This window comes from Hakea prostrata, chromosome 8 (genome assembly GCF_041222555.1).
Source record: "Hakea prostrata isolate BN-2017 chromosome 8, UWA_Hpros_2, whole genome shotgun sequence".
Classification (NCBI taxonomy): domain Eukaryota; kingdom Viridiplantae; phylum Streptophyta; class Magnoliopsida; order Proteales; family Proteaceae; genus Hakea; species Hakea prostrata.
Window position 1 is genome coordinate 35,862,323 of NC_142607.1, and position 144,179 is coordinate 36,006,501.

The 144,179-nt window shown below is 38.3% G+C and overlaps 7 protein-coding genes across 17 annotated transcripts; 4 read left to right on the plus strand and 3 right to left on the minus strand.

Annotated features, from left to right (window-relative positions):
• Nucleotides 1-902: 902 nt before the first annotated feature.
• On the minus strand, nucleotides 903-20,088 carry IMP4 (Ribosomal RNA processing Brix domain protein). The gene is made up of 10 exons (XM_089165080.1): nucleotides 19,874-20,088; nucleotides 19,601-19,788; nucleotides 19,415-19,498; nucleotides 18,378-18,487; nucleotides 18,143-18,193; nucleotides 15,648-15,791; nucleotides 11,529-11,618; nucleotides 8,241-8,347; nucleotides 3,710-3,794; nucleotides 903-1,325 (listed from the first exon to the last, which is right to left on the minus strand). Exons 2-10 carry the CDS (start codon nucleotides 19,710-19,712, stop codon nucleotides 1,227-1,229), a joined length of 882 nt encoding a protein of 293 aa, XP_089021206.1. The 5' UTR covers nucleotides 19,713-19,788; nucleotides 19,874-20,088; the 3' UTR covers nucleotides 903-1,226.
• A 21,611-nt stretch (nucleotides 20,089-41,699) lies between these two features.
• LOC149007686 (protein FAR1-RELATED SEQUENCE 5-like) lies at nucleotides 41,700-43,328 on the plus strand. Its single transcript, XM_089167135.1, has 5 exons — nucleotides 41,700-42,806; nucleotides 42,894-42,956; nucleotides 43,039-43,095; nucleotides 43,180-43,243; nucleotides 43,318-43,328. Exons 1-5 carry the CDS (start codon nucleotides 41,700-41,702, stop codon nucleotides 43,326-43,328), a joined length of 1,302 nt encoding a protein of 433 aa, XP_089023261.1.
• Nucleotides 43,329-47,777: 4,449 nt separating this feature from the next.
• Nucleotides 47,778-57,432, plus strand: LOC149007687 (Zinc finger (CCCH-type/C3HC4-type RING finger) family protein). Of its 3 annotated transcripts, XR_016175084.1 has the most exons (6): nucleotides 47,778-48,073; nucleotides 48,192-48,230; nucleotides 49,870-50,749; nucleotides 52,154-52,261; nucleotides 56,599-56,811; nucleotides 56,939-57,428. XR_016175084.1 is itself a non-coding variant. In XM_089165825.1 (5 exons), exons 2-4 carry the CDS (start codon nucleotides 48,205-48,207, stop codon nucleotides 52,256-52,258), a joined length of 1,011 nt encoding a protein of 336 aa, XP_089021951.1. In that variant the 5' UTR covers nucleotides 47,778-48,073; nucleotides 48,192-48,204; the 3' UTR covers nucleotides 52,259-52,261; nucleotides 56,599-57,432. The 3 variants fall into 3 exon arrangements, 1 of the variants encoding a protein (XP_089021951.1); XR_016175085.1 differs by lacking the exon at nucleotides 48,192-48,230 and having other exon boundaries at nucleotides 56,939-57,427; XM_089165825.1 differs by having other exon boundaries at nucleotides 56,599-57,432.
• Nucleotides 57,433-69,085: 11,653 nt separating this feature from the next.
• Nucleotides 69,086-69,805, minus strand: LOC149007688 (uncharacterized). The gene is made up of 3 exons (XM_089167137.1): nucleotides 69,752-69,805; nucleotides 69,518-69,652; nucleotides 69,086-69,214 (listed from the first exon to the last, which is right to left on the minus strand). Exons 1-3 carry the CDS (start codon nucleotides 69,803-69,805, stop codon nucleotides 69,086-69,088), a joined length of 318 nt encoding a protein of 105 aa, XP_089023263.1.
• A 6,548-nt stretch (nucleotides 69,806-76,353) lies between these two features.
• On the minus strand, nucleotides 76,354-83,961 carry LOC149007689 (2-Cys peroxiredoxin BAS1, chloroplastic-like). The gene is made up of 7 exons (XM_089165683.1): nucleotides 83,639-83,961; nucleotides 82,622-82,696; nucleotides 81,710-81,791; nucleotides 81,530-81,609; nucleotides 77,562-77,687; nucleotides 76,850-76,963; nucleotides 76,354-76,745 (listed from the first exon to the last, which is right to left on the minus strand). Exons 1-7 carry the CDS (start codon nucleotides 83,858-83,860, stop codon nucleotides 76,629-76,631), a joined length of 816 nt encoding a protein of 271 aa, XP_089021809.1. The 5' UTR covers nucleotides 83,861-83,961; the 3' UTR covers nucleotides 76,354-76,628.
• Nucleotides 83,962-96,577: 12,616 nt separating this feature from the next.
• On the plus strand, nucleotides 96,578-98,451 carry EMB3114 (Mitochondrial transcription termination factor family protein). Its single transcript, XM_089167573.1, has one exon. The coding sequence runs from the start codon at nucleotides 96,666-96,668 to the stop codon at nucleotides 97,689-97,691; it is 1,026 nt and encodes a 341-aa protein (XP_089023699.1). The 5' UTR covers nucleotides 96,578-96,665; the 3' UTR covers nucleotides 97,692-98,451.
• A 33,921-nt stretch (nucleotides 98,452-132,372) lies between these two features.
• On the plus strand, nucleotides 132,373-143,764 carry LOC149007691 (uncharacterized). Of its 9 annotated transcripts, none has more exons than XM_089165254.1 (9): nucleotides 132,373-135,830; nucleotides 138,202-138,626; nucleotides 138,769-138,876; nucleotides 138,959-139,035; nucleotides 139,221-139,333; nucleotides 141,072-141,190; nucleotides 141,280-141,352; nucleotides 141,497-141,605; nucleotides 142,789-143,764. In XM_089165254.1, exons 1-2 carry the CDS (start codon nucleotides 132,392-132,394, stop codon nucleotides 138,567-138,569), a joined length of 3,807 nt encoding a protein of 1,268 aa, XP_089021380.1. In that variant the 5' UTR covers nucleotides 132,373-132,391; the 3' UTR covers nucleotides 138,570-138,626; nucleotides 138,769-138,876; nucleotides 138,959-139,035; nucleotides 139,221-139,333; nucleotides 141,072-141,190; nucleotides 141,280-141,352; nucleotides 141,497-141,605; nucleotides 142,789-143,764. The 9 variants fall into 9 exon arrangements, with proteins under 9 accessions (XP_089021380.1, XP_089021379.1, XP_089021386.1 ...); XM_089165253.1 differs by having other exon boundaries at nucleotides 138,779-138,876; XM_089165260.1 differs by having other exon boundaries at nucleotides 132,373-133,961; nucleotides 134,106-135,830; nucleotides 138,202-138,876.
• The last annotated feature ends 415 nt before the right edge of the window (nucleotides 143,765-144,179 follow it).

The following is a 144,179-nucleotide window of genomic DNA, read 5'->3' on the forward strand; positions in this document are numbered from 1 at the left end:
CTCTACCCATTTGGGTAGAAAATCCCAACTTGTTAAAATTTGCTTTTTTCGGTACAAACTATGCCAATGTCGGTTCCAATACAAAAAATATCCCGATAGCAACAAGCTTAAGAGGGAGAATAGGTCTTTAGTGTTTCAGAGATGAAACAATCTCACCCATTTTAGGATGAAATTCCACCTCCGTGCCAAGCTAATAGGAAACACATGCACAAAGAGAATTGTGGTCTGAAAGAGGACAGCAGCATGATGCGAGTAAAACGACACTGTTATAGTTAATGCAGTGTTTATATAGTAAGATCCATACTCTTCAGTGAAAAAGTTATAGATTCGACCCTAGCGGACGACAAAACCCCCGACAATGTAATCAAGTTACTCACATGCTGGCCCGAATAAACCTCATATACCAATAAAAAAAAAAGAACACTTTAATCATAATAGCGTTTGAAGAGGGGATGAAGGTGACCATAAAAGATTAATTCAACATTTTTTTTTGTACAAACAAACTTAATTAAACCGGAAGATTGGGATATTAATATGCCTTAGCAAGAGTCAAACCCACAACCTTTTCACTAATTTCACATTAGTTTAGATTCAAAACAAATTTAAAATGCAACCAAACATCCATTAGACACGCAAGATAACCTTCCATCTCTATTGGGTACTTAATTACTTAAAGAGAACTCAAGTTTCAACTTCAATCATAGCCATTACCCCACTCAGCCCTATCAGTTAGGGTATCTCCAAACTGAACCAAACCAACCACTCCTACCCAACAAAAAAGACACTCTTTTTTTTGACACACCCCTGTTCAAGAATGCTCAGGTATCATTCTCAGTTGATGGATCATAGAACCCACTACTTTCTGAGGTTCTGCTTTATCAAAAACTACCACCCCAATGCAATGCAATGCAATTAAAGTTGCCTGCTCCACGGCCTCTGTTAAAATAAATAAAATATTTTACAACTACTTAACCATTACAGTGAACATTGCAACTACCCTCCAGTTCCAGATTTCTTTGCCAAGAAGTTTGCAATTACAGTACAGCCTCAAATGAATGGTACCAATACCAACCTTAGCAGCAACTAAATAAATTTTACCGATTAACTATGATAAGGAATTTTGTAAGATACATATTTCAAAATTTAACAGGAAAAAAGAGGCAAAATGATCATTCCACATAGAGAGAAACCCTCCTACAAAAGGTTAGGATCACTTTGGGTTTGGGTCAATCACCAAGAATTTTCTGTTTCTTGGCAGTGTTCATGTATGGTCTGATTACCCATTCATTCTGGGCTTCACTCTGATCCACCGTCCCCAATTTTATCTGTGGAATACATGATACCAGAAAATGAAGACTGGTAAGTAGCAAATAACTCATACAGCATTTGATCAAGAAGTAGAGATGCCTTGGTTCTGATTAGATTCCATACAGCAATGGAGAAAATTTATAGCACAATACATGTTGCTTTAATAAATGGAAGTAAGTCTCCATGTGAAGTAGAAAATAAGTAATAGCGTGCAATTTCTATTTCACTAAGAATATCAACAAGATATTCAAGTCTTTCAGAGGTCGACACTATTTTTGACTCACTCGACCTATAATTAGCATAATGTTTTCAATAGATATAGTGTCCAAAAAAACATGATTAATGTAACAGTTAATACTCCGAAAAACCAAAATACCAAACAATTCGATCTAAACTGCTAATAATGCCCTTGACCGTTGACTGTCAAAAGGATTAGCATATATATATCAAAATACTTTAGATATACATTCATATATACAATTATAGGTAGTAAGGACAATCAATAAATGCTGTAAATCTTTGAACTATCTAAGGTTCTCTCCAAAGTTCTATCCCCTTCAGTGTTCCACATCAACCACCTCCCTAATGTCATTAAGTGGAAGCACAACCACCATCCAGGCTGGCAATTAATTCTGACAGTACCAAGATGACCATCTCTGAACATAAACCTGCCACCAGGCAGCTGACATATCCTAGTACAAGGTAGGATTTCAGGCCCACTTATACGGTGGCAAAATGAGGCTATAGATCCAGTACTTGCCAAAGTAGAACAGCCATTTTCCACCAACGAGGTCCACATAGATCTGGGAGTAGCCACGACCATGTTTAGAGATTGATAGAGGGGCTTGCAGATGGCTCAATGACTGCATGACAAGATTAGATGAGGTACTCAAGAGTCATGAGGAGGCTGTGAAGTTCTGCAGAAGGCATAGAACAGATTTAATCATCACTGTGGGGACCAATGGTTGGTACTCCAAATGAAGGTACAGGAAGATGAGTGTTTTAAGTTTTCAGTGGAAGTGATTTAATTGAAGTGATGAGTTCATCTGATAAAGCTTCAGCACGATGAAATCACAGAGTGACACTTTAATCTGGCTTGGGCATAAGGTTTTGAAGTGCAAACTAATAGACAATAGCTACAAAGGGGTAGTGAAACTGAAAGCAACATGTACCATGTTTCACAGTTCTCTGCTGGTGGTTCTATTGACGGGCAGGGAATAACATCTTAAAAAAAATTGAGACAATGACGTTTATCACAAAGGCATCATGTTTATGTTCACCCCAAGCAGCAAGAAGGGCAGGTCATGAGGGCATGGTTTATTGCCAGTCGCATAGTCATAAATAAGTTAGCAAGCAACATATGGGACCATCTAGGTTTTTCAAGAGACAATTCTTAAGAGGACAGCTTGAGCTGAAGAAAATGATTAACACCAGACTGGGCGAGAAGACAAGGGCAGGGATCATTGTATATTGGGATTCTTCATTCAAGAAGCTAATTAGCTGGAGAAGCATCCCAACATAAGCTGTGCTACAGCAAACAAATTCTGCAAGACCTCTCATTCCAACCTTACACGATGAAACCTTTGTGACATGTTCCCTGCCAAAAATTCCGACAAAGCAACCTCCTCCCTCTTGGTAGTTATTTTCCCATAAATTGACCAAAAGTATGGTCAAGTGTTTTTCTGCTAGAATTCCTTCAGACAAGATGATAGTCACTTCAGTACAAAAGAAAGATTTGCTTCCTGAATCCAAAGGGTTCCAGCTAATCTGGCTAAAATTTCTATAATGAAATTTGGAAATTTCTGACCTAACATTCTCATTTTGATAACTCACCAAACAAGGTGGGGGGCGGGGGCCCCCGGGCGGGAAACAACCACACCCGCCTGCTTGGTTAAATTTCTGACCTAACATTCTCATTTTGAATAACTTATCACCTTAAACAAGGTGGTAGGAAGGCAGGCAGTTAAACGAAGTACAACCCTCTGAATGGCAACAGAATGAGAAACATATTCAATTCCATACACCACAGATCCATAGCATTAGAGTTAAATTTCAGGATAAATAAAAGGCATATCCAATGCATGAAGCTCCCACCACTGCAGGGCCTAGGGAGAGTGATAATGTACAGTATAACATACATCATAAAATCCATTACAAGGAAACTAAAACCAAGGGCATCATAGATGGAGATGAGGAATCAAAATATCAAATCAGTTAATGCCCAATGAAGAATTAAACAAAGGCTTATTTTTTTCTCTGGCTAGGCATTAGTAGGTTCCACATTTCTATTCTTTTAAATTCCAATGTCAGCAATAAATTATGACAAACAAACAAAACATATTTCTGACAAAAGAAAAGTACCAGATTTAAAATTTATCAAACAAAACAGCCAGCAATTCACCTGATAAAGGCGCAACTCAAAGCGAGGACCAATCTCCTTGAGCTCAATTGATTTAGGACCCCCATGTTTCTCGTATATATGATGCCTGCACATTCAAAAAAGCATCAGAGAGTGAAAATCAGAAGTGCATACTGTACAGTACTTCGGATCTCAAGCTAGTTGGTGAATGCCAAAACCCAAGGGCTGGAACTTAATAAGATTCTATTAGCAGGTGATAAGCCCCTCATAACGCAGGTGTACAAGCGAAAGAATAAGGGGAAAAACACAATATCACTTCCAGCTGCTGCAGGGGATCAAAGTGAAGAGAGTACAGATGGCAACCTCCTATTGGACACCAACCACTACTCTGTTTACAGCAGAGGGGCAGAAGGGACAGTCCAGGTGGCAGAAGAAGATTGGGTAGATATGTAAGAGTTTGTTAGAATCTTTCGGTTATGCAAGGGAGGGGATAGAAGAGTAAGGAGGAGGAATTACAAGCAGTGCTTGTGGAAGAGGGAAGCCTCGGGGGGAATGGCCTGGCCATTGTGCTGTTCTTGTTTATCTGAATTTTCATTTTGCTTTTCCTAATATCAGAAGTGTCTTATCAGTTAGTAGAATCAGTTTATATTCATCAGTATTAACCATTCAGGTTTGTTCAATGAAAGCTACTGCTACTACAATGCTGTTTCTGCTGTTCTGAGTTCATAGTTATCAGGTGGTGATTCTTCCATACTTGTTATTAGTAAGGGTTAATCGGGATTCCCTGAAGGTTCTATCAGCAGGACTTTTAAGACAGAGAATACTCAAAACAAAGAGATAACCATGAATAATTTTCTGCAGCTCCAATACACATTCTTTCATTCATTCGTATGAAAGAGAAAACATATCAATTATGTTGCATAAATTAGATGCCTTGGTATAATGTTGTCCACAAGAGTACAAAAAAAGCTAACAACAATATTGACATAGAGACAGTAAAATCAGGGAACAGCACATACACAAAGATTGCCACATACACTAAATTAACAGCAAATTGTACCCATAAATGAAGAAACAAATAAGCTCAAACTTAAGACAATAAGAAATCACTAAGGAAATCAAGAAGTCAGTCACTATGACAAGAGTACATGCCGCAATAACCAAACTTTATATCGGCATTTCACAACAATTGCGAATAACCCTTCAAGGCTTTAACATCATGAGAAACAACAAAACATGTCATGAAGAAAAGGAAGAAATTAAATTTTTTCCTCCCCTTCCGCTAAGTGTAAACAGGTTAGTTCCTTCACTAGATGCATACCAAAAAGACACAACATAAAATGGTAAAGACAGATTGACAGTTAGAGAACTGCAAAGGTAAACGAGCTAAAAAAAGGCTCTAATTAATAGGCAAGAACCACATAAAAGAGATCCTAATTTCAATGCTACATTTAACCCAAATCATTAAATAGGCACCATGCAAATCCAATGGAATTATGATCCTCTGAAATAGAAAGCACTCAGGAAGTTTCAGGCCTTTAATAACAATGGTCTTTGGGTGGAGCTAGCCCAAAATAGAGTCACTCAGATATACCAAACAGTTGGTATTCTGTCACTTATATTTGCCTCAAGAGTGTGCCCAAGTACTATTTGGTTTAAAATAGGTGTCCTAACCATCATCTTATGTCTCTTGAGGTGTTGGCAGTACACCAACCCAGGAAAGGAGAGCAAGCCTTGGTGAAGGGATCTCTCCTTATACCCACTCTGACTACTTAATTAGAAAACCAAAAAGTAACTCATTTTTCTGGTTCAATTCTTTTAGACCCCTAGATTTGGTCATATTGATATTTTTAGTTTCCCTCGGTCCAATAACTATTATGCTCTGTCCTTGATTCTATATCCGTAAGATTGTAGCTGTTTTCTTAGAGTATCTTTTCTAAAACCTTGAACTGTGCTAATTAGCAGCAGAGCCTAACATCGCCCCAAAACATAACTAGATGATGCAGATTCATCACTAAACTGGGATTCTTTGCTTGAGAATAATTCTAAGGTTGAGTTCTTTAGATGTTGGCCTTTGATCCCATAGGCTTTCTATGCAATAGGCCACCTTTAGGGGCTCACAATTTGAGGAACTATGTTGCATGCGGGATTAGTTTGTTACTGGCATTTTTAGGGTGAATTGTTTAGGTTAGTTCAATTGAACCAGTCATGCATGTTTCAGTTTTTGTTGCAAGTAATTATCAGCACGTGACTAAAGCTGCTTGATAGCCTTGATTAGGATTCCATAAACACAATCTTATTTTGAGTAGTTTCTTTGTTATATCACTTTCCTACTCAGTTTAGGTTATTAATAACTTTAGGATTGGGAAAGGGCCTTCATTATCGAAATAATGGTCCATTTTTGAGTCTCCTACATAAAGTTGTAGAGAGAGTAAGCAATGAATACAAATTTGATTAATGAAAAAGTATTTGTTGCACTTCTCTTCTTCTCCGTTGAAGATTTTGCTTGACCAAGGCTGTGCAGTTGCTGTTTTTTCTGATTGACACCTTACAGTGAGATGCCAAGGTGGATAACTTGGTGGGGTCGCTGTTGGATACATCAACACCTTGCAGTGAGAAACCCAAATAGTTCTTCTAAAGCTGTCTTTTGGTTCTTCACGTAAGATTCAATTTGTACTCAAAGTTTTTCATCAAAAAATGCTTCTGTCCAGGTTCTTTCATCAGCAGTAAGTTTGACTCATCACCAACCCCATTCGATTTTCTTCTAACCTTTTAAACTCAAAACCCTAGAATTTCCACATCACCAGACATCACTCCAAAAATCTAAACTCTGCACAGACCAAACAGGCTTCAGTCTCTGGTGGTGAAGACCAACATCATAGATGAAAAGCAACAGGTTTCAGAGTCTCTGGTGGAGAAGACCAAAATCCACTGCTTCAGCTGTCTTTGTGGAGACAAAAACACACCTTTAACCATCACTGGCCTGTTGTTGCTGCAAGGACAGCTCCATTCTTGTGGTTGCATCAACTTTCTATTCTCTGAATCTCAGCCACTGATACGAAGACTGATGTCAGCACCCTCTCCTCAAAACAGGGGTGAGGTTTGGAGGATTGTTGCAGCCCCACAAGAGCCTACTTTATATGAGAGATCAAATAAATCTCCCAATAGAGCAGCCGATTGCACTGTCCATCAGTACACTACTGCTGCAACCCCCAGCCTTCACATATCTACCTGAATGAAATTTCGGGGGGTCCCTTTGATCTCAGTTGGAGCCCCACCACTACTGCTTGCTAGATACAATTTGCCTTCTAAATTCTATTCTACTTAATAATTTTGTAACCTGCATTAATCCATTAATGTGAACACCAAAATTAGCCCCAACTTGGAGGGTGAGTTTGCCTTTGTCTGGACCTTCAATTGGCATAAGTTATAGGCCAATCACAGAGCTGAATATTAAGGATTTGTTATAGAACTAACTGAAAACTATGAGTATTGTAAAGATAAGGAGGGGTTCTGTAAGCAAGCACCATAGGGAAGCACACCAATAAGGAGCGAGGAATGGTTTCGTACATGGGGAGCAGAGAGAATGCTAAGATAGCCTCAGTCAGTCAGTGGTAGGTCTAAAGAAACTGTTCTACAGGTTATTTTGAATGAAAAAAAGTGGAAAGTATATAAATAACTCTTATAACAAAATTCTCAAAAGTGCTGTTTGAAACACTTGACAGTATCCTAAAAAAGATTTGCAGAAAAAGTAAAAATCAACCACCAAATTTGACTCCTCAAATATCCTATGGCTGCTCTCTTTGACGCTAACAAGGTTTTGAAATGAACAATGGGCAACCCTGGTGCCAATGGTCTTGAAATGAACAATTGGAAGCACAAAATAGGAGTAGGAACTATAGAGATGGATTGGGATAGGGGAAGAATATGATTCCACAGTACACCTACTGCCATAGTTATTCATGAATCAGGTACTTAAGTGATTTCCTCGTCTTTACTAGATAAATAGTTCTTATCTAAGGGGAAGAGAAGCTGAAGAAGATAGCGCAATTTCACCGCAAAAGCAGCATCAGTGGTGCAACATGGCTACACATAAGATTGAAAGCAGGGATAAGGCAGTGCATATTATGACACTCTTCAGACTCCACAGTCAGCAGTGGCAAAGCTTCATGCAATGGGTATGCCTCCTTTTTTCTAGTTGCTCTCCGTCACAGATAAGCCATGTAATTGCTAAAGACATACCATTTTGGATATCTAACGGTCAAAAAAGTTAAGAACCTGCCAGTGTTGCAGTACTGAAGAAATGACTGCTTTTCTGAAGGACGAGGTTCAACAATACTAGTATATGGCTACAGCAGCCAGACATCAATGACACTTTTATCTGATTCTCGCCGTATAAATAGCATATGAGCAGACATAGCAAAGAAGTTGCTGTATAGTGAAATTGAAATTATTGAATAGACCAAAAAAGGCACCATAGCACCACCCAAAAGGGGCGGGGGAGAAAGAAAAAAATATGGAAAATTAGATGCACAGCAAGCAAGCCCAAAGAAGCTTATTTTATAAAACCAACCTGAATGAGATATAGTCTGACTGGTTTGCAAAAGTGATGATGCGCTTTGAATCTGGTTTAGGAACAGGTAGGAGATGCTTCAGAATATTTGCAGTCCTTTGACCCAGCTGTAAACATATAAAAACAACCAAACTAAGAATCCTGAACAAAATTAGTTATTGTAAGTTATTGCTGAGAAAGCAGTTTCATGAAAGTGTATCATGTATGACTCAATAAATCCTGAAGTAACCATGAGAGAGAGAGAGAGGACAGTATCATGTGCACGCTTAAATACTAGATGGTAGGCATTTATAACATCTATACTGCACATTGGGAGTTTATGATTGAAATCGCTCGTCGCCCTCCTTTCATCCAATCTCATGACTCATTTTGGAAGGAATCTACATTCAAATATTTTTATTGCTAAGACAAACAGTCTTTGAACAATGAGACTGAGAGTTATGCCTTTCCCCATAACACGCAATGGATCATTTCTTAGATGGATCGAAAGATGCAAGATTTGAAAGAAGAAAAAAAAGATAGTTATAAGGTTTGAAATCAGCACAAGTTGGTAAAAACCCCAAAGGTCAAATATAGAAACACGACCATTCCAAGATATGATAAATGATTAAACATAAAAAAGAAATACCAAAGAAATTTATATTTTATATATATATATATATATATACACACACACACACACACACACACACACACACACATAAGAAAAAAGAGTTTTAGAAAAAACAAAGTTAAATACAAAACTAGAAGATACAAATTACAAGCAAGGTTTTAAGCATCAATACATACAACTGCATTAGTCAGATAAATATTGGTTTTGGGCGTTAGGCATATGTTACACACCCTACATAAAAATATGGAGTCCCTACAGACCAACTCAATACATAGGCTGCCATAAGCCAGAAAAATTCTTCCTACTATATCTTAGGACCAAAACCTAAGTGTGGACCCTACTGAACAAGCAAAAAAATTGCACTAAAACACTTCAACATGTAGCCTGAATAACAAAGCCATCATTGACGTAGGTCAAGAAAAAATTCCATTGAATCATAGCTGTTCTTGCTTGTTTTGCAAAATCATAACCATATTGAAAAACTGACCTAGATCTGTTCATTTGTTAAACCATTTGAATTTTCCCAAAACCAAAAATGTTGAACTTAGAAAGAGAGGGGGGGATTCAATTTCTCACTTTAAAGATATGCAATATTAATGTGTGACTAGTATGTGTGTATAGTGTCTTGCGTGGATTTGCTTCCCAGATTTCAAATTATTTTAGATTTTAATTTCAGGAATTTAGAGTACAGTGTGTCACTTACGGTTTTTAAATGATCTATAGTTTTTAAATAAGCATGTGAAATTATGAATATTTAGTTTCTATATCTTGAACAATTTGAGAATGTTCAACCAGAGACACCTTATATATGTAGCGCAAACCCAAGGCACAAATCTCCCCAACTGCAGGGTCTGTCAAGGGTTCTAATGTAGGAAACTTGTGACCACTTGGTCACAATGGACCAACCTTCACTGTTGCACGAAGGCCAACCCTCAATATTTTGTACTTTTATATTGTTGGAAAACTAAATTTCCATAAATAGGAGTTTCTTTTTTGTTTTTTCACTTCAGCTGATCTGAAAATCATTTTTGAGTATTATTAGGGAGGTCTGGATTATATCAAATGATTGGGGATCAATAATAAAATAATTAAAACTATGACTACATATGTATTAATAGAATTTATATTTTTTATTAATGAATGAAATGCAAAGTTCGCAGTTTTCCGGTCCAAACTTTTCTCAAAGAAATGTTTTTGCTATGGTAAATTTCACCAAAACAATAAATTCCGTAGGTAATAAATGGATTTTGCTCGCTCAGCTGTTTTAAACAGAAAGGGTTGAGTAATTTCGGATCTTGTGATTGTTGCAAATGACACTGTTGAAGGTTGTTCCATTGTGACCAAGTGGATGTAAGTGCAATAAAGAAAACAGCCACTCTGCAAAAGCAAAAGTAAGGCTGCAAACATTATGACACTCCTCAGACCATGCAGTGGTGGAAGTCTCATGCACTGGGTACCCTTTTTTGGACAAATTGATCTTGTACAAGCGTAGAACAGATTGTAGAAAACAGTGGAACATAAGGATGCAAGTCTGGTCTTGAAGACACCTGAAGCTGCCCTGGCCTAGCCCGAGCCTAAACAGGGTCTAGGCTCAAAGTTTGGCTCTAAGGGCAGGTCAAGGCTGAGTGTTCATCCCAGCCCCACTACCCTGTAGGATAGCTTTGGTAAATGCAGGGCAATAGCATGGAATTATGGATCGTTATTTGTTTTATTGTTTGTGGCCAAGGTCGGGGACAGGCTCAAGGTCAAGGTTTTCTGGCTTGTCAGGATCAGTTCAAGGCCAAGTTTTAAAAAGCCCAGCCCAACTCAAGCTTGTCACAGCCCACATACTGAAAACTAAGATCAGCAGAGGGTTGACTTGCTTGTATTCTGGACTCTTTGACTTCTTGTGATGTAAACATTTTTAACACTTTGATTATTATCACTTGAAATGCATATTTAAGTTGTTCTATTTGAATAATGTGTGCTTTTGAGCTAAATGTATTTCACAATAGGGGTATTAGAGAATGCATGCAACAACATACAGCAAATACTACCGCACTATGGTCAGACACCAACACTACTAATATGGATTTTTTCCCCTTTTTTTAAATCTAAAAGTTCCCAAGTGGTTATAGGGTTTCAGAAGAAGTTTCAGGACATAATTTGCCCATTTGGGCTTTGAGACCCTCACTCAAAACCAATCAGTACCAAGTGTTGATCAAAATATTGCATTATATTTCATCTGGAGCCTAATTGAAAGTCAAAACCAAGACACGTGTTACTCAAGCTGCTAATCACAAGCAATTTTTAATGTGAAACAAAACATCACCACGTTGGGAGGCTAAGCTTTAATTTAAATTTATCCCAGATTAAACTTAAATTTTATTGGCACAATTTCCTTACATGACAATTCAACCACACACACACACCAAAAAAAAAAAAAGGCCGCACAATACATTAGTAAAACAACTTCCAAGTGTCATTGCTAACAGAAGAAGCTTTTTCTTTTTATCCCCCCCCCCCCGGCGGGAGGAGGAGGGCTTGAGATTTGGGCTGAGTAGGTAGCCCTAAGGATTTTAGATAGTTATTTAAAGTATCACTCTCTCAGTTTGACACTGTACACAGTTGATCCTCACTCGAGCAAGCAAACAAACATTTTTGCTTCTGAGCTATGAACATAAAGAGGACCGTACCTTAGTGGAGAAGTTGTCAAGAATTACATGAGGATAAACCTCAGGCATCGTTCCTATTGACTTCCTATCTTTTATGTCATGTCTTGTAACCTGCAGCCATATAAGATAACAGCAATGCCTTGCTCAAATAAAAAAGAAGTCAAAAACAAACAAAATAATTTGGGAGAGAGTAAAATTTGTAACAAAGGTGTCTTCACTTAAAAGATCGTACACAACCCATTTTACAGGTATATGGCCTGTTTTAGTCATTTTCAACATAATGGCACTATAGAAATAGGTCTAAATTTAAGGCTGATGTCAGAACATAGGTTATAACCACAATGATAAACTGTAAGTATAAAATTCCCATTTTTAACTCATTTCAACTGAAAAAAAAAAACTTGAATAAACAACTGTTCAAATTACAATGAATTAGCATATCTGTGAGTACTTAATACATCACTCTACATTTTTTTTCCCTATATATTCTCCAATATCTATAAGAAATTAACTTCCAGCAGCAAAATACAACTTAATCGAACTCTGGGTGCTTTTACATGTTGAGTTGGGTCAATATCTTATCAAACCGAGATTTCTCGCAAGTTGGGTAGTTTGTTTTTTTTATTTATTTTGTCACTAATCTGCTAAGACACCATACGTAGGTTTTGGAATAGGGGTAGTTTTGGGTAATGAAAAAACTCATGTGAGAGGGTCACATGGGAAGGGTGTTCATGGGGGGGTCCTTGGGGGCTTATCTAGCGTGAAATTATAATTAGAGAGAGGGTGGGAGTGAATCGGGATTTGGGGCAAGCATAGCTTGCGATGGTGAACTGGGGTGAGTTCACTGGTTTGGGGGTACGAGTAGGTGCTGTGTCAATTGTAAGGCAAGCACCAGTTTGACATTGGAATTCAATTTACAGAGGTTTGTTTGTTGATTGCGATCCCTTTTCTGTGCTCATATCACAGAGACCAATTGTGAGGAATTGCAAGGTGAGGTGAGTGATTCTGCCAGAGATTACAAAGGAGGAAACCAGAAATCTCTGGTGACTACAGGGGCTATAATTAGGTTCCAATCAATGTTGTATCAGAGTGATTCATCCCAGGGCAAGAGTGGAAGAATTGGAGAATACGGTCAAGAGATCCAGACCCAGGTTGCTGCGATGGGCTCAAGGTTCAAACTCATAAGTCAACAATTGGAGAAGGGGAGAAGGAGCAGCAAAGTAACACCCGAGTTCAGATCTGACCTCAGGACTTACCTGATGTATGGGAAGGCTCTGGAAATTGATTCACCAGCACTGGAAGTGACGCAGGATAGGGTACCAAAATCTCCACCACCAGCATCTAGTGCAAACACAGAGAGAAAAAGAGGCACAGATCCACTTCATCTTGAAGGGGTTAGCGAACACAAGGATTTCACGCCTCAGCAACTGGAGATGCCGATATTCACCAGCAATTGGATTGCAAAGGCAACGGCGATGAGATCCTCCGAGCAGCAACACTGCTTCGATGGATCTGTGCCAGGGTGGTTGCAATTCCAGGAACTACAGGCACCTATGACTTTGTGGGAGACTTTGAAGGAAGCCATGGTGAGAAGATTTGGTCACCTCAGTAAAAGAGTCCCCAGGAAGCTCTGATAAGCCTCGAGCAGGATGGTACTGTCGGCGAATTTCAGGAGCACTTTTGAGACCCTAGCTGCAGCGTCCGGTTGTCAGGAGACTCAGGACGAAGCCTAGCTTCGTGATGCCTTTCTATCGGGTTTAATGGACGAGATTCGGCCCAGGTCCACTTGTTCAAACCCAAGAGTTTGATCCAAATAATAGAGCTGACCCAGGCAGTAGAAGCAAGAAATTGGGCCCTTAAAGGCCTTCATTGGCCCAGTCTGGCGCAGCCTCTTCCTTCGGCCCAAAGACTGGCCCAGCGGATCTTAAAATATTAATTCCATAACATCAAATGGGCCTAAGCCCAACCCAGCAGCAGGGAACCCAAATGCTGCTGGATTTAACCCGGCTAGGTCAACCGGACTGACCCAACCACATCCTAATTCATCACCAGCGAGTCCCACTTCGTCGTGTTCCCCAACGTCTCCTCAGGCAATGGCAACTAGCCAGCGTTCTCGTTGGTTGACATAGGACGAAATCAAATTGAAGATGGACAAAGGTTTGTGTTTCTGCTGTGACGCGCCCCTATTCGAAGACCCATCAGTATCCCTTCAAGCAGATTAAGGTAATGATGCTCCATGAGGAGGACGATGAACCGGCGACAACTACAGGGGACGTCAGCAGTGGAGAAGTTAGAGTCGCAGGGAGTGGATCAAGTTCACCTAGAAGGCAAGGTAAGACTTTAGGGGGTAAGTAATGTTAAGACACCATACGTAGGTTCTGGAACAGGGGTGGTTTTGGGTAATGAGATAGCTCATGTGGAAGGGTCACATAGGAAGGGTGTTTGTGAGGGTCCTTTGGGGGGGGGGGTGGGGGGTATATAGCGTGAAATTGCAATTGCAGAGGGCAGGGAGTGAATTGGAATTTGGGGCAAGCATAGCTTGCGGTGCTGAACTGGGGTGAGTTCACTGGTTTTGGGGTAGCAGTAGGTGTTGTGTCACTTGTAAGGCAAGCAGCAGTTTGATATTGGAATTCAATTTATAGTGGTTTGTCTGTGAATTGTGATTCCTTTTCTGTGCTCATATCAGAGAGAACAATCCTGAGGGATTTTAAGGGTGAGGTGAGTGATTCTGTCGAAGATTACAGAGGATGAAACCAGAAACCTCCTGTGACTACAGGGGCGATAATTAGGTTCCTATCATAATCTCATCTCAATAATGAGACATAGCAAGACTGCAAGTTCTTGATCTATGGTTAGATTAGGGCTTCTTTTCTTTCCAATAAGATGATGTAACTTTGCCTTTGATTTTAGTTCCCTTAGATTCCCACGTGGATTTGATGGTATATGTAATTTGAGTAGCAGCAATCCTCAATTGTTGATCTTCGTCATTGATTTTGAGGTTCAGCTCTTCCATCTCTGTCATTCTACTCTGTCATGGTTTAATTTCTACTTGATCCAAGGTATCTAGCTTCATCGTAATGCCCCATTTGCTGTGTTTTTGGTGAGTCCTTCCCAGTGCAGAGATCAACTTCGACTCAGCATTCGTCTACTTGAATCCACTATCTTTCTCTAGCTAGGAGTACTTACTCAACTTGAACTACACAACTGGGTGGCTTGTCAGTGAGGGTTAAAAATGACAAGCCCAATGAAACCAATCTGAGAGGGTCCAATCAAGCCCAGGCAAGTCTCCCCAACTCAACCAGGTATTATGGTTTTTGGCTCAACTTGGGTCACTCAACTTAGTCAAAACCTGGTTCCCAACTGCGGTAATACCTAATGTATAAGAGGTTCAACCAAGGACCATCTACAGTATGATCAATGTACCAATATTCTAAGGACTTCATAGAATATCAAATGTCAACTACAGTGGCTGATTCATAACTTGTGGCAGAATACACAGTGAAAAGAGAAAATAAAAGATAATAATAATAACAAAAATAGATAGGATAGAAGAAAGGTAAAATTGGGTTCTAGATTAGGCATCTTACTCTCTCCAAGTCACCTCACCAAGATTCCCTCATGCCTATCTCTCAAGGATACATGGTTCAGAACCACTCTTTTTTTTTTTTTTTTTAACATCATCATTAGCTGATCTACAAAGCCTTTTTACTCTATTTATAAATAAAGCATGATTAGAAATGGTAATTCTCTTTTGGCTATGAGGAGGATCCCAGGATTTCAAAATAGAAACCAAATCAAATTAAAAAAAATAAAGGATTCAAATAGAAACTTCTAAATAATAGCTAAGCCTAATTCCTAAATCTGAAACTAGAAACCAGTACTAACTTGCTACAACTGAATTTGTACACTACCTAATCTCCTATCACAACCAAAATGGGAATAAAAAAACAAGGTAAACTAACTAGCTAAACAAAAATAAAAACAAAGCTGTCCACGTGCACCAAAATCATTATTCACATGAACAGGAACAATAGCTCTGTACCGTATTGTTCCTGTTCATGTGAACAGTTGCTAAGAAAGAGGGGGGTGTTTGTTTTCTCTAAGAGGAAAACAATAATCAAGAGAGATTCAAGCACTAACCACATTGAGTAATCCGAAGTATGCAGTTGGACCGAATGGTAAATGGCAAACAATCAAACCATCTGGTTGTCCACGATGCTCATGAACCAACAGAACATCTGTAAAGTCATGTGCACGGCATGTTTCAATAATTTCAGAAATAACCTGCAACGGTGCAAACCAGGAATCAAGTTGCATAGATTTCTCCAGTACTTGGATCAAATGCATAATGTAGACTGGCAAAATATTAAGATAAACAGTACAATTGAACTGACAAAGTACATAAAATAATTGTAAATACTGGCTTCTTAATAAGGGCTCCAACATAAAACTTATCTCGTTCATATTCCATTTCGCTCTGCAGAAATGCTACAGGTTTTAAATCCAGGAATCTGTGTAATTATTACATGTTTTAAAACACCTACCAACTGTCCAAAGGGATCCTCCCCCTTAAAGAGGGGCTACAAAGGAGAGAACAACGGGAGAGAAAGAGATCATTTCTGTTTGAATTTGTGCTGAGGCTGCAGCCCCACATATTCATTTGTTCTGAAACTAACTCCAACCTAAATGGTCCAACTGTGGATCCACGGGTAACCAACCCCCTCAACGCACATGCACACACACACTCAGAAATGCACGTTTCCAACTTTTCATGGAAACAACAACAAGCGTCACACTCTATAAAGTGGTTATCTAGCAGGTAATGCCTTGATGGAGGACTTGCATCTTTTGAGTAAACCCAAAAGGTTTAGATGGAATTCTATTTTAATGCCTTCTTTGTTAGACCACCTGTATATTTTGAATCGACTAATCAAAATGTTTTGCCAAGAAACAAACCAAAACACACAAAACAACCAAAAAAGGAAAAACTACAAGGAGAATAACCTAAAGGGTTTTGAAGAAGAAAAAAAATGTAACCTGGTTGTGTAAAAGAAAAGAAAAAGTCATTTGCTGTACCCTATGATACCTGGACCTTTCATTTTGCCAAAATACCCATTTCACACACAAGACAACAATTTCCAATGCCCCAAAAAAGAAGGGATATGATACAGGAGAACAAAGCAATAGAGTGGAGAAAGTTCAAAAGAATGCTGTAGCGGAAATTAAAAGATTTGGAGATACAATCATATCCATCAAACCTGATTTTGGAGAATCAGTAAGTCACATTTTCAGGAACTCGTTTTGGACTGGTACAAAGTTTGGGTCAAGGCAAAAAGAATATTCTAAGCGATAAACTGAATGGACATGTTAGGACTTCGGGAAGATAATAAAGATATCAAGGTGTACATGGAGGCTAAGGATTAGGAGAAAGAAAGAGAGGCTCTCAGTTTTTGTTGTAGGAACACTTCTTCTGAAAAGAAAGAGGTGCATTTAGTTACCCACAAAAGTGGGTATTCTATTATATCACAGGAATATATCTCTTTTAATGGAAAGCATCTTAACTGTTTCATAAGGACCCTAAGGTTCTAACTTGGGATGCCTTATGCAAAGAAACATAAGATAGGAATCCGTGCTAACATAAGGTGGCGGAGATGAAAAACATTACAAAAATTCATCTAACAATGAAATAATCAACCATGGAATGTGGGACATGTGAGAGAGACAGTAGTACAATGCAGGACAAGGTGACACATATAAAGGAAGTTTCTAAAGAGGCTCTAGGGGAGTCAAAAAGTATATGTCATGCCCCTTGAGACTTGGCAGAGCATGATGACGTTTAAGCAACTATTAAGATTTAATAAGGCTGGTTTCAAGACAGGGCAAAGGACTAAAGAGGCATAAATAGCAAGAAGCACAGAAGACTGGTAAAAGCAGGGACAAAGAAATATGAAGACCTTTATAATAGGTTGATCACAAAGGTGGAGAAAAAGCTATCTAATAGATACATAAGATGACAGAAAGGAAGAACATAGACTTCGACCATGTTAGATTATTAAATGTCATGATGGCGGGGTGTTTTTATGGTCTACTCAACAAAGACCTCCAATAATCTGGGTCTGGAATGCAGCATCACTCATCTTGACACCACACAGAAAATAAGGCATTCAAAATGAGGTGGAATGGCAACACTAGAGTTGATTAAGTGTAGCTCCAACTCATAATAAGCTTCAAGAGAGCCATTTGAGATTGCATGGCAAGTTCAACCAAGGCATTGGTGTGCCCCAGTGCAGAGGAGTGACTTAATTAAGATTAAGGAAACTGACTGCAGGTTGGCCTAAATTAACCATAGACGAAGTGGAGAGGAAAGGCAGGTTAAGTTAGGCCTTTTCACCAAGTATGACTTCAAATAGAGCCCACTGGATAGCAACGATCTCTTTACCAAAAAAAAAAAGATAGCAACGATCCATGTTTCAGATCCTATATAGTTAAGATAAGGTTATCACGTCTCCCATTTGCATCCATATTTTATTCATATTCCAAACTTTTGGGAATTGATGTTATGAATTGGTAGAGCATGGCATACCCATCAATACACACTATAGATTTTAAAAGGGTGGAAGAATCAAGACACCAACCTGACCACCCCGATTCATTCGCTGAGCATTAGGAAAGACAAACTTTAATTCCTGAAAGATGAGTTGGGAAATGTTAGCAACCACCATTCAATACCAAAAGGGTAACATGTCATACTGGAAATGAAGTGACGGGATTTTCATTCTCTTGCACTTTTTCTTTTTTTCTCTTTTCTTTTCTTTTTTTTTTTTTTTTTTTTTTTTTTTGGGGGGGGGGGGGGGGGGGGGGTGAACAAACCTTCACAAACTGAGTAAGCGGAGCACTAGGATTACGAGATGTAGTCAATAAAATTTTAGGATCCTTCTCTGTCGCATTTGCATACTCATCATCGATGTTCGTTCTTGGTACTGAGCTCATGCAAGAAAAGCAACAAAATCATGCCAAATATTATCTCAAAAAGGCTTTGTATAAAACAGAAGTACTGTAAAGATTCTCAATCACGGTAAGTTGACCCTTAGAATAGGACAGGGAGGAGCAATATGATATGCAAAGGTTAAACTAAGCAAGTGTAGAGGATGCCAGGAAGGGCTAAAGATAAAGTAATGCTATGGGATTCTTCTAGAAGAAAATGCAGAAATCAAACTCTGGCAGAGATCAGAAGTGAAAATATTTCCTCAGCCTTTTTTTTTTTTTTTTTTTTTGTGGGGCCGGTATGGATTCAGATAAAGTAACACTGTTATTACATACAATATATGAGGTCATGTAAATCATATGAGGCTATCTTGAACTTTGCTCTTCAATCACCTCTATTTGAGGGCGTTCTTTGTACTATTTCTCACTGAAGACATACCAACTAATAGAACCCGCTCACAAACCATGTCACCTCTTTTTCCTTTTTTTTTCTGAACTTTTACAATTCCTCTTGTTCTGTACAACAGTTTCACATTTATTCTATGATAGGATATAAATCATTCCAGAAGAGCAATAAAAGGGTCCCTTCTGATTTCCTTCTGTCTGCTTATGGAGTAGAAATCAGCAAAACCTTTGGTTCTTAAATATAATGACATACAACTCATTGAACACTTCACAGCATTCAGGCCAAGGAACTCCTAGCATTCAATTCCAGCACTTCATGATTCAGCATATTTAACCTTAACAGGTGGTCTTCAAATGACAAAAGTAAGGGTTTCATTCCTCTATTTTACTGCCAAACCTCTTTCAAAGTAAAACTATTCAAAAATAAATGTTCCAGAGCCTTAGAAATTGAACAACCAGTATAATTTACACCCCAGAGTCTAAATAAGGAATCAAGTGCAAATTTATTATAAACGGACCTGCTGTATTTTCATCCTCAAGATCAATCTCTTGACGCAGAGCAGCCTCTTCGTTTCTGAGCTCAGTAGGGATTGGTTTTCCCTCTGTGAAACCAAAATCAGAAATTTCATATAAAAAAAAAAGGTAGATACAAGGCGAGCATAAAACACAGAATGAGAAGGGCGGAAAGTTTTCCCAACGGTTACCATCTAACGCTTCTCTGATCTTTCGCTTCTTCTCGTATAGCAGGCGTTCTTTTCCTTCCAAGCTTTTACGATAAAGGTATTCTCGTCTCAATCGGATATTTCTACGCAACATCTTCAGAGACACTAAAGCTTCTTATCAACGAGCTCCAAACTCCTCTTTGATTACTGTAATAAGACTGGTCCACAGACTGAAAAGAAGAGTCTTGCCCACTATTAATGTTCAAACCAGTTGATTTTCACTGTACAAAAAAGTATTGGGAGTTCAGATATTACTTCAAATTGAACACAGCTGAACAAAACTTCGCTTTAACGATGAGCTTTCAAGGTGGAGCTCGAGGTCTGAAGGGAGAACGGAAACCCAACTTTGTTGCAGGGACGGTGAGCAAGAGTTCGTCGGGCAGGAGAAGAACAGACGAAAACGGAAAAAGAGTTTCAAGAAACTACAGGCGAGCGGCGAGGTTTATGGGAAGGGTTTTTTTTTTTTTTTTTTTTCTTCCGATTAGGTCCTTATGAGATGGGAATGAGAATGGATACAAACCCAAAACCTCTCCCGGAGAGGTTGGGCCCTCTTTATTAATCCACCATTGGCTATTTAAGGGCATGTTGGTTTATATTAGTCTAGAAATTTTAAATCTATGGAGTCAGTAATTTATCAAATTAACTATTTGGTTAACTAAATATGTAGAATGAAATTTGTGGATTCATCTGTGATTTTTGTGAATGCACGAATGTTTAGCATAATAGCTACAAATTCACATTTTTAGTGTAAAAAGATGATTTCTAAATTTCTAAACAAAGTCTTTAGCGTAGTGCTCTGCAACTCTCCCACCGCCGCTCCGCCGATTTGCAACTTCTCCAGATAGCAACGCTTGAGACGGAGAGACTCGCCTAAGTGGTCTCTCCGCCTCCCCTATTCCCCTTCCCTTCACCGATATCCTTTTCCTCCCCCGCCTCTCCCAATCTCCTTCTCCTCTCCCGTTCCTCTTCCCCTCATCCGACCTCCTTCTCCTCTCCCGCCTCTCCCAATCTCCTTCTCCTCTCCCGTTCCTCTTCCCCTCATCCGACCTCCTTCTCCTCTCCCGCCTCTCCATCTCCGGTCTCCCCTGTTCCTCTTCCCTTCATCCTGATCTCCTTCTCCTATCCCGTCTCTCCGTCTCCGCCTTCCCTCTTCTTCTCCCTTATCCCGTTTCTCCTCGCCTGCGCCGAACGCCAGATCCCCAGATCTGGTATCTCGTTTTCCTTTTCAGCCCTCCTCATCTACTCCCCTCCTTCCTATTTCTCTCCTTTCCTCATCCGTTCCTCTCCCTCTTTCTCTTTTTGATCGGACACCTAGATCCAGCAACTTTATTTTGGCTTAGATTTTTTTGTTTTTCTGGCCGATTTCTCACCCTGGTTGCAGCAGTTCTTTTTCCTTTTTTCTAGTTTTAGGGTTTAAAATAACAATAAAATCTTTGGTTGCAGCGATCGTTGGTGCACTCCGCGATTAACTCCAAATATGGATCCAAGTTATTCTACGGCAAGCTTGATAGATACGCCTCTCCGGCAGAGCCGGATGGCAGGTCCAACCTTCCTCCGCACTTTTGATGCTACCACAGCTACAACCGCACGAGTCTTGTGTCCGCCCTTGAGGCGTGTTGTCTGTGTTGTCTGTCCGCCCTTGAGGCGTGTTAAGTGTCCTCCTTTAAGGCGTGTATTTTGTTCCCCTATGTGGGTGACGGTGCTTATTTGGTGATGTATTTATTGCAGCATTATTTCTAAGGGTATATTGGGTTTGACCCATCCCTTACTCAGGATGACCCTGTTTATTGCATGTATGACAGTTTGGTCGCTTTCCGCTCATTGGTTCGGTGTGAACCTTGTGTTTTCATGCAGCTGTGTGTCTGTACTTTTATTTCTTTGATGAATGAAGTACTCTTTACCAAAAAAAAAATCATGAATCTATAAATTTTCACAACTAAGTATAAATCTTGCATTCATGAATCCAGAGATTTGAAATCTCTGGATTCGTCTAACCAAACAAGCCCTAAGGGCTTTGGTTACTTGACTCAGGAGATTTTAAATTTATGAAGTCATGATTGATAAAATTAACTGTTTGGTTAACCTGACTCTTTGCAATGAAATCTCCAGATTCATCATGGAAAATTGTTAAATATCCTAAATTTGTAGAATGAAATTTGTGAATTTATTATGAAAAACTGTTTGGCTACCTAAATTCATAGATCTGGTTTTTGGGCAATACATCGCCGAAAATGGCAATATTTTCGGTGATACAAAAATTCGCCAAATTTGTGCAAAATATCATTTGAATTTTGGAATTTTCTCTCTCTTCTTCAAAATTCCCCTAGACCTTCTCTCTCCAATTTCTTAGCATTCTTACCATATTTTTGTTCGATCTTCAACATACAATTGTAGGTTTCGCTTCATTCTTGACAGGTTTAGCATTGTTTGCGACAATCAAGTGGGATTTCACATAGATCTGGGTGTCTTGTGAAGTTTTTCATATGAGAGGTAACTATTGTTCTCCAAACTATTTTTTTTTCTTTCAAAATGCATGCTATAATGTTGTTGGATGGGCATGAAATTAATATATATTTAACACCGTAGGCCAATCTACAAACTCATAGAGTCGAATTTTTTCGCTAAGTAATTTATTTATTTATTTCGGGTGTGTGCTTACTAATTACATGATATGTGTTGTATCATGATCGAAAAAACATATGTGGATCCATAGGCCAATTTACAAACTCACAGAGTTAGAATATTTTCCATCAATAAATAATTACTTTTTTAAAATTATTAAAAATATTAATATAAAATATAAATAATTATGAAAAAGGAGAAAATTTATGAACAAATAAGGGAAATGATTTTGAAAATTATAGAAAATTATGGAATAGTCATAAGTAATTTCAAGTTTTACTCGTGTGGCTTCATTGTCGGTTTTGATATGGTAGCCTTTTCTTTCAAAAAAATTTTAAATATTTATTTTGTAGAAAATACTATATTTGTATTATTTATTTGCTTATGCAATCATTTTCGATGCAACAGTCATCATGTCAGGCAGTGGAGAGAAGCATGTTCACAGAGAGAACAGCAGGGCCAGGGACAACCACAGGAAGCTGCAACGAGGGGAAGGGTTGATCCAGGATGGCAGTATTGTGTTTCTATTAGTGGCAACAAGAGTAGGACAATATGCAATTTCTATGGTAAGGAGTTGAACTCAGGTGGCATTAGTAGGTTTAAGGCTCACATCTCTCGCAGTTCGAAGGATGTGGTCACATCCACTAAGGTGCATGCTAATATAGTGAAGGCAGTAAGCGAGTTGGAGAAAGAAAAAGTGAAGAAGAAGCAAGAGAAAAGGAGGGTGAATGTTGCATTGGACGAAGCAGTGCGGGCACCATCATCTTATAAAGTTGATTCAAATTCTGATCGGAATGTTAATCCAATTGATATCAAAGAGCAGGAGGAGAGGGATATCAGATGGGCAATGGCTGAGAGCATGGAGATGCGGTACCAAGAGTAGGAAATGGCCATAGCTAGATATACAAGAGTTGGTCCCTCTAGGGTTGCAGGGGCTGGAGTATCTGGATCTAGGAACAAGGGTGATATAAGTGTATGTTCAGCCAATCACAAAGTTAAAGGGCCACATCTACAGCAGATCTACAAGGACCACGTGACTATCCATAGAAGAGGGATCCTATCCTAGAGCAGGATCCTGACATTTTCAGAAGGAAGGGGGCCAAACAACCCAAGATTACAGGTGCATGGAAAGCGATGGCTAAGAAGGGGAAGAAGGCAGTGGAGAAGTGGATGTACTACAATTCTATTCTAGCAAACATAGCACAGGGTCCATATTACAAGAATATGATTGACACTATTGCAGAGGCAGGTCCTAGATACGTTAGTCCCACCCTTAAAGAGGTGATGACCACCTTGCTGATTGAGAAGAAGAAGGAGCCGCAATAGTACATTGGTGGTTTGAGATCCATGCGGGGGTCATATGGATGCACCATTATGTGTGATGGATGAGCTAATCCGACAATAAAGTCTATGAACAACTTTATGGTGTATTATGACAAGAGGACCATTTTTTTGAATTATATGGATGCTACTGGCCACACGAAAGACCACAGGTATATACTTGGACTTCTGCAAGATATTATTGATGAGGTTGGGAAGAATAATGTGGTGTAGATTGTCACCGACAATGGCTCCAACTTCAAGAAGGCAAGTAAGGTACTAATGAATACACTTTGATATAATCTCTATTGAACACCTTGCGCAGCTCATTATATCGACCTCATGTTAAAGGACATCGGTAAGATCAATATTATCCAGACCACAATGGAGAGGGCTAGGCAAGTAAATAATTTCATCTATAATCATAGTGTTGCTTTGGATATGATGAGGCGAGCATGCAAGGATGAGTTAGTGCAACCCGGTCCGATGAGATTCGCCACGAATTTCATTGCCCTCAACAATACTCAGGAGAGGAAGGCGGGCATTAGATCTATGTTTGCATCAGAGGAGTGGTTTTCATGGGTTAGATCTAAGTAAGTTTGTTTGTTTTTGTTTGTTTTTTTTTTTTTTCCTACTATTTGATTTTACAAGTGCTTATGAATATCTAATATGTACTATCTATTAATTTTAGTATAAACAGTGGGCACACAACACAAACTACGATATTGTTTGATGAGTTTTGGAGGAATGTGACTATTGTGCTAGAGACTTGGATCTAATAATCAAGGTCTTGCGTATGGTTGACTCATCCCTGAGGGGGCCCACTATGTCCCACATTTTATGCAGCCCTTGAGTGCATAAATACAACCATAGAAAGAGCTAACCCCAGAGGTCACACCGCTTGCCTGAATATTGTGCATGTTAGATGGACCACTCATCTAATGCATTCAATGCATGGGGCATTCAGTGTGGGTTATTAATTTGTATTGTAGACTTGTAGTAGATATTAGTAATTCATTCAATGACAGGTCTATGTCTCTAACTGTGAGCTTGTGAATTGGGCAACCTATTATCTCAATCCCAAATATTAGCATAGCAAAAATTTGGTTAGACCTGCTCAATGCCGTCATGCAAGTTATCTCGAAGTTGGAGCCGCACCCAGTGTTCCAGCCAAATTGCCACATGAAGGTTAGAACTAAGTACTTGTTTTTTATTTGAGAAAGAATTTAGCTAACCATCAATACAAATGATTGTAGATAAAGATGTTTAGGGATGCACTGGGGGTCTTTGGTTCAGATGTTGTTGTACATACTCAACAAAATTATGATCCAGGTTAGATGCATGATTATTACTATTATATGACATTTTACATATAACTATATAAGTAGGATTCTTTTTATTAAGTATTAAAGTATTAACTTAATTTATTTGCGATAATACAGCTGAGTGGTGGGCTTTGTATGGGGGCGATGCAAAGAACCTCCGGAGAGTGGTAGTGAAGATCCTCTTTCAAACTTCCTCTACCTTTGGGTGTGAGAGGAACTAGAGTACAATTGGCGTTATTCACTCCAAGAGGAGGAACATATTGGAGGTTGGTAAGTCAGCCCCTGAATGACATCGTGTATTGCCACTACAACATGAGGTTGAAGATAGAGCATGCCAGGATACATGCTAACCGTGACATGGACAATGGCATCCACCTCGACGATATCTTCGAGGTCATTGCAGATGAACAACATCCCCTCATTGATTGGTTGTTGGACAGGGGTGAGCCGGTACTAGACCAGCCTGGAGGTAGGCCAAACCCCGTCATTGCTCAAGCTGCAGGAGTTAATGTAGATGAGTACATGGTATCTCGAGAGGGGCAAGCACATGCACAGGCAGTTGCCGCCACTACGGATGAGGATTGGATGGTGGAGCCTGGTACGCACGAGGATGATCAAGATGACTCCCTTCCTCCCATTCCCAGTCAAACTCGGAGGGATGATGATGATGACAATGGTCTTGGAGGTGGTGGAGGAATACAAGAGCAATTACCTGTTCCATTACCAAAGACATTGCATCCCCTAGAGAGACTCAGTACACGCATGCCACCCATGATGATGATCACTATGGTGAGCTTTATCGTGGTTGTCCTACGAGCTACACTCACCCAGGGAGGGGGGAGGGTCATAGGGGGAGCAATAGCACATGCATGGTTATAGTGACGATAGTCAATCATATGGCTTATACGGCCATTACAATCCAAAGGACAGCTTGTCGAGAGTGATGGGGTCTATGAGTTTTGAGGAGTCCATAGGCTCCACATCTGCTTATGGTTATGGTGTCCCTCCCGCTTATAAACATGATGGTACATAACCGTCTTCTAGGAGTTCGCACTACTATGGGGATACTGATGGATCATCCATAAGCTTGGTTTGCAGGATGGCAGCACATCTACTTATAGGGATTATGATGGTTGGGATCATTATCATCAGAGTGTCCCGATTATGCCTCCCATTAGCTCGAAGACAACTGCTATGTTGGAGACAGGATACCAATATTGTTTGGATGTAAGCCTACTATCATATAAACCAACACCAGCACCACCACACCCACCAGGGTTTCTTAACTCTCTTCCATATCTTTATTCACACTATCCCCCTGATGGGAGTAGTTTTGCATCCATAGATGACACCAATTACAAACCTTTGGTTTCTCTATACGTCAACAACCATCAGCATGAAATGGCATGGAGTGACTTTAGAAAAAATAATGGAGGAGAAACTCATACTTGTAACCTTTGGGCCCTGTAACACAACATCACAGGACACACAACATATTGATCCACCGAGGCATAGTACTTGGTATTGACATAATACATGTGGTGTCAGCACAACTATATACTTAGTTATATTTGTATATTAGTATTTTATAATGATGTTTATTGTCCTTGTGCATATTTATTTTGGTTTAGTTGTTTATAATAAAGTTATAGAATTCCAGTTTTACCCATATACAGTTGGACATGTGCCGATTGAGAACACCAATTTGGGTGAGGTTTTAGGCAAAATCAAGAATTCCAGTGTGTTTAATGGCATCAAATTAGAGTAGACATCAAATTTGGCCCCAAAATAACCAAAAATAACCCCCTTAATGGGGGGTTGAAATCTAGTCGAAACCAAGGCAACATATCGCTGAAATTTCGCACCTTGGTTATATCACAAGAGAACCTTTTTGTCATTGATTCTTGTTGGTTGGGATCACAAGGTTCACAAGCAAGTCACATATTGCACGGGCTGTTCTTAAGAGTATTTGTTTTCAGGCAAATGATGTGTTGAGCAGTGATACCTGCTACTAAGGGTCTCTCTCAGAGGTTTGCGCGTGTAAAACTGAATTGGTGATGGGCATAGCTGGTACAAAAGTTATTGGTTTCTACTTTTAAGATATTACAAAGAAAATGCCCTTTTAGAATTTGATCAAGAAAAAAAAATGTATGGAATCAATAATCACTGGTTGTAAAAGATGAAGACTAAGTATATGGAACTCATATTTAAATGGATGAAAACTCAAAAATGCTCATCAATTTTGACTACTTGAGGGGCCTCCATTGGAGATTGTTGCTTGTAACAACAAATATTGGACGGAGAAGGATAATTACTGGTTTGAAACTCCAGATCTCAAAATTCAGTGAGAAAAGCTCTAGAAAATTATCAAGTACATGAATAATATGTTTCCCCATTTGCAAGATAATATTTCTTTCCAATCCAATGGCCGAAGGGACCATGAAGCACAATAGTTCTGCTTGTTCTTTCCATGAATAGTCTTGAAGTCCCCTATATTGTCATCAGGATCTTTTTAGGTGCCCAAAATCATGTACATGCACTTCAAAAGTGAAAAAAAGTAGTAGAAAGTCAACAAAAAGTTTGATCCATGAACTGTTCACTTCTTTGAGTTACACTAAGGGTCACAAGATTTACATTTTTTCTTTGAATGAATGGATGTTCCTATAAAAGTATGGGAATCTAAGAATGTTGCTTGATGACTTCAAAGATGGTTTGGTTCACAACTTCATACAGTCTTCTTAGATTTATGGTATCATCATTATAGAAGGTTGTGTGCTTGCCGAACACTTGGTCAAGGATTCAAGTGCTGGAAACAGCTTCTCTAAAACAAGGGTAAGGCTGGCTGTGTACACTTGACCCTAGGGCCTTCTGCACTAGGTACTGCCCTTAGTACCTTATTATCAAATCTTGGTTTGTTAAGATACTAAATTTTGCTGATATAGATTGCTGTTCAGAGAATATTTCAGAACTTCATTGTAGTTATTGTTAAAACAGTCAAAGGAAACATATGGCACATTTAAGTCTGGTTGGTTATCTAAGGGCAAATGTGCCTCAGAATAGGATTACACTCATGTACACTTGAAACGATTAACACAAAGATTGCAGGGGACTTAACAAAGAAAGGCCCAATTCTAGCAATTGGAGGGCATACTGGTATAACAGTACCTGTAGGTTTTGATCCTAGGGAACTCCTGAAGGTTCTAATCCCAAGGGTAGACCCATTGGTATCCTGTTTGGTGGACTCAAAGGTTTAGAGGGAAAACTCGTTGGAATTTCTTATTCATTTGAACAAGCTACCAAGAAAAGGAAGCCCCAATCATATATTCTAAAGCTGGATAACTTGAATTGCTACAGAATTGTTAAACTCAAGCACTTCATTGCTTGTCTCTTAATCAATATAGTTGGAAGCATGAACTCTGCAATAAAGAGAACTATATAAAATGCATCACCAAAATTACCATAATTCTCAAATGTATAAAACCTGCAATAAAGAGAAATAACTGCATCACCAAAATTACCATAATTTACAATGACATCACCTCACACCAAGAAAAATATAAACATCAAAAGTCAGGATTTTCATTTAATATATTTATCAGTGAAAATGGTTAAATCACTGTTTATTTTTAAAAAAATCCATATAATAAATAGTGTCTAAAATGTTTTCAATGATAAATTGGACAAACATATCAAATGAAAAATCTAATTTTGAGGTCTCTGTGCTTTTTAAACATAAAGTGGGGTGTCAGGGTTTTAAAGCATCCATTTTGGAGTGCCAGTGCAATTTGCTCTAATATTTTATATAAACAAATGGACCCAAGGAGAATCCAAAGTTGATCATAAATTTTGCAGGAATATCACAACTTACCAAGGAACATCATTGTATTTAATAAAAGTTTAGATCAAACATAACTTAAATTAAAAAAAATAAAAATGCAGCAAAAGCTAGATGCTTATGATCAATAATTAGTGTGTATGCTTCCCATTGGTGTACTTATAGCGGAGTAAATAGCCTTGTATTTGGATTCCTTATTATATCATGACTTGAATACCCGACTGAATTAGGACTTGAATACCTTACTAGACCTAGAAAAGACATGAATTGAACTCTGAAACATTTCTGCTGCTGACTTTTTTTTTTTTGGTAATTCTACTGACTTAAAGTCGGTATGAATTGCATGACTGTCACTGCTAATTGAAATTAAAAGATTGAATAAGCCTCGATGTGCTTCACATCAATGGGCAGCAAACCCATGAATCCTAATTTGGTGCTTGACCTGTATCAATTAATGGGCCCAAGAGTCCTAGTGAAACCTTCTCTAGGAAAGGGACACGATCTAGATAGAAAGAGTGTCAATCAACAAGAACTAAGAAGATTTGAAGAAGTTCGGGCTCTTGGGTTTAATGAGTTGGTTTGGATTTGGGCTAGTGGGCCCGCACATGGGTTGGCCCGAACCAGCCCTGCTCAGCACACAGCCTTTTTAGGGTTCGGTCAAACACCCCTACTTTAGAAGTTCATATTTTGATGCAACTCCAATTCCTTCCATACGCAGTTCTGCATTGGCATTTTTTTTTTTATATCTTTTGGTGAATTATAACAATTTTATATCATTTTCAATATTGTTTTTTCCTTTTTTTAGGGCACTTTTATGCATACGAACTTTGAATATGAAAATATTACATATACCACCGATAAGGGTTAAACCCACTTCACCTAGAAGTGAAGTTCTCAACTGCTCCACCATCCCTTTGTTGGCCCTTTTCAATAGTTCATCTTCCACTAACAAACAGTTGGCCAATGAGGTCAATGCAGTGTTTGCAGTGTTGGTAGAGTGGTAAGATCCATACTCCTCAGTGGAAAGATCATAGATTTGACTCTTGTGAACAACAAAACTCCCTCTAAAGTTGGCCCAGATGAACCTTAAAAAAAAAAAAAAAATAATAAATTGGCCAATTAGGGTGGAAATTATTTCGACAGGGTCTACCGAGGGTGGAAAATGTTATTTCGTCATAGGGTGGGGAAGGGAGTGTAATTTACAACACCGACTCCTGCTTTCCCACGGAAAAAAACAAAAAGTCTTAAAACGAGATTCCGAGTTCTGACCCTCAATACACAAAGGCGCCAAACCCTCGTCCCTCAGGCGGTACAATACCCTTGTCCCTCTCGTCTCCGTAGTAGTTTCCGGGTGATTGCAGGCCGGATTCCGGCGAGTAGCAACTGAAATTCTCAATACCAATGAACCAAACGATTGCAGACTGGTAGTGAAACTCCTCGGTCCCATCAATTGCAGCTGCGGCATGGTGGCCATCTCCGTTGGATCGGCTTGAAGGGAACTACGTTGTTAGTCAGTTGAACTTCACTTTTGCAGCGGCGGCAGAGTGATCATCTACTTTCCGCGAGGCCATAAGGGAACTACTCCGTAAGTGTTTCTTTCGGATGCATCTAATCCTCTTTGTATAACAGGACATTTTTCTTGGTAAGCATCTCTTGCACTATAGATGAAAAAAAAAATGAAAAAAAAAAATTAAAGATCAAATACCATTAGAAAATTGTTCTCTGCATTTTCTATCTATTCATACTACTAATCAATCTTCTCTTTCAATTTCATCTCTTCCTTTCTCTATTCAATTCGTATAGCTAATTAGTCTTTGTGTCTTTGTTCCACTACTTTTTTTATTGATCCGTTTCGTTTGTGTATTTTTTCAATAATAATTGTTCAACAATATTTCGGCCTAATCTTCATGATGATGTGGAGTTTGTGAGGATAAGCACAACCGTCTACACCAATGAACTTCACTACAAAGTTGAAAGTCCAAAATAATTTGAGGCCATCCTGGATATCCCAACCTTAATTGTTGTTAATAGGTTCACTTATGCATAGGCCATTCAACTTCCATGGCCAATACATGGTGATTGATAAATACTTCGAGCATTTGCACATGACACTCTTACTAGTTATTCAAAAAAAAAAAAGATATGTAGGGATATCACGTATGCATGTCTATATGAAATATATGTATCGGCTTGTATCGTTTGGTGTCGACCTATACGTATCTATATCGCATCTCTGTGCTAAGAAGTTGAATTTTTTTATTTTTCCATATAATTGCCCAAATCTCTCAAAATATCAGCTGGTACGTGCCGAGACGATATGTTATATCGATCCTTTTCCTTTTTAAAATGAGTTTCTCTAGATTCCATATAGCGGTACAAATGATGTGTACCGAAAGATATGAAACAATGCAAGACGTAATTTTGATTGTTTGAAAATATTATCTTTATTTATTGGTGCTTGGTTTGATACATGTCGATACGTATCAACCAGCTTCAAAACGGTGAAAACGGATTTTTGTTCGCGGCAGAGCGGACATCGTCTGCCCACTGCCGCGAACGCGACACATGGCAATATTAAATCTAATGGTTAAAAACTCAATGCGGGGACGTAATCGTAAGTTCGAAGTTTGTTTTACATGTGAGGTTTTAAACTTTTTTAAATTTACAATCAAACCCCTCCAGATCGATGAAACCCCATTCTCAATCAGGAACCCTGTTTTCGTTGAATCAAGAAAACGCTGTGATAAACCCTCCTTCTCCGACGATGGCAACGGCGACGGCAACGGCATCGAGGGTAGCTTCTGCTCCTAAACCAAACGACACAGCACCTACTATAAGGTAAAAGCCCACTCTCGATCAAATTTAGGGAACCCTATTTCGTTGAAGCAAACCATTGCTGTGATAAACCAAAGAGATTTATCGTTTTGGTGATATCTGTATCTGGTATTCCGAACAGAACTTGAAACATATAGACCCATATTATACTGGATAAACCTATTTTTCAATTGCTAAAACTGAATGGTTTGCTTCTTTCTCTTTTTATTCTTTTTCCCGTTGTTACAACTTTGGTTTGATTTGCTTTATAATGAAAGGGATGTCTTCGAATAAGCTTTAATTACTAGCTGTCTTCAATGCCCCCGTGAAACTGTGAAACAACCTTTTATTGCTTGAATTGCGGTAGGAGCAAGAGGTAGCTGAACTGCGGCAGGCCCTTACAGATAAGCATGAACAAGAACGTGTGATGCTTCAGGTAGAACCATCTCTAGGGTTCATTCCAAAGCCTCAAGTCTTTGCCAACTACTTGTTGCACATATGTCACTTTGGATCCAATGTCCTTGACACTTGCAGTTTCTCTGTTCCAAACCTCTTTGCTGGTGCATCAGTTGCTCTTCACATGATGAACCATCTTAATTGACTTTTGAGTCCCATCTGTTGCTCCATATTCTTTATTGATTCCATTGATTAATTTGCTTTCCTTTTCTTTGTAGTCTTTCCCCTTGACACAGGATGTCGGGGACACTCATTTTATTTGTATGCTTTTAACTGGCACGAGTGTCGTTGGGTTTGAATATATCACTTGAAAATTCAGGACAACGAGTAGGATTGAGACAAATGTTAAGAAGAATTAGAATTTCACTAAATTATATTATCTATATCGGTTTTCCAAACTGAACATAGTCAGTATGTCTTGGGAAAATGGCCTTTGTCTATGTAGCCTAGCTATTTCATTTTGAAGCTAAAATGCTGTTAAACAAATGACTGGTCTACAACTTCTAGGATGTGTGCTTTATAATAATACATAAATATGTTACTTAAATCTTGCAGTAGCTGATGTATTCAGTTTGGCCCATAAGCTTCAGCCTGCTATCATATTCATTGATGAGGTTGACAGTTTTTTGGGGCAGCGGCGTAATTCAGATCATGAAGCATTGACAAACATGAAGACCGAGTGTTTGGCCCATAAGCTTCAGCCTGCTATCATATTCATTGATGAGGTTGATGCGTTTTTGGGGCAGCGGCGTAATTCAGATCATGAAGCATTGACAAACATGAAGACCGAGTTCATGGCTTTGTGGGATGGTTTTACCACAGATCATAAGTAGGCTTGTTCTCAACTGAACAATTCATTTTTTCCGAGTCTCTCTCTCTCTCTCTCTCTCTCTCTCTCTCTCTCTCTCTCTTATTTTATTTTTATTAAGTATTACTTCATTGGTTGCTGTTGAATATTAACTTGTCCTTTTCTTCCATAATATTTATCTCATATCCCTGAGATGGTTATGATTGGGAACCTGGAATATTTTAGCCTTCCAACTTGTCTGGGAACTGTGAAGCAACACCTTGTGACACTATCTAGGTGTATGGTCAGCAGTTGTTTTAGTGAGTTCACTTTGTAAATTAAGACTCTTTGACCATATCAATCAATTGTTGTTGTGGACAACTGTAGGAGGGAGTAGCCGTTGATAACAAAAGGTGAAGGGAACACAGAAACAGGCCAAAGTAAACACAAAAGCAGGAAAGTAAAAAAGCAAAAAGCAAAAGAAGGCACGAAAACAAGCAAAAGGGGGAAGAAAAAAGAAAAAGGAAGCAACAAGCAGGGTAATCAAGAAAGAAGGGGGAAGTGGAAGAAGGGGACAAACATAGTGGGAAGAAAAAGAAGATATGGAAGGGAAGCATTTAAGGTGAATGTCAAACACCCCCACACCACCAAAAAAAAACCCTAAAAAAAGAGAAATGGAAAGGAATTGGATAATAAATAATGTATAAAGCAAAGAAGAAACACAGAAAGAACAAGAAGGGGGGATAAAGGAGAACAATCGAGAACAACATAAAGATCATCATAGATGTACGATATGTAAAAGAAGAAAAAGGATGAGAAGAGAAATAGGAACAAGAGAGAGCTGGTGAATTAACAGGATTTGGTAGGTTTTGGTTTGGTTTAGATATTTGTTGTGATTTTTTTTATCCATAATAATTGTGGCATGCCAGGAATGGATATAGTGATGAAAGTAAGCCAAGATTGGCATGCAATTGATTCAAGAGGATGCAATCATCCACAAATGTATGGTGCACACGGGTAGCAGGAGAAAAGACACAAGAGAGAGAGATAGTAAGATAACATCTAGGAGGTTTACTTGTTCTAAAAGTGGTGGGGGAAAAGATAAGGTGAAGACCCACAATTAAAAACAGAGGAGACAAAAACAAATGTGAGGCGATGGGAATCAAGCTTTTGGGAAATAGTAAATATGAATGTTATGATTTTGTTGAAGCTCATAACAGAGGACACCAAACAACCACTATGGGTAGAGGAAAACGAGAGGCGAAATGAGTGGCAAAAAACTAGAATTAAAACCAAGAATATGATTCAATATAGGGGCACAAGGGGGAAGTCATAACCGGTAACAATGTAGATCATTATAATATTGAACGTAAAGACGTAAGGGGAGTACGTTATGGTGAAGTAGGGTGTATGCTTGATATTTTCAAAACAAGTTAAGCGTAATGAAGGATTTACCTATGAGGTGCAATTGGACATGGATGAACTAATTACAAATATATTTGGGCTGATGCAAAGATGGTAATTGATTATGCAACTGGTGATGTGTACATTTGACACAACATTTGTACAAATAAGGAAAAAGACTTGGTGTTTTACGGGTTTAATCATCATAAAGGAACAATTATATTTGGAGCATGATGCGAAAAGAGCTGGATCTCACGGATGTGCAAAAGAAAGGGGATGTGGCGACAGGGGGGAGTCCACCAAAGGCTAAGGGGATGAACAAACAAAGGGAGAAGAGAGCTAAGGAATGAAGAAAGGGAAAGGTGACTAGAAGAGAGAATAGTTAGGTCACGAGTACTAACTGAGTCGGATAGTATCCTGATCGATGATCCGCCCACGGTATGGTAGTGAGGTTATATAGAGTGACGAACGTGGATGCACGAGCCCGGTAGTGTGGATCTCAAGGAGATGTGAGGAAGACTCACTAGTTTGGGCTAGTAGAGGACTGAGATAACCTTAGGTAGCGATGGTTATCCGATAATGATATCCAAGGGGGAGGACATGAGTGATACGATCCATAAGTAAGATTAGGGAGCGAGGAAAAGAGAAGACGGATCGGTTCGCGGGAGGAGGGGACGGGGAGGGTGGACCAGGTATGAACCCGGTGATATAAACTCTAAAGAGGAAGCGGGGATCGAGGGCTGGTTTAACGGGTGGCAAGGATGATTTGGTGCTCATAAATGAACACAAAGGGGGCACTTTCTGAGGGGAGTGTAAGGACATACGGGGGACGGGGCACGCCACCAAGGAGGTGAAGCAGGATGGAGTTCAAACAAAAGCCAAGAGGATGAAAAGAGGAGAACAGGGGAGTAAAAGGGGGCGAGGTAGGGAATGAACGGGGGGCAAGGTGAAGAAGATGGTTAGAGAAAGAGTAATGGGGAGATAGGGCAGTAAGTGGAAAGAGGAGGCTTCCACCCGAAAGGATAGGAAAAAAAAAGCGGAGTGGAAGTTTCTCAAAAGGGAAAGAAAAAGAAAGCGAGGAACCCAAGATGTGAGTCCAGGAGAAACGGGAAGGGGAGGGAATAAGAGGAAACCAGCGCAAGATGATCTCTCAAGAGGGCCAGAGAGAGGGTGAAGGAAAAGAGAAAGCGGGGCAAGCGGTGAACATGAAAGGAAGCCCCAAAGGCAGGGCCTGGGTGGTGAGCTGGCATACGCCACCTTGACAAGTAACCGATGGCCAAAGAATAAGGTGAACGATTGAGGGGAGATCTGTCAAAGGAAGCCCTAACAAAAAGAGGGAAGAACCGGAGGCCCCAGATTAACTAACCACGAGGAGGTTACGGAGAGTAAGGCAAGAGAAGAGAGGGGCCAGAAAGACAAACAGGGATCAAGAGATACAGGAAGAAGTGGAGTAAACCCATCCGAGATGGGGCTTGGCATTGTGAGCTAACCACACGAGAGAAGGAAGGAACGATGCCGGGGCGAAGAAGAAAGGGGAAGGAGGGGGGAAGGAGAAGAGAAGGGAGAGATCAAGAGGCTCCCGACTCATAGGGGATGGAAAGGGCCGAGGCGATGCTTCGGTAAAGGGAAGAAACCAATGGTGGAGAGGGCTAATGTCTCTTCCTGAACCAAGAGGAGGCAGACACAATTGATGCTCCCTCAAATAAAAAATCAAAGCTGACGGATGGGAGGAGGTCTTCACCCAGGGACCCGAAGATGACCGAAAGGTACGGGATCGAGAAAGGAGAAGGAGCCCCGGCCTTGCTCCTCGATCGCGGGAGTTTAAAGCCTGGATGACACCTCCCTGTTAGTCAATCTACAAGGTACCGGTCTCTTGATTACTATGTTTATAATTTCTATGACTTTCGATATCTTCCGTCTTCCCGGGAATGTTGTGTTGAGCTTTATCAACACATGGAAGCATTGAGCCGGGTTGGTGACAGCTTTGGCAAACTTGTGAAGAGAAATTGGCCAAAGCCAACGAAATAGACATGATGCAGCTACCGTGGAGCTGGAAAAAGCATGAGGAAGAAGTGATCTCCCTAAGGAAGCCCTGAAGCCGAAAATTGTGTCTCGCTGCTGAGCGGAGGCCGGAAGCAAAAGGCAGCGCCACGTTGTTTGGTGACAGCCTTGAAATCAAAAGTAGGGAGCTCGAAGAACATCGAAGTTGGCGATCCCTAGCAAGCCCGAGCATATAAAGCCGAGCTTGGAAGGAGGCATTCGGAAAACGAAAGCGACCTTTCTCCGAGTTGCTAGGTTTCTACAACATTCAAGCTTATCGCATGGGGGAACGACGTTTGGGAGCAAATCCTGAACGATCCCCGACTCCGACATGCTCCTTTCGTGAGGTATGCCACCAAGAGGTCTTGGGAAAGTTGGTATGGATCTCCCGGCTGGGCTGGGGAGAAGATGATCCTTTTCCAGTGACCCTCAATATGAGGCAATACGAATGACGAGGGCACTCGGAGGAGAAATCACAAGCCGAGTCTCAAGTTGTTGTTGTAGAGAATTAGCCGATGCCACTCTTGAGGAAGGCCTTCTCATGGTCTGAGAAAAGTTCTGACGGGGTCCCTGGGCAACAATGAAGAAAAGGCTTAGGGAGTTGTTCTTTTGTAAAGATTTACCCTCAATTTAATGAATAGACATTTTTTTCATGTTGGCCTCTAAATTTCCGTCTCTGCCGAAATCTTGCCTTGAATATCAAAGTATGATAAAACTTATCATTTAACTTTTCATTCCTGCGAATAATAATCTTGTAGAAATATTGTGAAGATGCGTTGGGAAGATGCATTAATCTTCCCCACTACTTCATTTATTGCAAAGTCCGCACGTTTCCCTTCGGGAAGTTCAAAGTTTTCTGCTTTTGTATACCATTCACTGTTTCCAATGAATCGGAAATACATCCATTATTTTAATGGCGGTGCGACGATTGGAGGTATCTCTGCATCAGGGGCAAAGCAGGGCAGAGGAGCGGGAGAAGGAGAGGGGGGGAGAAGGTAAAGGCAAAAGCGGGACCACAGGAAGAGATGAAAGGAAAGAACGGGAGACCAAAAAGCACCACGAAAAGTGAGGAACCACCACGGAAGAGAGAACGGGGAGGGGGGAGGAGAAAATAGGGGGGAAGAAGGGGGGCAAGTGGCCAAGATCAAGAAAGAGAAAAGAAGAAAAGGGGGGGGGGGGGAGGGGGAGAGGAACAAGGAGGGGGGGAAGGAGGAGAGGGGGAAGGAGGGGAAGATCGATCACCGGGAGGGGGGGGGGAGCCGGGGAGGGGGCACGAAGGAGAGGGAAGGAACAGGGGGAGAAGGGGGAGAGGGGCCATCTAACTCAGTGGTGACCCCTCCGAGTGGAGGATTTGCCACAGGAAGGGGGGGAAAGGAGAAGCCACCGCGGGAGTCATCCCACGGAAAGGCAAAGAGGAAGAGCGGAATGGGGGGAATGACAGAGAGGAGTTCTCCAAACGGAGAAGCAGAAGAGGGAGAAGTCAAGAGGAAAATACGCCGCTAACTGGAAGTGTGGGAGTCCGGAACCAAAAAGTGGAAGAGAAGACAGAGGTGAGAAGAAGTCAGGCGGAAACGAAGCAAAGATGGAGATGCGGAACAGCGAGGGAGAAAAAAGATGATGGGGGGGACGGATGAGCGGAGAAGAGAGAGGAAGTGGAAAGTCGAGCCAAAGGAAAAGAGAAAGAAGGGGCGAACAAGGAGGGAAGAAAGGAAGGGAAGAAGAAAGGGAGGGAGGAGAAGAGAGGGAACAAATAAGGAAAGAAGAAGACGGGGGCCAGAAGAAGATGGGATCCAGGACAAGGAAAGATGATCCAGGAAAGAAATGAAGATCGATGAGAAGAAGAAGAGAGCAGAAGAGGGGAGGACACGGAAAGTGGAAAAGAGTAGAAATGGGAGGATTTAGCAAGAAATATTGTAATCCACTTTCCGTATCCCCACAAGGGAATAGGAGAAAGGGGATCTGAAAGAAAGGAGACGAGAAGAGAAGCTGAAGGGAAGCCGGACGAAGAAAAAGAAAACACTGAAGAGCACGAAGGATAGGTCGGGAAAAAGCACAAGAGGAGAAAACAAAAGTAGAAGGAAACGGGAAAGAGCAAAGGGGAGAAAACAATAAGGAGAAGGAATCACGGGTTAAAGATGTTTATAGGAAACAAAAAAAAAGTCGAAGGAACCACGGGTTAAACGAGCGCAAAGGATCTCACGGATTTTCATCCGAGCGACTTAAGAAAGTTGAAAAATTTCCATAAGTGTTGAAGTGTTGAAGGACCCAACGAACATCCGATGCCTATAGTTGGATCTGTTCTTGAAGTGGTGTATGAGCCCCCAACAAAAGATAGTTTGTGAAAGCCAAAAATGCATGATGAGTGAAAAGAACATGAAAATTGAAATCACCAAGGAAAAAGAGAGCAGAAGAAGACAACCTTGGGAATGAGTTAGAAGCTGAAGAGGTTCACAACAAAAGGTCCTTGGAAGGGCCAATTCTGGTGACGGGGTGAGCTAGGGGTTCAACAAGATCTGGCTAAGTAGACGATTCTTACTGAGTATTATAATGAGACGTATCCTTCTTGATAATGTTGAGTTCGTGCTAGCCTGGAACGTCCAACAAATCAAGAAAAGAGCTGTATGCCGAAAGAGAAGTGCATTATCCCATGGGCCAAGCGGACCAAGCAATTGAATGGAGTTTTCTTGTAGGTGTGAACGTAGTTCTAAAGCAAGACATATGTAGTGACCAAGAAGCTGTGGGAGTCTTCTTATTCCTCGGAGCGTTGGTTAGTAACCCACGGCCAGCTTGGGGAGAGAGGACATAGATGCGATCATATATGTTCAAATGTCAAAGGGAAGGAAGAGTACATGGGAGAAATAATCTGGAATCAAAGGATAATGATGACAAGAAAATCCACGAAGGGGTGCAGTCTACCCATGTGAAGTAACAATGCTACATCGGAATCGTCGCGATGCCTGGTGAATTGCCCATTATATCAATTCCCCACATGAAAGGGAATGGGATTAGAATTGAAGTCATAATCCGGGGGCGAACGGATGAATGGAGTTACACATGAGAACGTAGTCCAAGAGCCTCTTGGATCTTAGGCAATATAACCAAGTCTAGAATTGTGGGCGGGGCCTGCCACCCAGTGAGCCCCACAAATCCTCAGAATACAAAGCTGATTTGCTCCCGGGGCCTAACATCTCATAAGGGGTCAAGATAAGATCTTGTATAGTCTCCCATTCGAAGAAAACTAGTGACGAATCTGATCAACCGCCTCACGGATCCTCGGGTAATTTGTCATCCCTAGATATCGATTATTGGATCCACAGAACGGCTTCAATATAAGAAATTTTTTCTCATGATAACTTGGAAAAGTTATCTCTTCAATGAGACCGAAGGGTCTAGATTCTTTCCGGCATGGCAGTGAGATAGCTATGCATGAATTTCATTCCTAAATCGAGATATCTTCAAATTCGAAATTGGTTTTGAAAGTGCATATCTCCCGATATTTTTCAAGCGTGGTTCTTAATGCCATACTCCCCGGACTTGGTTGACTATAAGGAGAGTCACATAAATAGAACACTGCAATAGCTAATGCGAAAGAAGTCCGAGGGCCTCATATTGCCGTTATACTTGCATAAATGGAATCTCAAAGCATATGAAAAAAATCGCTGGACTTTAATAGAATTCAGGGCTCATCTTATTACCAAACCATCCACAATACCTCCCAAGTGGTCGGATAATGGGATCCTCAATGGTGGGCTCCGGTGCAGAGTTTTACACAAAGTGGCAATGAGCCGATTGCGGTTGGGCTAAAGCTACTTGGAACTCAGAGCTCAATCGACCAGGACACATCCTTGGACAAATCGGGTTTGTTAAGAACTTTACTAAGAGGAAAAGTTGTAAAACCTCAATTGGATGAGCGAAAATATGGCCAGCTGGCGGCCATCAGAGAGAGAGCTGCTTCAACGGAATATCTGTCTGCATCTAGAACAGTGGCTACATAGTAAAGGATGTTTTATCTTTCTCGAACAAGGCAGACGGAAAGGGAAGTCGTAGATATAGTGAATATTTCCCCTTCTCTGAACGCTGATCATCACGAACGGTTCTTCGACGGTGGGTGAGTGAGTTCTTACCCCCAGTATCCAACCTTGTATTTGAATCGTTGTACTCTCTTGCGGTCGTGAACGATCGCTCGCCTGGTTGATCATCGATCCTGAAGTCCTGATCTCCTTCAGGAAATGATCAACATTCCGGTCTTCCGCCATTCTCGGTCACGTGGCAATGCAGTCTCCCTAAATCGCGTTGATCGGGCTCTTGTGGTAAAACCACTCGTCGGGTGAGCATGCGGAGTGCTTGGCTCACCTCCAAGAGTTGAATCTTTACCTGATCCAATTGATCTTGGATTGTATCGGGAGGAGGATTACGTCCTCCCGGCCATCATCCACTTCGATAGGATTTTGGCTTTCTGGGAATATCTGGATTATTCACTCCAGGTATCTGAACACCGGAATTGCGTTGTGAAGTGGCTGCTGCGGCTGTTGATCTAGTCACCATGGCTTTTCAAGTCTTTCCCATAGACGGCGCCAAATGATGCGTCCAAAATCGCCCACCCTTGGATCTCCACGTGATGTCTGCCAAACGAAAGCGCGAGATGTGGCCCGATTGCTGGGGTCGGGAGTCCACCTCCGAAGGCTAAGTCGATTGATGAACTTAATCCCAAACGGCTCGCTAGAAGCACAGAGCTAAGGAATGAAGAAACGGGAAAGGTGATCTATATAGCAGATCGCTGATAGTTTAGGTCTATCAGTATGTATCTGAACCTGAGACTCAGATAGTATTCTCCTTGATCGATTGATTCGTCCCTCACCTGGTATGGTAGTGAGGTTTATATAGAGTGTACCTTCGAATCTCCTTCGTTGGATGCACTTGAGCCTTCTTCGGGTAGTCGTTGGATCTCATCAGTGAGATCCGTTGAGCGATAGACTTCTACTAGTTTGGGCTAGTAGAGGACTCCTGAGATAACCTTTAGGTTATGCGATGGTTATCCCTTCGATAATGATTATCCACAGCCGTCAGTTTGAGTCTGCCATCATCAGGGTGATTACCCTGATCCATAAGTAAGATTAGGGCACGCTTGCAGCCGAATAAGCTTTCTTCTTCAACAATCCATCTTCCGGATCCGGTTCGCTCGGGAGCGATTCGGTTTTCTCCGTCTATACCGGGGTCGAGGGTCGGACCAGGTATGAACCCGGTCTGATCATAAACTCTCCATATCAGAGCAGCACTTTTGTATGATGAGATGGCAGAATCGTTCAAATGGTTATTCAATACTTTCTTGGAGACTCACAAAAATAAAGAACCCAAAACAATTTTTACAGATCAAGATGCCGCCATGTCGAAGGCAACTCTGAGGTTTTTACTGGATCACATCATGGTTTGTGTACTTGGCATCTAATGCAAAATGCAATGAAGCATTTAGGGAACTCAATGGTACCACATGTGCAACAGTGTATGTATGAGTATGAGGATGAAGTAGATTTTGAGATTGCATGGGCAAACTTCTTTGGCACTAAGTATGTGGTTGGAGATGGTTCATGGTTGGATTGTGCTTATAAACTGAAGCACAAGTGGGTGAGATGTTACATGAAGTATACATTCACAGGAGGAATGCGAAGTACAAAGATGAGTGAAAGCTTAAATGCTGACATGAAAGATTATACTAAGTGTACCATGGACATTGAAAGTTTCTTGAATCACTTTGCAATGGTTGTTCAATCAAAGCGTGAAAATGAATTGAAAGCTGAATTTGATGCAAGAAACAAGAGTCCAAGGAACAACCATATGCACTCACCTATTGAGTGTCAAGCAGCATTAGTGTACACTCCCAACATCTTTAATCTCTTTCAATCTGAGTTTGATTGGATGCATATGTGTCAAATAAAGCATCGGGATGAAAATATAGAATGCCATGAATATGTGATTGGTCTATGGAAGTCAGATAAGGTCCATAAGGAGTATCATGTTAAATGCAATCCAAATAATTTTGTTATTGAATGTAGCTGTAAGAAGTTTGAGTCATTTGGCATTCTATGTCGTCATGCTTTGAAAGTATTTGAAATTCTTGATATCAAGAATATTCCTGATGCATACATCTTGAATCGATGGACACGTGCAGCTAGAAGTTTATCAATGGAATATGACAAAGGTAAGCAAGTTGAAGAAGATATAATCATGGATGAGCTAAAACGATATAGTTTCCTTTGTCGTGCCTTGGCGAATATTGCATCACAAGCATCTAGATCTATAGAGGGGTTTGAATATGTGAAGAATGTTTTTTTTGATATGTGTAAGCATTTAAACACTCTTTTGATGCCTACCACTAATCCTCCTGAAGTCGAGCCAAGTGATTATTTCAATGTGAATATTGGTAAAGGCTTGAAACAAAAAAAAAAAAGGAAGAAACTAGAGAGCTCTAATAGCACAATCACTAGAAGAACTAAAAGTGCTTTGGAAAAGAGGGAAAAAAACTATCAAGGTACAGAAAGGCAGCATACTCCCTCATTTGTGATCAATCAACCAAATGATGTTCTTATGGTAATTTCTAACATTCAAACAATTCATGCTAATGTTATGATTTTATTTTTCTTTCTTCTTATTAGTTAACATCTTGTCATCTTATAGGCACAAGGAACTCCTAATTCTCTACAACCTACTATACACTTATCCCAAACTTCTTTGGTTCAGGTATTGGTAATATATTATCTTTAATAAATATAATTATATAAATGATACATTGATTTTTCATTCTAAATTCTCAACTTTGTAGGTGGATAGTCTTTCCTCTCAACTTATTGATCATGGGAGCCAAACTTCTTTAGCCCAGGTATTGGTAATATACTATCTTTAGTTAAGATAATTATATTAAGTGATATCATTAATTTTTCATTTTAAACTCTCAACTTCGTAGGTGGATAGTCTTTCCTCCCAACTTATTGACCATGGGAGTAACGGATACTCTTTCTCCATTGCAGGTAAAGTATCCATGTATTTTATATTCCTAACTTGTTTATTATTATATTAATATTTTGTGAATTTGATTGTGCAGATAATCACTGAGTGATGCTTTTGTTGTTGTTGTGGAACAGAAAGTTATTTAATATAAACTTAATTCAGTATTGACTACGTTGTCTATTGTATTCTTTTTTCTTTTTTTTTTTGTTCTTTTGTGAAATGGAATATGGAGTTGTTTATCATACGCTACTCAATCTGGTAGATGCTTTGTTAAAGACATTTGATATATTATTGTAAAGACTTATGATGAGTAAAAAATAATTTATCATCACAAGTTACAAATGTCGTTATTTTAGGGGAAATGCTGCCCAATTTTTTGAAAAATTTGTTGTTCAAGTTTTAGTCCATATCGTATTTATGATACACAAATGAATAATGGGGAGAAGCAAGTTGGTTCTAGAATTGGATTCAAATCAATGCTTTTAGGCAAGCCAATGATTTTCCCTAAAACATATAGAATATAAAGTGTCAATCAATTTTGGTTCCAGGTTCAATTTTAAATAGAGATAATAGAATTCAAATCTAATATATGATCATCAAATGAAACTTCCTAAAATTGATGAAAAAGTTGCAATAAAATACAGAGCGGTTTTGGTGCTATGTGATTATAATTTCAAATTCGTTGAGATAAATTTTCTGGCATGAAACGTTCAAAAAATGGTGTGATGTCAGGTTGGTTGCTATTTTTTCCCAATTGGCTAATGGCTGTAGACATTTTATTTTCCCAAATTTGCATGTCCATGAAACGATATTTTTGCACAAGGGATTTGAAAGAGCTAACTAAACTTGAAATTTTGCTTCAATATTGTTCAATTAATGAAGAAAAAACAAACAACTGAGTCTTAGGATTAGGATTTGAAGAATCCCTTTCACCCCGAGCAAAGAGACGTGGCACATTAACTAATGATGCACAATTTGTTTTGACAACGGAGATATAATTTTTTCATTTTGGGCCGATAAGAACTGTATTCCGTCAAAGCTGAGTCGAAGTGCAAGCCTGTATCAAATCCTTCTCAATTGCTTTTGGACTTTTTAGTTCCTTAATTATATTAATAATTATTCATTTACAAATAATAATGCATACAATGAGCAAACATGCGTACTGGAAAAAAAACTTGGTGAACCTGGGTTTTACCTCGAACAAATGGTTGCCGGAATGCAGATGCACTCCAAGAATCAATCTAAGTACTTGAAAAAGAGAACATCTAGTTAGTTTCTTTCCGTCAACATATTACTAAATGCACAAAAATTAATGATGGCCCCAGAGACTATATTGATTCTGCCTTACAAAACTAGAGAAACTGATGGCCTTGAAACTATATTGATTCTGACTAAAAAATTACAGACATGAAGAAGACTCGATGTTCTTAGCTCTCTAGATTAACATTGATACATATTTCACATTCAAACTGGCCAATGTGTATTTTATACAAAGCTCATGCAGGGAAAACCCCACCTAATAAAATCATAGGATAGAATGAATGAATCTAGATCATTTGGGGAGCTCTTGAATCAAATCTTAAATTGATCTTTCAATTTTCTCAACTTCTCTTGCTCTTGCTGGCCATTCGTATCCTGTGGCCCAACTAAGCTCTGAAGTGACTCGTTGGAGCTGCCCTCATTTGGCTCCTCTCCATTGCTCAATTTCCCCTGTTAGACTCAATAATCAATAAATGTTGCATACATAAAAGGAGCAGCACAATTATCACCAAGACACAACTTCAAATTCAAGAAATTAGTAATCACCAGTCAACAAAAAATTAGTAATCACACATGAAATACAGAAGAACATATTACGTATATTTAATTTGCATACCTCTCCTTGTTATGATCATTGCCCTAGTTCAGGACCAATGTTAGGTTTGATGAAGAAAACTTTCTACAGCCCAAACTCAACAGTTCCATGTTGAATAACTATTAGAATGGACAAGTCCATCCCTCAAATTCTTGCATGGTGGTCCAGGTTAGGGTTGGGCAAAATTTAATGCTGTCAAGTTCACAAACTGGAAAAACCTTCCCAAACTTGATCTGCTGCAACATTTTGACACTAAGCAACCCTGCCTGAGCATTTTTACTAAATTAAATACAGATGATCCTTATCCTGTGTACAGATTAACTATCATCTTCAAAATCTGTGAAGAATGGCATAAGTTCCATTTGTCCATTTGTTCTAGAAAACTCACATGGGGAACACCTAAAATCATTCAAAATCCACCAGTGCATTAAGAAGGAACTTGAAGGATGTTGGCAGCACATTTTTGAGAAGCTGCATCTTGCTCTACAAATCTACGAGCATCTTCAGTCACTTTTTGTTCTTGCTCCACCCGCATTAGGACCATTGTCAAAATTTAACAAATAATAGATTAACACACAAAAATAGCAAATGATGTATGCATTGAGCCTTTGGTTACATGTGTTTTACTAGTAGCAAGCCCCTTTAATGGGCTGAAATGTGTATTCAAGTAAGCCATTCAGGTTTATGCTTTTAGTAGCTTTTTTTACTTTGGCCAATGCTTTTAGTAGTTTACTTTAGGAACCATGTTTGCTAGTAGTTCCCTTCACCTTTTGTTATCAAAACAAAAGCTACTCCAAGCAATAACCATACAGGTTATCAGGAATCCACAACAACAATTGATTGATATGGTTAGAGAGTCTTAATTTACAAAGTGAACTCACTAAAACAACTGTTGACCATACACCTAGATAGTATCACAAGGTGTTGCTTCACAGTTCCCAGACAAGTTGGAAGGCTAAAATATTCCAGTTTCCCAATCATAACCATCTCAGGGATATGAGATAAATATTATGGAAGAAAAGGACAAGTTAATATTCAACAGCAACCAATGAAGTAATACTTAATAAAAATAAAATAAGAGAGAGAGAGAGAGAGAGAGAGAGAGAGAGAGAGAGAGAGAGAGAGAGAGAGAGAGAGAGAGAGAGAGAACTCGAAAAAATGAATTGTTCAGTTGAGAACAAGCCTACTTATGATCTGTGGTAAAACCATCCCACAAAGCCATGAACTCGGTCTTCATGTTTGTCAATGCTTCATGATCTGAATTACGCCGCTGCCTCAAAAAACTGTCAACCTCATCAATGAATATGATAGCAGGCTGAAGCTGATGGGCCAAACTGAATACATCGCCATCGCAAGATTTAAGTAACATATTTATGTATTATTATAAAGCACACATCCTAGAAGTTGTAGACCAGTCATTTGTTTAACAGCATGTTAGCTTCAAAATGAAATAGCTAGGCTACATAGACAAATGCCATTTTCCCAGGACATACTGACTATGTTCAGTTTGGAAAACTGATATAGATAATATAATTTAGTGAAATTCTAATTCTTCTTAACATTTGTCTCAGTCCTACTCATTGTCCTGAATTTTCAAGTGATATATTCAAACCCAACGACACTCGTGCCAGTTAAAAGCATACAAATAAAATGAGTGTCCCCGACATCCTGTGTCAAGGGGAAAGACTACAAAGAAAAGGAAAGCAAATTAATCAATGGAATCAATAAAGAATATGGAGCAACAGATGGGACTCAAAAGTCAATTAAGATGGTTCATCATGTGAAGAGCATCTGATGCACCAGCAAAGAGGTTTGGAATAGAGAAACTGCAAGTGTCAAGGACATTGGATCCAAAGTGACATATGTGCAACAAGTAGTGCAAAGACTTGAGGCTTTGGAATGAACCCTAGAGATGGTTCTACTTGAAGCATCACACGTTCTTGTTCATGCTTATCTGTAAGGGCCTGCCGCAGTTCAACTACCTCTTGCTCCTACCGTAGTTCAAGCAATAAAAGGTTGTTTCACAGTTTCACGGGGGCATTGAAGATAGCTAGTAATTAAAGCTTATTCGAAGACATCCCTTTCATTATAAAGCAAATCAAATCAAAGTTGTAACAACAGGAAAAAGAATAAAAAGAGAAAGAAGCAAACCATTCAGTTTTAGCAATTGAAAAATAGGTTTATCCAGTATAATATGGGTCTATATGTTTCAAGTTCTGTTTGGAATACCAGATACATATATCACCAAAACAATAAATCTCTTTGGTTTATCACAGCAATGGTTTGCTTCAACGAAATAGGGTTCCCTAAATCTGATCGAGAGTGGGCTTTTGCCTTAGAGTAGGTGCTGTGTCGTTTGGTTTAGGAGTAGAAGCTACCCTCGATGCTGTTGCTGTCGCCGTTGCCGTCGCCGGAGAAGGAGGGTTTATCACAGCGTTTTCTTGATTCAACGAAAACAGGGTTCCTGATCGAGAATGGGGTTTCATCGATCTGGAGGGGTTTGATTGTAAATTTAAAAAGTTTAAAACCTCACATGTAAAACAAACTTCGAACTTACGATTACGTCCCCGCATTTAGTGTTTTTAACCATTAGATTTAATATTGCCACGTGTCGCGTTCGCGGCAGTGGGCGGACGATGTCCGCTCTGCCGCGAACAAAAATCCGTTTCCGGTGAAAACCAGATTAAACAAGGGTTTATTTGGAGGGGCGGAACTCCGAACTCAACTCGACCTATGTTGACCTCTAGCTAAGAGTTGCAGTGTAGTTGCCTCCTCTTCAGTTGCGTTTCCGGTGACTTCTCGTACATTAGTAAGTAGTTGCCTCCTCCTCTTCCTCTTCTCCTCTGTTCTTCTTCTTTGCCTGCACTCCGTTCTACTCTTTTCTTCCCCATTCTCCTGCAACCCCACCGCTCTCCTGCCTTCCTTGGCTGCCATAGCTATCTCCAGCGTTCAAGGACAGAAGCCCATTTCAGGGTTTTCTCCCAGAGATCTTCAGGTGAAACATCATTGCAGTTTTATATCTGTGCATTATTAGTCATTATAATCTGAGTTTTGTCGCTTGGTTGTAATTTTTTGTTCTCCTGTTTGGTCGTTTGCGTCTTAAATGTGATTAGGAATTAGGATGCAATGGCTTCCATGGTTTGGTGGTTAAGGTATTGGTCTCTTTTTATTTTTTTATATAGGAGGGAATTCTTGTCCGTAATCGCTTGTTCAGGCTATAATATTATTACAGGAATCTGTGGGATCAATCCGAATTCCTGCTTTTAATGTTTATCTATTTTTGAGTTTTATTGTGATCCTTTTTCCCTGTTTCAGTTCATCAATTGGTATAGTCAATGGTTTTGAAAACCAACTAGCAAAGGGATAATTGATTGTAATAGACCAGTAAAGAAACCAACTATGGACTATGGTTTTTGAAAACCAAATGGTAAAGGAATAATTGATTGTAATAGACCAGTAAAGAAACCGACTATGGACTAAAACCAATGGACCAATAGTTGATTGGTTTATCCATGCACAGGTGGTGGAGAATACAAATGAGTAGATTTGCATGGCACTAATTACTGTTTTTAATTACCTGGGAAGTGTTTACACAAATCTTGAATTTAGGCTTTCATATAGTAATGTGGTTCCAGAGGCAAAACTTTAAATTGATTGTTTAAAACAGGTTTGTGTCATCTATTTACAAAAAAGTTATCATTTAGTCACTACATGTTACGGAAAGGGGGAAAAAACCCCTAAAAGATGGCTAATTACTTGAAAACTTCATTACTGTTATGAATTAAAGAAAAAAAAGAAAAAAAAACACAGCTATATGCCCTATATGCCAAGAACCTTGTGGATGACTGTAATGTCTTTCTTTCTTTTCTTTTATTGATTTTTCTTCTATGTGTATATTAAAAAAAAAGAAATTTAGCTGAAGTGTTCATTATTACAATCTTGGTTGCTTTTACTTGTCACTGAACTTGAATAAATGTGTTTGTTTAGAATAATATCTTTCATCAGTATAATGAATAAAATCTGATCTAAAGTGGTGTCATGTCTTCTTGGTGGTTATGAAGTACATGTTTGAGTAATAGGTGGATGATATAATTATTTATTATCTATATCTGTTGTTTCATGCTTAAATTAGACCATTTCGTTACATATTTTGATAATTTCCATTCAATTCCACACTCATCGATACGTATCTACACAAGATACGATACAAAGGGAAATGTCTCTTAATATCACCCGACAGTATCAATGTGTGATATTTTAAACCTTGGGAAAGTTGGAGTCTTTCACAAAAACTTCCTACATCTGTGCGGCCAACGGAAAACACCAAATCTTCCTCATAATTACTGTAACTTGCAGAACTCATGTAGTCTTGCTTTCCATTATTCTATATGGTTATAGGAGTAGAAAAGAGAAACTGTACGGTCCAATCATTAGCAAACTCAAATTTACATCAATCTTTTGTTTGCTTGCCATCTCATGATGCATACAAACTGCACCAAAAATTAGCATCTCATCATGTTCTGGCGGTCAAATGCGTCTCATATTATGTTGTGAATGTCTGCTATATATATGCGATATGCCTATATTATGGCTTATATAGCAGCCATATTGTAGATGTAGATATCACTGCTGTAATTTTTTTGCCTCCCAGCTTTTTGAAAAGCATTATTGCCATCTAGCCTGTTAAATGTTAATTGCTTTACGTATCTGTATCCATATGATTGCCGATCCTGAACTAACTAACTGATGTTCTTCACGTTGTTTCCCCCTTTACCATTCTTGGTATTTCAGTCGTATCTTGTTAATGGCGGATTCTGGTGAACAACTGCAACCCTCTGAACAAGTCTGCAGTTTTTTCAGAAAACCCTTGAAAAACAAAAACATCAGAAAGAGAACAAATGATGAGGATGAGGATGAAGAAGAGAAAAGTGATAATTTGATAAACAAGAAAAAGAAGATTCCGGCAAAGGTTGACAATAAGCTCCACTTCTCGACTGAGTCTTCAAAGCAGTCACTATCAAGTGAATCAGAGAAAGATCATGGTGCTCCTATCTTCCAGTTTGAGTCTTCAAAGGAAATTCAAGTTCAAAACGATAGTCGGGCTACAGCAACATTAGAAACTGAGACTGAGTTCTCGAAAGATGCTCGAGCACTCCGAGAGAAAGTCCTTAAGCAAGCAGAAGAAGCTCTTAAAGGGAAATCCAAACCTGGGGATGAGAAGTTGTATAAAGGTATTCATGGATATACTGATCACAAGGCTGGATTCCGAAGAGAACACACTGTCTCTGGAGAGAAGGCTAGTGGATCTCATGGCCCCCTTAGAGCATCAGCTCATATTAGGTCTTCAGCAAGGTTTGATTATCAACCAGATATTTGCAAAGATTACAAGGAGACTGGTTATTGCGGCTTTGGGGATGCTTGTAAGTTTATGCATGATAGAGGAGATTACAAATCTGGATGGCAGATGGAGAAGGAATGGGAAGAAGCCGAGAAGGAAAGGAAAAGGAATTTAGCTATGGGATTGGACGGCTCAGATGATGAAGGAGGAGGGGACTTGAGTGAAGATGAGGATGATGCATTGCCATTTGCATGTTTCATTTGTAGGCAGCCCTTTGTGGACCCCGTTGTTACCAAGTGCAAGCACTATTTTTGTGAGCATTGTGCTTTGAAGGTACGTTTATCCTTCTCATTTCTTTAATTCTTGAACATACTATTAAAAAAAATTCCAATTAATAATTTCAGTTGGTAGAAATGGTGACTGGGTTTCTAATGCTCAAACAAACTTGATCACCTGGGTCTTCAGCAGGGTTTGATTATCAGCCAGATATGTAGTTTGGAAGAAGAGGCCCCAGACCTGAGAAATGTTGCCTGCTTTGAGTACTCCCCTTTTGAGCTTGCTTGGCCAACAATAGATGGCTGCCCAGCCCCTAGAAAAGGTTCCAGACTTGGTAATTAATGGAGTCTTAACTCCAGAAGGTTGACCCTCTTCAAGAGGTTCCCACAGTGATAGATTGAAATTGATCATATTTTACTAAACCTTCAAAATTAATTTGTTCATCCACCTAGTCTAATGTTTGGTTTATACCATTCTTAGGAAATATGATCTTCTCTATACAGACTTACACAGCCTGAGTCTTGTGCCAAGTATGACATTAGATAGAGCCTATCGGATGTGTTGCCGACACAATGCAACTGAGATTTTCCTGTTTCCTGGCTATCCTCTTTCTTCTTAAGTTTTCTTCATTCCTCTCACTTTAATTTCCCTTTCTACATTAGCTTTCCCTATTTTTTTTGGGAAGGATCCATGTGTCTAACCCATTTAGTTTGGATAAGGCTGAGTGGGTTTTGTTTTCTAAGAAGTTTGACTGGCCAAACAATTTTATCTGCATGAAACCTTTTGTTTATATAGAGCACAAAACAACCAGCTCTCCAACAATTCCAAGATTTCTTATCGTTAATTTATTTTGAAAGATTTATTTTCCAGTCAAATTTTATTTGTACATGATTACTGTCGCAATCTCTCTGAATTAAAGTAATATATTTTTTATATCACAACAAGTGATAATATTACTGCCCTTTTGGTTTTTAGGAAAAAATTATCCTTTCAACATTTATGGTATTTTAGATTTGAGAAACTTTCTAAAATTAGAAAGTTGGGAATTCAACCACAGTGGAAGATCTAGTTTTTGTTCTTAAACTAGAATTGGCTTTTTATCCTTCTAGAATTTGATTTTTTTATTAATTTTTATTCTTATTTCCTTATATATGGATAAAATATCCTAAGTAAATGAAATAACAAACATCCAACGTTTACTTAAATGATTTTGGCATAAATAAGGGCATGTCTTGGTTCAATACTGTAAAACATTCCATTCTTCTAAACTTACAGTTTCCTTGCCTCTTTGCACCCCAAGAAATTTTCCTGCAAGGCATTGCATTGACAATCATGCATGTAACTTAGCTTACAAATTTTGTGTTTCTTATGAGAAAAATTTTGTTCCAAGTGAAAAGCTGAGTTAAATGTTTAACTTCCTGTGCTAAAATTCAACTCTATTTTACAATTCTTTGCCCACAGCATCATTCAAGGAACAAGAAGTGTTTTGTGTGCAACACACCCACTCTTGGGATCTTCAACACAGCTCATGAGATCAAGAAAAAAATGGCGGCAGAGGGGAAATAATGGGTCAGTTTTTTTTTTTTTTTCTCTCCCTCTCTCTCTCTCTCTCTTGGTTCCCTTCATTTGACTATGTTATCTTATTGGCATGAATATCTTTGCTTTATAGTGTAAACTGGATGTTGATTTTCCAGATGTTCTCTGACTGTGAGTTCGATTGGATTAAATAGCTTTGAGGGAATAGACAATTCTGACTTCCATAATGAATGAAAGGAAAAAACACTGATATTCTGGCAGCATTTCTTTTTCTTAGTATGAGTTTATGACGTTACTGCACTCTCAAGTGTGAAGTGTCAACATAGCGTTATAGTATACATGTAAGTTTATGATTATATTCAGTACTATTCCTTGTTTCTTTTTGAACAAATATGTGCCTTGTGTTTGTATTGATATAGATTAACTTTGGAGTTAGGCTTCCTTGTACCTTTTGTGCAGTCATTTATTTTCAAAAAAAAAAAAAAAAAAGAACTCTAGTAATCAGTAAAATAATATAATACAAGTGGGATTCTGTACTAGAGCAACCAAACCAACAGCAACAAAAGGCACCATCTCATCATTGTAATTGCATCAGTAGTTGGTCCCACATCTAATTAAATAACTGAAGTCTGGAGGACACCTCTTCAGCAAGCTCGTCTGCTATCACAAGCTTATATCTGCAGGTCCAGGCCCTCCAGGGTGATGTAACTTTTATCTAATCACTGATTAGCGATAATCAGTTTCAGACAATTGGTGGTAAGCAATAGTTGATCATTTATGGTTAGTGATTGACAATCAATGGAAGCTGTGGTTGGTTTTCCACTGTTCTAGAAAGTCATGGTCTTCTTTGACAGCAGTCGGTTCCTTAAAATCAACTCGAAGTCATTCGACCTTTTTGATCAATTGATCAGATTGGTCAAATTTTGGTGGAACTCAAATTAAAGGGTTGACACATGAAGCCTTGTGTGTTGGGTATGCCCAACATTGCAACACAAAAGTCTCCAACAGAAGGAAGCTTGTTGAAACAAGATAATGAAGGTCCAAAGGAAATGTTTATGGCATCTTCCTTCCACAATTGTTATAACGCAGGTAGTAATCCTAAAGGGGTGTTGAATTGGCTCAGATATTAGTGATGGGTTATCTTTTTGAGGATGCATGCAAAGATGGAGAGAAGGAAATGACAATGGATTTTATAATGGTTCCACCCCATGATACATCTACTACCAAAGAAGACTATATCTTTTGACTTTTTACTGTCTATGATTGCAATCTGATGGCAATGAGACCTCAGAATCACCTCTTATGGTTACAGTGTGGAGATACCTAATCTCCCACAAGTTAAAAGGTGGGAATGATTCATCCAAAAGAAAAAAAGGGGAAAAAAGAGAGATGAGAATGAATAGACATTAGCAATAAAGAAGCCTTTTTAAAGGCGGATTTACAAAATTAAAATTCCAAATGATTCCTTAAATTCCAATGCCCCGAGTAGCTGTATTCCAAGCGTTTTCCTAATTTTTTGAGAGCTTTCCCAGAGTTGTTATCAAATAGAGAAATTTCTTGAGAGTAAGCAATAGGACTAATTTTTTTCACTGTGCTATACTTTCTATATCTGCCATCTCCTCTACCCCTAGCTTCTATACTGATTACCCCTAAAAAAGAAAAACTCCCCTCCCCCCTCCTACGATTACTTCCTCTCACTCAACCTCCATGTAGCACCACTTTGTCACAAGTCGTCTACCTTCCCAATCCACTCTTGCCTTAACTTGACCCCACCTCCACCCTCTGCATCTCCCCATGCTTCAGCCTTATTAGCATCCCTCCCCAATTGTCACTTACCCAGCTCCTCTTCCTGTAGAGTTCATCCCACATCCCCTCTTTTTGGCATGTGGGATCCTGATGCAGTTGCCTTAGCCTACAGGATGGACGTGACCCACTTTGGGAGGTCAGACCAAGGTTTGGTCCTAAACCAGTTTTCTGGACTGGCAAGGCTGGTAGTTTACTAAGGATGCAATCTTATAGTTATTTTCTTTGAGTGGGTTGATTACGCAGGAATTCTTTGGTAGTTTCCTTTTCTCAGATGTTAGTATTCCTTTTCTTCTTTCAGTTGGTTCCCTTTTTTGTTCGGTCCTGTTTTATATATAATGGAGTTCTCTGTTCTCTTTATAATCTTATAATATGGTAGTTAATCAGATTTGCAAAGATCGAAGTGAAAGAATTGGCTGAGACATTGTGTTCTGAGTGCTTCTCTGGCTTTGTTGCTTTAGTTCTTCCTGTTCCTTTCACATGATTTTCTTCTTCTTCTCCCTTTTGCATACCATGGAATATTTGGCCCCTGTTCTGGCACAGGGTGTTTGTAACAAGTATCAATCTCTTCTATGTCTGCTCCAGTTAGTTAGCCTAACCTGGGGTTTTAAGCGTACTCTAGGGGGACATTAGAGATGCTTGTCCCCAAAACCTTGCTGTAACCATAGTTATAAAGGCTGCAAAATGACCTTGGCGTTGGGGAGTGATGTATCCTCAATTGAATAATGCCCAGTATTTCCAAGATCTTTAAGAGAACCAACTCATGTGAGCCAGATATGTTTGTCTTTGGGGGGAAAGGGTTAAGTTAGGGCTTTGTGGTTAAAGACCATGCACTCTTATATGATATTTAGTGTATCAAGGATACTTAGCCCATCCCATTGGAGATATGGGATAAATTCCTTGAGATTGGAAACCAGGTTCTATATGTGCTAGAATGGCTGAAAATGGGGGGAAAGTAGATGACGATATAGGGTATGATCCTCCATTTGGTTGGCTAAATTAGAAGATATGGGATGTGTTGTTTTTAGGGTTTTAGGAAGTCTGAAAAGTTGAAAACTAAAAAACAGAAAAAGGTGAGGGGAAGGGGGAAGGGAGATTGTTGGCTTACCAATAAGGTAAGAATCAATATCCATTATGTTCCAGAATGTTTGAACAATTTGCAACACCTACACAAACTATTCAGATTATTTTTTGTGTTCCTTTGACTTTTAGGAATCATCCACACAGGTCAGCTATACATGTATCTACCTTATTTTCTTTTCTTTTTTGGACATATTTGGTCCTTTGATCTTGTGCCAATTTTAGTCTGGCTTTAGAAAGTAGCAAAAGTGAAGTCAAATCAACCAGGTTTTCCACCGGTTGTAAACTTGTAATTTAGAGGTAGGATGTTTTTGAGAACGACTTAAACTATGCACAAAAGGACTACTAGTTGGTCATATCAATTGAGCAGAAATGATCTTTGCTTTCATGGTACAAATGGAAGTACGCACTTTCATTTGAGTCCCGATTACCCACCAACATGGGGGTGGGTTCCTGGGGTGATTGGGTGTCGAAAGACTGGGATCTGGAAGCAGTATAGACTCTAGGGAGTCGTAGCCTCATAATTGAGAGACTCCATCTTCCCTTTTCTTGAAATGCTATTATGTTGGATGGTTGTGCTGGTTTTGATGAGTCCATTGTCTTTGTATTGTAACTATAAATTTTCTTTATTTTGGTTTTAAATCGTGATAGGTTAATGAAATAACATCTAGTTTTGAGTGGCTTCTATAGTAAGACACTAAAGTTGATGTTCTGGGTCTTCCTTAAAGAGTTCACATGGACTAACATACATGGAGTATTAGTTACTACTCCCACTCAGGCAAAGCAATAAGAACATGCACATGTTGATAATCTAATATAAGGAATTAAGTAAATTAGATAAGTATAATCTGGAACACTTTTATTAGATCCATGGATCTAAGGTTATTCTGAGGTTCTTGATCACCATGGATTTGGGATGGTACTTGGCTGTTTCGAGTTGGTACCGGTGACAAATTTGGGTTGTGCAGTGATTTGTAAAAAGCAGCTGTATCCAACCTTGCGATAACTACATATGTTGATGAGAGTAGTCATGTCCTTAAAGAGTACAATTAGTAAATGGAGAGCAACGGTTACAATGGTAAGAGTGATGATGCAAGCTGGGGATCTTAAGTGGATGCCTTTCTCTCTGCTTTTGGTAATTCTACATTGTGGGATGCCCTGATAATGGCAATTGATACTTCATTAAACTGTTATTGCTGTGTGACTTAAGAGGTTCCCAGGCCATTATGGAACAGAGTTGTCCTAAATCCAAATCATTGTGGGACAAATCCCTATCCATGTGTGATGCAACTAGAAATTAAATCTCAATATGTGTCAGTTGTTGAACCTTTTTTTTTTTGTTGTGGCTAAGTTTTGAGTAATGGACTACCAACTTCTTTTTTATCTCTTTTTTATCCTCAAATTCCAAAAGTGATCGAACCAGTAAATTAGCAAGTCATTGGTTAATCTCAATTGTTTCCGGATTCTTAATTTGAATACTCTTGCAGGTATTGGACGTGTGAGCATGATGCTACTTGGGTCTGTGGTTAACAACTTCATCTTTCCTACACCTCCAAGTATTAAACCAGTGAGCATGTTGTAACTCATTTCGCACAGAATTTTCCGTTTTGACTCCATTTCTGTAAAGTATCGAATCCATCAATGTGCTGTGTAGCTTCAGTCTAATCAGATCAGAATTTTCATAATCCTTGTTCCTGCAGGTAAATGAACTAGAGAGCCTGTTTAGTCCCAGGCACATTAGACTTCTAAATTTCCAATTTCTTTAAGCCATTGGTTCTATTTACAATGACAAGACAGTTTTGAGGTTCTCTAGTTATGATGATTCAGGTGTTGCCATTGTTGATGGAAGGCTACTACTAGTTGCGAAAGATATCAAGATACCCTTGCAAATGGAGATCGCCGTAGAAAATTTGGTGCTGTTTGGACTTTTGATTGTATGCTCTAACACCAGTAGCAATGGCTTCTGAGCTTCTGGACCTAATTATCTAAACGAAGTTACACCCAGTTTCAAATTTCAAGTGCTTTTAATCTGTTGCTCTCTTGGCCAGGAAAGTTAAAAGCTATGAAAAGTGTATTTCTTGTTCTGTAACGTAAACAAATACTGCATACCATTAGTTGGAAAAATTTAAGCATGTGTGGTCTATTAGGGTGCGTTTGACGTGTCTGAGCTATACGCATTTTGTTTTGCAATTTTGGTGTTTCTGTGCTTCAAAAAATGTATTGTTGGTGTTTTTATGCTTTAAAAAACATTTTTAGAACATTTTTGAGCGTTTGATAAACATGTTTAAGAATATATTTTTAAATATTTTCAAAGCAAAAACATGTCTGAGAAACTTGTTCTTAGAAATCTGTTTTTGGTGAAATTTTATTTTGAACAAGTATCAATAATTACAAAAATAATATTATCATCTAATTAACTATAAAGGATAATCATATACTTGAATTAAAGTAAAATTTAAATTTAAAGAGTTTTACGTTACATTCAAATTTCAATATAAAAATTTTACCCCAAAAAAAGTAAAAATTAAACTTAAATAAGTTCTTAAAAAGACAATCCATTAAGAAAAGTCCTAAATTTAAAGGGTATACAACATATTCAAATTTAAAAGTTAGTTGTAGAACAAATGTGCAAAGGTATTTTAGGCATATTATGCCTTCTAGCCATTTCATTTGCAATGTTAGCCCTTACGGTGCTCATTGCATTTGAACTGGTTCTTAGAATCTAACATTGCATTTGAACTGGTTCTTAGAATCATACTTTTTGAGTTTTCACATTATTCCCTTGATGAGATGGATTTAGGTCATTTTCAATTTTCAGTTCGTCATTCCATAATTTTGCAAACTCTTCATCTTCAATTTGCTCTTAATTAATAAAATGTGAAGACAACAACCAATCACAATGTCACTTTGGATGTCAATGGGATAATCGGGTAGGTAAACTTAATTGTTAAGAACTGCAAAACTACACTCCATGATATTCTTAAGTGAAGAATGTAATTGAATAATTCGTAGGTAGATCTAGGTCTTCTTCTATAACTCCTATAATATGGAAGATGATATCTTTCACCCTGAAATGGTACTAAAAATTCTAAGCTGATTTGCATATCCGGAGTACACTCACATCTCTTCTTACTTGTTCAAATATGCGAAAACCACTAGCACTACCTTCCCATCCCGCATATACAAATGTAAACTTTATGTCAAATGTGCATGTACACATCACATTCTTTGTTGTAAGACTTTTTATATTTCTGTATATCGTTTGCTCTTCTCTAGGTACTATTGCACTAATGTGAGTTCCATCAATTGCACCAACACAATTCTAAAGACAATATTCAAATTTAACTAATCGATTTTTGAATTTTTGAATAAAAATGACTTGATGGACTTATATTACTAAAATGTATGAAATGCAAATGTTGTAAGAATTACCTTAAAATAGGGATACTATGTTGGGTTGGCAACAATTTCAGCGGGAGTTGTATCAAAAGATGGTGGTTGAATATTTTCCTTAGCTAAAAGTAATATGGCTCTCAAAATTGTCTTGAAGAATTGGTTAACTGTATCCTGAGTGTTGAAATATTTCCTGAACGTCTCTATTACTCAACTCCTTAGTGACTATTATCATAAACATAGCAATTTGCTCATCAACTCTAAGACATTGAGAGTCTTTTAACCATCCTCAATGCATCATTAAAATACAAAGATTATGAAATACGTGTCTCAACTCTAAATTCTTCATAGCATTTAATTGTATGGCCATTTAGAATTTCATGCACCAATAATTTTCTTGAATGTCGACCATCTCTATGTGGTTCCCTTGTAGGAAGCAATGAGTAAATTAGAGATACCCCTTTCATAGTATAAATTCATCATCTTCACTAGATGAATCAAAATTCATATCTATATTATCTACCATAACAACATTAATAAAATTGAATAAATCACGCCGTTAAATCATTAGGACCATAGGACTAATTTTTTTTTCTTTCTATATAGCAATTACATGTTCATCCACAACCCATACAATATACCATGCAATATAAAAGCCTAAAACATTCAACAATCTTTAATGAGTTTCATTAAAGAGTTCATATATGAGTTCACATTCAGCATAAATTAATAATAAAAAAAGAGAGCATAATTCTCTATAAAGAGCATCGTTATTTTTTCTCCAGAACCTAAAGAGTTCAGATTAGAGTTCAAAACCTAACTATAATTCACTAGAGTCCAAAAAGAACATCAATATATGTTGGAAATCAAGATACGGACGGAAGGTATAAGACTATAGAATGAATGAAATAAAACTTATCTGATTTAGTGGAACACCAATCTTTGTAGAAGTTGAAGAAGAAATCGAATACATCCCTATGCATCCGTATGTCGCAGAAGAACAATACAATAACAACAAGAAGAACTCGAACATGGTGAGTTGAGGCGTACATATCAGTATTTTTCCTTAAGGTATTTGAACGCCCCCTATAATGCAAACTGGGTTTGACCTTGGTGTCCTCACCTCCAAGATACAATAACTCCTAAGTTCCAATGGCATGCATTCCAATGGAATCTACTTGCAAAGAATGTCCGAAGGTAGTACTCACAAACTCGTCAAATAATACTCACACCTTGATAAAAAACCAAAAGACTAATATTGGTGTTAAAACAGTTAGAGTTACTAGGGATCAACTCTTCTCTTTATATAGAAGAGGAAGGGACACCTATAAAGGGTATTTCTAAAAGTACCTCCCAAATCATGTCTTTTCCCTTAGGTCTTGTTTGTTAGCCATTCAAACAAGACTTTCCATAGACTACCCATTGGCGCCCATTGGTTATTTAGGTATCTAAATAGGAAATAACATTACATCTAACCCTTCATTATAAAACACAAAAAATATTTTGAATCTTATAATTTAAAAATAAATCTAAAATTCCAACAATCCCCCACAAATTCAAAATATTAATAAAACAAAACCATTGAGTTCGTGAGTAAATTTAAACTTAGCAGGACACATTGTTGGAGGTGTCTTCTGGACTTGAACCTACACTAGGTCTAATGACACGCCAAGTCGAGACTTTTTGAACATTTTCTCTTCAATGTAGTTGGCTAGTTCACTATCCATATCCCACTAGTCGATATCCGGACATTCTAAATAATTAATTGGGACATTCTAGGTCCTATCCCCTATCTTGGTCTCATGAGTGTTAAAAGAGTTTGCATCTTAAAACCTTATCAAGGGCGGCCAAACCCTCTACACTCACTTAGGTTAGCCGATGTGCACCATAGTTAACACACCCCCACATTTAGTAGGATTAGGCTAATTATGAGCCATTTGCTCAACCTTTTACATTGTGGTGGTACTACTTTACCATCTAACCAGAATAGTAGTACAAACCAGGTCCCCTCGTGACTTTGTTTTTACCCTTTGAACCTAATTCAAGAATAAAACCTCTTCACATAGGTAGGGTGTCCATCACAAGACCTATGACACAGGCCTTATAAGCTCATTCCTTCCAGATGATATCACGTTAGTGATCCGAGGCTTTACATAACTTTTAGTCAAACTATTTCTTTGACTAAACATTCATAGCGATACTTTGTAAGCCTCTTTAGACATTTGTAGTTAAATATAATGTCATTTCATTGAAAGTTTATATGCATCTAAGACATAATGTTTTTATGCCTCCACTAATCATGTCATTTACTTCCATGAAAATAGTTTTCTAATTCAAACATGGGCATCACCTCATATATAGCATACAAAAACATAACCTAGTTAGTAATACTTGGTGGAACCCATATTATTGATTCAAAAATCAAACCCCACCAAAAGTATATATACATTTTACCTTTAAGTAAAGGTGGTGCCTCAAATGCTTATGTGCCATCTAGTATCTTCTTTCTAGAGCATATAGTATTTTCTTCTAAGTAAAAGTTAACCATTTTACCAGAATTATCTCAAGAAGAGACTCAATATGTAAGCACACAATGTTTATATATAAATGTGAACATATTATTAGCATGCCTTTTGTGGTAGTTTCAACCCCCACAATTTCATGTTAATTTTCCCATGTGATTTTATAATTCACTTACATTTACCATAAAGATGTGCACCACAATATGGATTGATTATATGCATCAAAATGCAGTTTTTGAAATCACATATCCTGACCAATCAGAATATAATATGATACCAACCTGATGAATAAATATATCCAAAAAGAGTGAATATCAATGAAAGAATTTCTGAGAGAGATGTCCCCCTCCAAATTAGCCTTGATCACTAGTGAGTGGAGTAGTTCTCTTAGTTTTATGCACATTTTCAGCTAACTAAACACCATTTCTCATGATCTAAACTTGAGCATAATGAAAATTAGAACAGTCCATAGTAAGACGACAAACTAACAATTCTAGTGCCTACTCAAAAATTCTATCATGCTCGTCCATTATACCACATTGATTTTTATCTGGAATTCCAAGAATCATATCATATGCAGATCAATCCGCTTTGTATAGAGGCAATAGAAGATTATAAAATCCAATCCAATCCATACTCATGATGTAAAGAGAAATAGAAAATCTATAACAAGGAAATCAAGTCCAAAAGTATACCATTTCTATAAATCTATATTGCAATTTTTATGTTTGTCAAAAATAACTTAAAAAAAAAAAAACAATTTCTGCATGGAACTAACCATTGTCTCCTTACAGTTTAAACTAGATACTACCCTCAATCTTCAGACTTGGATTAGGCCTTGCGATCAACTCAACCATATCTCATATGGTCACTCCTAAGTATCATCCTCAGAACTTTTGGCTGGATGTATCACCCAAAACCACCCCTACGTGGTGAGGTCTAGGGTAACTATTCCAACCCTCTTTCCCATGTTGGCCACAATTATCATAGCTTCCATGAGAACTCAAGCTCTTATAGCAAGAACACAACTTGCTCCCTTTCCTATGATAATTCTTTAACGATTCCAAGAGAATATGGCCATATTTGAAAACCCTTTCCTAGGTGAAGTCAAGTCTGTGGCTCCTATTGCAATATCTGACATGGAACAATGATTAACGATCCTAAGAACAAAAAATGAAGTTTCATGCGCTTAGAAGAAAACAATGAACCTAACCGTTTTTAGACATTCAAGGTAGAAACCCAAAAAGAATGCATCATAAACAAAAGAAAAAAGAAGGGACAATGGCAACTCTTCATAGAGTTACGATTGTTCTTGATGGTAACAAAATTTAATCGCTTAGAGTTATTAAGGTACGCTACCTACTTAGAAGATGATAACCTGCCCAAGAGTTCATCATTGGACTGATTACCTTTTAAAGGCATGAATCTATCAACTTCTTCTAACCGGAATGATTGGAACTATGACACTCTCTCCATGTTCATCAACCAATATGATAATATGAAAGCTTTAAATTTCTACTAATTACTTGGTTGCAACAAACAATTAATTGAAAGCCCAAAACCATTCCCCAAACACATGTTAGATCAAAACAACATAATCTAAGTAGTATAATGAAGTTCTAGGTCTAGTTGGATATGATGACCACACATTCCACCAATAGCTAGGCAGTGACCTAACAATCAAAATAGAATAGAGAATCACAGCAAAAGACTAAAGAAACTTATTAACGCCAAATAAGACAGGGACTCAACAATTGGCTGAGAACTAAGTTTCTCTCCCGGTTCTTTCCTCAGTATATTCACTGCTTAAAGCATCAACAATATATATATGAGATATAATAATTGCAAGACCGACACCACACTAAACCATAGAGAAAGAACAAGACTCAAGATGCAGACCAGTAGTACGATATATATGAGATATAATAATTGCATCTTTCTTACTAGAGCAACCATTTATTGTTAATCTGACTCATCAATATGGAACCCAAACACGTTCCATTGGTCAATTCAAATCAAAGTCTTATACTTTTCAAATACCTTAAGCTTGTTGGAAATCAGGATACGGGCAGAAGGTATAAGACTATGGAATGAATGAAATAAAATTTATCTGATTTAGTGGAACACCAATCTTTGTAGAAGTTGAAGAAAAAATCGAACACATCCTTATGCATCCGTATATCGTAGAAGAACAGTACAAGAACAACAACAAGAACTCTAATAAGGTGAGTTGAGGCGTACATATCAGTACTTTTTCTTAAGGTATTTGAATGCCCGCTATAGTGCAGACTGGGTTTGACCTTGGCGTCCTCACCTCCAAAATACAATAACTCCTTAGTTCCAATGACATGTACTCCAATAGAATCTACTTGCAAAGAATGTCCGAAAGTAGTACTCAAAAACTCGTCAAAAATACTCACACCTTGATAAAAAACCAAAAGACTAATATTGGTGTTAAAACAATTAGAATTACTAGGGATCAACTCCTCTCTTTATATAGAAGAGGAAGAGACACCTATAAAGGGTATCTCTAAAAGTACCTCCCAGATCATGTTTTTTCCTTTAGGTCTTGTTTGTTAGCCATTCAAACAAGACTTTCCATAGACTACCCATTGGCTATTTAGGTATCTAAATAGGGAATAACATTACATCTAACCCTTCATTGTAAAACAAAAAAAATATTTTGAATCTTATAATTTAAAAATAAATCTAAAATTCCAATAATATAGTTTTCCAACACCTAAAGAGTTCAAAACTTAAACATCACATTTATATCATCTCTATCAACCCGCATCATTCTTTCTGGAATAGCAGCAACAAAAGATTTTTGCCAAGTAGGATCACCCCACATATGTTTGATTGTCTTGAAGTAACCAAGTATTAGATTAATCTTTTTCAGTCATCTAGTTTCTCTTGTCAGTTAATGATCTTTCATTTATTCAACATATATTTTTTAAAAATAATCAAGGCACAAAATTTTGGTATATTTCTTATAATAATTGCTTTAGAATATATATGGAAGCCAAGAAAAGGAAAAAACTAAAAAAAAAAAAAAAAATTTCGGGAGAGAGGTATGTGGTTGACAAGCAAATCATTGTGCTTCGTTATACCTCATTGAAATAATTTTTTTTCTTGCTCTTTTCCAAAATCTATATGTTCTTATGTTCTTACTTTTCATTGCTTTCAAACACAACCTACAACTTTAATGAGATATTGGGCTACAACTCAAAGAAACCAAAGTAAGATGATGTCGTTGTTTTAGGGAAATTTTATCAGGTCCATTTCTGACAAAGAAATGGACCATTCATTTCCTCTTGGATTAGTGAGACGTGTCTATGAGTTACACGAAAGGGTCTAGATTAAATTAAAATAAAAAATTTCATTTATTCTAAATTTAATATCAACATTTTGATGTGATTGATAGACATATGTCCTTCATCTACAAGGAAATGGATGGTCCATTTTCTTGTCAGAAATGGACCTGATAAGATGCCCTGTTTAAGCCAACACATCCGTTGCATTGTTGCTCTCTCTGAGTGGGTGTTGAATGATGCAAATACTGAGATTTTTCATCAACTCCTTGCATCATCAATCTAATGTTTGATTCTCTAAGTAGTATTTGCTGATATTTGAAAAGATCTAATGACGCTGAGGTTGTTCCCTTCAAGAATAATGTCATCATAACCTAATGATGATGCACAAGATAATGCCTTATGGGCAGCAAATGCTTCCACTTCGATGATGCTAATATTTCACAACCTATTAGGAGAATATGATCTTGAGATACTTTGGTAGCAAAAAATCCACGATTTGACACCCTTTCTTCTTTAGAATTTCAATAGAATGCAGTCATTGATGATAAATTTTCCATAGGAAATTTGAATCTTTGGGGCCACTTCAATCTTCCATAACTTCCACCATGTTAGGGAGATCATCTTATTGGTTACTAAGGGATATCTTATAAGTTGAGCCAACAATAAAAACACTAGATGTTGTAGCTGGCCAAATGTCTCGCGAGAATAGAAGAAACTAACTATTTATGTTTCTGGTTGCCTAGTCTAGCATTCACCATTTCCTTATTAGATCTACATTCCATCATTCCATGTACCGTCGTTGTGTTGATTGTAGTCACTGAGTTTAGAGGGAGCATTTGAGGTCTATGAGGATAAAGGAGTCATGCTTTTAGCACCAATGGGTCTACCGAGCATTGGTGAGCTGCCCATTACCAATTTGAATGAACAATCCCCTTAAGAGCGGATCTATTACAATCTTGGTTAGGGGTAGGGCCTAGGAGAAAGGTAATTGCATGGAAAGGTTCGGGATGAAAGGTTATTGTGGGAATTAGGTCACTGTTAGTATATGTTAAGGGGTAGAATGGTCATGATGATAAGAAAGTAACCTTAGTTATAAATGTAAGTGTGGTAAGTAATTGAGGTTAACGAAGAATATTATTACTCCCATTTCCTAATTCTCTCTCAGTGTTCATCTTCTTCTTCTCAACCTTGATCTTCCAATATGCTTTTCTTCCCCTCTACATTTCTTCTGCTCTTTGCATATAAAATTTGAAGACATGATCTCTTCTTGCAAGGAGCAATTTCCACTTGCATGATGCATTTCATTTATCCTTTGCTTGGAAGAATGAATCACTAGGGAAGTATTTTTCCTTCTTAAGTCTTTCCCCTAAAGAAGAATATGGAGTTAACAATTCCTATGCCTTCCGAGACAGAGAGGCTAGGTTCGTATGTTGTAGCTGTTTGACATTCCTTTATTTTTCTTTTTTTTGATGAATTAATAGTTCGATATTCAATCCTCCACTTTGCTTTGATTGAAAATGTCTCTCGCTTAATGATATGAATATGGTTTGTTGTACTATTTGATTAGAGAGCACATCAAAGACAGTGTTATGAGGGTTGAGTGAGATGTCTTCAGTGTTGGAGTAGTGGGTTTGTAACTCTTCAAAGGTTAGAGAGTGTGAGTTGAGAGAGGATGTACAATAGGGGTATCTAAAATTAGATATAAAGTTTAATTAGTTTGGTTATAAATCCAAGCATTGTACGGGTGTTTTGTATTTCTACTCTCTCATAGTGAAAAGTCTCATTACACCTATGGATGTAGGCAAAGCCGAATCATGTAAATTTTTGTTTCTATGTTTATTTTGTGCATGGTGCGAAATTTCGCCCAATAGGGTGATACGGTGAAATCTCCGTCAAAATATCGGCAAGATTTTGCCAATGTTTCAGCAAATTTCAACCCCCATTTCGGGGGATATTTTTGGTCATTTAGGCTGAAACTTGATGTCTACCCTAATTTAATGCTAATAAACACAGTGGAATGACTGGTTTTGCCTAAAAACTCACCTAAATTGGTGTTCTCGATCGGGACATATCCGACTATATACGGGTAAAATTGGAATTCTATAACATTATTTTAGACAATTAAACCAACATAAATATGCACAATGACAATAGAATGATAAACATCATTAAAAAATTTCATACCCATCCAACAACATTATAGCATGCATTTTGGGAAAAAAATAGTTTAGAGAACAATAGTTACCTCTGAGATAAAAAAAACTCCACAAAACACCTAGATTTGTATGAAATGTCGCTTCATCATCGCGAACAATGCTATACTTGTTAATAATGAAGTGAGACCTAAGGTTTTATATCAAAGATCGAAAGAAAATATGGCAAAAATGTCAAGAACTAGGAGGAGAGAAGATCTGAGGAGGTTTGGAGAGGAGAGAGAAAATTCAAATAAATAAGCGATATTTCGTGAGAAATCGCCGAACTGGCGATTTATCGCCAGTTTGGCAATAAAATAGCAAGATATCGCTGAGATTTTGGTGGCTGTTGCGGTTTGCCAGCCACCAAAACTCCCGAAATTCCCAAAATTCTGCGATATTTCGCCGAACTTGCATACCATGCTTTTATGGTCATTTATTTTGTTACTTTCTTGTGGGTCCCGCCCATGTACTATTCACGTGGGCTTCACACATGCACTATTCACGAGTATTCTTTGTACTTTGTTTTCTTCATCAACTTTTTACACCGGTGGAAAACGTGAACTGTGTAACAATATTTTTTTCCCAACACTAAGCCATGAACACTCAACATAGCGTAACCTTAAGTACACTATGGACAAAAATATTATAACATTATCTCCCTCCTACTTCTTATAAAGTGAAACTTTTTACATTATGAATTGAACCAAGAGTTATACAACTTATTAGTTCTCGTACATGCATTTCCCCAGAAACTCTGAGACTTAAATTCAATGATGAAAAATATGCAGAAAATAATTCATCGAAGAGAACCCAATCTATATTATGAATTCCAACCACTTTCCAAACCCATTAACCCCTTCTCAACTCGTGAGATTGGGCAGTTGTGAAGATCATTTCGGAAAATTTTAAGCTTTGTTTGTCTTTTTATTTCATTAGTTTTGAGTTTTTAAATAGAGATAACAATACTTTTTGTAGATTATCTTGCTGTTTTTGAATCTAGGTTGAACCTCACTAATGTGTGATTTGCATCTCCAACTCCTTTTATTGTATATAATTCCTTTATCTCTTCTAGAATTTTCCCTCCGGAGGCTTTTTTATAATGTAATGTTCTGTTCAAAAGAAAAATCCCTTCCAAAAACCAGTAAAACCTTCTTTGGATCCAATTTGTAATTTTGAGCACTAATGAAAAATTTCAGGTTTTCACACACTCATTTTGATGAGCCTAGCAAACCTTCCTTAAAACTCATTTCCTACCCTCAAAACAAGATCTTTAAAGTCTTCTAACCATCATCCCGACTCCATGGAATGTTTAAATTTTCTCTTTTGTCTAATTTCATTTCATTTTCTTTATTTTCCCCTCCAATCCTCTTTGAAGCTTCTTATTTTTGTTCTCATTTAATGCTAACCCTCAAAAGTTTAGTTAGGATCATTTACTTTCCTCACATTTCTTAACCACATAATAAGGAGAGAGGTCCACCTCTAGTCACTTTTTAAACACCCACCGGCGGGGGGGGGGAGAAACAACCACCCACCAAGGGAAGACGGCCTCTTCGGGCCGACGGAAGGGCCGGCGGGACGCACATAGCCCAGGGTAGGACGAAGAGATCCATAAGATGATATCTTGGTCAATGGCTCCCCCAATGGGGTTGTCTCACCTTCAGTGCCTAATTAGCGTTTTGTCGTTCAATAAGTCAACTCTAACCCTTCTGGGTACTTAAAGGTAGGTCCTTCCTCCTAAATGTGTGATGAAGGAATGCAATTGAAGTATAATTTTATACCCTTGTGGATAGAGGAACCAAATTTCTCAAAAACTTAGGCCTATAAACTTCTTCTTATTTCGGTAAGCCAAAAAGTTATTTTCTCGTGCTCAAGAACCCTAAATCTAATGTTTTAGCTTAATATTCCCATAAATCCCACCCTAAATTTATTTTATACACCCATAAATCTCAAAACCAAAGCAATGCCACCTCTCATAGGTCTCACACATTTTGCATATAGCACATTCCAAAAACCATCGATAAGCCTACTTAGCCATTGGATCCATTTTCTTTACCACCACATTGCCCTTTCATAGGCCCAAGAATATGTGGGTTTGCAAGCAATTGATGAATGAAATTGTAAAATATTTATATATTGCATCAAGAGAAAAAGCATTCCAAAGCAATATGATTTATTTTTGTTTTCATTTTAATTGTAATAAAATCAACACCATTGGGACCAAATGAGCCAGGGAAAAAAGAAAAACAAGAAGAAATGGGAATTAATTTGAATATAAACATTTTCTTATGCATTGTTAAAACTTTATTACATCTCTTCCTGAGTTCTAAAGAGAACTTACCAATAGAAGAGATTCATTGGATTTGAAGGAATCAAAACTCTCAAGAGAAGAATACAAAGCACCTCATCTACACTTAGAAACTCTCTTACTCTTGTCACTTGCTAAATGAATTCCATTAGAAATGCAAGAGGGAGGAGAAAAAGAAAGAAAGAAAAAAAGTAAAAGAGAGAGGGGAGAGATTTTTCTGCGTTGCATTTCCATTTGCCATGCTCTCAGTTCCTAGTATTGGTGTTGGTGATGTTGGTGGTGTTGGCAGTGTTGGAAGTGTTGTCAGTCATTCCAATTTTGTTCTTCATGGTGTCCATAGCACCATGCGCCATATTCATCATTTGCTCACCTGTCTGGAAAACACAACAACGACTATGTTATAACCATGAAGAAAGAGAACTAGGGCAACAACATGGTCAGATTGGGTTAGGCTTTTCAAAACCCTAACAGTGTGATACCTCAGTTTGATTGTGATCGTGTTTGGTCAAATAGATCGATCCTATATTTTTAACCTTGTTTGGGCTCAGCATAAGTTAGAGAGAGAAAGATCATCAAAGGGCTGACTCAGTTGGCAATGACCAACACCTCTTAATGAAAGAAGTCATGGATTTGGCTCTCTTTGGTGATATATGTATATATTATGAGTGAGAGAGAACCTGCTGGAAAAAGCTTGCAGATTCATCCTTGTGTTGTTGGGCAGTATCCATGGTGGTTTGAGCAGCATTGGCCACATTGTCACGAGCACCAGTGGTGGAATCTTTAGCAGATTGAAGCCAATCTTCAGTCAAGGCCTAACAAACAAAGAAGATGCAAAATAAATCAAATCACAGAGGGCAAAAGCATCATCATATTACAAACAAATTAAACTTATTTGTTATTTTCTTTGTCACCTGGCCTTGGGCTTTGCCTTCACCTGCACGCAATTGCTGCTGAGAAGATTCCATCATCTTTTTCTTTTCTTTTCTGTCCTTTTTTGGCTTTGATCTGCGAGTGTTTTTAAATTTTCTTCTGGAACAGAATAGTGTGTTTTTTTTATGGAGAATATTGCAAAATATATATGGGCTAACATAGACGAAGCTATTCAGGACACGTGGATGTTTTGTGGTCTCTATAAAAACTCTATTGATTGACACTTGGCATGTATTGATGACGGAACGGGCTTTTGTGGTTTTTGGACAATGAAGAGAAGGGAAGACAAACTCGGTCAATCTTTGGATTTTCGCTCATGAGGCTGGCTATCTTTGGAGTTTTCTTTATTTTCTTTCTTTCTTTTCTTTTCTTTTTTATATTTTATTTTATTTTAATTCTCAAAGATCACATTCGATTACATTATGACATTATGGAATCTTTTTCAAAACAAAACATGGTAGCTAGAGATGAAAGTTTGGAATACGTACATGAAGAAGCATGGGTTTTGAATAATAGAGCCTCTGGTAGTAGTTAGTCTAATATTTAACTGCCAACACAATGAATTTTCTACTCATTATGTTTACCACTAAAAATAACAGTAACATTATTGAAATATATTAATAATTTTCATATTCTTTGTTGGAATAATAACATAATCAAGCTTCATACAAATGTTGTTATATCGTCAACGTGAAATGATTTCACTAAACCCTTATTCCATTATCCTACTAAATTATCTAAAATATATAATTTATCATGAATGCTAACTACAACTAGATGAAATTTGAACCGTTAAAAGTAACATATAATTGGATTACGACCAACCTATGTGGTCTTTAACCTCATCTTCCCATAGTTTTGAATGTTTGATATTTGTTAATTAATTTCTTTGTAAATGCATCTGCTCATGTTCACCTTTGGTCTCACATTGATCAAAGTGATCACTCCTTGTTCAATAAGATAATTTAGCATAGTTTGTTTTAACTTACTTAATCTCCTTTTACTATTAAAGAGTGAGTTATTGGTATTACTGTCGTTGCTTGATTATCACATAACAAACTTAAAGAGGTTGTCTTCCAATTCACTAAAGGAATATCTAAGATTAAATCTTTCATCCACTTTGCCTCATCTCTCGTTGAGTCTAGAGCATATAATTTTGATTCCACAGATCTTAGAATAATGCAAGTCTGTCTTTTAGATTTTTATACAACAATCAATCTACCTAATATAAAAATATACTAGTATATTGTTGTTCCCCATATCTGAGCACCAAGATGCATTAGAATATCCTTTCAGAACTAAAGGAAGTCTAGTATAGCAACATGTGTAGTTTGTAGTACTTTTAAGGTATCTTATTAGCCTTTTGAAGGCACGACATTGCTCTTTATTGTGATTACTAGTGAATTGACTCAGTTTGCTTACTATAGAAGCTATTTTTGGTCTGATGCAACTCGTTGCATACATGAGACTATCAATCAGTTTAGACTAATCCGACTAATTTACAGCTTCATTAGCATTGGGTACAAGCTTTTTGTTATAGTCATATAGTGTATCTAGAAGTTAGCATCCATTGTATCGCCACTTAGAAAGTAGTTTCTCAACCTGATAAGTAGAGATCTATGCTCCTCTCTCAACTCTCCATCACCTATTAAGAGGGGAATTCACCTTTGAAATCTAACAAGAAGAATCAGAAATGGGACTCCTAGTGAACCTCCCCACTCTTAACATGTGGTGAAAATACATGAGGGAAACAAAAATCCAGACTCGATTTATTTTGCCACATGCATGATTTATGGGCTGGCCAACCCAAACCAAGTTAGTTTCATGAAAATATTTAACAGAGAGATCATTAGTGATGAAGAGATGGAGAATATGCAGGTTGTGGATTTTAATCTTCTTGGTGATGGTTTTAAGTTAGCATGTTGAAGATTCGAGCAATGAATTTGATTTATACTTCTATACCACTTGGGTTAAGTAGAGGAGAGTGCGAGAATAATATAGTTAGCCATTTTACATTTTGCATTATTCGTTCTAATCACCATGTGCATTTGCACAGTGAGAGTATTACAAAGAGAAAATTACATTTACACTCTCTATATTTGTAAACACTTATGTTTACACCCCTTAAAATTCATTTTATTATGTTTACACCTTTTATATTTTGAATCATATAACAATTGCACTGGGGATATTTGTAATAAAACTAATTTTAAGGATATAAACATAACTATTTTCAAACACAATGAGTGTAATTGTAATTTCCTCTATTACAAAAAGACACTTGAAGAATTCTTTGTCCCATCTTGAGGAACAACCGTAGCCTTATTAATTTAGTTTCAATTTTGTTTAAAATTTGGACGGGTGAGTCTACCAGTGGAGTAGTCAAATATGACTATGGCTGTCTAACCAGGAAGGATTATTAGTTACAATAAGGTAATAAATTTATTTATTTTTTATGAGAGAAACAAAACCAAGGGGTCATTCATATTTAAATAGGTATTTTTTTATCTTAAGCTACAATACAAGGGCGTCATGGAAATGCTTCTAACACAGTCGTTGCAATCTCCTACTTAGAAGTAGTGAGTCTAAGAAAATTATGAGTTTGAACCTCCTTCTCTACCACACCTTCCCTCTCGTACTTGGGAGTTTTTTTAGGTACCAGTTGTTTGGTCAAAGACAATATCTTTTGTTATAACAAAGAGATCAGTAATGAGGAAGAGATGGAGAATGTGTAGGTTGTGGAGTCGGACAAATGACTATATTTTTATTTTCTTAAATATTCTTAATCATTTGATTTGTATATTATAATAAATAATAGAATTTTTTTTTGGTAAACGGATATTTAATTAGAAGACAGGCAAGAAAAGCCCAAGACATCTTGATTACAGAGTTCAAGAAGCCAAGGAATGGAATTAGACCATACAATCCGACTTGCCACGGACTGGACCTTCCTAGCTAGGGAATCGGCTACACAATTAGCCCACCTAGAAACATAGGGAACCGACCACGACGGTTCATGATCGAGCAAACGCCGGATATCCTCCACCACACGAAGGGCACCCAAGTCAAAAGGAAGAAAGGGGTCTTCAAAACAATGAGTCAGGTTGCTGGAATCGCACTCAAAGATCACATTTTTCAACCCTTCATCCAACGCCCACTGAAAAGCTTCACGAAGAGCAAGGGCTTCACCGGTGAAGATAGAGATGACCGAGCTCGGAATAGACATTGCAAACAGGGGTGCACCGATGGAATCTCTAAAGATAAAGCCCACACCAGTAGTATTATCCGCTTCAGACACGAGAAAAATCAGAATTGATCTTTGATTCACCATCGATCGGAGGTTTCCAAACCCTTCCCACATCTATTGCAGCACCGCCGGATGACGCAAAAATTTCCAGAACTCACGGTAAGCACACCTTGCCTTCTCCACTACACGATTTGGATTCCATCTCACTCGACTAAAACAAAAATCGTTCCTTGCTAGCCAAATAAACCAGCAGGTAAAGGAGAAGAGGCTGAAAACTTCATTGCTCAATTTGGAATCGGGAAAACAAAGCTTGCCCCAATCGTTGATGATGTTGCTCAAAGATTTCTGATTTTGAAGTTCCACCATACTGGACAACCCTGAACCGAACCAGATCGCACGAGATAGATCACAGTTGAAGAGGATGTGATCAATTCGACTTCACTTCTTTCCCACATTTGCCACAGGTAGGATCACTTCTAATTTGCCTGATCTGAAGATTATCCCCTGTAGCCACGGCTTGATTCAAAGCTTTCCACAAGAAAGTTCGAATTTTGGGATAACACTGAGCCTTCTAGAATTTTTTACATGTCACTTATTATAATGGGGTGAAGCTCTGAGTGCTTCACTATAATAGCCTAAATTACATTGCACTCACTAGCTAAATTACAAGTTGCATACTGTTAGGTTATCATCCTAGATTCTTTTAGTAACTTAGATAATCATATTGCTCTTAGTAAAGTAAAATGACCTAATTATTCCCATTTAATATCCTTCCATATCCAACCCTTAAGTGGGCAAAGGAAGAACTATCTACGCCTCTTAGGAAACTGCCCATCATCGCCGCTGAAAGCTATTCCCTCCCCCTACTGGCGACTACCACCCTCACCTCCCCTTTCACCCATCTAGTTTCCCCCAATTTGAAAATCTAGACATCTGGGATTGGAAAAATAGAAGTTGCATATGGAGTTGAGATGAAATCAACGTGGCCTCTGTGTTTTCTTTCTTAAGTGAATGAATGAATATAATAGATGCATCGAAGTGAGTTTGGAAGAGCGCGTTGGGCTGATGAGGAGCAAGCTAGGTACTGTTTAAGAAATAAATCGGGAAATTACCCACCTAACAAGGAAAGGTGGGGGCGGTTTCCTACGAGGTGTAGGTAGAAGATGGCATCCCACTATCTAAGGGTTGGGTATAGAAGGATATTAAATGTGAATAGCTATGTCATTTTACTTTATTAAGGGCAATACGATTATTTACCATGTCACTTACGAAATTTGGGATGAAACCTTAATAATTTAGCAAGTGAGTATTATGTAGTTTAAACTGTTATATGACGTAGCCGAGTTTCACCCATAGTGTAGTAGCTAGATGACATGTAAAAAGCTCTAAATAATATCCAAAACATTACTTTATTTTAAAATATAATAATATTAACATTAATTGCAAGTTGCAACTCTATTTTCAATGATACATTGTTAATTAATTTTTGAAATACCTAATTTTTTGTACATTTCATATCATTTTGTTTAATTTAACTAATTAATTATTCTCCCTCCTCTCAATTATAGGAAATAAGATAAATTACTTGCATACTACTATGGAATAGAAAAAATATCTAATTTTGTAATCAAAACTAAAATATCAATAAACATTAAAAAAATCATCTTATTAGACTAATTGAATATCACCACAACTAATACAACTTTACTCCACAATTGCAAACTTATAACTTTATTCAGATAATTCTAATATAACAATATTTTAAAATTATAGTTCATAGTATAAAGAATATGTTAAGTATCACCTAAAATTTAAATTTTGATATATGAAATTTTGCAATAGAAGGATATAAATAATCATTTAATTCATTAGAAATAAATAGTCTAATTCAGTTCATATTTTTATGTAATAAGATAAGAAATTAAAATTTACTTGAGATTTTCTTATTATAAGTTAGTATATATCAAACTTATTCTTCAAAAAAACATAAATTGAAAATTAATATATTAAAATATTATTAAATGTATAGAATAACCAGAGACAATAGCCACAAACATTCTATTTATTTATGTGAATTTTATATGATTATTTATTATTCTCAATTATGTATAATGTATTTCTAAATAAAAAGGAAAAAAAATTTTAAAGACACCTCAAGACAATTGGCAAAAAGCATAGACACCCAAAAAAATTATATCATATTTGAATGGACATCCTAAAATGTCTCTTAAATTTTCACAAAGGTACACTACGTTAGCAAATTATGTTTAGTCAAAGTTAGATAATTTCATAATTCCTATATTACCTTATTCTCTTGTGACTTTACAATGTTGCCCTTTATAAGTTGAATTCCAAATTTCATCTTAGTGCTTCCTCCATGAATTCCTTCTTTTTCTTCAATTCGCCATTTTATATTATAAGATATAGAATAACACGGTTAAGGATATATTCGTCATTTCCTTTAACTTTTTAATGGAAAAAATGGGTGATTGCTAATTTGACATAGTTTTGGGATAGCTATGTTTTTTTGTCAATTATCTTCGGTGTCCTTGAGATTTTCCTAATAAAAAATTATTCATAATGTATGAACAAGGTAATTCTAAGTCACTAGAAATTTTAAAAAATAAATAAATAAATAAAAGTATAAAAAAGTAATGAAATAATCTTAAAATGCCTCATATGATTAGCATTTTTCATAGACATTCCAATTTTAAAAATTTATTTGTGTTCACTTAGTTCTCTTATATTCATTACTTCACATAATATAGATAAAAAATATATATATTTTTTCATAATATATCCAACATGTGCTACTTGGAATGGATTTATCTAATTGAAAGCTAGCTCGCCCAACCTAATTTGGACAAGTTTTTCCTAATGTTTAAACTCTATAAATAAGAGCATTTTAATAATTTTTTAGTAATTTTGTATATAAATCTAAAAACTAATTAATTATATGAAATATATTATTCCCTACTTTGTCTGATATTCTTTCTATACTTTTCTATACCCTTAAGTACTCCTGCATCTGCAAAGTTTACTAGCACATACAAACAAGTGCACTAAAACCAAACCCCTTCACTGAAAAAAAAAGGAAAAAGAAAAACCTAAAACCAACTTAAAAGCAAACTAATGATATATAATATATAATTTACCAAACCATACCAAACCCATTTCATGTTGTATAATATATTATATTTATTAATAACAAAACGATTATTGTTTATTATATATAATTTATGACCATAACTGATTATTCATAAATAGTTCATAAATATAAATATAAACTATGCCAAAGAGAGTCTTAAGCTACTTAATAAGACATTTCGGCTCAAGTTCTGAACAACAAATTTGAGTACTTGATGCAACTGCAGAGTCATTACAAGTCCAGACTCCTGATCTGTTTTTCTATGTTTACCTTCCAGAATACAGGCCAATACAAAAATAAGCTTAAAAGGCGATACAAAGATTACAGCTATGAGATCAACTTGCAGGGAAATCTCCCATCTTTATTTCCACATGCTTTTAAGACTCATCTATCTAACAAGACAACAAAATTCTCTGATAATAACAAAGATACTACCGAAGCATCAATTTGGTTCTCCATTGAGTTATATTGCTGCAAAATATTCTTTGCTAAGCTTGGGATCTGGCTTCATGGATTTCTCTCCAGGCTTCCACCCAGCTGGACAAACCTCATCTGGATTCTCTTGGACATACTGTAATGCCTGGAAGAAGAATGGATGCAAGTTATCATATCATAGATGAACTGAAAAAATTACATACAGTAAAAGTAATAGTGACACCAGAAGTTTTTATTCTATAAATTCACCTGGAGTGTTCTCATTGTCTCCTCAACACTACGGCCAATGGCCAGATTATTGATGGTGGAATGTTGGATAATTCCTTCCTTGTCAATAATGAAAAGTCCCCTCAATGCAACTCCCTGTTAGAGTGATCAACAAGTGTGAAAAAGTCTAAACAATTCAGGGTAAAAATGCAACATACCAAGAGAAAGACACAATGCACTGTATAGAAAAAGAGCATGTGTAAAACATTGGAGATGAAGACAGATAAAACATGAACCCACACCAAGTCTAGAACCTCTGCTTCAAGGTTGTTTTGTGTCAGATCATGTCACTGAGGAAGTATTAAGTCAAATCTGACCCTGATCAAATCAGAATCCGTGGGACCTATTACATCCTGAATCTATTCTATTGAATCTAGTTGGCATGTCAATTAACTTGAAAGGTGATAAATCATCTAATCTAATCTATAAAATAATAAAATATGGTCTAGCTCTGCTGGATACAGTCGAGAAAATAGAAAATAAACAAGTTGTTGATATGCTAGGAAATAAGAAATCAGAAGTAGAACGTTATTCTTCATATATTTCATCTCTTGGGAATAACTTTTCTGAAGATTTCTAGTGACCATGGTCCATGATGAACACTTGATCATCTAGCAATAAGAGTTTCTTGATGAGCCAGAAACAAATTAATCCCATATTGGAAGATGACAGAAAGAAATAATGAGCACCATACCTGGTCAGGGATCAATACATCATAGGCTTTTGAAATTGATTTAGTCACATCAGAAATCAATGGATACTTCAGATCACCAAGTCCACCTGATTTTCGATCTGTTTGGATCCATGCAAGATGCGAGAACTACAAGAAGATAAATCAGTGCATAAACAAGATTTCATATTTGTTCCTAAATCTTGTCATTGACCATAAAAAAAATAAACGACAAGTGAAAACAAACTAGATGGAAGTACATCTTGAAAATAGAAGCACAAGTCGTACATTAATAAACTAAATACAAGATGAGAACTGTTACTACACTCGAGTACAAATGACACATGAATTTTCTATTCGATTATAATAACAGATGAAGATCATACAACCAGTTGAGATGAACCCTTAAAAAGTCCAGGGATCAGCAGCTTTAATCACACTTCATGCTATACAAGTCTCATTCCAGACAAAAATCTTCTTCTATATTTACCATCTTCACAGCATGTCCAACCAATGAAAAAAGTGGCTATTTAAGCCTTCACTCTCCTAAAAGCAACTGATGCCATCAGACACTTCATCTTTCCATGTTGTCTCAACCCAGGAGAAAAACCATGTACAAGCATTTTTCTATACAAATGTCCATCTTCAGCAGCCACATGTTTAAAGCATGACGCTCTATGAACCCACAACTCTACAACCTTTCATATTTGGCTTAAGTGAAATTAGCCACAATGAGCTTCAGATTGAATGGTCTAGATTCTGCACAATTTCATGAGTCAAGCTTCATACTCCACACATCACTTTTCTCGGTACTAAAGTTCACAGAGAATAACAAAGATACCTTTGTTTATTGAATAGAAGTATAGAGCACCCTATTAATTAAATGGACGCCACATATTGTTTTCCATTTACTGAATCTCAAAATAGTACATTCATTAGTTGGAACAGATATGATTTGGGCAAGGACTAAGATTTACAGGCATAGAGTTTGCAGCAGAGTATTATACATTTGAATTAGTATCCAAGATTACTATTTCAACAATTCCCCAGGTAGTCATATTTCCACTGAAAAAATTAAGGCACTGACTGATTAATTTAGTGGTCAATTGGTTTATCAATTAAATCAGTTGAGTGTTTAGGAGTTACAGGATATTAAATACTACATTAGTACACACACAAATCAGTATCCAAGACGAGCAAGATTACTATCTCAACAAACCACTAGGTGGTCACGTTTTTATTGAAAAAATTATGGCATTCCCATTGGAATTCATTCAGTGACCAATTGGTTGTCGAGTGTTTAGGTGTTAACACATGAATAAAACAAAACAAAAACAAAAGAATACTATCTCAACAAACCACTAGTTGGTCATATTTCTATTGAAAAACTCAAGGCATTCTCATTGGAATTCATTCAGTGACCATTTGGTAACAAGTCTATCTTATTTGTCTTCCAGAAGTCAATTCTTTCAAATTTCCCTCTCAATCCACACAACTGATCTTCTGTTCATGGAATGATTCTTGAATTACCCCAACTTGACTGAGATCTCGGTCCACCCAGCGCTTAAAATCCACCCCCAAACCGAGATAGGTCGAGATCTCGACCTTTCTTGCTCTCTCTTGCTGTCTCTCGCCTTTGAACCCGCTTGAAACCACTCCAAAGCCCTTTTTTCCCAGAATTTTTGTGAATTGACACCGGATCTTCAACAGCAGCAAGGTTTAGCACATCTATATCAAGAAAGGAAGATCAAACAAGGCCATTTGAAGGAGTTCTTCAACAAGGCGACAACAGCTATTCATTGGCCGAACCCCAAACTGCAAAGAAAATCACAAGGCCCAAAATGATATATGGCCTCTTAGGCCAGCCCCCTATGTGCGTCATGGGGAAGGTCGTCCGCCACAGAATGTGAAGCATGAGCCATACCCAACACTCCTATTATGAACATATGATTTATATTGAACTTATGATGGTTGTATTATTGTATACTTGAAAGTTGAAAATGTGAAGTTGTATTGTACTGATATGGATGGAATTATGTTGCTATTTAGGTCATTTGATGTATTTGATACACTTTCTTTTCACTTATATGTTTTAAAAGTTCTATATTTCATGTTTTATAACCTTGTATGTTCATTCATGCAGTATTTCGGTTTCCAAGTTAGGGTCGATTTAGACTCATACTTAAGGTTGTTTCCTCACCAAATCTAAGGCCACCAATGTATTCAAAAGACCTAAATTAGGCTAACTACCAAGTTTGAGCACAACTTGGGCCTTAAAACCCCCTGAGATCGGTCCTCAAGTTGGCCCATCAAAATATGCAAGATCTCACCAATTCAAGCGAGACGTCTCTTTTTTAAGGGGGTGAGATGGGTGTCGAGAGGGAGATTCCTTACCATGCTTCTATTGATGGCTTTAAAATTCAATGACTAGAACAACATAAGAACTACAACGTCTTAGCACCCATATTTGAGTATAGTTCCAATTTGATTTTGTCCTTTATCTCTCGGCTATTCCTTCAATATCTTAATCTTGCTTCTCTTCTACTTTATTTCTTATAAAATCACAAGTGACCTGTCTTACCCTTTCCTCTCCTCTATTTTTGATCTCATCTATCTTGGAAACTTAAAATATTCATCATGGAAGTTGGTGATCTGGTAAGTGGTAACTATTCCCTTGATGTCTGCCTGCTAGACTTGACATCAGATATGATCTGAATACAGTCTTCATGTTAGAATGTAGATCTTCCAATCCTTATGTGGGCCCATTACAGGCAGATCCATCTGTCAATTTGCATCAATGACTTTCATTACCTAGCTTTTTCTAAATTTATTTCTACTCAATTTGGAAGGGGGGGGGGCATTAACTGTATTTTATTATTTTCTTGATATTCTAGTCAGATTCCATACATAGTATGCTTTACTTAATAACGTTACTGATCTTCTATAATTTCAATCTCTCAACAGTTGACACATGAGTCAACAAGGCACTCTTTATGCCATCTGGTCAAGTCCCAGTTTTGACTTTTTGAGTTTCAAAAAAATGCAGTGAAACTTTACTTCATCATCCAAACTATATGTATTATCTTTACCTCATAACGTGTTATTATAATCAGTTATGTTTATTGAATGGTCCCTGGGTTATGAAGCCTCACACACAAAATCACATGTGTACTTCACCAAGATCAATTTCTCCAATTAACCTACAACCCTGCTATCAAGTTATGCCCACCAGAATCTACAGGCATTTCATCTCTCTAGCCAGAAATCCAGAACCCCCCCCCCCCCCCCCAAAAAAAAATGATAATAATAAAATAAAATTAACCTCCAACACTATAGTTGTTAACATGCATGCCCTGGATTTGGTTCCGATATTTGAAGATACAAAAGGAGCACCAGAACATGTTATTGATAGTCTTCATCTAATTTTGACTCATCCTGTAGATTTATAGTTTATTAGGCAACAAAAAACATGGATTTCACATTCATGTCACCTAGACAAGTCCTTTTACTGTCCTTGAAGTTAAAACACATCACGTGCGAGATAAACCATATGTTCAGTCTCTAAGAATTCCTATCTCAGATAGATAGTTATGTTTTTCAAGACTTTTAGTAGTACACTCTTCTCAACTGGAAGGAAGAGAAGTTTCCTAGGACCCAGTTCATTCAATGAATCTCATTCACCAAGCGTGCACAACAGTTTCCCTTTGTACTGGCATAAGAAGAGAAAGCCGGCCATTGGTTAGTCTAATTTGGAGAAATTAAGAATGACATTTTTAAGTGAAAAGATGTCAAGAAGGATAAAAATAAGGTTTGACTGGCAAATAGATTTATTATACATGACAAATAAGTAGATTTTATCCTCCAAAGCTGAAACCTATACAGTGACCAATAGGCAATTTAAAGCTGCAAGATTATGGCAATAAAACTAAGAGATAATAATTCTTTTTACAAAAAAATAAAAATAAAATAAAGAAGGTGAAAAACCAACTCACCACACTGTCAGTAGAGACACCCAATATCTCAGTGTTTAACTTTTCAAAATCCGAGAACCGGTCACTGAAAGCAGTGATCTCTACAAGCATGAAAAACATGAATTGGAAAGACAAAATATTAAGTTCCAAAATACATCTAAATCTCTGGCATTCACAACATTCTTCAAGGTTCATACTCACCAGTGGGGCAAACAAATGTGAAATCCAGAGGATAGAAAAAGAGAATCACATATTTCTTTCCAATATACTCGGATAGTTTGACCTATCAAAACAAGTCCTCAATTAGTAGTGCAATAAAACATATTGGCTACCTGGTAATTAGCCTCTGGTTGATATGACCAAAAGCCACAAAAGATTTGGAGAAGTTTAAGCATATTTGTTTATAAATGTGATGTGTACAATAGACATGACAGTAAACTGAGGGTCACACTCTACTATCATAATAGGAAATACTCTGAAGCAGAATTAACTAACTCAGTGGATCCTAAGGTTTGTTTCAGATTCATGGTTCAACCTTACAACCTTACAGTAAATCCAGTGCTTAAGTATTGTGAAATCTAACACCCCCCCCCCCCCCCAAAAAAAAAAAAAAAAAAAAAAGAGGGAAAAAAGAAGAAAATCCCACCAGAGGGTTAAAGTGAGAGATGAATATGCTTCTTCAATCATTAGATGCTAAGGAACATCATTTTACTTTCAGCTTTGAAAAGCCAAAAAAGATAAGAGTTTAATAAGTTTTCTTCAAAGGAAGGGTAAATGGCAACAGAAAAACTAACATAGCATATGCTTAGATTGAGAACAGAAATCAACCTTTAGCAGTTGACCATAAATACCAGAGAGAAAAAGTTAATCTTTATGAATTAAAAATTCTCTAATAATAGGCCCTTCTATCATGCACTGTCAGTTAAATACTAAGATGACTAGGTCAAACAAAAAACAACTTAAACTTACAGACCGACTAACAGATGGTAGTAATTGTAGGATTATGATATAAATGTTATCCTGACCGACCCACATACGTTTCTGTTCCTCTGGCTCCATCCTTTTCCAGGTAGAAGCCAAATAACGGAAGTTGTACGGGTTCCAAAGACATACCTTAATGAACTCCTGATCAAAAACTGCTTCAGCTTCAAAATCTGGGGCTTTATTTCCAACCAAAGGAAGTTCACTCTGGCAAGAGGAGGCAAAGTAAACATCAGTGATCAACCATCAATCATAAATTTATAAGTAACAGAGATATTATGAAGTTGGTTACAAAACTGTAACACGTATCATAAAATCACAAGTTATACCAGAGAATTCAGGGCGTGCATTTCTAAGAAGCCTTACTTAGAGCACTACTCAAGCCATAGTTTGATACCACAAATTTAAAAGATGTAATCAGAGCACAAGATAAGAGGTTTTCCTGTCATAAACATTTGTTGGAAGTTAAGGGCAGTAGTTCAGCAGATATTTTGCTTAGGGTATTAAAACCAGGAGTTCATATAGGAGGATATTTCAAACAACTGAACATATTTAAACCTTGACAAAAACCATTTGGGGATAAGAAAAGATGTAATACATCAGAGTTCTATCATAAAGCAGATTAGGAGAGGATTACAACATGAATACTGAATCCATCAGCGTAAAGGGGGGTCAAGAACAAAAGAAATAAAATACTAGTCAAGCGAGCTCTTAAAATGTGTTGGAATCTAGAAAGCAAGTCTACCAACACAAATGATATCCAATTGCCAGCATAAGTCACCCAAATCATCTATTATCAGCCAATGAAACATCAAAAAAGAAAATGAAATAATAACGAGATGAGAACTTGCAAAGAAAACACTAAAGATCATGCACAATCACTGTAGCTTCACATCTTGTAAAAATTCAGCGAACAAGTTTCAGACAACCAAAATAAACATGATAAAACAGATTCAGCAGATAACAGTACGCTATGATCCATCTATAGAAGAACCCAAAAGAATCTTCATTACTGAACAGAAACAGCAGCAACACAGAAAGGGGAAATAAAAATGAAGACGACGCAAAGCACATTTCCCAAATTAACAAGATAACTTAGACAGAGATAGAGAAGAATGCAAAATCAATCTACATCCATGAAGCCCTTACAGCATTGACAACAAAGCTCCTCCTGGAAGAAGCTCTGCGGGTGGAAATTGGCTTAGAGACACGAGACTGAAAGGGTCTCCTCAGACCATTGAAGGTTTTGGGGATTGCTAGGGTTTGAGAGAATGGCTTGGAAGGGACCATAGAAGCCATGGGCTTTGCAGAATTGCACGAGACAGAGCTAGGGTTCGATGAGAGAATGGCAGCAGGAGCTGAGCAAGCCATCTTGGTTTCGCTCTCAAGTGTCACTCTACTCCACTGAAGCAGAAGAAGAAAGTCTCGTTGGCGGAGAGAAAGGTGTCCGTGCGTGGATAAGCAAAAAGCTTGTGCCTTTTTATATACCAGTTAACAGCTCCACAGATTTGGGACAGCTAGGAACGTAGGGTATTTAAATTTTTTGTAGGGGTATTAATGTCATTTAATATTAGTATTTAATTTCCACAATTTTTCTTTGTTATTATTATTATTTTTTTTTTTACTACAAATCTGCTTTTTATATATGGGAATAGGACTAGTATATTGCATAACCCACAATCTCTTTTTTTTTTGGATAATAAAGAGAAAAATATATTATTTAATAATGCATAACATCAATGCCGCTATTTGTAGATGCAGTATTGGATGCTTCTATAGTACTACTGTTGCTCCTATTTGCAGCATTCAACGCTAGAGAATTAAAATAGTGTAAAAGTGTTGGGGATTTAAAGTTACAAAAAGACGCTCCGCGAGTGTTAGTTAGAATGTTAATAAAGGCTGATATCAACATCAGAGGCCAAGCTGTTGTTGGAGGGTTGGACAACCCTTTTAACGCGTCTATCTGTATTTATAGAAGCTTTCATTTTCGTGCTTATCCTAATTGTAGGTTCAGTTTATGCATGGCGAAAGGGGGCATTGGAATGGTCTTAGCTCCTGAATATTCAAACAATAAAAAGAAAAAAGAAGAAAAAAATAACATCAAGACAGTTATGAATTCCATTGAATTTCCGTCCTTTTGATTGCACCAAATCTCTTTGATTTCTAAGTTTGTGGATTTTGCCCATTTGATTCCCTTTGTAAGTGCACAAAGTACTGCATCTAGTCCATTACCCTTGTTCATTTATCCCGTATCCAAAAAAAGAACTTGTTTGTTGCAAAATATCCCCACACTCCATCCTGCAATGCTCAATAATTCATTAGATACCCCTGCACATAAAATAGTATCTCCATCCTCTTGGCTTGGATATCTTTGTCTGTTGTTTCAGCAAAGAAAGGGGACAAGTGGAGCTCCCTAATCCATTTATTAATATTTGTCAGCACATTGTAGGGATTAGGTCGGTTACCCCTAAATACCACATTATTTCTTTCCATCCAGATAAAGTAACTAGTAATTATAAAAATTTGAAAAAACCATCGCTGTGTTATGTTGTGTAGTCATGGATCGACTATAAAACTTTTACACAGGTGCATAATTGAATTTTGGACCAGATGTTCTGTTCTTAGTCCTATGGGTCTTGCTGCCCATATTCTCTTAGTCCATTCACACGATATGAACTTATGCCAGTCGTACTCCGTCTTGTTGCCACACAGGTCACATGTAGACTCCGTATTTGACCATTTGGATAACACAGCCTTAACTGGTAACCCTGCATTCAAGAGACGTCAAAAAAAGGATTTAAACTTTGGATGGAGTGGCAATTTCCAAAAAATTCCACCATTGGGAAAACTCATTCGATTCCATAGGCACTGTCTATTTCATCAATGCTTATCCCGCCAATTTGGCCGAGAACTCGCCATTGGAAGCAATAGTAGATATCCATTGATCATCGGAATTTGACACAGAAATTTGTGAACAAATAGCAGCATAATTATTAAGGCTGGAAAGATACTCCCTATTCATCTGAACGTTCTATAGCATTTTTGCTACAAAAGTTTCTGGAAACTAGATCGGGGTGTCCGGATTAGCTTTGAAAATGCTTGTTGTTTGCTCTCCAAGGGTTGAACCAGAACAAAGTATCACTACCATTTCCAACTTGCCTTCGTACCATGCTTTCAAATTGAGGGATGATTCTGCAGATACTTTTCCATGTCCAAGACCCATTCCCCCCCCCCCCCTTGTACTGGGGTTAAAAATACTTGTCTTGGGGAAGTATTTAGCTTTGATGGTGGCAGCCCATAGAGATCCCAATTCTTTTATCAGCCTCCAACCTTGTTTGAGAAGTAAGGCTGAGTTGATATCTTCCATTTTGCGAAATCCTAAGCCTCCAACCGACTTGGGTTTACAATATTTGTCCCAAAGGATTAAGGTGAGTTGTCTTGCTCTTGTTGGGTTTCCCAACCAGAATCTTTGACAGAGAGAATCCATTTGCTTACACATAGTTTTTGGAAACCGAAAGCATTGCATGTGGTAAAGTGATAGAGGTTGAAGTACATACTTGATTAGTACATTTCTTCTTGCAAAAGACAGTGAACTTGCTTTCCAATTGGCAAGAGGACCCTTTAGTTTAGTCAACAAAGAGGCTAGGTTTTTGGTTCTTGCCTGGCCAGGCAATAATTGGGTTCCAAGGTACGCAACATCCTTTTTCATTTTCGAAATACCCAATATCGACAGGATTTCGGTACGGTGCTGGTATTGACATTCCTATTGAAAAAAGCACCACTTTTTTCAAGATTAATCCGTTGCCTAGTGATGTCAGCAAATAACTCAAGGGCAGATTTAATGGTAAGAATGCCCTCATTTTCGGCTCTACAAAATAAAAAAGTATCATCTACAAAGAACAAGTGAGTGATTTCTGGGGCTTGTCTTGCAATCTTGATTTTGTTGAAAAGACTCAAAGCACGGTATTCATTAAGGAGTCTTGATAGGACCTCCATAATCAGCAAGAAAAGATTCGAGCTTAGAGGACAGCTTTGTCTAATTCCTCTAGTTCCAGAGAACCAATGAAAGGGGGACTCATTGAGTTTCATTGAAAAAGAGGCAGTAGACACTAATTTGTCTACAAGGCTACACCATTTTTGGTCAAAGCCTAAAAAGGAGAAAAGATTAAGAATGACATTCCACTCAACTCGGTCATGAGCTTTAGACATGTCCAGCTTAAGGGCAACATACTTAGTTTTTCCGCGAGTCGAAGACAAAAAATGAAAGATTTCATGAGCCAAAAATATTATTAGAAATCTACCGTTGAGGGACAAAAGCTCCCTATAGGGGCGAGATAAAACAAGGCAGGATAGGCTTTAGTCTCCGAGCAAGAATTTTAGCCAAAATTTTATAAGTGACATTGTAGAGGCTTATAGGTCTAAATTCTTAAACAACTATGGGTTTCTCTTTTTTGGGTATAAAACAAAATAGGGTGTGATTGGTACCCCACGGGAGAGTTATATCAGAGAAGAAAGAGTTTACAAAGTTGAATAAATCCGGATAAACCATGTCCCAAAATTTCTGATAAAAACATGCATTAAACCCATCAAACCTTGGAGCTTTATAAGGATCAAAGGAAAAAACAATTTGTTTAATTTCTTCCAACGAGGGTGTATCAGAAATGTTTAAGGTGGCGTTTGGTTCCGCAATTCCCTGGAATCCGCTTCTGTAGGGAATCATGAGTCTGTGGAATTAGGTTCTGTAGAATCCTATTCGTAAAAAAAAAAACTGTTTGGTTACCCTGATTCTGGAAAGTGAATCTGTCTGAAAAACCATTTGGTTACCCTGATTCTGAAAGTGAATCTGTCGAAAAACTGTTTGGTTACCCTGATTCTGAAAGTGAATCTGTTTGAAAAACTGTTTGGTTACCCTTATTCTGTGAGTAGATTCAACTTGAATCACTTTAAACAACCATTTATTATTGGGTTGAGGGCTACTGATATGACAATTTTTTTCTTTAATTTGGATTAATTTTTTTTCCCTGTTAAGTGTAATATATAATTTTATATAAGTGTAACTACATAATATAAAACATGGCAAGACCAAAACTTAATGAGAGTACCAACCACCACCAACAACAGCTTCAACCATTTATAATATGTTGCATGATCCTATAATTGAAGATAAGAGGTTTGACGAATACCCAGTTTAATTAGGATCCCTTTCATGCACCTGCTAATGTCAACCTCTTGGATCTCTTTCTATTTATAGCCAACTTGCCATTGGCTATAAATCTAAGGTCCATACTTTGTTATTGGCATCGCAATAAGTGTGCAAATAATTGAAGGAAGTGAAATTAAATGGGATCAAAGTCCAGGTTAAAGGATCAAACAGTTGATCATTTTGTAGTGTTTAACTCAAGTGAGTTTGTATTATGTCTTAATTTTTTCCTTTGTTTACACCCAGAAGGTATTCACTATACACTATGTCCAGTCAACAATTAGCCTTGGTGGCTTATAACATCAGTCAATTGATATGAGAAAGGTAAGCAACATTGATACTCAGTTGGTAGATTATAACATCAGTCAATTGATATGGGAATAGGTATAAATTACTGAGAATGACGTTATGATACTCAGTTGGTAGATTATCTACATCAAACCTCATAATCTTTCCAAGCAAGGATTTTTTGTTTTAAGCCATAAGAACAGACAGGTGAAATATTAATGTACCCTTAACAATACATGTTGAAAAGACAAATGTTTTTACCTATTTGTTGCAAACAAAAATACATAACAAGAAAGTAAAAAAACCCACACACATAAGAACAAGAATCCATGATACAACATTGTGATTCGGTTTGACAGAATTTCAATGTGCATGATATCAGTAGGGGCTCGGCACGCAACACCCAAATTCTTCTTGTTGATGATGTCATACGATGTTGAAGCTGTAGAACCCTCATCCATTGTATGAATCTCAGACATATATCTAGCCAAATAAAAGAATTTGGATGGTTACTACCACTTGGGCACCTATAAAATCTTCGACCTGGATTTTTCCTAGTTCTTGAAGTCATTAAGATCATCCTTCCTTGCCTACAATAGCACAATGGAGGCTGTTGTTCCATTCCAGTTGAAGTTTGATCTTCACAATAGTAACCACCCATCACTTCACTTGTAAAACAAATTCAGTTGGTATATATCAAATAAAGAATACTTTAAATGGAGAATCTCTAGGCTGTAAGCTGAAAATATAATAAATAAAATTTTTGATGTTCTATTTTCTTAATAGTTAACCCACACAAAAAACTATGGCTGGATTTTTGGCATCATCTTTATCTTTATAATCAGCTTGGTCATCACCCTTGTCGTCACTTACTACGTCGATGGGATTGTGTCGCCAAGCACTTTTTCAGTCGATAATGTCTCTGTGAAGTTCATGAATATGACCCGAGGAGGAGGTGGAGCTTATAATTTGACTTTCTATTCTGAGTTTGATATCACAATCTCAGTTGACAACAGCAGCCCCAAGATTGGAATCAGTTATCTATCAGGCAGTTCTATTGCAGTTTATACCTCTAATCTGCTACTCAACAATGGAACTATGCCTGTGTTTTATCAACCAACACAGAACGTCACGGTTTTCACATCAAAGAGAGTTGAAGTTGGTCCCTACCTATAATGGCTATTCAACATTTTCTCAAACCAGTAAGTGTTAATTAAAGATAGTCTCAAATCTCTATGATTTTATCATAGTAAACAGCCTTGAATAAATGAAACTATGCATGGATGGAAGAGGAACAGAACAACTTCCTTAACAAATATTCCATTCCATAAGTTCTTTTATTATATACATGGTGAAAACCAAGCAAATTGATCATGAAGTGCATTATAGAATGTTAAAATAAGTCTATAGTAAACCACATTCCTCATTCATTATAGTTAATTTGTTGGCAAGCAAATCAGAAAACAAAGAGCAGTCTTCATCGTTTAGACACCATCCTTAGTGGCACAACAAAACAAAAACATAATTGAGGGAATAATTAAATAAACAAATTAGGTGACCACTGCCACTAGTGTTCGTACAATTTGTTTACCCAAAGAAAAAAAAAATCCCTACAATTCAATCTCTCCACCACCACATGAAAAGGACATCTCAACCACACCTTCTTGTGAGAAGAGAAGAGAAATGGACACATGAATGCTGACATAGATGCCACATAAATTTATTAAACATAAATGAAGTGAAGAGAAAAACCAAAATCATTGCACCACACATATGGCAACTTCCACATGTTCTACCACCAATCAGTTATAGAAAAAGCATCCAAATTCCCAATATCTATGGAAGGAGAAGGAAGAGCCAAAAAGCTCAATTGAACTTGAAAGTTCTCGAATAGTATCAAGTTTCATGCCTTCACTCATGGTATGAAATTAGCAACTAAATCTAATTTCAATATAACAGGAAAACAAGACTGCGTGCAACTTTTGCATGTCACTCAGCTTTTGTTACTACCCAATGGCACTTCTATTGGTGTGATCAACTCAAGAGGAGCATCAAAGCAAGCTACTATAGAAATTTGGTGGCCCAACAATAATTAAGGCCCCAATCCTCCCAGTATGAGAAAGATTCTATGTTTTTTCGAAATGTAATGACTAAAATTAAACCTGTAACCAAATTAGCATATTAACACAAAATAATCAAAAGTTCAAATATTTCGGGGAAATAAAATCACAAAATCCTTCGCAACTGAACAACAAAATCAAAAAGTTGGAGAAGCACAAAACTCATCAAACATCAATAAAGTTGTAAATTATTCAATAACAGATTGCAATCAAAACTCATCAAAAACAGGAAAAGATTACTACTACTACTACGACTAATCAATAACACACCAACTCCAGCAGAGAACCAACAGAAAAACCCAATTAACTTCAGCAGAGACTTACCGCCTATTTCGATGCCAAAGTCGAAAACACCAAGAAAAATTTGGGAACGCTGGAGTTGCAGAGCAGAGAAGCTAGGGTTCTTCTTCCAGATCTGCCGAAAACACCAAGAAAAATTTGGGAACGCTGGAGTTGCAGAGCAGAGAAGCTAGGGTTCTTCTTCTAGATCTGTCGAAAACACCAAGAAATTTTGGGAACGCTGGAGTTGCAGAGCAGAGAAGCTAGGGTTCTTCTTCCAGATCTGCCGAAAACACCAAGAAAATTTGGGAACGCTGGAGTTGTAGAGCAGAGAAGCTAGGGTTCTTCTTCCAAATCTGCCGATAACACTACGATTCAATAAATCTGTGATAGGGATCCTTGTGGTGGTGTTCGTCGCCTTCTTCAGATCAAGAAATGGCTCGCCTTCTCAGCAGCAGAAGTGCTTTGAGTTGCTTGCCTTCTCAGCAGCGGAAGTGCTTTGAGTTCTCAGCAACAGGAGTGAGGAGTGCAGAAGTCACGAGTTGGGAGTGATTTGAACTTCTTAGCAGCAGGAGTGAACGGATCTTCGACTTCAGCAGCGGGAGTGCGGAGAGCTTTGTCTTCTGTCGAGTGTCGAGCATTCGTTTCGATGAAAGTGAGTTTGGGCGAGTCACGTTCATTTTCTCCTTTTTATATCGAGCCCAGAATTGGCTGACTCGATTTGGAAACCACCTCAATAGGTGGTTTCCAAGTGATTCAGATTTTTAGGCTAAAACGTGGATTCTTGGAGATTCATGACTCACGAAGAAACCGATTCAATTTTTAACCAAACGCCACCTAAAAGATTCACATCCGAATCAATTGGGGGGGGGGGGGAAGGGTTTCCACGGAGGGGTCAAGGGGACCATCAGATGAGTACAAATCCTGCATGAAGTTTGCAAAAACCTGTGCAACCTCATGAGGTTGTCGAGCAACCCCTCCATCAGACTCAATGAAGTCAATTTTCCTATTATGAATGTGGATTTTGGATGATTGATGGTAAAATCTAGTGTTTCTGTCACCATCATAAATGTATATCCTCCTAGATTTTTGAAACCAAAACAATTCTTTAGCATTGAGAGCCCAAGAGAGGAGTTCCTTCTTGTATCAAATCAATCCCCAATCCGGCCGGGGAGAATTTTCCCACAAGTCAATCTCAAGCGATAGATTGTCAAAAATTTGGTTGACATTACCAAATTCCTTCTTATTCCACCCCAGTAGACAACGGGAAAGATTAGCAAGCTTACCTTCAAGTGGTTGCGGCACACTGGTACCCCATGCAGTGTTGACAAAGGGAATGAAGTTCGGGTGTAAGTGCTAGGCCACTTGATAATGGAAAAGTTTCTTCCTTCCATGCTTAAAATTTAAAGTTGAAATAAGGATAGGGTTGTGGTCAGAGCAAGTGGCCGGAAGCCGCTTAACAGTAGAAGAAGGGAAAAGGGTTGTCCAAAGGGGGCAAGCGAACACATGGTCAATTTTTTCCTTTACTAGGTTTTGGGGTTTTTGCCTATTAGTCCAAGTATAGGAACGACCAAAGCCGAAAATTTCCTGTAACCCAAATTCTGCCACCAAGTTTTGCAGGTCAGCAAGGGAAGGTGAAGGTCTAAACCTTCCACTGAGTTTACCATCATTATCAAGGACCTCATTGAAATCTCTCACAATGGTAAAGGGTTTGTCCAAAGTATCACAAAAAGTAATCAAGGACATCTAGAAGGCTTTTCTCTCAGGATAAGAAGGGGGGGGGGGGCATAGGTGAAAACAAACACTCATGGAACAGGCACATCGCAAAGGATGGCAAAATAATTCTCATAAGAGTGAAGCAAGGAGAAACAAGTCCCTTCTCGTCCCAACACTAAGAGTCCAGCTTTGAGACCTTTGCTTCCCCTACTGTTAGAGAAACCAATTTTGTTAAAGAGGTTAAACACACTTTTCCTTGACTTCAGCAGCTTTAGATGGTCCGAGCACTTAGTTTCACATAGGCATACCAAGTCAGGTTGGTGTGGAAAAAGGGAATATGATTAAAAACTTGTAAGTGGGGTGACCGATCAATTAGACTAACTCAAGGAAAAATAAAAGCAACACAGATAATATACAGAGAAGGTTTAGATATTGATTAGCACACACAATAATGATCAAAACAAGTATTGGTTTTCTACCAAGGAAGGAAATAAAGCACAATAATACGGTAAGATAGAACTAACAAAAGACAAAGCTAAAGACAAACCAGGAGGCAGAAATAGGACAGACAACCAACTTATGCGCTAAAAAGAGTACCACGGGGTTTCAAAACTAAATTGATGCACCACAAGTAGATAATGGCCAACAACAATATGAATAAAATAATGTAGAGATTAAAAAAAATCACTGTAGAGGTGGTAGGGAAACACCTAAGGGTGTTGGGCGCCGGCGCCTTGTCATTAGTTTGAAAAGTTGGAGCAATTGGTCGTTTGGTATGTGTCCAAAGAAGTTGTAGTAGAATGCTTTCATTACCTCCCAAAAGATGAGAAATTGGACTGCAGGTTGAGGAGAAACATCAAGGAGTGAATTGAGGGCAAACTGAAACGAGTCCAGAGGGGTTGGTAGGTCCAAGGGCGGTTCAATTCTTTGGCATTTGTGACTGTGAATGGCTTCCTCCTCCAAACCTCCCCTCACAATGTTCTCAGCTCTAGTAGTTCTTGGTTCAGTAAGTATTTTATCTTCCCGCAATGATCCTCCAGGGCATTTTGGTTCACCGCTACACCCATTGTTGATCTGGATGGATTGGATGTTGAAAACTTGTGAGGTGTTATTGTCCGCCATATTGCCTTTCAACTTAAGAAAGTCAAACAGCTTCTTCACCGCCAGACCAAAAAGAATTTCTGAAAAGTTGTGTTTTTTTTCATCAGTGGCTCCATAAAAAATTCGAATCTCAGCATCATTTGGTTTAGGTAAGGAAACTTACAACTTTGAACGATTCCTTCATTAGCAACCACATTGGACACAGTTGCTCTAAGGTTGGGTTCAATATTTGTTTCTGGTAGTGTCTTTTTCATCTGACGCATCTCTATCTTTTGGATTTCAGTTTCAAAGTTATCAGCTTCAACAACTAATTTTCCTTTTTCAACAATTATTTTTGAAGGATTATTCCCAATGCACACATCACCATTAATGGCCAGCATGCAAGGTTAGAGTACCTTTATTCCATTTGAAGAGGTTCCCAGATGATTAGCTTTAAGAGATTTTACCTGAGGTTTTTCCCGAGATTCCGAAGAAGAAAACTTGCCACTGTTTGTAGCATTCCCCATCATAGCCTCAACAAAGTCTGCATCCGAGATACTTATAGGTTCCCTGGGTTTAGTGCCACTCCCATAAACTCCAGAACACATACCATAAACAACAATTACATTCTCTCCCAACCCTACAATGCCTCTGCGAATCGGGAAGTAGTGATATTTTTGAAAAAGGAACTTGATCCAAGACTCATAAAAGGCTTGGGACCACCTTCATGCAGTCCACAAAAGTCAGCCTCATGAGTTAACTTGCCACAATTACTGCATAGAGAACCTCATAGACAATCTTCAGATTGAACCATTCTCCTTTGACATAACGTATGGCCACATACATCTTCACAGGAAGGTTGATATCCATGAGTATTTTCACTCTAGCACAGCTCATGGGTAAACCTAAGTTAGCAAAATTTAGCTGGACATCCAACACTTTTCCTAAAACAGAAGCAGCATTAAACACCTGCTCGAAAGCAAAAACATCTGATCTTACTTCCCTTAACTGAACCCAAATAGCAATGGGTGAAAAGTATAGACTTCTTTCTATTCTTTGGGAAAGGAGAGACGGCTAAATGAACCAAGTGATTCCCAACCCACCATGGAGACAACGAAAGAATTTTGCTTCTTAGTTCAGCAAAGGCAAACATAGCTTTGAAAACATCTATGCTAAAACAAGCAACAGACAACACACCTTGTTCCTTCCAGAATTCGGCTAGGCTTCCACATAGCAAGGCCATGCCCAAGGGCGGGAAGCCAAGCACATACTCGAAAAGTACTCTTTCCTGTGGACAGTCATCAAAAGGGCCCCTTATCTTATAATTCTCAGCTTGTCTACAGGATAAACGCCATGCAGGGGCATGTCCCTTCTCTCCAATGGTAGGGGACAGACCAAGCCCAGATGATGAGGAAGAACTAGAAAACTGCAATTTCAGAGGAGATCAAGGGGAGGAGGAGGATAGTTGCCTTCCCAGCATGCTCGCACCAAGGAAAAATAGATCCAAAGAGAAAATACTGGAAAACCAGTATGCAGAGGTGAAAAATAAAAGAAGAAAAATAGAGAAAGTTTCAACCAACAAGGTTGAAGGTCAAGCACACGCCCACCAACAAAAAAGGAAATCGAAAATATTCAAAGCAACGAAATGCTCACAGACCAACAGGGTCGATGGCAGCAATCAGTAAGAACAAAAAAGTGTGTAAGTAGAGTGGCAGAAGACTGAGATATAGGCGGTAGTGGGGAAAAATGCCAAAAATGGAAGTGATAGTTACGCAGGGGTGACGGCTAGATCATAAATGGTAATTCATAAAGTCGCAGCACATACCTAGCAGCCTGGAGATAAGCACGTAGCAGCTTCCTTGACCACATACCCGACCTGTACACTCACATTTTTCAAACTAGTGTCATAGACTAACGGCGACCTAGCTCCCAGGTGGGAAACTAGCTACATAGAGATAAAAAGAAGTAAAAAACAGGAGGGCGGTGATGACCAACGGGTACTCGGGTGCTTGGTATCATTATAAAGGAATTCATATTCTATCTGGGTTGGAAAGTTAAGGGAATTCAGCTACAGAAGACACCTGTACACTGTAGAGGATTGTTGCTATTTCAGTTTTCCTCTCTCTTTGGTAGAAGTGTAGTTACGTATCTTTTTCTTCCCCCATCAAACGGGTATGTTACATTTCACATGTATGATGTATGATGCTGCAACCGTTTTCATGGCATCAAGAGGAATCCCTTCCAAAATTTCAAACAATGGGCCATTGAAGAGTGAAGCTTGTATGTTCATGACTGGTGGTCAAGACAATGTCCCCACAATCTCTTGTTGGTCATTACAAATCAAGCAACCTTGCGAGGACATTGCAGTACTTTTTGATTTTTAATATAAAAATAGAACCAATTGGGTGAAAGCCATAAGCATATATTATCAGTGCTTGTGAACGTAGGAGAAGTAGACCAATACTTTTGCAAATGGTATTCTCGTCATGAAAATTACCTTCGATGCCATACTATCTTTAGCAAATATTACCTGATATCTTTTAGGTTTCTTTTTGCAAAAATAGTCACTCAAAGTTTCAATTAATAAACTAGTTAAACACGGCCTAAGTTTTATAAGACTAACAAAACAATAAATTTTCAATGCCTTGAACATTTTTACCCCTATAGTTTGACCATATGGCCACATTAGGCAACCATGAAAGTAATGGCAAAAAAAGAAGAAAAAAAAGAGATTAGGGTTCTAGAAAAAAGACAATGGTTGCCTAATATGTTTGTATGATTAGCTTTACGAGTAAAAATGTCTAAAGGAATAAAAAATTATGTTTTGATTAATTTCATAAACTCAAAGTTAGTTTTATATAGTTTTGTTAATTAAAACATAGAGTGATTATTTTTGTAATAAGAAATCAAAAGTAAATAATCATTCTTATAAAATAGAAAATATATGTTAAAGACAATGAATAAAATTAAAACAAAATGAATTGGATAAATTGTGTGTATTATATTTTGATAGTAGAAGTAACATCTTTTTTGATATGGAAATATCAGAGTCTATAAAGAAATACAATATATGATTATAATATACAATAAGATGCTCTTAATATTGAATGATATATTACTGTAATCTTCAATTAATATGAAAATGCAGATCTCTAAGATTACATGCTGAGGTGGCTGAGATCTTCATTTGAAAGTTACATGTATTAGTATTATCTCTTTGGAGGTAATGAATATCTACAATCAACATTATTTATAAAAATCATATAATTTTTTCTTTATTTTTGTCAAGTCACTAGGAAACTGATACGTATCGCTTGAGCCATATCGTCACATACGATACGATCCAAATACTCAATCTATGCGTTTATCTCAAAGAATACTCTTTATCGTCGTTTGCTAGATTTCCTCAAAAGCCTTATCTGCATAGGGCCAACGAAAGAACTTCGAACCAGAGGCTGCTCTCTCCGTTCTTGCAACACAACCATGTAGCAAGATGGAAGCCATGGAAGAAACCTTCCATTTACCCCGCTTCAGTGCCTTCCAACGCATACCCAGAACCCATTTTCCTTTCTGCAAGCTTCAATTCTCATCTGTTTCCCGAACATTTCCTCTTCATTTCCGCATTCTCTGCTCCAAAACTTCAATATCACTTCCCAACAAGCCTTCCAAAATCCCCAAATTCCCTTCTTTATCCACTGAACCCCAATCCAACACCGAACCCAACTCTCAGTTCCGAGAGAAACTTCTCTACTTGGAGTCCATAGGCATCGACCTCTTCTCCCTTGTCGACGATTACCCACCAATCGTTTCTTCATCTCTCGACGACATCAAATCCACAGTCGATTTCATGAGCTCAATGGGTTTCACTACTGCAGAGTTTCGTCGAATTTGTGGGATGTGCCCAGAGATACTGAATTCCAAGGTTTCAGATATCATCCCTGTCTTCACATTCCTCCTCAGAGAAGCCAATGTGAAGGGTTCTGATCTTCGAAGAGTCATAAACCGAAGACCCAGATTGCTTGTTTGCAACGTTGAGAAGCGGCTTCGTCCTACTCTTTATTTCCTTCAAGGGATTGGTATAGCAGAGGTCGATAAGCACACGTCGCTGTTATCTTGTAGTGTTGAGGACAAGTTCATACCGAGGATTGATTACTTGGAGAATATTGGGTTTTCTTATAAGGATGCCATTTCAATGGTGGTGAGGTTTCCGCAGCTGTTGTGTTACAGTATCAGAGGCAATTTCGAGCCAAAATTTAATTACTTTATGGTAGAGATGGGAAGAGATTTGAAGGAATTGAAGGATTTTCCGCACTATTTCTCGTATAGTTTGGAGAAAAGGATAAAACCTAGGCACAGTTTGTGTGTGGATAAAGGGGTTTTCTTTACTCTTCCTGTGATGTTGAAGACCAACCAGAAGCAGTTTCTAGATAGATTAGAGGTATGTTGTAGTTCTTCACCACCGTTGAGAATTTCTCCTTTGTGGTCCACAAAATTGGATAGCAATTCAATTTCAATCTAATTTGATTTCATACCTGAAAGAGTATTTGCAAATGATTCAAGGTTTTCCCTGTTTATTTGGCTAGTATATAGTTGTATATATATGTGTATGTGAAGTTCTCAAGAACTTATAGGTGTTACGATGTAAGGGCATACCAAAGCAGCCAGGGATGTAGATTCATACCAAGGTTTTCTAATTAGTAATTTTATTAACATAAGTTAAAATGTGGGTCGGAAGTCTGGCATCTCAAACTGAAAGCTTAGCTTGGTTGAAATGTAATTCTAGGTGTGCTTATCTGAATTAGTTCAGGTGGTTGGATCCAATTTCTGAATCGAAGTTGATTTTGATGATGTTTACAGAGCTTCTTTACAGTCTCTTCAGAGGTAAATCCAACCATAGTATAACATGAAATGTTGCTGGGAACACTGAGGTTCTATTGTCAAAGTACTGTAAGAATGAAAGAGGAGCAATTGACAAAAACACTAAGATTGTAGCCTCTAGAGCTTAAGTTGGCTTTCACCTTGAAAGTCAAGTCTTGTCTGAGTGTGGCTTCCTCATATTTAACTTATCACACAAAGCACATGTAATTTTGTGAGTTAAGCTGAGAATCCATGTTGGAGGTTGTTTGCACTCCTTCTACAGTGGCACCAAAAACTTCTTATAATGTTTGTATTTGGAGGCTATTTACTAGTTCCATGGAACTTCTTGAGCTTCCTTCCATGAGATGTGTATTGGGGATGATTGAATCAACTCGTAACCAGCCTAGCAAAATTTGATAATCAACAATCAGTCATCTGACCGTCATAAGGCTATTCATTTTACCTGAGCGTAATCACCAAGCCAAAAGTAACTTTTGATATTTAACAAATAACTAAAGAAAATATAAAGGAAATGACTAGGTCATGAATTTAACCCTCCAAAAATAATTATCTTTAATCCCTTTAGGTGTTTTTTTTTTTTTAATTTCCCTACTGCAAATACTGAAAAGATACATGACAAACAAAATGCCGGCTTCTAACAAAGAGCTGCATAATGTATATGGTAGGATGATAGCATCATGTAAAGCAACATTCATCTGCATGGAAATAGCAGTGGCATATCTACAGTGTGGCATGATATCAAGAAGCTACCTTGAAAACATATGAAAAATGGTTTACCTAGTCAGTCAAAGTAATACTATTTTGTTGTTTACTGTCTAGTAGACTGATTTGTATCTAGGCGTAAAATCATTTTAGTTGACTGCTTGTACTTACAATTCCTCCTTCCCCCCGGGGAAAAAAAAGGAAAAGAAAAAGGAAAGAAGAAGAGAAAGAATAAAAGAAAAGGATAAATCTTGGCACTTTGAAGGGATGGAAAAAGCCAAAAATTAATGGAAGTCACTTCAAAGATGCAGATTATAAGTAGATAGGGCAACTGGAAACTACAGTTTATTTTTGGTTGCTGGAATTGCCATTGGCTGGAACCGAGAGGGATTTGAGTGCTGATAATTCACCCAAAGTTGATTTTGAATGGACTTTTCTTGAGAGAGATTTTCTATTTGAAGCAAATTCTCCTTCGAGGGCCTGCTGTCGATAGCTTCAAGATAACGTCCCTATTAGTATACCATACAATTCAACCATATTGTCTAAATACAGAAAAGGTCCTCTTTTGCTTCTTTTTCTATCGTCTTCACTCCATCTTTTTGTCAGTTCTCATGAATAATCCCTGCTGAATTATCTGATTCCAGTTAAGTCCAATGCTGCCCTTGAACCTCAAGTTGTTTACAGTATTGCATTAATTTCTCACCCAAAAAAATTCTTATATTTGGATGTATTCTTTCCTGTGTGCTCATAGTGATCGAAATACAAGGGTTTCGGAACCCAGATAGCATTGGAAACTCAAGACTGTTTCTGTTTCCACTGCAAACAGAGGTTCTTGTGGCATTGTTTTCTCTCAACACAAGAAGTCAATGAATTTTCCTTGTGACATTAACTGGAGTTTTTGTCTAAGACTGAGTATACCTTGTATTTTCTATCAATGGTAATTTTAACCAGATTCAATATTTTTTTTTACAACTAGCTCAATCCTGTTCCCTATTTAGTTGCATGTGCAGGGTACTAGGTTCATCTCAAAAGTTATTCAGGAAATTTCTTGATTTGTCTTTTTCATCTTGGGGGGGGGGGGGGGGGGAATCATTCTTGTGCTTTGCTGTGCCAATGTTCTCCATACTAATCAATCTGAAACCATCATTCTTACTTCTTGGCCAAGTGATTATTGGTACATGGAGGGCAAGTTATTTTTTCATACTTAGCAACTTTTGGATTGGCTGCATGTCAAACTTGTTTGATGATTCTGCTTGTCATATGCAAATTTGTGCAATGTATATCTTAAATACTGATGTTGCCAGTCCTGCCTTTTGGTAGGGCAGGAATGATGAGGATTAACCATCTGTTGAATTTCATAGCCAATTTCAAGCATTCTGGTGGTATTAAAATTACTTGTTTATAAAAATGCAGCATGCCACCCGCATATGACATTGGTTGAAATGCACTTTCTCTGTCTTTTTCTCCCTTTGGAATGATCCTCCTGCCCCTTTGATGATATCCCCATCTGCAACACTTGTTGATGCCACTAGCTTTTTGCATGTGGTTATCCGTGTGCCAATCCCCTTTCCTTTCTATTGATCTTAGTCTTTCCTACTATATGATTTCTGATTTTGTCAATTCCTGTTAAAAATGTTCAATTTTTTCCAATGCTTTGAGGATGATGTTGTCAAAATGCAATGGAACTGTTCAGAGCAATCATCGTCTATAAGCCAACTTGTTGGAATTCTTTGGCGAGACAAAGCCTTGGTTTGTCATCAGAAAGGTTAGGGGTGGCTGTGACCAGATGAAAGGATGGAGTGAGGGATCACTTGCCCTCCAAGAGACAAACAAAATTACAAACTGTGTGAGTCTATGACCACTTCAGTGCCCATTGTTGGGTTGCATGAAAATTTATAAAGGCAATTACCAAAAAAGAAAAGTTATTCAGACAAAATTACACAAACTATGGGACTGAACTAACAACTTGCAATTAGACTATAAAACAGAAACAACAACATGCAATACAGAACAACTTCAACTGCTACATACTCAACCCATATTGAAAGACTTAAATATGTAACTAAATTCTGACTCTTGTTAGGCCAAACGATTGGGTTTGTTCTATTTGTGTTTGGGTCTCTTAAACATATGATGCTAGTCCAACTGGCTAAGTGATACTGTATCAGGTCTCTTCCTTCTGAAGAAGTCAGTGTCATCAAGGTTGGAATGACAGGGGATATTGTCTGAAGCAAAACATTTGAGGAATGATCTTGCTACTTTTGAAAGTCAAATTTAAGGAGATCGTTAGCGGAACAAAGCTTCTTGGTTTTGTTGCTGTGCTTGAAGTAGAATGTATTCTCATAGGCACATATTGTGTCTTTCCTTTAAACAACTGTAGGTGATCAAGCAGTGAATGACATTACCCTTTGTTGTGTGTGTGTTGGGGGGTGGGGGGTAGGAGGTAGTCTGAAGAAAATATATTGATGACATCGGAAAAGTTTAGAGAAGTAGGAGGTAACACAAGTGAGCACTTAAGATAGGATACTCGTCACCCAAAGGAAATCCACCTAAGGAATAAGAGGAAAACTAGAAGAACTCCTTCTAAAGCCAAAGGGCAAAGTCCAAATTCACTTGTCAAATTTGTTCATATTAAGGGGCTTAAATAGAAGTTTATTAGAACATCACCCCATGCTTAAGCAATTCCGAAAAACCTTTGAAAATGATACCAAGTTTGACTAGCTAACCTCCACAACAAATAAAACCTCCTTAAAATAATAAAATGGCAATTACAAGACATTGAAAGCATGAAGAGGTGGTTGGATGTGTGTCCTCCAAGGTAGGCTAGTCCGAATGTGGTTGGATGAGGAGAAGTGGTATTGAAAACGGAGTAGAGCTAGAATTCCCATATAGACAGGCAGACTGTACCACTTCCACCAAAATGGTCATGGCTCCCTCTAGGAAAAACCCAAATGGCCAGGGCATCTGAAAATAGACTTAGAGCTTGTATCCACTAAAAAACCAGCTAGTTCTCACATAGCACTAGTTGAGTCCAAAGTGATCCAAAACGGGACTGTGCAGCCCATTACGCAAAGTACTTGAGGCTTGTGAGCCTAGTCGCCTACTTTGCTGGGCCGTAGGAAATGCTCCGGCACACTTGAGGAATGATCTTGCTACTTTTAAGAGTCAATTTTTGGGAGATCCCTAGTGGAGCTTCATGGTTTTCGCAGCCAAAGTAGTGTTCTCGATGTAGTGCCTCATCAAACAACCGGTGGCAACAGGAACGGTAATATTTGGTGTTTTTTTAGGGGGGGTGTTAAGGTGTGGAGGGAAGGTTAGAATTGACCAATTTCCCTTAATTCTGTAAGCACACATTAGATTGCTTGCTTCAAAATGAGAATAACCAGGATTAGACACTGTTGATTCATTGTTTTATATCACACCAGTAATGATATTGAGAACTCCATCATCCACATGGTTTCTGTTTCTACATAGAGAAGGATAAAGAAAAATCTGAGGGACACACCCGAACATATTTGTGTCTACCTGGAAATGAAAAACATCATTCAGATATGACTTGCTTGATCATCTCCACCAAGTCCACATGTCCTTTATCTCACACTTCATCTTTGAACCCACATTCTAAAACATTTCCATGCTAGAATTTTTATCATCAACGACGTATGTGCTCGGCATTGCATCAACTACAGGCACAAGACTGTAATATTCAGGAGAAATGATCTTATTGATGGAATGAAAATCTGAAGTGGTGTTAAAATTGCAACTGGGTACCAAGCCACCCCCTGCAAAAAGTTCACTCTCTGCAAGTTGAATTGAGGCATCAAGAATTTTAAAGTTGGTATTGATGCGTGCATTGCTTTCCTGCTTATCTGCAGCATTTGAAATTTCAATCAATCTAGCGATGTAATTTTGCAGGAGTGAACTGGATTTTTGATGTTTCGAGCTTCCATATCTCTGTTTTGATAATAGCTTCCTTTTGGCTCCATTCCAGTGATTCTTCAAGGAATTCTCAGTACTCCCTTTGAGTGACTTTGCAATTTCTTCCCATTTATTTCCTAATCTGCATGGGCCTTAGATTATAATCTTTTCCTCCTCTTCACTCATGTCTCCTATCTACAAGCATTATAGACTTACAATTTATAAGTGGGCATGTTATCATGTTCATATGAATTGATTAGATAAAAATAAACAAATGATGGAGCAATCGATTTTCATATTTTGTATAATGTGTAGCCCATAAAATAGAAGCTAATATGTATTTTAATGCTGCAACCCATAAAATGGAATGCTAAGATGAATGGGTGTGCAATAGGGAATAAGTCAGAAATGATTAGATTAGAGTTGAGCAGTTTTAGTGATAGGTTATGAGAAAGTTGTTTGTGTGCCACATTCAATGGAGGCATGTAAATACTCCTATACAGAGAAGTGATTTAATTCAGATTGAATGAATTAGAAGAGCTAGAAGCAGACTTAAGATAAACTTAAAAGAAGCGGCAATAAAAGATATGTATAGCTTATGCCTTGTATCTACTATGGCCTAAAACAGAGTTGACTAGAAGGCAAGAATCTAGCAGCTGACCGCATTTATTTGGACAAGGTACGTATGCATGTATACACACACACACACAAACTCATGCTAGTGTGGCAGCGTAGTGGATCCAATAAATTCCATGTACATAAAAAAAAATGAAGTGAAGAGGGAAAGGAGGTAGAAGAACTCTGATGTTTGGCTTCAGATGACGATTATGCCACTTTTCCCTACATTGTTTTCTTGTTCTTCTTTTCAACTTTCGAACAATTTGTGACCAGTTTTTCAAACCATATTTCCCCACCAAGTACTCTAAGATTCTACACATAAATTACTTTGTAATCAATATTTTTTCGGAAGAAGAAAAAGAAACTAAGGGTTTTTCTTTCTTCTAAAAAAAAAACTTATATACAATATGGTTGTTTTTTATAATTAAAATAAAAAAAATATAAAGGTTACCTATCTTCTTCAAATGTCCATTGCCCTTTGATCTGGTTATCATTATCTTGGGTGTCGCATATCTTCCTAATTGGCTGATTCTATCTTTCCTGTGTCCATCTTTCTTTGAAAACTATTCTTTGAGGATCCAAATTGTCTGCATCTTCAAGGCTTCAAAGGGCGTGGAATTAAATCAAGTTTTAAACTCAAATTTAAAAATTTAAATCATCCAAGGTTGTGGATTACCTAAAGACATTTGACACACACCATCTTTACTAGACTGAAGGATTATAGCTGACATATCCATAGCGCAGATGATTTGAATCCATTTTTTGAAACAGTGCATGTCATTTGCTCAAGTGAAAGGGCCAACTTAGGTAAGTCCAGTTCTTTAAAATTCAAAGAGAGGTTCTTATCTTGCGGAATCACAACCTTGGATTGGATTGGCGATGGTAAATTCAGAAATGACATATTTTGATCTTTGGCAGTGCCTTGTATAGGGTTCAAATGCATTGAATCTAAGATATTGAAATTTGAAGAAGATCCAACAGATGCTACGGCTTCAAAATGATTGAAATAAGAAGGATCAACCAGGAATTCAGAAGTTGGCAATAAGTCGTCAACAAGAAACTGATCACTTGGGTGGAAATCTTTGAGATTTCCTTTAAATGAGCAAGTATCTAATACAAACCTATTTCCAAATCCTAATTTTATGTGATTTTCCATTGAAGTTGTCAATGGAAAAGCAAGATCATTTGCATATCTAGTACCAAACTCCATGACGGAGATTGATATGGAGAGGGATTTGGTGAGAACAACGAGAATCAAAGGAAACAACTAGAGTAGATTTGGAACTGTAAGGTTGTCTTTGGTTCCTTCTTGGTATTCGATATAGAGCTCCTAAAAGGTGAAAAAAAAAGATCTATTGTAGCTTTCATGGTAAGAGAACCATTCTTGGTGAATTGAAAAAAAATTGAAGGTATAAACAGCAAAGAAAAGATGGATAATTTATGATGGCTGATCTTTATAGAGAGGTACACCACATGTTGGTGCAAGATATGTGACATTAGCCCCTCGGCTCGGTCCGATCCAGTCCATGCTCCTGAGACCAAGACAAGGTGAGAGTGGGCCGCCTTTGAGGACGGGAAGCCACCTCCGACAAACGAGTTAGTCTAGGCCAGCAAATAGTAGACTCCGTTGAGGAGAGAAGATCCCAAGAGATGATGAAGATCATCCCCCTCGTGGAGTTAGAAAGCTGAAGATAATGGAGACCGGAGTGTATTGAGCCTTACCTCTTTCATACTTGGTGAGGGATTATATAAGCAAGCCATACCTAAAAGAATAACATGCTTCATAGCCCTTAGATGTGGATTTGATGAGATGGAAGGTGGAGATGACTCTTGCCACTCCTGGGATACCGGCGCAGCCCAGACGGTTGTGTCAGCCGCCAAGAGGATTTAATCTGAGCGTCCCATCTCAGACTTTGATGTGTCGGAGCCCCCTGAGGAAGACAGAGATCCTATCGTCCCAAGGCTCAAGAAGATCTCTTGCCATATAAAATCCTGGAGCTCGCCGACCTTCCTCACGAAAAATGGGCCTCAGCATGTTGGTTCGTGCCATTGAGATTTCCCCAAGGCTTCTGTAGATGGGGAGCCATTCCGGGGACACAAGGCCTCCTTAAAATAAAAGAAAGCTGGGCCTAAAGACGAATCTAAAGGAAGCCCAAGCCCATTATCCACTCTGGATCCCTTTCAGGCACCAATTTCCCGGGCCCATATCCATTCAAATATGGTAGTAACATTAGCCCCCTGATCTTTATGGTGAACCTTTGGCATGGAAGATTACTCGCTTCCCGCATTAATATTTTTCAAAATCTGGAGGAGTCTTCTCGGGAGAACAAAACGGTTTCCCATTAAGTGGCTTACTCCCCCAACAAGTCTTCGAGACGTGATCAAATCACCGAAATTAATGTCGATCAAGAATCACCGGCTGTGCCAACTACCCACGTCCTATATGACGGAAGGTGCACCTTCCCAAGGCCTCTGTTAGATAGCCAGGTGTGTCCTTTGCCAAGAACGAAGCGTTGCGATGATGGGATGTAATGATCGGAAAATTCTCAAGCGTTGGCCTGTTTCCAAAAAGGCGCATCTTATATATTGGATTTTTGTTCCCCTTTTCACTATTGTTCACACTGCAACTCTTTGTTCTTTTCTAAGCTCTGACGAACAAGATTGAGCGCATTCATCGATCACTGGAAAGATCCATATCCCTCTTTGTGGACGAAATGGGGAAGAAAAGCGCGAGGAGAACCAAACCCTTCTCTGGCGCCGCTAACCCTTCTAACCCTTTGTTGGAGAAGGAAGAAGAAGAAAAAGGCGTTGCACCAAAAGTCGGTGGTTCCTCCTCCGTTGTGCGGCCAATCTTTCAACAGGATCCTCCCCTCGATGGCCCTGGTATGGCCACTACAGCCTATTTGAGGCTTCTCTCTTATGTAGGAAAGCGCAACTCTGAGTCCAGATTCACACCCTTGTATTACCCCAATCTCCTTCTTCCTTCGCATCTGACGTTGATGAAGGCTGCCTTTAGGATCCTCGAAGATTTTTGGGTTAGGCTCCCCGGACCCTATGAAAGGGCAAATTTCCTGGCAATGGGTGAGATACCCTTATACTTTGACTCCCTTCTAGGCGGCCTAAGGTTTCCCTTATGCCCCTTTATCAAATAGACTTTAGGATACTATGCACTCCATCCTAGCATGCTACCCCCAAATTGGTGGAGGTATCTTATTGGCTTCATAGGATGCTGCCATCGCTTCGGCATTGTTTGCAGCTTAAACTTGTTCAGGAAGCCTTACCTCCATCAGAGCAGTTGGTGGAAGTGGCTGGTACAACTTTAGTAAGCGGGGTACAACCACTCGCAAATTTATGGTTCCGGATGAGGGAATTCTGCCTCAGACCCATAAGAGATGGAAAGAAAGGTACATAGCTTGTAAGGTCCCAGCATGATATATTTCCTGTGCCTGGCCATCCATCTCCCCACAAGCCATTCAGAAGCTAAATGAGAAACCCTCTTTCGGAGACACAGAAAATCGCTCTGTCGTGAGATGGAACACGAAGCTTCCCTTCTTCTATAGGGGGTGATGACTGGTGAGGCCCCCAAAATCTTTTTTATTTTATTTTTTTAATAAGACCGAGATCCCGTCTCCGTTTTCTGAGAAGTTTGTTTCTTGCAGTTCCTTCTATGCAGATAGATAGGGAGACCCTTCTCCAGAGGTACAATCTTGCTCGGGTGGCTTCCAAGTCAGACCATGAAGAGGTCCAGATTCCTTCAAGTGATTCCCCAGCCCTCCATAGATTCTCATTGGCAACCGGTGACAAGAATTCCGGTTGATTCAGAGCTAAAAACTTTGGAAGAAGTCCTCTAAGAAGTGAAAGAGGAGACAGGTCTGCTAGCTTCATGGGAGGAAGCTGACCAAGTAGCCGTCTTACGTGAGGACCGAGCGTCTCCAACCTCCCCCAAGCCGAAAGCTGGGAAAGGAAAGGATTGAAAGCGATCGCTGTCCCCTCCCAAGACAAGAGGCAAGGAGAAGAAGGTAAAGATCAGTTTCTCCGGGAAGGGCCCGTCTAGCGAACCAGCAAGTACTCCTAAGAGCGCCTCGCTTGGGAAGACAAGCCAGAAAAAGATCATCCTCGGTCCTTCCTCCAAGACCCGTAAAGCTTTTTTGAGACAAAAGTTCTCTATATCCCACTCTTCTGCTCCCCCAGTCTTTGAAGAAATTTTTGATGTCTCCCCGAAGCGGCGAAGACAAATGTCCCTGATTCTTTTGATGAAGCAACTCCAGAGGCCCCTAAAGCCAATGCTCCTTGGTCTCCCTCCCGGATGCCGAGATCAGCCACAGTACCTCAGGGTGCTTTAGGTTCTCGGTCTGCTGGCAAAACTCAGATCCCAAAGGACTCAACCGAGCCGCAAAAGGCAACTTGGGTTCCTGGCTGGAATATTTCTGCAGAAGGAGGCCTTTCTGGCTAGATATCAAGACCAAAGAATGGTTGAAGCATGGCGTGGCGCTTGAAGATAAAGCAGCCGCCAACAAGCTTCCCTTGCACCTCCTGTCCGCCCGCCTAGCCGAGTAAGCAATCTTCCTCTACTATTCACATTCTTAATTTCCCTCTTTAGTATCTTTATTCCCTCCCATCAGGAGTGTTTACGAAAGTGCCTTCCTGACCGAGGGCTTGCTTCGCCGAAGCAAACTTCTGTCCTCCGAAGTGTTAATCCGAACAAATAATGTTGCCGAATTGAAACGGCAAAAAGCCACCCTAGAGTCTAAGAACGAGGCAATTGCGGGGGAGAGGGATACACTGTAGAAGCAACTAAATGAGGCTAAAGAGCGCATCCAGTAGTTAATCCATAACAGTGCTCTGTGCTTGAGGCAGAGGGATGAGGCGGTGAAAGAGAAGGAATTAATTGATGAGTCTAACAAAAAGTTGGTTGGAGACAACCTCTCCATAGAGTCGGCAAGGTTTAAGCTTCAATTACGAACTCAAGAACTGGAATGCCTCTTGACCACATCCCGGAAAGAGATGAGATCCATAGAAGCTAGGCTTTCCAAAACCCAGGAGCAAAGGTAGGTTTTCCAAGCCGAGATAAGGAGGTTGACCGCCAGACTAATAGACAGAGCCAAGGATGCCGTGGCAGCCTTCAAAAGTTCGAAGGCATATAAGAAAGAGTTGGTTAATGCCGCGTTTTTGGCTTCAAACATGGCCTTGACGAGGCCTTTAAACTAATGGTGAGTAGGCTATCAGAGGATTCGTTGAAGGAAGTTTGTAAAAACTCTTTATTTAACGCGGGTACATGCACGCGTTTGAAGATTCCAGTGTTTAGCTGGATGAAGACCTCATCAGGAGACGCCACTCAGCCCCATGCCAGCTCTTCAACCCCTACCTCTGAAGCTAGTATGCCAGTCCCCCTCCAGCAAGTGAATCTAGACGGATCTGTGATCGTAACCGTCCCAGAAGACGTTTGATCAAAACTTTTCTCTTTTTGGTTTAAGAACTCTGTAATGGTACTCCACTTTTCGGAGTCCTTTTTCTGAAGCTCTCTTTTTTAAGAACTTTTACCAATTGTCTTTGAGATTCTCTATTTGCTAGATTTGTTCATTCGGAACTATATAGCAACTTGTTGAACCTTGATATTATCCAACACGGCGGTAGTATTCTCTTAAGGAAGTTACCAGGGCTTCCCTCATGATAAGACTGTAGGAAACAGTAAAAGAGTCCCTTTGCGGAAAAGCAAAGACATCTGTTGAGAAGCGGGAAAACATCTGCGAAGCTAAAGAGCGTGCAGGCAAGGCATCTGCTGAGAAGCAGGAAAGCATCTGCGAAGCTAAGGAGCTTGCAGGCAAGGCAATTGCTAAGAAGCAGGAAAGCATCTGCAAAGCTAAAGCGCTTGTAGGCAAGGCATCTGCTGAGAAGCTGGAAAGCAGCTTGCGGCTAAAGCGCAGCAAGGCATCTGCTGAGAAGTAGGAAAACATCTACGAAGCTAAAGAGCTTGCAGGCAAGGCATCTGCTGAGAAGCAGGAAAGCATTTGCAAAGCTAGAAAGCTTGTAGGCAAGGCGTCTCCTGAGAAGCAGGAAAGCATCTGCAAAGCTAAAGAGCTTGCAGGCAAGGCGTATGCTGAGAAGCAAGAAAACATCTGCGAAGCTAAAGAGCTTCCAGGCAAGGCATTTGCTTAGAAGCAGGAAAGCATCTGTGTAGCTAAAGAGCTTGTAGGCAAGGCTTCCGCTGAGAAGCAGGAAAACACTTGCGAAGCTAAAAAGCTTGTAGGCAAGGCATCTACTGAGAAGCAGGAAAACATCTGCGAAGCTAAAAAGCTTGTAGGCAAGGCATCTGCTGAGAAGCAGGAAAACATCTGTGAAGCTAAAGAGCTTGCAGGCAAGGCGTCTGTTGAGAAGCAGGAAAACATCTGCGAAGCTAAAGAGATAACTTCTTATGTGAACCAATACATCCATTCCTACGTGAACCAATTCTTGGTGTAGGTTTGACCATATTTTATCATCTCATAAATATAAGTAAGAGATATACAGATATATCCATTTCATGTCAAAATAGATTTTTTATTTGTACATCGGGTCCTTTAGAGAGCCCGCCCTTTTTAGAAAGATTATCCCTATCTTTATTTATGTCTTGTGTTGGAACAAATTAATATAATTTGTCCTCGCCTACGGATCAATCTACATTTCTTTACAAATTTTACGAACAGAAGCCCTTATTTTCATATTTGTCATTCCTTACCCTAATTTTGAATTTACTCATTGGAAGAAAATAAGTTTCTTGAACTTTTGAACTGCGAGTTGTATCCCTAAGGAAAAAGCTATGTTGAAAAAAGCACCTAATCATTGGAATCTTTGTTGTGGAGTAGTCTATAAATTACATGTCCTCTGGTTGAATCATACGGACTTACTTCGATTTTGACCCTATCTCCTGGAAGTATCCATATAAAACTACGTCGGATTTTTCCTAAAACACAACCTAGAATCTGATCTTCATTATCTAAACGAACCCGAAATATACCATTGGGAAGTGATTCAATAATTAAACCTTCATGAAACCATTTTTGTCTTTCATTCCAAGTAACCCCCTTGAAGTATTAACTAATGGAGGAAGAGTGATATTAGACAACCTGCCTTTCATCTTTTTTTAACAAACAAATAGGAAGTTACGGATATACTTCAGATATGAGAAGGATTACCATATATAACACAAGATTTCTCCTCCAATTCCTTCTACTCGAGCCTCTCGATTTGTCATTGTACCAGGAGAAGTATAAAGAATTACAATCCCTATTCCACTCAAAATCCTAGAAGTTTGTTGATAGTTAGAATAAATTTGTAAATGAGGTCGGCTGATATACGAGTAATTGTTGTTACATTGGAACAATTATGGCCCAATTATTAGTACTTTATTAACGATTAATGATTTTAGTAACTGTAAATGTTGATTTTTCGGTGGCATTGTGGAACATGGTTTTACAATTCATTTGCTAGAGCAATGTTTCGTTAAATAACACGAAGATTCAAAATTTCAAAGATGGTGATAAGATTCAAAATATGTGAACCCTCAAAATTCAAATGATGGCACCATTAAAAATTAGATCATCCTTAAATTTCAAAGAAACTCTGTAGATGACATGTCTTTTAAAACAACAATCATAACCTTATCCCAACTCCATGGGTACATACATTTTTACAAGGAACATGAAGGGGTCGCTACCATTAACAAAAGCTTTGATTAGGTTCGGATAGAAGGTCATATAAAAACATGAAGTAGTTGCTTCTCGTAGATGGTTGAATTAAACTATGCAAGTCTTTTGTTGTGCATGCACTACTTATATTTGGTAGGCAAATCTTTTATTCATAACTATTACTTGCATTTTAGCACAAAATAGTAACTAAAGGAATGCCTCAAAGAATGGAAAAATTGCAAACAAAGTGGCAAATGGTAGTGGAAGGAGAAGTCGTAAGAGGAAGGAAAACAAGGTTACTATATACACTGTTGATGAGAAACTCAACTTCTTTATCGCTTCACGTCCACATTTCTGGCTTACATGCAAACCTTTAGAGAGAAAGTAACATGACTCCTAAGTAAATTATAAACTTAGAAGAAAAATTTGCAATATGGATGGAGCTCAAACTAAAAATATCCACGTTACCAAAAAAAATAAAAAAATAAAAAAATAAAGGGAAGGAAAAACTGTAACATATCTAACTAGGTCTTCTGATGCTTTAATGGTCTTCTCCACCAACTCCAAGTCTATCTTCCTCTCAGGCTACATCTGTGGATCCCTATCCAATGGCATTCTATCCTGAAAACTGTATCATCAGTTGTAATTCCTGGTAAATGTCGTCATATTGACGGCATGGAAATCCAAGGTGCTGCAGGTTGAATCATAATTCGGCACCAAGAGATCACCTACAAAAGATTCAATGCTCTCTGCAAGCTGAGTTGAAGGCTCATTCATAGCAATAAGAGTTTGCAAATTGGTGCCGATGCATGCATTGCTTTTAGTGTCTACAATGTTTGAAGCTTCAATCATGTTCTTGATATAACACTCTAGAAAAGAACTTGTTGGTCTCTTATGTTTCGAGCTTTGAGATCTCTTGCCCTGATAATATCTTTCTTTTGGTTGCATTTCTGTGATTCTTCAAGCAATTTTCAATTCTCCATTGGAGTTTCTTTAAAATTGTTGTCCATTTGTTTCCTAGTTCAGCATGGGTCTTAACTATAATTTGCTCCTCCTCATTGCTCCATTCTCCTTTCTTTAAGTGATGAAATATATTTATAATTTGTAAGACCATGCATGTAAAAACATGTTCCTATCGATTGATGAGATAAAAGTGAAGCTAATAATATGCATGGATGGGTATAAATACACATACAATGTGTGCATGCATTTAAATTTCATTAATGTATTGGATTCAATGAAATACATATTTGTTTACCAAAAAAAAAAAAAAAAATGAAATACATATTTGCATACACATAAAATAAAAAAACGAGGATCGAAAAAGGAAAAGAACAAACCTTGAAGTTTGGCTTCAGATGATTAAGCCAGTTCTCCTTGCATTGTTTTCTTGTTCTTCCTTTTAAATTTTGAGGAAGTTAGGACAAATTTTTCAGCCCATACTCCCTCCCACCAAATCCTGTAAGAGTCTGCAAAATAAAATAGATTTGTGATGTAGAATGGGTCGACCCCAATCCCTTAGAAAAGTGGTTGTAATAACCACAACAATAATTAAGCACAAGGAATACGACATACGTATCCTCTATCACAAATGCCCAAAGAGGTGACATGCCACAAAGGCAGACATAGACACGCCACAAGGGCAGAGAGATAACACGCCTCAAGGGCGGAAACAACAGCCATGGCAAAGACACAACGGCGGCAACCAGCAACACAAGACTCTCGTAGTAGCAAAACTTCTAGATCCACGGGAGATACTTCCAGCTCCGGCGTAAAACCTTCAGATTTGCGGAATGCACTACCGGATCTTGCATCTACCTGAACTCTCTTTTTTCTTCTTCTCTAAACCGTTCATGGGAGAGAGGCAGAGAGAAGGAGAGAGGGAGGTGAGGGAGTAGAACAGGGGGTGGGGGTGGAGATGGACAAGGCAAACAGAGAGGCGGAGAGAGCAGACAGGGGTGTTCCACCGTTTGGAGAAAAAGAGAAGTCAGCTGATTGGGGACAAAGAGAAATGAGAGAGAGAGAGCCGAAGAGAATGGGAAACTGAGAGTTTCTTAATTTTGTTTTTTTTCTTGTTAGGAGATCTGGATTCTTACCCAACAGTACTTTATCATTACTAACTTTATTCAAGCAGGTAAACCAACACAAATCAGGACTCATGTGGAAAGTACAAAACTACATAAACATTTGCTTGACCATTACTAGAAGAAGGCCTATTAATTTATTATTATTATTATTAGGTGTATGATAAGTTCATTTCATGCATATTATTTTGGACAGTTAATTGGCTTTATTTGCATGTGTTTACAATTGTTTTATATCAGTTTATCCTAATATTGCATGAAAATTAATATCTGGCATCCTTTCATTTTTATTTATGTATTTTGGTAATTTTATATATTTTCTAGCAAATCATTAGTAAGATTTATTATTGTGCTTGAAGGAAATCATCAAGCAAATCCTATAGGAACATTACGGAATTTTGAAGAAAATTTGGCCAAGATTTTATTCTACTAAAAAAGGAAAGTCTTTTTTCCCCCCAATTTAGAGAGTTCTGCTCTCTAGAAGTTTCCCCAAGTAAAAACGTGGAAAATAGGAGATCTAAGGGCTTCAGGATTTTATTTCCTTTTTTGATCAAATTTTGTAATTAGAAAGTGAGTTTTCTTGTGAGCGTATTTGATTTTGGTTTAGGAAAGTTTTGGAATGTATTATATTGAGTCAAAGAGACCTACCAATCTAGGAGATTAGCTTATAAAAAGAGAAGAGACACCAGCCAAAAACCTTTTTTTGGTGGAAGAGACTGCTTGGGAAATTTGAGAGGAGCACTGCTGCAGAGGATGGATTTGGAAATTGTCAGTTGGAGTTCTCTTCTTCTTCAAGCCTAAAATGATGTTTCCCTTATCTTCTTCTTCCTCTATAATATTCTAAATTTCTGTTGCTAGGGTTAGATGGATCCTTACATGAGATAATGGTTTGATTTTATTCTCCTCTCATTTAAATCAATTTCTCCCTCTTATTTTCTTCAATTTTATTCTTAACTTCTGAATGTCTTTCAATATTCATGAATCTTGTGATGTGTTTTCATTCATGTAATAGTGAGGAATGTGTGCGAGACTTAGGATTGAATAATTACAATTTAAATCTAATGCGTAATAGGTTGGTGGTTTGTTCGACTTTGTTTGTGGATTTCTTATATTCAATACAACATGTTAAAGTGATCTCCTATGCGTAATTGGCAGGGGGTTTAATATGTTAGGGATCCTCATGCGTAACATATGAGGTACTCTAATTTAGGCAATCTTGTTAGCAAGAGTGGTGATTAAATTGGTTGTATGAAAAGGGGGGGGGGGGGGAATAGATCAATAAACTATATCATGTTTGGTAAAATAAAATCCCTAGTAATTTCTTCAGTTTTTTTAATAGTGATTTTGTTATTTCTTCCGTGTTTTGTTAGTTTAACCAGTGGTTTAATTAATTTTTAATAATACGTTCGACTAGATAATTAAAGGTATTTTTGAAGCTAGTAGATGATTTTTCTCTTTTGGATCCTCATGGAAACAACATCTCTCCTACCTCTATATTACTTAGGCAACCTCATGAACTTGCTAGTACAAATACGACATTGTATCTTTTTCTTTAAGCCTTCTCTTGTAAGCATAGCAATTCCTTTTCAAGTGACCTTTTTATTACAAAAGAAACATTTCTTGGGTCTAAAATCAGATTTATTATTATTTTGATTATTTTTGTTATTAAAATTAATTTTGCCTTTAGACTTTAAGGTTTACCTTGTTTGTTATAATCCATACATTTGAAGAAAAAAGGTTTTTACCATCCCCTCTTGTCTTACCTAAGGCTAACAATTTAGATTCCCTAGTCTTTGATGCCTCAGTACACTGACTGAGAGAAACATTTTGATAGGATATTTAATAGAACTTTTAACAAGAAGACAATCATTACATAAGAAACTTAATAAAATAATGGACAAGTCTTAGTCATCCAACTTGTTCTTTTCCCTAGTGTTGGCCAAGTCTTGAAGTAAGTAATTTCTTGAATGTATCAAGATTCTGATATAGGCTAATAGAGGCATCCATTTTAAAATCATATAATCTTTCTTTTAAATAAATCACGTAGCTTACATTCTTTTTTGGTAAATTTGTGCAAGCTTGGGCCACACTTTTAGAGTAGTGTCATCCTTTTATCTCAAACGTCTGATCACACAATCAATGATGTTATGCAACCAATTGCATTCTTCATCACCTCCGTCCTCAAAGAAAGCTATGTGCTCTAAAAGGAAGCATCTGAATAATCAATGGCTCTCAACAATCTTTGTTGAGCCATCAAGGCTCTCACTTTCCTCTTCCAAATATCAAAGTCCTCTGTACCATAGGATTTTTTCAATGTCTACCCTTAAGCTTTCAATTGGAGTCCTAAAATAAAGATAACTGGGGTTTCCACCCTTTCTTACAACCACCTTAGGGCTTTTGACGGTCACACTTCCCCTCCAAGCTCCTCACTGGTCTCGATTTTGTTATTAAAACACAAGCAAAGCACAAAAACAATAGTACCTGAATTCAAGAAATACCATGTATAGTCAAAAAACCACAATTAAGGCACACTTTTTGTCAAACAACACAACATAATTCAGATACATGTACAACAGAGCATCAAACATTCACAAATTAATATATGTAACTAATAAGAGATGTATATTGTTAACAAAAGTCATACATAGTTAACAAGAATAGACAATCATTAACAAGAATGACTTAACAATGAATAATCAACAACAACATGCTCTAAATGGCAATAATAGAGGCTTAGAACAATAAAAACCCCAATCAATTTCGCCAAACCCATTAGAAGGCATGTGTGGCTAGGAAAGTGAGACATAAATGCAAGAGAGAGAGAGAGAGAGAGGGTTTACGTGGTTCGGTTCTTCTGTGCAACCTACATCCACGGATATAATAATTGTGCTTCCTTAATTTAGTGTTGTGATACATCTCATATATATGAACTAGAGTCCTTGTTCATCCCAAATCTAGGACTCTTGCACTCTAGTAGAGTTCTATTTACACAAGTCTATTTAGGTATTAGGGTTTTACATTGACTGTGTCCTTATGTGTTTAAGATAAGGTACAACTCTAAATGTGCTTTGGTTGTTGAGGTAATGAAGAACTTTAAAGATCTTTGAGTGTTTGAGATGATGTTGACTTTTGAAACTCCAACAGTGTTTGAGATAATGTAGATTTTTGAGGATTATCTTGTGTTTTAGATTAGATAAAACACTGAATGTTATCAGTACTGAGGAATAGGGTTCAGCTAGGGTTGTTGGTGAAGTGCTAGAAATATCCTTAACGGAGCCCGAGCCCTAAACATTGCTCTACTACCAGTATTATGACCATGGTGAATTAATCTGGTGTGATTGCAAAATGTAACAAAGAAATAACAAAAGACAAAGGAATTTGATGATGGAGTTCAACCTTAATGTCATGTCTCTGGGGCTCAAGAGAGAGCCCAATGCACTAATCGGAGAAAGCTTTGACAAATAAAGAACCTTTACAATAGCTACAACCGCAGGTAGGCCTCTTCATCGAGACCTCAAAACTCCAAGAATCCATTGATTACAACCATCCTATACCAAGTACAAGCAATAACAGAGGAGGGAAAAGAGAGGAACGGAAACTTTAATCAGAGTCACACGAGAGAAGAAGAAAGCCCTAAACCACATTCATCCATCCCGAAGTGAAATGATCCGAACAAAAAATTATAGGTACTCTAGCTTAACCCATAACGTCGGTTCAAGTAGAGTGAAGCCAAGGAAATAAGCCACAGTTCAAATGAATAATGTGAGGCAAAATTACAGATCAGCCTTCTCAGTAATCATGCAAACGGATTCCATCTTTAAATATCTCTTGCACCAAATACTGATATTTTGTTGAGTTACACCATTATCCATAGCCTATATCCATCTCCGTTTAATATTTGCTTTTGTTTACTCTAATTTGGTCATTGGTAATTCAAAGAATACTTTGCTCCAATTGTGACTAAGCGTATTAAATGTAATGACTGAACAATAAAAGCTATCCAAGCTCTATATAAATGTTTAAGTATACTTTGGAGTTACAGCTAGATCAAGTCTTGCAGTCCGTTCTTGAAGTGTTCCTAGGTAACATAAGTGCCTTTGGAGAGGAGCCACACTACGTACTGTCCCTTCCATTCTCCCAAAAATTGAGTCATGCAAGCCAAAGGACATGCAATTACTTCTTGAGCAGCCTTACTCTAGACAGCTAAGAGATTAAGACACTATATGTGATATGCTCATCTTGTTTGCCAGGTTTTCATAGATGGATCCCATCAAATACTTGTTTGAGAAGCTGAACAAGATAGCTTATTGATATGGAGAGATTATGATCAGACCGGGTTCATACCTGGTCCGACCCTCGACCCCGGTCGAGACGGAGAGATCCGACTCGCTCCCGAGCGAACCGGATCCGGAAGATGGCTTGCTGAAGAAGAAATCTTATTCGGCTGCAAGCATGCCCTAATCCTACTTATGGATTAGGGTAATCACCCTAATAATGGCAGACTCGAATTGACGGCTGCGGATAATCATTATTGAAGGGATAATCATCGCATAACCTAAAGGTTATCTCAGGAGTCCTCTACTAGCCCAAACTAGTAGAAGTCTATTGCTCAACGGATCTAACTGATAAGATCCAACGACTACCCGAAGAAGGCTCAAGTGCATCCAACGAAGGAGATTCAAAGGTACACTCTATATAAACCTCACTACCATACAAGGTGAGGGGATCGAAAAGAATACTATCTGAGACTCAGGGTCAGATACATACTGATAGACCTAAACTATCAGCGATCTGCTATCTAGATCACCTTTCCCAGTTCTTCATTCCTTAGCTCTGCGCTTCTAGCAGAGCCGTTTGTGATTAAGTTCATCAACCGACTTAGCCTTCGGAGGTGGACTCCCGACCCCAGCCGGTCGGGCCACATCTGACGCTTTCGTTTTGCAGGACATCACGAGGAGATCTAAGGGCTGAGCAGATTTTGGACGCATCAATTGGCGCCGTCTGTGGGGAACAACTTGAAAAGCCATGGTGACTAGATCAGCAGCCGCAGTAGCCGCTGCACAACGCAATTCCGGTGTTCAGATCCCCGGAGTGAATAATCCAGATATTCCCCGGAAAGCCAAAATCCTACCGAGGTAGATGGTGGCCGAGGAGGACGTAATCCTCCTCCCCGATACAATCCAAGATCAATTGGATCAGGTAAAGATTCAACTCTTGGAGGTGAGCCAAGCACTCTGCAAGCTCACCAGACGAGTGGTTTTACCACAAGAGCCTGATCAGCGCGATTCAGGGAGACATGCATTGCCACGTGACCAGAGATTGGCTGAAGACCGGAATATCGATAAGAATTTCCGTGAAGGAGACCGAGGACTTAGGAGGATCGATGATCAACCGAGGCGAGACGATCGGTTCGACAGACCGCAAGAGAGTACAACTGATTCAAACACAAGGTTGGATACAGGGGTAAGAACTCACTCACCCACTGTCAGAAAAACTGTTCGTGATGATCGAGCAGTTCGCGACGAGAGGAATGCTCGGGAAGGATGGGCTGTTTGTGATGATCGAGTAGCACGGGACGATCATATTGCTGAAGATCACCCGACCCAGATTGGTCAGGAATTGACCAACATCAATGAGAAATTAGGGCAGTTGGCTAAGGGAAGAATAACTGAGGATATTTACTCAGTCATTCGGAAGACTCCCTTTGCCGAGCCAATTGCGGGATATCGGTTTCCCCATAACTTCCGTTTGCCTACCTTTTCAACATTCGATGGCTCCGGAGATCCAACAGCTCACATCGGCTATTACCAATGAGACCATGGCGTTTCGTGTAATTCGATGAAATTTTATGGTGGTTTTTGGTTCATCTCTAACTGGAGCAGCACAAAAGTGGTTTTCGAACCTCCCCTCTAGAAGGATTGTAAACTTTGACGAATTGGCGTGCCAATTCATAGGGCGATTCCAGAGTGGAATATAGGTCAAGAAAACGGAAGAAACCTTGTTTACTGTCAAACAAGGAAAGAACGAATCAATCAGAGAGTTTCTGAAAAGATTCAACAAAGTGACGATGGAGATAGAAAATTTGGATGAACAAGTAGTCAGAACTGCTCTATTCACGGGACTCACTAATCGGAAACTCCTGGAGTTATTACTGCAGGATATGCCTGCGACTTATGCTGAGTTGGTACAGAGATGCCAGAAGCAGGCTGAAGTCATGGAGATTCTAGATGCGCGCCAAGGGGATAATAAAGTCTCCAATAAGGAACAAAAGGCTCCTGAGCAGAAGCAGAAGCCAAAGAAAAATGTTCGCGATCGGGTTGGAAAATCCCAGCCTTGGCGCCAAAGGTCCCCCGGTAAAAGTGAGTACACTCCATTGAATGCTCCTCGGGCTGATATTTTGAATATCCTCAAAAGAAAAAATATTTTAAAGTGGCCGCCTAAAATTCTTTTGAAACCCGGAGAGCAGCAAGATCGAGAAAAGTATTGCCGATTCCACAAGGACTATGGTCATTATACTAATGACTGTCGTCATCTGAAGGCAGATATTGAGAGATTAATATCTCAAGGACATCTGTCCAGTTTCGTTAGCAGAAGAAGGGAGGAGCCACGTGAGCCACGTGCGGCTGCTCCGAAAAGGGATCGTTCGGTTAGTTCGGAACGATCAAGGGAGGCCCCGAAGTCTAAGAAAGGCAAGGAGGTGATTGAAGCTACTCGGTCACCGATCCTTACCATCTTCGGGGGACCAGAGCCCGAATCACTCCGGAGTCTGAAAACAAAATCCAAATTTGTTGGAACCGGAGAGACGCAGAAGCGGAAGAAGCTGAATGGTGAAGATTCTATCACCTTTAGCGAGGAAGACGAAAGAGATGTTTGTTTACCTCATGATGATGCTATAGTCATCAAGGTAGAGATTGCACGACGGGAAGTGCATAGAGTTTTGATTGATACGGTGGTCTGCTGGCTGACCTAATTTCCTACGAAGTGTATCAAAAATTGAAGGTGGATCAGGACTTGATGAAACCTTCATCCACACATCTATATGGTTTTGTAGGGTCATCTCCAGTGGCGGAAGGATCGGTCCAGTTGGATTTATCCATTGGAAGTTTTCCTAAGGAAACGACCGTCCGAATCAATTTTTTGGTGGTTCGGGAACTGCCAGCTTATAATATGATCCTCAGGCGACCATCTTTATCCAAGATAGGTGCTATTGTTTCGACAAAGCACTGAAGATAAAATTCCCGACTGATATGGGAATTGGTCAAGTCTCCTCTAACCGGAAGATCTCTCGGCAGTGTTATGTTGCCTATTTAAAAGACAAGGAGGGCCCGAGGAAGGTAAATCGCCCTCCCCATAGAAGTTCGAGATGATCGGGAAGAGACAGAGATGCAAAGACCCGAACCAGTGGAGAAGCTGGAACAAATCCAGCCGTGTACCGAGGATGAGAAAAAGATTACTTATATCGGGTCTGAACAATTTGGAAGAATTTAAAGATGAGTTGAAGTTTTTTCTTCAACGGAATAAAGATGTATTCGCATGGTCTGCCGAGGACATGCCGGAATCGATCGGGCCATTGCAGAGCACAAACTCGGATAGACCCTAAGGCGAAACCAAGTGATACGTAAAAGAAGAAATTTCTCCATTGAAAAGTATGAAGCCGTTTGAAGCGAAGTTGAAAAACTTAAGAATTCTGGTTTCATAGAACCAATTGAGTGCCCAACTTGGTTGGCCAACGTGGTAGTGGTAAAAAAGGCGAATGGGAAGTGGAGGATGTGTACAGACTACACAGATCTTAACAAAGCTTGCCCAAAAGATTGCTACCCGTTGCCTCGGATTGACCTCTTGATAGATGCGATCGCAGGATATGAAACTTTAAGTTTCATGGATGCCTACTCAGTGGTATAATCAGATCCTTATGAATAAGGAGGATGAGAAGTATACGGCTTTCATGACTGATCGTGAGAGCTATTATTACAAGATCATGCCTTTTGGCCTGAAGAATGCAGGAGCAACATATCAGAGGGCCGTCAACAAGATTTTCAAAGAGCTGATAGGAAAGAATGTTGAAGCTTATGTTGACGACATGCTAGTGAAAAGTTTTATAAAAGCAAATCATATTGCAGATTTGACTGAGGTATTCTCAGTATTGCGGAAACATCAAATGAAGCTAAACCCAGAAAAATGTGCCTTTGGAGTCTCCTCGGGCAAATTTTTGAGCTTCATGGTATCACAGAGGGGAATTGAGGCTAATCCTGCCAAAATACAAGCTTTGATTGATATGGAGGCTCCCAAAACCGTTCGGGATGTACAGTGTTTAACAGGGAGAGTTGCTGCTTAAAATCGATTCATCTCCAAGTCTGGAGAAAAATGTTTGCCTTTCTTCAAGGCACTTAAAGACCTGAAGGGCAGTAAGGAAGCAAAGTGGATTGAAGAGTGCTAGAAAGCTTTCAAGGAATTAAAAGAAGCACTTGGACAACCACCGATCCTGTCCAGGCCAGAGAAGGGGGAAATATTACAGCTATATCTAGCGACGTCCCTTTCGGCGGTCAGTGCAGTACTTGTTCGGGAAAGATAAAAAACAGTGGCCGATTTACTATGTGAGCCACGTGTTGCTAGATGCGGAGACAAGATATTCACAGATTGAGAAGCAGTGCTCGACTCTCATGATGGCCGCCAGAAGCTAAGGCCATATTTTCGGGCTCATCCAATTGAGGTATTTACAACTTTTCCTCTTAGTAAAGTTCTTAACAAACCTGATTTGTCCGGAAGGATGGTGTCCTCGGTCGGTTGAACTCAACGAGTTCCAAGTGAGCTTTAAGCCCGAACCGCAATCAAGGCTCGGGCATTAGCCGACTTTGTAGTAGAAACTACCGCACCAGTGGAACCCACCATTGAGGATCCCATTATACCAACCACTTGGGAGGTATATGTGGATGGTTCGAGTAATAAAGATGGAGCAGGAGCTGGAATTCTATTAAAAAGTCCAGCAGGATTTATTATTCGATATGCTTTGAGATTCGCATTTGACGCAAGTAATAACGAAGCGAATATGAGGCTCGATAGCGGGACTTCGGTTGTCAAAAGCATTATCTATTGCAGATGTTACTATTTATAGTGACTCTCAACTTATAGTCAACCAAGTCCAGGGGGAGTATGGTATTAAAGAACCACGCTTGCAGAAATATCAAGAGATAGTGCAGGCATTTCAAAACCAATTTCGGAATTTGAAGATATCTCGGATTTCGAGGAATGAAAATTCGGTGGCGAGATGAGCTATCCCGACTAGCCAATGCCAAGGAAAAGAATTTAGACCCTTCGGTCTACATTGAAGAGATAACTTTTCCAAGTTATCATGAGAAAGAAATTTCTTATATTGAAGCGAACGTTCTTTGGATGGATCCAATAATCGAGTATCTAAGGGATGACAAATTACCCGAGGATCCAAGAGAGGCAAGGTTGATCAAGATTCGATCAGCTAGATTTGTCATTCGGAATGGGAGACTATACAAAAGATCTTATGCTGGACCCCTTATGAGATGTATAGGCCCCGAAGGAGCAAAATCAGCTTTGGCTGAGGTTCATGAAGGAATTTGTGGAGCTCACATGGGTGGACGAGCCCTGGCTCACAAAATTCTGAGACTTGGGTTATATTGGCCTAAGGTCCAAGAGGCTGCTATGGAGTACGTTCGTCGATGTGGTAACTATCAAATTCATGCTACAGTATCGAAGCTCCTGGCGGAAACTATGACTTCAATTCTAAATCCCATTCCCTTTGCAATGTGGGGAATTGATATCATGGGAAAATTCACCAAGGCATCAGGCGGACGGGAATATCTGATAGTAGCAATTGATTACTTCACAAAATGGGTAGAAGCGCTGCACGGCGGCGGCAATTATCGAGAAAAAAGTGGAGAAATTTGTGCTTGAATCAATCATATATCGCTTTGGGATTCCAAAGATTATTGTCACTGACCATGGTACTCAGTTCGACTGTCCACAATTTGAGCAATTCTGTAGAACATATATGATCGAGTATCGTATGTCCTCAGTGGCATACCCCCATAGCAATGGACAGGTAGAGGTTACTAACCGAACGCTACTGGAAGGAATAAAGAGAAGACTCGAAGCTGACAAAGATTCTTGGGTCGAAGAACTTCATAATGTACTGTGGGCTTATAGAACTACGGTTCGAACACCCACAGGAGAAACTCCATTCAGGTTGGCATATGGATCCGAAGCATTGGCACCAGTGGAGATAATGGCGGGGAAATTACGGGATCGTGAGTTCGAGGAAAAAGCAAATGAACAAGGGTTGCTTGATAGTCTTGATTTGTTGGACGAAGTTCGGGCAAAGGCAATAGCACGAACTCAACATTATCAAAAAAGGATAGCGTCTCATTATAATACTCGAGTGAAGAATCGCCGGTACTTAGCCGAAGATTTGGTGTTGAGAAACACCCTAGCTTCCGACCCACGTCACCAAAGAAAATTAGACCCTTCCTGGGGAGGACCTTATATGGTTGTGAAACCGGCCGGTTCAGGAGCTTACAGGCTGAAGAACATTAACACCCAGAAAGAGTTGGATCGTTCGTGGAATGCTAGGCATCTCAAAAAGTTTTATCCTTGAGGATGATTTCAATTTTGTTCGCGATGTAATCATTTTCAACTCAATCAATGCAATTTTTGGCTTTCAACAAACTATCTTTTGATTGGGGGACATCATACACCACGTTCAAGAACAAGATCCAACTATAAGGCATCGGATGAAAATTCGTGTGGGTCCTTCAACACTTATGGAAATTTTTGGACTTTCTTAAGTCGAGGCATCGGATGAAAATCCGAGTGAGTTCCTTTTGCAAGGCGTCGGTTTAAAACCCGAGTAAGTTCCTTCAAGACTTATTGAATTTTTGAATTATCCTTAAGTAAAGGCATCGGTTTAAAACCCGAGTGAGTTCCTTCTCAGACTTAGCGTATTTCTCCGGAAATCCTTAAGTAAAGGCATCGGTTTAAAACCCGAGTGAGTTCCTTCTCAGACTTATTGTATTTCTCCGGAAATCCTTAAGTAAAGGCATTGTTTCAAACAACTAAGACCTAATGCAACAGCGATTCCAGTGGCTAGCAAAGTTCAAGATAAAGTTAATTTCTTATTTCTTCAAAAGATCCAAAGAGGCCAGTATCAAAACAATTACAAGAGCTGGATACAATCGTCGGTCAAAAAAGAAAGTCATCATAGGTGACTGTTGAGAAGTTATACAAGATCAACGCGACTTTGCTAGAACAAACATATGAGTCAACCATTGGTGGGGATTCAAGGAAAAGAAGAGAAGAAATGAGGATTACAAAAATATTTCGGTATGTATAAAATCCTCCGCAATTTCATACTCTTTGTCCAGGAGAAGCATGGTCCTCGACCAAACTCGCATTCAGGACAAGCTCGTCATAATTGACTTCTTTCAGGGGAGAATAAACAGGAGAATCTTCCAGATAATGCATAATATCTGGATCGGAAGGTGGAGGATCAATCTTATCCTTGGTCCAGTCGGGAGGAGGAATACCCAAGTCAGTAAATACTTCAGGATGGCAAACAAGACCGTAGGGAGTCGTATCAAAATGAGGATCCTTCCTTAATATTGATTCCCATACTTCGTTCTCACCATCCCGGTACGCCTGCAAGTTATAAGCATTCAGCATATCAACAAAAGGCTTACTGTGTAAATACTTGAAGACGCAGGCTCTGCGAACATCAGTTGGAAGGGATTCGGGCAAAGGAACGACAGCTTGCCTTTCAGGTAACGTTTCAGATCCTTTGGCTCCCGACTTTCCAACTGTTCGCTCCAGTCGCCGGATCTTCTCCCCGGCATCATCCAAGTCGACCGAAGACGACCAATCATCGAATTTTTTTCTCCTGCCACCTCCCAAGCTAGATTCCGAAGGCGAGCAATCCCAACATCTTTAGCTTTGGAGATTTCCCGAAGCCTAGAAACTTCATTGCTCAATCTACTGAGCCTAGTAACTGCTTCCACTTGGTTGTGGAAGTTACCAGCAAGACTCCTGCAAACAACTTCCGAGTTAACGAGGAGCAGAAAAGTAATTTTTCAGAATCAAAGGATAATGAAGAAAGACTTACATCACCAGTGACTTCGTAAAGACTTCATCTGGAAGTTTGGAAAGAACTGCGCTATCAGAAGTCATTCGAGCAGCAGTACACCATTCCAACGCTCTGTCAAACTCGTTTGACACTAATTCAGGCGAAGGATGAGAAGGATGAGCTACACCAAGAGAAGGATGAGCTGCATCACTTGTCACCCGACGGCGCTTCCTAGTGGAAAAATCCTCCAACTCGGAAGGAGAGGAGGAGGATGCCAAACAAGCACTGGAGTTAGAAATAGGAGCAACACCTGCTAGGACCACACCTTCATCAGATGCCAACATAGTTTCCTCAGATGCCCGAAGAGTCTCCTTCGGAGGTGCACCAACAGTCTCACCAGCAGGGGCGCCGGCAGCACCATCGACAACGGAGTGATCAAGATCTTCCTGGGAAAGACGAGCGATCACTTCGGGCAAAGGAGGCGCAGGGACGGCATCAATAGGAACTGTGGGAATCTGACTTGAAGATTCACCGGCAGCAGTCGCCTTACGCTTGGAGGATTCACTAGCTGAAACCACCGCACTGGCCCCAACCACCACCGACGGAACGATTTTCTTGCAAGATTTTGCTCTGATAAAGTTCGGGTTGATCTTGGGAGCCACTATGCAAACAAACAAGCCGTATCAGTACAGAAATAAACGACAACAACAAGAGGGAAAACCCTAGTTTTTTATTACTTCCAACAAACCCAAAAAACTAAACTCCAAGTATAACTACTGTGCAGTTTACTCAGGGGGGAAGTGGGGAAAGAGATGAATAATCAAAAAACTCACTTGTTCAGAAGTTGATAGAGCTGTTGTTGGAGTACGAGGAATACGGAAGCAAGCCGAAGGACGAAAGGTCGCTTTAGCACTTTAGCAAATCTAACTTGCAGAAGTCAAGATAGATGGAGAGTACCCACGAAGGCTTTAAATAGTCTCAGGTATTAAGACGACGTTTGAAGGCTAAGGACAACCGACAACCTAGATCGAAATGACGCTTCGAAATCCGCAGAAAGCAAGATCAACGGTCGGAGGGATGCCACATGGAAACATGTGGAAGCGAGCACCTGATGCAGAGATACCTCCAATCGTTGCACCGCCATTAAAATAACGGATGTATTTCCGATTCATTGGAAACAGTGAATGGTATACAAAAGCAGGAAAACGTTTGAACTTCGTAGAAGGGAAACGTGCGGACTTTGCAATAAATGAAGTAGTGGGGAAGATTAATGCATCTTCCTGAAACGCATCTTCACAATATTTCTACAAGATTATTATTCGGCGAGGAATGTAAAGTTAAGTGATGAGTTTTATCATTAATACTTTGATATTCAAGGCAAGATTTCGGCAAGAGACGGGGAAATATAAAGGCCAACATGAGAAAGAAATGTCTATTCATTATATAGAGGGTAAATCTGTACAAAAAGATAACTCCCTAAGCCTTTTCTTCATTGTTGCCCGAGGGACCCTGGTCGGGAGGACTTTTCTCAGGATCACGAGAAGAGCCTTCCTCAAGAATGGCATCGGCTGAGTCCTCTACAGCAGCAACTTGAGACTCGGCTTGTGATTTCTCCTCTGGAAGTGCCGGCTCGTCAGCCAAGTATGCCTCATATTGAGGGTCAGCTGGAAAAGGATCATCTTCTTCCTGAGCCCAGTCCGGGAGATCCATACCAACTTTCCCGAAGACCTCTTTGTGGCACACCTCATGAAAAGGAGCAGTGTCGAAGGCAGGGATTGATCCGAGGATTCGCTCCCAAACGTCGTTCTGCCCCAAGCGATAAGCTTGAAGGTTGTAGATACCTAGCAGCTCGGAGAAAGGTACGCTGTTCAGGTATTTCCGAACACACTCCTTCCGAAGCTCTGGCTTTATATGCTCGGGCTTGCTAGGGATCGCCAACTTCAGATGTTCTTCGAGCTCCCTACTTTTGAATTCAAGCCTGTCACCAAACAACGTGGCAGCTGCTTTTTGCTTCCTGGCCTCGCGCTCCCTGGGGGGTGAAGACCTCCTCACCATCCGTTGAAGCTTTGGATTTTTTATTGGAGGGAGCATCAATTGTGTCATGCCTCCTCTTGGTTCGGGCGGAGGAAGAGACATTAGACCTCTCCACCATCGGTTTCTTCCCTTTACCCGAAGCATCAGCCACAGGCCTGATATTCCTGATACCCCTATAAGAGGGGTCGGGAGAGGGAATAGAAGCCTCTTGATCTACGGTCAAGGCTCTGGGCGATCGTTGCTCGGCTGTCACAACGGCCCTAGCGGCCTTCACCCGCAGGCTTTCAGGGTTCATTCTTGGAGGCACTGCAAAGAAGAAGGACAAGAGTCAGAATTAAAAGCATATCACTTCAGTCAAATTAAAGGATGGTGGTTAGAAGCTCACAATGAGCCAAGCCCCAGTACTGAAGGATGGAGTTATACTCCACTTCAAGTCCATGTATCTCTTGATACCACGGAATGGATTTGATCTTCCTGATGGCCGCCTCGTCTTCTCTGGATAAGGGAAGGCCTCGGTTATTCTCGGAAGAAGAAGTACACCTCCTCCAGGTGGTTGGGAAGTTAAGATCTGATGGAGGCGCTCGACAGAAAAAGTATCGTTCGCGCCATCTTTTGTGGTTAGAAGGGCAAGTTCCTTTGGCAAGGATGCTGCCCCTCCAATCAAGTTCAGCCTTATTGCGTTTGGACAGAAAAACCCATCCGGGAGGATGGGAGATAGAAAGAACATGAAAATGTACAAAGAGAGAAAGAGATGGCGTAATGCCAAGTCCAAAACACAAACCCAAGAAGCCGACGATAAGACGCCATCTATTGGGGAGGAGCATTCCGGGACAAATGTTCCAATGATTCAGAACTGCGGAGAACAAAGGATTAAAAAAGGGAAAGCGAACCCCGCTTTCCAGTGCATCTATATACAGAGAAAATTCACCCGAAAGGGATGAATCAACCCTCTCATCAGGGTGGGGAGCCCTAACCTGATATGAGGAAGGAAAATCAAAATCTTAGACAGCTGAAAGAAGGGTTTCCTCATCGTAAATGGAGGGAACAGAGCCAGGTCCACTATCGGACCCGGAAGTTTGAGGCTGCCTAGAAGACTCGACAATCTTGGAAGATCCAGACTCGAGAAGGACAGGAGAAGTTTCGGTTTTTCTTTCAAAACCTTTTTGAGAAACTTCAGCGAACTCGCGCCAGAGGACAGTTAGGGTTTTGTTATCACTATCCGACTGTTCGGGAGCAGGAGAAGCAAAAGCCTCACTGCTATTACCAACACTGGGTACCAGATAAGCCCTATCGTTTGCCATTACTTGTTTCAGTAAACTACAAAAAGAAAAAGACCAGTAAACTTACTGATTCAGTGAGGCGGAAGTTTGAGAGCAGGAAGGTGCGAAGCAGACAACAAAGGTTCAAATTCCAGACAGGAAGAATGAAACCTACGAAGACAACGAACCGCTTTTAAAACTCCCGCACGAGTGTTCGGGAATTTGAACGATCGAGATTGATTCAAAATCAGCGATCAAGATTGAAAGACGTTTTGAAAGTTTGAACTCACGAATCCGAAATAGGCGTTCGGAAACCGTCGCTTGGATGATGTGAGCCACGACAGATCAACTGCAAGGAGATATGTGGCCTTACACTTACAACGCTCGAGGAAAAGTGACCACCACATTAAATGTGATATGACATTTAATGAAGCACGCAGAGATTATCACCTGACGACGAACCCAGTTAAAAACCAAGCCCTCGGGATCGACCGAACGCTTGGACCGACCCTCGACCCCGGTCGAGACGGAGAGATCCGACTCGCTCCCGAGCGAACCGGATCCGGAAGATGGCTTGCTGAAGAAGAAAGCTTATTCGGCTGCAAGCGTGCCCTAATCCTACTTATGGATTAGGGTAATCACCCTAATGATGGCAAACTCGAATTGACAGCTGCGGATAATCATTATCGAAGGGATAATCATCGCATAACCTAAAGGTTATCTAAGGAGTCCTCTACTAGCCCAAACTAGTAGAAGTCTATTGCTCAACGGATCTAACTGATAAGATCCAACGACTACCCGAAGAAGGCTCAAGTGCATCCAACGAAGGAGATTCGAAGGTACACTCTATATAAACCTCACTACCATACAAGGTGAGGGAATCGAAAAGAATACTATCTGAGACTCAGGGTCAGATACATACTGATAGACCTAAACTATCAGCGATCTGCTATCTAGGTCACCTTTCCCAGTTCTTCATTCCTTAGCTCTGCGCTTCTAGCAGAGCCGTTTGTGATTAAGTTCATCAACTGACTTAGCCTTCGGAGGTGGACTCCCGACCCGAGCGGTCGGGCCACATCTGACGCTTTCGTTTTGCAGGACATCACGAGGAGATCTAAGGGCTGAATAGATTTTGGACGCATCACTTATTAATGGATAATTTACTAGTCGGATAATGCATTACATATGTGCATCCAATTGGTTTCAAATGGATTCAGAATGCAGATTTCAGTTATCCATTTACATACTTATCATTGACCATATTTATTTGGTTTTATCAAAAAAATTCAATGGTGTAATAGTAGAATTGAGCAACAAATTCCACACTCTTTCAGTTTTCATGTTTCAAACTATGCAAATCTTTTGTTGTGCATGCACTACTTATACCTAGTAGGCAAACCTTATGTTCATAACTATTACTTGGATTTAGCTCAAGTAGTAACTAAAGGAATGCCTCGAGAGAAGGCAAAAATTGCAAATAAAGGGGAAAATGGGAGAGGGAGAAAAAGTACAAACAAGGTTAATGTACACACTCTTGATGAGAGACTCAACAACTTCTTTTATCACTTCATGTCCATTGTTGGCTTACATGCAAACAGATAAAGGAAAAGTAACATGAGTCCTAAGTAAATTACAAAATTAAAATAAAAATTTGCCTTCTGCAAGGAATTGAAACTAAACATATCAAGTGAGGTCTTATGATGCTTAAATGGTCATCTCCACCATCCAAGACTATCTTCTTCTCAGGCTGCAACTATGGATTCATATCCACTGGCATTCCATCCCAATTCCCAAATCAAGCAAGTGCCTACAGCTTCTTTCCACACCAAATCTGCAATTGAATCAAAGTTTAAGGATCAAATTATATGCATGTGATTGGAATAGGTAGCATCTAAACATGTGATCGAAGATTTTATTTCAGTGTAGTTACTTACCATACATTAGTTAGCTTTCATTTTTGTGTTCATGGTTCGTTTTTTGGCCCAACATTATATGTTGTTGAAGTCTCTCCTTTGAAGTCTTTAGAAGATCCTTTCTTTTTCAGATTGTACTTTACAATGTAGTGCTTAATAACTATTTTTCAGTTTTTACTTTGGTAATCAACGTTTGTTTTATTGTATGTATTCTATTTTTGTTAGTCTTTTCAAGTTTGTAACAACATGTTGTGTACATGCTACTCTGTAATCACATGTTAATCACTAATTTAGAAGTATCTCAAAGGCTTCTATTTTGTACTATTAATTAAATACAGGTTTATTGGAAACAAATCGTCGATTCTCGGCTAAGCAGAGCACCTCTAGTTTGCTTATATCAGATAGATACTTGTGAGTTTGTCTCAAACAACTCCAAAGCCAATTAAAATTTCTTATGTCTAATTTCTTAATTATATATATGAGCAATTAGAAGAACAGCAGAAATGTTTTTGATATAGTTGCAAAAATGACTGGTGGATGATGGTACAGGAGAAAAGAGCTTATGGGTGTGTGGGTTCTTTCAACAAACAGGCTTGTATGGGGGGGGGGGGGGGGGGGCACTTGCCTATACAATTACGTCCGCCATTAGCATGAGGTATTGTTAATGTCTCTTCTTCTCGCTTTTTCGCCTCAATGTTTCAACAGTAGTCACACACCTCCTGAGTTGCATAATTGAAGTATTCATCATCAACAACTTATTTAGGATGAGATTGTGGTCAGACCCTTACAGTCTTAGAAAGGTTGGTCATCCACCACCCCAATCCCAAGACATTTCCAGAATAGGCATCCTTAAGACATTTCCAGAATAGGCAAAATGCTATTCAAGTCAATCAAATTTTCAAGGCACGAAAGCAAAAGGAAACCAATTTTTTTACATGCGTTCATTGCAAGAGTAGCTTCAAAAATTTAATTGCAAATTTCAAATGGTAATTTAGGTGGAAGACTTCAATAATGATAATTTTATGCTTCTTAAACTTGTGTTTTATAGCGACAAGACCTGGGTGAAGATCTGGTCAGTCGTCTTTCTAACAAATAGTTGATTCTCAGGTAAGTAGAGAACTTTTAGTTTGCTTATATCAGATAGACAATAAAGGGTTAGGCCTATGAGTTTGTTTCAAGCTACTTCCAAGCCAATCCGTGTCTTTCATTTCCTTCAATAATTTGACTAAATTGATTTTTTATTTTTTTTAATACTTCAAAATTGAGTTTCCTCCCGTTAATCTGAAATCTGTTTATAATTGTACCCCAGAGATATTTAGATCCAAACCACAACTTAACAGGATATTAGCGATCTTGGTTCTTTTTCTTACTAGGAACGTTTGGTTGGCAGTGGTGTAGTGACGTCCTCTGCTCCCCTGCCTCATGCACAAGCTTAAAAGTCTTCTACCGTCTGTTGATCTATTATGTCTCCAACAGCAGCTTAAAAGTCTCTGTTGATTTATTCTGTAGAAGCAAGAGTGAATGACTTGGTCATTGGTCATCCACCACCACAATCCCAAATATCTCGAGAATAATCTACATCGAATCCATTCACAACATCTCACCATGGACATACCTTTCAGTTTTTCTTCATGCTAAGCTAAAGTCTCTCTGGCGTCTACTTGGAAAGATGACTTGAAGTCCACCAATCAGAATGGCAGCTATACGTACTCATCCGCATTAAACGTTTGGAAGGTTACGTTCATCTGAAAATTAAAGACCAGTGATCAATTTTATACCACATTTTGCACCATTACTAATAATGACCAAGTCACCCACTCTGATTTAGACAGCTACTGCTTTTAAAGCTACCGCTGGAGACGTGGAAGAGCTGAAGACCAAACAAATAAAGAGTGTAGGAGGCGTAGCAGTAGAAGAAGATGACCCACTGCAATTAGCAATCCAATCCTAGACCTCCTCTTCGATTGTGAGTACTATAGGCCTACGCTAATTTCTCTATAAATTACAACCTCGAAGGTACCTAATACCACACCACCAAACTGCAAACCACAGTGGAAGTTACAAATGGCTCATTACTCCAATACTAGTATTACTCCATCCTTGTTATTCTTCTTCCCAACTCTCATAATAGCGTTTCTTATTTGCCTTCTCCTCCTCTTCTCTTCATCTGCATTTGCTGCGGGAAGTAGCACATCTTATTCTGTTCAGTCGTCAACCCAAGTTGAGGCTGAGGCTCTCCTTAAATGGAAAGCCACCCTTCAAAACTACTCTCTTGCTGCTCTCAGTTCCTGGAACCTCACTTCCTCGTCATCTTCATCCTCATCATCACCGTGCAACTGGTTTGGCATAACTTGCAACAAAGTTGGAAGCGTCATTGAGATTAACCTTTTTCAAACAGAGCTGCAAGGTACGCTTCACAACTTCACCTTCTCTTCATTTTCTAATCTTCTCCGTCTTAATCTCAGTGTCAATCAACTCACTGGACCCATTCCCTTCGACGTTGGTACTGTCACAAAACTCATCCACCTCGATCTCTCCGACAATAATCTTTCCAGCATGTTGCCTCATTCTCTGGCAAATTTGAATAGACTAGAGACTCTCTACTTATATGACAATAAATTATCGGGTCCTATTCCTCCAGAAATTGGAGATATGAAAAATCTGATTGACTTGGAACTCTCCACAAACAAACTCATTGGTCGGATCCCTCATTCTCTAGCTAATTTAAGTAGACTAGAGATGCTCTACTTGAATGAGAATCAATTATCCGGTCTTATTCCTCCAGAAATTGGAGATATGAAAAATCTGATTGACATGGAACTCTCCACAAACAAACTCATTGGCCTGATCCCTCATTCTCTAGCTAATTTAAGTAGACTAGAGACGCTCTACTTGTATGAGAATCAATTATCCGGTCCTATTCCTCCAAAAATCGGAGATATGAGAAATCTGATTGACATGGAACTCACCAGAAACAAGCTCATTGGTCCAATTCCTCATTCTCTAGCTAATTTGAGTAGACTAGAGACACTCTACTTGGCTGAGAATCAATTATCGGGTCCAATTCCTCCAGAAATTGGAGATATGAAAAATCTAATTGCCTTGGAACTCTCCACAAACAAGCTTATTGGCCTGATCCCTCATTCTCTAGCAAATTTAAGTAGACTAGAGACTCTTTACTTGCATGAGAATCAATTATCTGGTCCTATTCCTCCAAAAATCGGAGATATGAAAAATCTGATTGACATGGAACTCTCCACAAACAAACTCATTGGCCTGATCCCTCATTCTCTAGCTAATTTAAGTAGACTAGAGACGCTCTACTTGTATGAGAATCAATTATCCGGTCCTATTCCTCCAAAAATCGGAGATATGAGAAATCTGATTGACATGGAACTCACCAGAAACAAGCTAATTGGTCCAATTCCTCATTCTCTAGCTAATTTGAGTAGACTAGAGACACTCTACTTGGCTGAGAATCAATTATCGGGTCCAATTCCTCCAGAAATTGGAGATATGAAAAATCTAATTGCCTTGGAACTCTCCACAAACAAGCTTATTGGCCTGATCCCTCATTCTCTAGCAAATTTAAGTAGACTAGAGACTCTTTACTTGCATGAGAATCAATTATCTGGTCCTATTCCTCCAAAAATCGGAGATATGAAAAATCTGATTGACATAGAACTCTACACAAACAAGCTCATTGGTCCAATTCCTAACTCTCTTGCTAATTTGAGTAGACTAGAGATGCTCAATTTGTTTGAGAATCAATTATCAGGTCCAATTCCAGAAGACTTAGGTAGCCAAGCTTCCTTTGTAGAGATCGAATTGGCTGACAACTTCTTATATGGAAGCTTACCACAACAAATATGCCAAGGAGGATCCCTTCAAAAATTAGTGGTCTCAAACAATAGTCTCATGGGTCTTATTCCAGACTTGAGAAATTGTACGAGTCTAAGGAGAGTTAGACTTGATGACAACCAATTTCTTGGAAATATAAGTAATAGTTTTGGTGTACACCCACATCTTAACTACATTGATATGAGTCACAACAAGCTCTATGGAGAGTTGTTAGCAAATTGGGGAGAATGCAAGAATTTGTCAGCGCTAAAGATTTCTAGAAACAATATCAGTGGAAAGATACCAGCTGAGATTGGTCAATTAAGTCAACTTGGAGGACTTGACCTTTCTTTCAATAGACTTGTTGGTGAAATACCGAAGGAACTTGGCAGCTTATCCAACTTGATCAATTTGAATTTAAATGAGAATCAAATTGTAGGGCATATACCTATTGAAATTGGCAAATTAATCAATCTAGAGGTTCTAGATATATCATCAAATCGGCTAATTGGATCAATCCCTGCACAACTTGGTCAATGCTCCAAACTAATCTCATTAAAGTTAGGCTGCAACTCACTGAGTGGAAGTATTCCATCTCAAATTGGTGATCTAGTATCCCTACAAGTTCAGTTGGATCTTAGCCATAACTCATTAGGGGGAACGATACCAACAGAATTTGCAAAGCTGAAAATGTTGGAAGTTTTGAATTTATCCCACAATATTATCACAGGATATATACCCCCTTCTCTTGAAGACATGGGTAGCTTGGTATCTCTTGATTTGTCTTATAATCAATTGAATGGTGAAGTTCCTAATAACAAGGTTTTCCAACATGCTGCTTCACCACAAACATTTAGTAACAACAAAGGGTTATGTGGTGAATATCAAGGTCTTTTTCCTTGCAATCGATCTAGTATCAACGAGGGAAGTAAAAAAAGTAGACATAAAGTCCCCATATCCATCATTGGTTTTTTGATTGGAATTGTAATCCTTGCATTTGCAATTATTGTTGTCGTTTTCTTATTGAAAAAAGGTAATAAGAAAAGAAAAACAGAAGCAACAAGAAGAAATCACGGCAATATATTGTCAATATGGAATTTTCATGGCAAGATTGCTTATGATGACATAATCCAAGCAACAGAGAATTTTGACATCAAATATTGTATTGGAACTGGAACTTATGGGAGTGTTTACAGAGCAGTCCTACCTACAGGTCAAGTGGTAGCCTTGAAGAAGTTTCACCCATTGGAAAGCAATGTCATAATTGATGAAAGCTTTGAAAATGAAATGCGTGTGTTAACAAACATTAGGCACCATAACATTATCAAACTTTACGGGTTTTGTTCACATCCACGATACATGTTTCTTATTTATGAGTACATGGAAAAAGGAAGTTTGGCACATATCTTGAGCAATGAAGCAACGGCAGTGGAGTTGGATTGGCTGAAGAGAGTAAACGTCATTGAAAGTATTACAAATGCTTTGTCCTATTTGCATCATGATTGTACTCCACCAATAATTCATCGGGATATTTCAAGCAAAAATATATTGCTAGACTTGGAACTTGAGGCTCGTGTATCCGATTTTGGTATTGCCAGACTCTTAAATCTAGACTCATCCAATTGGACATCACTTAAAGGAACTTATGGATATATTGCTCCAGGTATTTGATTTTCTATTTACTTTTTATTATACTTTTATTGTAATTTTTATAGGACTTCTTCATTTTTAGTATGATATTTAAGATGAAGTGCTTATTGAATTGGGCTATTGAAATACTTGTATATGAATATGGATAAAATAGAACATATATGTTTTTAAATCTCATACATCCTATTTAAATTTTAACAATTTAATTGTATAATCATTAAATTTTTTTAAAAAAAGTATATTTTAGTTTATTTTGATCTTAATTATTTTAGAATTGTCATTGTATTGTATGTTATGAAGTTTATACTACTTGATAAGTTCTTAAAGTTTCTTGACTAATTAACCAGTAAATTCTTTTTTATTGAATTAATGCATAATATAAATTAGGATGTCTACAAATGTAATGTTTGATTAAGTGATTTAATAGAAAAAATTCAAGTGATATGGATAAAATAGAAAAGATACGTTTTTAAAATAATCTCATACATCCTATTTAAATTTTAAGAATTTTAATGTATAATCATCACAAATTTTATAAAAATTATATTTTAGTTTATTATCCTAATTATTTTAGAGTTGTCATGTTGTAATTTGTAAGTTACGAAGAAAAATAATAATAATAATAATAATAAAATAAAATAAAAATTATTACAAACTCTAAAAAAATGAAATATGAAGGGGGTAGAATATAATTAATCATTTTCCTCTTTAATTTTTGGATAGAAAATAAATATCCCTGAAGTTGCTATATTTATTAATTTTAGATAAGTTACATAAATTATATTGTTTTTGAATGGCTAAAGCTTTAGAATTTTATGAATCACTTAATATCATAAAGTATATTTTAGAAATTTAAGAAAGCTAAGTCTTAAATGGTTAGTAGAATCCTCATACCATGAGGTATGACTTTTACCATGTTGATCCAAAATGTATTATTGTCATTGTAATTTCTTCTATGCATAAAACCAAATTTATCAAAAAATAAAATCTAAGTCTTATAGCTGATAGAGATAAAGACACTTAAGCTAAAATTTTCTACAAGAATACGCACTAACATAACTTAATCACATTTTTTATCCTTTTTAAACTAGAAGAATTTATAGGTGGTCCTTAGTTAGGTTCTAATTTTTGTCAAATGGCTTGTCAAATGGAGCCATTAATTATGTGGACTAGTTGACTAATCCTTTATTGTTTTTTGAAATTGTATTTTGACTCATAATAAAAATTTGTTACCATGAATAGTAGAGAAACAATGTTTTACCTATGAAAATCATGTATAATATACTTATTGAATATTAGGAACAAATTTCTTCCAAAGCCATAGAGAGGTCTCCATGAGTCACATGTTTTTGCCATAGACTCTATTTGATTGACTTCAATTTGAAGTATAATAGATCTTAAAGTTACCTATTAATATATGAAGTAAAGCTTGGCAAACTTTTTTAACTAACTACCAAAGAGTTGGCCCATTGGGCATTGGCAACAATTAACCCTCTTAGTGCAGAGGTTGGGATTCGATTCTTCTTGATAGTATATTTAAATTATATATAAAACCTACCCTAATGATGTAGTTGAGGTGCGCATAAGCTGCTGACCAAGAAGAACCTCAGACCCTAATAAAAAAGTAGAAACGGAAAATTAAACTATTACCTTGCTTTTTCCTTAATAATTTAAATGGCCAAATTACTCTTTATTTTTACCTTTTTAATCTATTAAAGCAATTTTCTTTTTCTAGTTTCTGCTTTCTTTTTTTCTTTATTTATATAAACATATTGAACTTGATTAGAAGCATCTTTTTTTACTTCCCCCTCTTTTGTGTGAATTTTTTATCTTGGTTTTTTTCTTTTCATATTTTCATTTTTCCTTTAGTGGAAATAAAAAAATATTTATATTTCATCTTTAAACGATGTTGATAAAATTGGGGAGGAAGAAATAAAGAATAAATATATCTAATTACATTAAATGGGTTTCTATTAGAAGGACGAAAAAATTGAAAAGAAATAAAACATATGTGTGAAAGAAGAAAAAAAAAATATAAAAACATTAAAAATGTAGAGCAGTGTTGGACTACTTAAATATGGATTAACAAAGAGTAAATAACTAAAAAGTGAGCCATAGTTGTCAACTAGTACGTCTAGACCATTCTCTTTAAAAAGAGGGCGAACCCGGTCCCAAAGGCTTCTGTGCAAACAAAGTTCGGGTGAAGGGGGGCAGTTTTCCTACAGAGCCTCAGCTTAGAAATTTTTGTTGGGAGGCTATATTGATGCCTAAACCATTCTCTTTCATTTATAAAATTTAAAATATATAGTAGTTTCTTATTATAAAAATTATTCGTTGTCTTGTTTATACATTTTCACTAAGGAATTTTCTTTTAACTCTTGCAGAGCTTGCTTACACTATGATATTAACTGATAAGTGTGACGTATATAGTTTTGGAGTAGTGGCTTTGGAAATTATTATGGGAAGTCATCCAATGGAACTCATCTCTTCTTTAACATCACCAGTTGGTCAAAAGATACTATTACGAGACATATTAGACCCACGCCTCATTTTTCCACCAAGTCAGAATGTTGCAAGGCATCTTAGTTCTATTGTGAGAATAGCAATTGCATGCCTATGCAGCAACCCACGATCTCGTCCAACCATGCATCAAGTATCAAAAGATCTACTTTTTTTTCGACCAACATTTGTGGAGAATTTTCAGTCCATTACCATAGGTGACCTGAATGACGTTGAAGAGTCATTCGACTAATGGGAATTAAAGAAATTCATTTGAGACTATTCTCAAAATTAGATCAAAGCACTCAAGGTCAACTTTCTACCAATTTACACTATTTAATTTCAATATAGTTTTCAAGAATATATCTTAATTTTTTTCCCAGCATTTTATAGGTATTGAATAATTGAAGTTTCCACTTTAAACAACAAAGTGATTTTTATTTTTCCATTAGAGGTGAACAGAGGATGCAATAGAAATCATGATATATATTTTGTTCATGAGTATGATATTGAAGGAGGACATTGACATGATAGTGACATTGCTCCATTATGACTTAGAGGTAAGCTTTTGTGTGGTATGTTAGATAAATGGTAGTGTTTTTTCTGTGGATGAATTGTTGATATATATTCTAATGTAAATAGAGAGCACAACTTGGTGGTCCATACTCGAGCTAGAAATTTTAAGCTTGGCACTTGAAGATGTGATACTCGAACTCACGGTAAATTGCTTGCTAGAATCCTGCATCACCATTCCCTTCCTCAGTACTAATATTCTTCTTTATTTTCTTCTATTTTATTTATTTATTTATTTTGGCATTGCAATTGGAAATACAAATATATTGTATTTATAAGAAGAATGCTAAATAACCACCATTATCACCCCCTTCCCTGCTTCTTTATCTAGGGAGAGCATGGCAAGAGGAACATGTGGAATTGAAGCAGCAAGTGAGTTAAATGACCCTAAAAGCTGGGCATTTTTTATAAGCACTCTTCCAAGGGCCAGATCATAAGCTTAGGGTATGTTGATACTCTCTACTTGAAACTTAAAAACTCTATTCCTTGTTATTACATAATCCAGAAGTTTTCCTTACAAGGCTTTGGTGCTCGATTCATGGAACTCCTTTGGGAATGTATGTATTGGTCAATTAGTTGGGTTGTCATGGAAACCTTGGACTTTTCACACACACTGTCATAATCGATGCCCAACCATGCTTCATATATCCATGGCAATGACTCACTTGAAGATAAGGTGCTTGGAGACCAATTATGTCCACATTGACCACTTTCATCCTAAATTTCATGTTTTAAAATTGTCTACATAGTTCTTGGAGATTGATTCCATTGGTACTAACTGTAAAACCCTATTTTGAGTGTGTTTTAAGGTCTAGGAATGGAAACAGTGGGTCTAATAGGGTGTGTGGCTAATGGTTTGTTAATTGGTTTTTACACATAGATCCTAAAGTGTTGCTGTTGAGTGTCTTTGACAATGTATTCCTTACTAACATTTATGCTTTTCAAGCATGTTATTGCTTCCAAATTGTTACTTGCTGAAAAGGTAATCCATGCTAGTCAAAACATGTGGAAGCCTAGCCACTCCCTCCCAATTTTGGGTTTTAATTCTACATTTTGGTAAATGTCTACATTTCACAATTGTTTTAATCTATCTTCGAGTTTACCTTATCCCCTTGTTATTAGTTCTCACAATTCTTTTCTTTGTTTGTTATCTTATGCTAGCCTTGGTGCATGGATCATTATTGGGTAATTGCGACAAAGAAAGTTTCAGAATCTAAGATATTCTAGTGACAATGATCAGAATTTTTCAAAAGCTGAAAGACTCATAAGATGAGAATCCCACTTCTTTGCTTTTATGTCAAAGTGGTAAATCTGCTTCGTCATTTGTGCACCTATGAAAATAAACGTTTTCTTCTCTCCTAGTCTATACCTCTCTCACCTATCTAACTCATAATCAAAACTTGCATTAGGGCATACAGATTTACCCACATCAAGGTAGGGGATACAAGGATTTTCACTTTCATACCCTACTATAACTGATAAGCACATTTATGTGTGAAATCTTAGGGCATAAAGCATACCTTTTACTCACTTAGAGTGGAGCTACCTTGAGTTTTATGTTGTTTCTGCAGATTTTAGAAATTTTTCAAGATTTAAACAAATATTTGGAGTTTTGGATATGAAACATACAATTTTACACGTCAAGAGGTCCGTTCAACTTCTCAAGTGTGAAAATGGGCCTGATCTGGAGCATGATGGGCTAGAGATGTGATTATGAGCCAACTCCAAAATATTTTAGAAATAAAGAAGCAAAATTTGATCTACGGCTGAGATTAGAAATTATCAATCAAATCTACAGAGGTATTATTGAGAGAGTCCTAATGGAGAAAAGAGTTCTTGCATACTTCAATATCTTATTTCTTATTTGGGATTTGATCAAAGAAAGAAAAGAGGAAAATGAATTATATTCAGAGAAGGAAGAGGGAAAAATCCCGTTTTTGAATGTCTCTGTCGAATTTTGATCAAGCCCTTCATCGAACAGTCATCCGGTATCCGATCGAGTTAGTTCCACCTTGAGCATTCTAGCAAGACCTTCTTGTTAAATCCAGTGCAATTTTCTGATCCTTGTAGATCATCTAAAATTGCTATCTAAGTATTTAACACTGCCCATGCATGCAAAGTTCTTACCTTCATATTTTTTGTGGTTTAGCTCTGTCTCTAAATTATGGTATATGAGATGCAGATTTTCGGAAGCTAATTGCTCCAAGTGAAGCATCACAATGAAAAGCCTGTGAAACAGGTTCCTAGATTGCGTTTAGTTTTGTTGATAGATTAACAATCATTGGATCAGAATCTTCCCAAGTATTTGGTTTTCCCTATCTCCACTAGCTATTTGTTTTTTAAGGAAATGAACAAATCTCTTTATTCTCATGATCAATCTGATTTTGTAGGGGATGGCCATATTTCAATTGAATACGGGAGCTCTCACATGGTTATTATTGGAGGTCCTGAACATGGAATAAGGTGTTTCATCTGAGCTTTATTTTCAAATTGTTTAAACAAATTTCAATACAGTGAGTTCTAGAATTGGATAAGCTATCAGTAATGTTCATAACTCTTTATTTTTCTAGTATCGGATCCTAATCATCTTTTCATTGTATTTACTAGTATTGGAAGCTTACGAGATGATTCTTCAGAAGCTCAAGTAAGAGAGGTTCATGTCTCGAAGTCTCAATTCGATGGAAAGATGAATGGGGCACGGATTAAGACATGCCAGGTAACAAAATAGAGACTTGCATGCTTATCCTTGTTTTGCTACGACTGTGATAAGCTATCAGTAATGTTCATAACTCTTTAGTTTCTTATGAAGTTTCTTCTTGTTTTTCTCAAACAGGTAGATTTTTCTAGTGTTTGGCTAACTAATGCTTGCAATATCATTTACATATGTGTGCTTTTGAACTCACTTTGAAGATTTGGGTTTTTTGATTGTGTTCACCTCCCCCTTGCATGTCAGATCCTTTTGTAAGCTTATTTATATAATAACCCCACATAAGAATTTGATTAGTTGAAATTTTCACTAATGTAAGTTTTGAATTTCAGTTTCAGATCTAAAAACTTAATTTTTTGGGAGGTGAAAGAAGTATTAATGAGCAGTAGCCATTAAAACGGTTGCATTGGTTGCTAGTGTTTAGAAAAGGAATGATCCTCCTGTTTGGTTTTGGAGATCAATTATATTTCAATTTTTTTCTGTTCTCTAGTAGTTCAATGGTAATATTAATGTGAGTGAAAATATTTCCAAACCTCCAGTATCCAGATAAGTTAAATTTGTGATTCCTTTAGTGGGGATAAAAAAAAATGATATGATTTGCGATTTTACAGCTCTGCCATGTTTGTTAGATGGCATAGAGATGCTGTAGTTCTTAGCTAAAATCCATCATATATGTTGGTCCTCTGTTGTAGTTTCGAGTCAACATTGCAATAATTTGTCCATGTATAATTATTTGTTTTATGATTGAATGGTAGTTGATAAAAGCATGCCTAGAGAAAATTTTGGTAAGTTATGTTCAAGTCTATAATGTTAACAAAAATGCACAGTTTTGGCTAGATTAAGTCGTGTATATTGTACCCAACAAAAATGCACCGCTTCGATGAAACTATTCCCAAAGCAGGTGCATTTTTGTAATTTTAGTATGTTTGAAATGGCATACTGAAAGTTTTGAATAGGAATCATGAACACGATGCTTTTGCTGGATAATTGCATATGTCCACAATTTGTTATGGATTTTGATGGGAAAAAAAATCAATGCATAGCAAAAAAAAATAGTTGAAATCTATCTGATCAAGTTATAGCCATATAAAACTTGTGTTCTTTCAAATATATGTTTTCTCTTGAATTTTGGATGTCTCCTTATCTTGCGATTCATCAATCAGATCTTTACTGTATGTTTTATTTATTGCAGTTATTTTGATTTTGAGTTACTGAGGACCCAACTCATCAGAGAAGTGATCTCATCATATTTTCATTTTTAGGAAATAGGAGCATGTTCTAAAATTGTTAAGCAAACTGAGACACTTAGATATGTATTTTGTTTTGGATTTTGGATTATTTTATTGGGTGTGGTGTTGTACAACATGTGTTGACTTCTTTCTTTATTAAGTTCCAAAAATAACAAATAGCATTGTATAAAATTATCAGGTGGATGAATGGGTTTAAAATAGGATTGCAGGTTTTTGACCATAATTATGATTATAGCTATTTTTTTAATATATATTTTCCTTGATGGTTCCAAAACATCGCCAAAGGTCTACAAGCTTCCAAAGGTATAATGATATTTGGCGATGGCTATTACCGTCGCCTAAACTAACTTGCATTTTTAGCGACGATTATTTCAGTTGCCCAAACTTGCATATTTAGTGACGGTTTTAGCCGTCGCCCAAAGTATGGTGTTTCGCAATGATTCTAGCCGTCACCCAAACATTCATTTTTCGCAACGGTTATAAGCATTGCCAAAAATGTTTTACCAGTCAGTGCCTAAAAACCATCACCCATTATTTTGCGACGCCAGTATAGATGATGGATGCAATGACGGAACGACAAGTGTCGGTTTTATTTTTGGCGACTCTTACCAAAAAGGATTTTTTTTTCTTTTTCTCTGTAGTGCCCCTAGTTGTGCATGCCTATTCTTTCTTCATGCTGTTGCTTGTTAATGAGGCAACTCATGCTAATTGAATCACAAGGGTGCCATGCTAGTTCTTCCCTCCTAGTTTGGGTTTTAAGCTTTATACTTGGGGCGAATATTTGATTTGCGAGATGATTATTACACTTGTTTTTTAGCTGATGAGTTACTTGAGAGATGGTATGCATTACTCTTAAGTGTTGAGTGGTGTCGTTGAGGTTGTACACTCACTGAACGGTTTATTCATAAAGGAAATAAATGTAGGCTTTTGAAGCTTAATTGCTTGGTCAAGATTTTTAAAGTGAATTACTCTAATTGCACTCCTGCACTTTTCATAAAGTTTGTACATTTATTAGTGGACCTACGATCGATAAATCAAGCTTATTACAGCAAGATTCATTAGAACCTAGATTATTAGAATAGACACAAAAAACGACAGAATTACAACCATCACTCGTATATTGTTATGTCAAACCATTTTTTAGACTTCTAAACCGGTACAGACTGCATGAACTAGGGTCAACCAGGTTTGGCTTAGTCCTTTAACTAGCTGCATGGCTCTCTTTGGAATTTAGCCTTCAGATTGGCCCCTTAGCTCTCCACAAAATTCCGAGTTCATACTAGCCTTTTGGCTCTAGACTAAACTCTTGGCACTCTTTGAAAAAGGGTTACTA

Bases quoted from the DNA above. Each gene is read 5' to 3' on its own strand.
- IMP4 (XM_089165080.1), bottom strand. From the start codon at position 19,712: ATGTTGCGTAGAAATATCCGATTGAGACGAGAATACCTTTATCGTAAA. The intron at 19,499-19,600 runs GTAACCGTTGGG...TTGGTTTCACAG, and splicing joins GATCAGAGAAGCGTTAGATG to AGGGAAAACCAATCCCTACT. The intron at 18,194-18,377 runs GTTTGTTCACCC...CTCATCTTTCAG, and splicing joins CGCTTACTCAGTTTGTGAAG to GAATTAAAGTTTGTCTTTCC.
- LOC149007686 (XM_089167135.1), top strand. From the start codon at position 41,700: ATGGTACCACATGTGCAACAGTGTATGTATGAGTATGAGGATGAAGTA. The intron at 42,807-42,893 runs GTAATTTCTAAC...GTCATCTTATAG, and splicing joins AACCAAATGATGTTCTTATG to GCACAAGGAACTCCTAATTC. The intron at 43,096-43,179 runs GTATTGGTAATA...TCAACTTCGTAG, and splicing joins GCCAAACTTCTTTAGCCCAG to GTGGATAGTCTTTCCTCCCA.
- LOC149007687 (XM_089165825.1), top strand. From the start codon at position 48,205: ATGGCTTCCATGGTTTGGTGGTTAAG. The intron at 48,231-49,869 runs GTATTGGTCTCT...TTGGTATTTCAG, and splicing joins TCCATGGTTTGGTGGTTAAG to TCGTATCTTGTTAATGGCGG. The intron at 50,750-52,153 runs GTACGTTTATCC...CTTTGCCCACAG, and splicing joins GTGAGCATTGTGCTTTGAAG to CATCATTCAAGGAACAAGAA.
- LOC149007688 (XM_089167137.1), bottom strand. From the start codon at position 69,805: ATGGAATCTTCTCAGCAGCAATTGCGTGCAGGTGAAGGCAAAGCCCAA. The intron at 69,653-69,751 runs GTGACAAAGAAA...TTTGTTTGTTAG, and splicing joins AAGGCAAAGCCCAAGGCCAG to GCCTTGACTGAAGATTGGCT. The intron at 69,215-69,517 runs GTTCTCTCTCAC...TGTGTTTTCCAG, and splicing joins CTGCAAGCTTTTTCCAGCAG to ACAGGTGAGCAAATGATGAA.
- LOC149007689 (XM_089165683.1), bottom strand. From the start codon at position 83,860: ATGGCTTGCTCAGCTCCTGCTGCCATTCTCTCATCGAACCCTAGCTCT. The intron at 82,697-83,638 runs GTAAGGGCTTCA...TCCTCTTGCCAG, and splicing joins GGAGCTTTGTTGTCAATGCT to AGTGAACTTCCTTTGGTTGG. The intron at 77,688-81,529 runs GTGAGTTGGTTT...ATCTTCTTGTAG, and splicing joins GTGTCTCTACTGACAGTGTG to TTCTCGCATCTTGCATGGAT.
- EMB3114 (XM_089167573.1), top strand. From the start codon at position 96,666: ATGGAAGCCATGGAAGAAACCTTCCATTTACCCCGCTTCAGTGCCTTC.
- LOC149007691 (XM_089165252.1), top strand. From the start codon at position 132,392: ATGGCTCATTACTCCAATACTAGTATTACTCCATCCTTGTTATTCTTC. The intron at 135,831-138,201 runs GTATTTGATTTT...TAACTCTTGCAG, and splicing joins TTATGGATATATTGCTCCAG to AGCTTGCTTACACTATGATA.